Here is a 116302-nt window from a genome sequence, read left to right as displayed (position 1 = left end):
ATAATTTGTGATGCTTCACCTTTGCAGAGAAAAGAAAGACCTGAAAAAGAAAATGGACAAAAGGAGAACAGAGAAAATCAAAGAAGCTATGACAAAAGAGAAGCACTTGGTAGAAGAGTAAGTGTACCAAACCCTATAACTTCAATCATTAAACCCTCTCCCTGGCTCTGAAGAGACAAACTTTGTAGCATTTTACTGCTGAGGTAGGGTACTATCCCCCGCCTCAACCTGACCCCATTGTCCAGTGGCAGAGATCACTTCATACCCCTCTGTGTCAGGGTACGACCAGGTTTACAGGGAACTCAGTCAATCAGGGAACCTGGTCAGCCAATCACAGACCCTATCTGGTGGGATAACAGCCCCCCCCCCCCTTCTATCAGTACCTCAGTCTCTCACTACAGCTCCAGGAATTAACAACAAGTTGACTAACCTGGCTGCACAAACATTCAAGGATTCACCTATGGTCCTCACTTCTTGGCTGCTTATTCTCTGGACATTCCATCACTAGTGTTAGCGCATTCATGACCATAAAACCACTATACACTACAACTAGTTTTCTCCTCTGTAAAGTCATGTGTGCCTGTCTTGGGAGTGAAATAAAGTGTGAATTGTATCCCTGTCTCCTGCTGGTCATTATCAGTCCTCTTACCAGGACTCTGGGACAGATGGATCTATACTAAACTAGCACATCTTTCGGAAACCACGACCAACAGGTGGTGCTCTTTTTCATGGATAGGTACAATTGTGCTGGACTACCAGTAGCGATGGGATGCAGTTCACACCGCATGCCATGCCCCTGACCAGGCGTGCATGCCGGCGAGAAGAGGAGGAGCGGAGACTCCAGTGCATAGGGAAGAAGCTCCAGCAAAGAGAACTCTATGTTTGTGTGTGTTACAGAAAGAGAGGCTGGATTTCTGTATGTATGACTATTTATTATTCTGTTGTTAGGGGGAAGTTGGAGATCAACAAATCATATGTGAATGAAGTGGTACAGAACATCAAAAGGGTAAGGATGGAAGGATTGGGGGTCAGATAGTCTCTCGTGGATAGTGGTGTAAAGTACTTAAGTAAAAATAATTTAAAGTACTACTTAAGTCATTTTTGGGGGGTATCTGTACTTCACTATTTATATTTTTGACTACTTTCGCTTTTACTTCACTACATTCCTGAAGAAAATTATGTAATTTTTACTCCATACATTTTCCCTGACACCCAAAATACATTTTGAGAGGTGGAGGGTGACAGGAAAATGGTCCAATTCACATACTTATCAAGAGAACATCCCTGGTCACCTCTACTGCCTCTAATCTGGTGGACTCACTAAACATTTGTAAATGATGTCTGAGTGTTGGAGTGTGCCCCTGGCTATCTGTAAATTAAACAAAACAAGAAAACTGTGCTGTCTGGTTTGCTTAATATAAGTAATTTGAAATTACTTGTGCTTTTACTTTTGATACTTAAGCATATTGTAGCATATATATATTTAACTTAAGTATATTTAAAACCCAATACTACTTGAGACTTTTACTCTAGTATTTTACTGGGTGACTTTCACTTTTACTTGAGTATTTTTTTTTATTAAGGTATCTTTACTTTTACTCAAGTATGATGATTGGGTACTTTTTCCTCCACTGCTCGTGGCCAGACATCACTCTGTACTCTTGTTGGAGAATCAACGGCGTGACGTCTGGTACTGTTATTTTCCTGTGAAGTGATAGCGCTTCCAAGATGGAGCAGTCCAATCACTGAAGGTAACCTCTCTCTTCCTTGCTCTAGCTGGAGGATGCTCAGGCAAAATGCCAAGAGAGACTGGTGAAGCAGCACAAAGACATCCAGCAGCAAATTCTTGATGAGAAACCAAAGGTGACATACCAACTAACCCATGACCTCTTACCTTTAAATCCGTAACCCTAACCCTAAACCTCTAGCATCTAACTATAACCCCTGACCTCTACCCCTTTCTCCTAACTCTGACCTCTGACCCCAGCTGCAGGGTGCAGTGGAGGCGGAGTACCAGGAGAATTTCTGTCTGTTGCCTGGGGAGATCCAGGACTTCCTGCAGAACAGGAAAGGGGGGGTCAAAGGTCACGTCGTGCCTCGGCCCTCCACCCCACATACTCTCTGAGGAGGAACTAGAGGACCGGAGGAAGTGAGAAAGAGAGAAAGAGAGCTTTTCTTCTTAATAGATGCTGGTTTACTACTGCACTCTAAAGGTAGTCCTGGAGAATTTGTATTGTTATGTTATCTGTAGCATATTGTAAACTTTTTGAGAGTTGAGATTTGAATATTACTCCTACTGCTACATTGTACTCTTGCCTGCCTTTATTGGCGCTTCCAAGACAACTGGGAACTCTGAAGAAAATAACGAGGTCAATTCATGATGTCAGTGACTTTCCGGTCGGAGCTATAGAAAGATGCCAGAGTTTCGAGTTGGAATTCTGAGTGGGATGACTGTTCAAAACTATTTTCCCAGTTGGAGCAAAAAAAAATTGAGTTCCCAGTTGTCTGAACGCATTGAAGTCGGAGAGACTTGCTGATTCGTTGAACGCGGCACGTGTATAACTACAACCAGTTAGCAAGTCAGACATGTCAGAGTTTCCTAGTTTCGAGTAGCATGTGAACGCGGCATGTAACCCGTGCAAGCGACGCATTCCTACTGTAACGGCAGCTTTCCATCTCTTCACGAGAAGAGAGAGTGTAACAGGGATCGGACCAACACGCAGCGTAGCCAGTGCTCAACATGTTTAATACGAACGAAAACGTGAACACTTACAAAACTACAAAATAACAAATGTGGCAAAACCGATACAGTCCTTTCTGGTGCAGACAAAACACAAAGACAGGAAACAACCACCCACAAATCCCCAACACAAAACAAGCCACCTATATATGATTCTCAATCAGGGACAACGATTGACAGCTGCCTCTGATTGAGAACCATATTAGGCCGAACACAGAAACAGACAAACTAGACACACAACATAGAATGCCCACCCAGCTCACGTCCTGACCAACACTAAAACAAGCAAAACACATAAGAACAATGGTCAGGACGTGACACCTACGTTATACTTCCGTGTTTATGTCCTTGTTATTTTGAATTGGCGATTAAATCATCAAATTCATGAAAACATGTTCATTTAAGATATATGAAGGAATGTTTGTTAATGTATTTACTACTGCCAAATTACTTTCATTTAGTTTTTGACCTAAGACCATTCACTACGTTTTTTGCCCTAAGACCATTCACTACGTTTTGCCGATTGAAAACCATTCAAAAAGCCAACAAAATTCTTGCTACGTCACTTGGTCTAGTGTGGGGTTTGATTCAAATAATCAGCTAATCATCAAGCGTTGATCATTTGAATCAGTTGTGTAGTGTTAGGGCTAAACCCCAAACTGAACCCTTTGGGGTCCCGAGGACCGGGTTTTGGAAACGCTGGTCTAGTGGCTGAACAGTGTGTTGCATGAGGCCAAGCAAAGAACGTGTTCTTATTCTACTGACTATATCTTGACTTCAGGCACGGTTCTGTTGTTCTGACCACATGTGGTTCTTATCTAGTCATAGTGTTGGTATTGTCAGTGGGCGAGAGAGCGCCTTTTTGCACTAAAATGTGGATAATTTGCATCTGTTTGCACCACTGCTGGCTGTCTGTGCTTTTCTCTTAAAATACATTGCTATTGAAAAGTTTTTTTTAGGCCTTTTCACACTGCATTGTTCTTAGCCCCAGGCAAAGACTGGTCCTGGGCTATCTTATCCTGTTTGCACAAGCATTTGTTAACCCTGGCCTTATAAAAAAAGATTGCAGTTTTGAAACTGCAGTAAAAGTGCAGTAACTGCAGTTGACTGTGGAATTTTGGATGCTGTAATTGCAGAATAAGGGTGGGCTTAGCTTTAGCCCTGGGCTGAGGATTCACACTTGTACAAACACACATGGACCAACATTCTATCTCTGCCACTCAACCAATGTTAAGCAATAAGGCATTTTTTTTATTAACAAATTATTTCCTCTTGCTTTTAGTCTAGCATTTTATTCCCAACGGTGATGGTTTGTATAAACCTTGCTGTCTGCCTGTAGGACCTGGTAAACAATTAGGGTTGCCAACTTTTTCACGACCAAATAAGGGACAAAAGGTTGTGTGCCAGTGCACGGTGCCACGGTGGTATGGGTATGGTGTTGTGTGAATGAATATACAGTGTATATTCATATTCTTATTCAATTGGAAAGGCAGAACATTTGTATATTCCATTTAGCCTATAGTTTTACTAAAATTGTATCATTATGTAAACTTATGTGAATAAACCTCAAAAGAAATTATCAAAGAAATTACAACTTGGACCTTTACAGCAACAAAAAAAACCTTTTCAAACGCAAAAGAGGAAAAGAGGGGCATGAGTCACTCACCAAGTCTGCATATTTATTTGCTGCTCTTGACTGATTCAAGCAGTCCTTTCTCCTCTTGCATAGCCAGAGAGAAGTCATTACATACACAAATCACAGTTCCCAGATATTTGAAGTTCATTTTTGATCAGCTCTGTGCTACATCGGTTTCTTGAGTGACCATTTAATGGTCATCAGACAGAAAATCCTCTCTACAAAGGCATTTGAGTCTGGCACACTGAGGACAAATGAGACAATCCTGAACATGTTGATCAAGTTGGCTTTCTCTAGGTTTTGGAAAATTGCCACCTACTTCTCACTGGTGGATTTTGTGGTATCCTCTCTGGCTTTCTGTATTTCCTCCCGGCTAGCACAAAACTCTTCATAGAGTTGGTCCATACTGACTGTCGCTGTCATTTTGAGGGCAACCACCACCTGCTCCAGGTCAGTGAAGGAGAGCTCCTCATAGAGGCCGATCAGTTTCACCATTACATTTTCTGGTGAGAAATCAAACCACCTGTCAATGTATGTAATGACAGTGTCATAGAACTTCAAAGTCCTGTTGCTGCTTGGTCCTTTGTGCTGACAATTGTTTGTCCATCAGCTGCTTGGTCTACTCAGAAAAAACTGTCCTGTTTCAGCTGAAGCATCTTAAATGTTGAACTTTTGGACTTCATCGTAAACATCTGTGATGCAGAGCGTTGTTCGTCCAGCTGTTTTACAAGTTGTTACGTTCCTGACCTGTTTTCTGTTGTTTTTGTATGTGTTTAGTTGGTCAGGGCGTGAGTTGGGGTGGGCATTCTATGTTATGTGTTTCTATGTTGGGTTAAATGTGTTGCCTGATATGGTTCTCAATTAGAGGCAGGTGTTTGACGTTTCCTCTGATTGAGAACCATATTAAGGTTGGCTGTTTACACTGTTTGTTTGTGGGTGATTGTCGCTGTGTCTGTGTTAGTTGCACCACACGGTACTGTCTCGTCTCGTTCGTTCTTTTCCTGTTCATGCGTTCTTCGTGTTTATGTAGTTCTCATGTTCAGGTCTGTTTAACGTCGTTTGTTGTTTTGTAATCTATTCAAGTGTTTTTCATGTTTCGTCTTGTTATTAAATTCATTATGTCTACATACCTCGCTGCGTGTTGGTCCGATCCATGCTCCTCCTCGTCTGAGGAGGAGAACGAATATGACGACCGTTACACAAGTTGGTCAAAAACACACCCACTTTGTGGAAAAAGCACAGATAAATCTCAGCAGCTTCCGTTTTTTCTTCATACTCAAAAATACTATTCATTGCCACAGGACAGGTCTCCCTAAGGGACCTGAAGTGTGGTGTAAGAGCTGGCCAGCTTTGCTGGAGACGATCGGCAGCTAGATGAAGAGAGAGCCATTGTGTGCAAACATGTTGCAGAATTTCACGCCACTCAGTGTCAACAAAGGCAAAAAAAATGCACGCAGTTCCTCTCTTAGGGAAGCAGATACTGATAAGTGGCGGTAGATCTGTAAAACAATTGTCTCAATATCCACTGACCGCAGAAGTGCTTGAAAGCATTATGAGCTATGTGAGCTGGGCAATTAGCTTTAAGAATGCGATTGTTGGCACTGCTCAATAACTGATAAACGGAGAAGTGTTTCCAATTACATCAGTTTCCGCAGTAGACTTCATGAAGAATGCACCGATATTGCTAGCGTGGCCTGTGCATTTCTGTGGATGCATGCTGAGTTAGGTCATTCTCCCCTTAATGGCCAATTGTTAATTCCCGACGCATAAAGTACAGAAAGCTTTCGTCGAGTCACCACTGGCGGCTTAACCCACGTCTTTTTTGTTTCACATTGTTTGTTGTAGCTGCACAGTCTTTTTTGCATGTTTATCCATATTTCCTTGATATGCCAAACCGACCGAACAATAACAGAAACGACTTTGCAGTAATTGGCGCGTTTACACTATACTGTGATTGGATGAATATACGGGACAAGGGAGGTCCCGTATGGGACAAATCAATTTAGCCTAATATAAGGGACATCCCGGCTATTACGGGACAGTTGGAAACCCTATAAACAATGTTAAACTTTTGACATGCGATATAGCCCTGTACAGTGAATGCAGTACACGGACATCAACTTTTCTGATCCAAGCAAAATCATGCAACAATATTATTATCAAGAATAGCTATATCCAATTAAATATCAATAGAAAATCTATAAAACAGATAAAAATGCAACGTTAGCTGCCCTTCCTGCAGTAGAGTTTGTGGCTTCTTCAGTTGACTAGCTAGCTAAGTGAGAACACGTTTACCAGCCTATATAGCAACTGTTTTTGTTAGCCATAGCAACAATGTTTTTGCACGGATTAAATTAAAGTATTTTGTTTTTTTGTAGGATTTTTAAAACTCAGATGAGAGGATGAAGTAGTATACATTTACTTAAAATACCATGCAGAACGCATCACAAGCATATGCCAATTAAGTGAATGTGCAGCTTTTGTGATTGGACAGTGAGAATTCTGCATTTCACACTGGCTATTTCACACACACCGTGTTTCTGGGGCTAGAGTTGGTGCTAGCCCACTTTTTAATGTGCAAGTATAAACATTTGCTTAGTCCCAAGCTAAAATCTGGAGGCTCTTAGCCCTGGGCTAAGTTGCAGTGTTGAAAGCACCTAATCATTGTTTTCTACTTGGTATTAATGCTTTTAGAGTTTTATATGCATACGTTTTGCAAACGACATTGATCTGTTATTTACAAATGATGAGCTGTTGATTGTTTGTTCCATACACTTTCAGGGATGCATGACTTTATGCAGCATTTTTGTTGAATGTTTAAAATGTACTATTATATGCTTAATTGTTACGCATGTCGTCGGGAGAAGGAGAAGAGGACCAAGGTGCAGCGTGGTAAGTGTTCATATATTTTAATAAAATATGCAACACTTGACAAAACAACACGACAAACGAACAGTCCTGAAAGGTGAAACAAACACTAAACAGGAAACAACCACCCACAAACACAGGGGGGAACAGGCTACCTAAGTATGATTCTCAATCAGAGACAACAATAGACAGCTGCCTCTGATTGAGAACCATACCAGACACACAGAAATACAAAACAAGGACAACATAGAACACCAGAAGCCCTGACCAACCAAAATAGAGACATAAAAAGGATATCTACGGTCAGGGCATGACATTAATAACATGGATGTACTGGTTCAATCATAATTAATGACTTAGTTTCATGTTATTTAATTAGTTTCCTTTTGGATATTTAATACAATTATATCCCAATTCTTTATCATCATTTCCAACTCCTGATGTAGTGTAAAATAACCCCCAAAAATGTCAGATCCAACAAAGATTTTGTAGCGGTTTCACATGGGACCTGAAACAATGTGTTGCAACTGGCAAAGTATGTTTTTCTTGTTGCTGTTTTTTAAAAAACTTTTTACATATGTAAACATGTTATGAAATTCCAAACTGTGTTTAACTCGCTTATTGAATAGGATTCTGGTAGTTATTTGAATGTTTCTGAAGTATATAATTGTATTGGATTTATTTGTATATAGTTGTATTTGTTTGGGTGCAGTATTATATTGAATAATAATAAGAAAAGTCAAAGATAAGTTGGGTGTTAATAGTAAGAATGTTACTAGAATTGTTTATTTAATTTACAAAGTTCTAACTTGTATGGAGCCTTAGCTCTCAGTAATGATTTGCCCCTTGTTTTTGTGATTACTTGAACCACATTTGACTAAAATATTTATTATGAAATTAGATGTGTGTATTTTCTAACGTTTAAAAGAATACAGTTGAAGTCAGAAGTTTACATACAGTTTTAATGACTCCAACCTAAGTGTAACGGCTGTCGTCTTCCTCGTCTGAGGAGGATAAGTTAGAAGGATCAATGCACAGCGTGGTAATTGTTCATCTTGTTTTAATAAAGGTGAACACTCAAAATACAAAACAACAAAAATGACAACCAAAACAGTTCTATCTGGTGCAGACACACAAAGACTGAAAACAACCACCCACAAAACCAAACACAAAACAGGCAACCTAAATATGGTTCCCAATCAGAGACAACACAAAACACCTGCCTCTGATTGAGAACCATATCAGGCCAAACACAGAAATAGGAAAACATAGAAATACAAACATAGACTGCCCACCCCAACTCACGCCCTGACCATACTAAATAAAGACAAAACAAAGGAAATAAAGGTCAGAACGTGACAAAAACTCATTTTTCAACCACTTCAAAAATGTCTTGTTAACAAACTATAGTTTTGGCAAGTCGGTTAGGACAAATACTTTGTGCATGACACAAGTCATTTTTCCAACAATTGTTTACAGACAGATTATTTCACTTATAATTCACTGTATCACAATTCCAGTGGGTCAGAAGTTTACATACACTAAGTTGACTGTGCATTTAAACAGCTTGGAAAATTCCAGAAAATGATGTCAATCAGAAGCTTCTAAAGCCATGACATCATTTTCTGAGTCAATTGGAGGTGTACCTGTGGATATAGAACATTTGTGGGCAGAACTGAGGGCAGAACTGAAAAAGTGTGTGCGAGCAAGGAGGCCTACAAACCTGACTCAGTTACACCAGCTCTGTCAGGAGGAATGGGCCAAAATTCACCCAACTTATTGTGGGAAGCTTGTGGAAGGCTACCCCGAAATGTTTGACCCAAGGTAAACAATTTAAAGGCAATGCTACCAAATACTAATTGAGTGTATGTAAACTTCTGACCAACTGGGAATGTGATGAAAGAAATAAAAGCTGAAATAAATAATTCTCTCTACTATTATTCTGACATTTCACATTCTTAAAGTAAAATGGTGATCCTAACTGACCTAAGACAGGGAGTTTTACTAGGATTAAATATCAGGAATTGTGGAAAAACTGAGTTTAAATGTATTTGGCTCAGGTGTATGTAAACTTCTGACTTCAACTGTACATTCACACAATCTAACTGGTACGCACAAATGCAAACATGACATAAGTACACACACTCAACTGAAACAAAACACAAAAGGTTATTATAACAGCCATACAAAACCTTATAACATCTGCCAGTCATTACTTGAATTAGCAACAGCTCTCCCTGCAGGACAAACGCTTGACAAACGTGGTCGCTGTCGTCTTCTTGTTTTGCTGCTGCTGCTGCTGCTGCTGCTGCTGCTGCTGCTGCTGCTGCTGCTGCTGCTGCTGCTGCTGCTGCTGCTGCTGCTGCTGCTGCTGCTGCTGCTGCTGCTGCTGCTGCTGCTGCTGCTGCTGCTGCTGCTGCTGCTGCTGCTGCTGCTGCTGCTGCTGCTGCTGCTGCTGCTGCTGCTGCTGCTGCTGCTGCTGCTGCTGCTGCTGCTGCTTCTTCTATGATATCATGGCGGTACGCAAACAATCGTTTAAGTACATGCTGCCACCTACTGTGCTGGAATGTATGATCAATCATGATCTGCCCAATTCTGTACTACCATGAAAATAAAATAAAAAAACAAATAAATCCCTAACTCCTACCACACCCTCCCCCATAACCCCATTAAGCTTTATCTATATCATGCTGAGACACTCCACCCTTTGGATTGTTCAGTATGTCAACAACCATTTCAACAGTAATATCTGTTACACCCAAAATGTATTTTGCCATCTCCAAAAAAACCTTCAACCTGGCATTTCTGCTTTCTACAAACCGAGTCGTATTGATAACCTTACCAATAAAAACTATGAAGTGAACTTTATTCATTATCAACGTGTCCTTTGACACCACACATTCATGAGCACAAGATTTCTGAACAGGCCTCGAAACCATGCCAAGACCATCAGAAGCACCAGCCCCAACAGTTGGTCCACTTACTACAGGTACATCCATGTAAGCTCCATCAGTCTGCACTGTAGTTCTACCAATTTGTTTTACGGCCTCTGCATACGATACATCATGACTGATTCCATTTCTCTGAGCCTCTCTAGCCTCTCTGTACCTGGCATCCACCAAATGCAGCACTGTGTTATCCCCCATAATTACAGCACTTAACCTTCACATTGCTTCCACATTCACCATACTCATGTGCCCCTCCACACTTCCTTTCTTTCCTTTACACTGAGCAACTACATGTCCCATTCTTTGGCTTTTAAAACACTGCAGTGCATATGGGACAAGTTCTCTAACATTCGAAATAAAAAATCCTACGTGTACTTTCCCCAGCAAGACTTTCTCAGACCTCAACATCACTGATAGCATCACTCATCTTCAAATAATATTTTTGCAGGAATCTCCTTGCGAATGATTTGACTTCTTCATCACTGACTTCTTTGACCCTCTTTCCTACTGATCAACCTTTTGACCTCAATCACTCTGCCTCCCTTCACATTCTCTTTAATATAATCTGTGGACGTACTGTACCAGTCAAAAGTTATCAAGGCAAAGGGTGCCTACTTTGAAGAATCTCAAGTATAAAATATATTTTGATTTGTTTAACACTTGTTTGGTTACTACATGATTCCATACGTGTTATTTCATAGTTTTGATGTCTTCACTATTATTCTACAATGTAGAAAATAGTAAAAATAAAGAAAAACCCTGGAATGAGTAGGTGTGTCCAAACTTTTGTACTTTAGATATTGGGACCCCAGTGATGACTCCCCTCAATCTAGCATAAGAACAAAGGACACAGCTTTTAATCTTCTTCCCATTAAGCTTTTCCATTTTCAGAATCTTCTCTTGTTGAGCCTGACTACCACACAATATTAACAATCTACCATTTCCAATGAACCAAGCTAATTTCACTTCACCTACAGTTGAAGTCGGAAGTTTACATACACTTAGGTTGGAGTCATTAAAACTCGTTTTTCAACCTCTCCACAAATTTCTTGTTAACAAACTATAGTTTTGGCAAGTCGGTAAGGACATCTACTTTGTGCATGATACAAGTTATTTTTCCAACAATTGTTTACAGACAGATTATTTCACTTATAATTCACTGTGTCACAATTCCAGTGGGTCAGAAGTTTACATACACTAAGTTGACTGTGCCTTTAAACAGCTTGGAAGATTCCAGAAAATTATGTCATGGCTTTAGAAGCTTCTGATAGGCCAATTGACATAATTTGAGTCAATTGGAGATGTACCTGTGGATGTATTTCAAGGCCTAACTTCAACCTCAGTGCCTCTTTGTTTGACATCATGAGAAAATCTAAAGAAATCAGCCAAGACCTCAGAAAATAAATTGTAGACTTCCACAAGTCTGGTTCATCCTTAGGAGCAATTTCCAAACGCCTGAAGGTACCACGTTCATCTGTACAAACAATAGTACACAAGTATAAACATCATGGGACCACGCAGCCGTCATATCGCTCAGGAAGGAGATGCGTTCTGTCCCCTAGAGATGAGCTTACTTTGGTGCAAAAAGTGCAAATCAATCACAAAACAACAGCAAAGGACCTTGTGAAGATGCTGGAGGAAACAGGTACAAAAGTATCTATATCCACAGTAAAACGAGTCCTGTATCGACATAACCTGAAAGGCTGCTCAGCAAGGAAGAAGCCACTGTTCCAAACCCGCCATAAAAAAGCCAGACTACGGTTTGCAACTGCACATGGGAACAAAGAAATGTCATCTGGTCTGATGAAACAAAAATAGAACTGTTTGGCCATAATGACCATTGTTATGTTTGGAGGAAAAAGGGGGAGGCTTGCAAGCCAAAGAACACCATCCCAACCGTGAAGCACGGGGTTGGCAGCATCATGTTGTGGGGATGCTTTGCTGCAGGAGGGACTGGTGCACGTCACAAAATAGATGACATTGTGAGGGAGGGAAATTATGTGGATATATTGAAGCAACATCTCAAGACATCAGTCAGGAAGTTAAAGCTTGGTCGCAAATGGATCTTCCAAATGGACAATGAGCCCAAGCATACTTCCACAAAGTTGTGGAAAAATGGCTTAAGGACAACAAAGTCAAGGTATTGGAGTGGCCATCACAAAGCCCTGACCTCAATACCATAGACAAATTGTGGGCAGAACTGAAAAAGCGTGTGCGAGCAAGGAGGCCTACAAACCTGACTCAGTTACACCAGCTCTGTCAGGAGGAATGGGCCAAAATTCACCCAACTTATTGTGGGAAGCTTGTGGAAGGCTACCCGAAACATTTGACCCAAGTTAAACTATTTAAAGGCAATGCTACCAAATACTACTCGAGTGTATGTAAACTTCTGACCCACTGAGAATGTGATTAAAGAAATAAAAGCTGAAATAAATCATTATCTCTACTATTATTCTGACATTTTACATTATTAAAATAAAGTGGTGATCCTAACTGACCTAAGACAGGGAATTTTTACTCAGACTAAATGTCAGGAGTTTAAATGTATTTGGCTAAGGTGTATGTAAACTTCCAACTGTCCCTCTATCTCAATGGAATTAGTTAGTCGGATAGGGTGTAAGTGAGGCCCTGTGGTCTCATTAAACACTATCACAACCAGTGGTGTAAAGTTCTAATGTAAAAATACTTTAAAGTACTTGTTATTAGTAGTTTTTTGGGGTATTTCTACTTTACTTTTCCATTTATATTTTTGCCAACTTTTACTTTTACTTCATTCCTAAAGAAAATAATGTACTTTTTACTCCATACATTTTCTCTGACACCCAAAAGTACTCGTTACATTTTTACAGGAAAATGGTCCAATTCCCAGACTTATCAAGGCAAGATCACCTGGTCATCCCTCAGAACTGACACCCATATTGTTCGCGTTCCAGCACAGAAGCTGCTTCACCAACTTTTTCTACATTTCTCATTTTCGTCCGCACTACTCGCCGCCATTTCTGATCGTGTTACGGTGTTGTACCGTCACTACGTTTTTGGCCAAACACATCCAATTTCATACCCACGAACTACAAACTCAGAGTAAGATTGGAAGAGTAATTTGTCAACAGAGGGGATAACAAAAATCCTTAGTAAGCCAAATTTGAACAATGAAATATTTTTTTTTTAAGTCAAAAGCTCCAATGTCATTATATTATGTATAACTCATCGTAGTTGTATCTTATTTATTGTTGATTTAAAAACAAAAATGTTTTGCTTTGAAATAACAATTTCCGCGCTATGCACTGATTAGTCTGCCATTGTGGTGAAAAACGCACGCGAGCTTTGATTTACATGTGCTGTTGTTGCTGTGCCATTTCTTTGCATTTGAGAGTGTGGAGTGTACCTTTTGTTCTGGTGCTCTCGTTCAAGTGACAATGACAGCCTGTCTATCAAGATGCATGGAACCCGCCCCATTCACCCCTCCTGCTCCCTGGCCGTAGCAAGCAGGGAGCAGTGAAGACGAGGTAGCTAGTTTTGAAGCCGTGGCATAAATGATCTCATCTCAGCCTGATCTCTGCTTTCTACAGAGGATCCTATGACCAACACCGGAATAAAGTAAAAATAAAGGTACGACAAATGAATTAACCGACTGTATTTATTTGTTAGGATTGATATGGGGCATTTATTGAAATGTTTATCTCCGAAACTCTTGTCAAATGTTACGTCTGGTGAGGGGAGGGGGTGCGCGCTAGCTACACATTTAGCTAGGTAACGTTAGTTAACGGTAGTTAGGTAGCTAAACAATTTTCATGCGGGAGTATCCATGCCAGTTAGGGAGTGGAGAAATGTAGTTGGAAAAGGGAAGTTCGTCATTTTAAAACAGTGTTGTAATAATCTACCCCAATTATATCCGTTATTTTATAGTTAAACAATTATATCGCAGAGTGGGAATTAGCTAGCTACAGTAGGTAACGTAGCTAGTTATTTCAAAATGGCCTCATCTCCGTTGTCGCCCCAGCGTCCCTGTTGCTCGAGCTAGACAAAGCATGCGGTACAGCTCCCAGAGAAGGACATGCGCTATTGCAGCGAGTGCAAAAGAAATAACTAATTTCATTATGTACATATTTTTGTATTAACCTATTATGAATTGCAGGATACACACTCGCACTGTTGCGTAGTCAGCTAATTTCTCCATTCAAATAAGCATAAGCGGCAGCGGAAATACTGTCAACGTCAGTATTGTGGGGGAGGGGAGACAATTCCTAGGTGGAGCCAGAGACGAGGAGGAGGATCTCTGGTGGAGCTGTGGGTGTTAATGCTATTTTATGTATTAAGCCTTGCTGCTCTTTGACGTTTAGAACGGTGTAATTTAACTGAGGCATAACACAGAGTACAACAAGCACAGCATACATGAATGAGGTTCCCTCCTTACATTTGGTACTGACAGATTAATTGTTTGGAGTAAAAAACCTGATTCATCAAAACAATGATTCAACTTTAAAGATGTTTTTTTTCTTCTTCATTTAACCTTTATTTAACTAGGCAAGTCAGTAAAGAACAAATTCTTATTTACAATGACGGCCTACTGGGGAACAGTGGGTTAACCGCCTGTTCAGGGGCAGAACGACAGATTTTTTACCTTGTCAATTCAGGGATTCAATCCAGCAACCTTTCGGTTACTGGCCCAACGCCCTAACCACTAGGCTCCCTGCTGTCCTATTTTGAAGGGGTGTATGTTGGCTTGACCTATGTTTTGTTTTATTATAGCCACATTAACCTATTAGATCCTATTTATCAATGGATTACAACCTAACAGATTTGTATTGAACAGGCTTTTTCGGTTTGCAGTGTTCATAAAGAGCAAAAAGTCCCCTGCCTGGCACCAGTAACTAGTTTTTGTCTCATCAAAATGATTGCACCTCCTTTTTTCCTTGTTGTCAGATATCCAATCAGCTATACTCCCATAGTAGACACCTATTTTTGTGGGTGGAATGGTGAATTAATATGAACCCTGTGTTTTTGTTACTTGTGTAGTATTTTGCTTCTTAGCTAGAAATTCTCCATTATTTTTTACAGTTACCACTAAGGTAACAAAGGAGAAACAGATAAAGTACATTCATGTGTCAGCCTCACATTCTGTATTTTGAATAGGGTACCTGGCAACGCTACTCATGAATTGGACTAGAAAATATGGAATTATTATTTGGGTTCTAGTTATTTAGAACACAATCCTCTGGGGTACAAGACAACTGTCAAATTCAGCAAATGTTGTATCAGACTGTTTGTGCATTTTATCTGTGGTCTGAGGCAGGTCCATTTGCAGTCTTCAGTTCTTGCAGCTAACATGATCTTAGATTTCAGTAAGGGCACCAGTCCAATTATGTGACAGATTGTTTTTCATCATGGTTTATTGATGGCTAATGACATTAGAAGCACATAACCACCCTCTAGTGAAAGCAATGGTTAGGCTAAGTGGTCGGCCATAAAGTCTGCATTCAAGTTAGGTTCATTAACACACTAAAAAGCACTCTCCTGATTGCTTCCAATGGTGAAAACATACAGTAAATGCGACAGTGTCACTTGTGATGTTATTTGTTGCTCCAGTGCTGAGATGTCTTCTCAGGTAGGACCAAAGCTCAATGTCCTTTGCTTGGCAGACTGATAGATTGTGCCCCTGTGATGTCCACAGTCTATCCCTGCAGCCTTAGAATAGATAGATACAAGACATTTGCTTATTAGGAACATTGCTTAAGTTGCTATTATCAACTGTGCTTGTTTTTGCCATAAGCTAGTATAGTGTTAAAATAATCTATTAAGTGCAAATGTTTGCTGTTTTGAACCAAAATGTTACTGTATTAGGTTACTTTATTTCATACTTGCCTCCTGTTTGATATAATTTCTTGCTTCGTAGATGGTTGATCCATGTAGCAGAGTAGTAACTCCAATTACTGCCCCACCCACTGCTCTCTCTGAGGAGATGCACACCCTGACAGAAGTTCCTTTGTTTTAGTCTGATGGAAAATGTAGTGTGATGTCACACAGGCTCCTGTCCTGTGTTCTCTTCCTACTCTGCTCTTCCCTGCTTGTTGGTTCCTTGGAGTCAACAGCCGTCCCCTGTTGTTTTGAGGCAAGTCTTCTGATATCTTCTCATTCAGACAGAGATACTGCTTCAGGAAGGTTCATTTTCACTGTTCCTCCTTTCCCTTTAATGACATTCTAGCAGTTATATTTTTTGGAGCATGGTGTGTATATCTCAAACATATCACATTTAAACCTGTGTGGTATTCTTTTGACTTTTCTCACCCAGTATGTGTCCTATTAACTTCACTCCGGTAGTACAGAAGTGAACTAACTTTTGCCAATATTTAGATGTTTGACGACAGGTGGCAGTGGGGTGGGATAGTGTATGTTCATGAGCTGATTGTGTTTTTTGTTGTTGAGAGAAGCCTGACCTGTCCTGATTTTGACCGCAGTGATGGTAGTTGGTTGGTAACATGCTGTATTTTCGGTGGTTCAGTGGGTCTGTTAAAAGTGTGGTTGTTCCGCCCAGCAGGAGCCTTGCTTCAGACTGGCCTAAAATGGGCAGAAAGGGTGCAGAACAAAAGCTGCTTGTTGCTTGTACAAAAGTACTGAAGCGCTGCAGCCGGGACCAAGCTGCTATGCTAATGCCTGTGCCTCTCAACAGGAAAGGTATAGCAAACTTTCAGAAAAACAACAAGCTATTTATACTGTAGCACATTACATTAATATTTAGCTAACCTGTAGAGATTCTTCTTCATGAAATTCTCTTACCAATGAAAAGTTTGTCCTTATGCCACACACTTCAAACATAACACCAAACATTATAAATTCATACATTTTTTGAATGTAGTTTTGATAACTAAAATTCATCAAGACAACACAGTATTTCATGATATCATGTGTGTTTGTTAGAATGTGAAGTTTTTGTGGCCGGTTTGTCACCAATAACACTCTTTCCTTTTCCCTTCACCCCAGAGAGCCAAAATGTTCCCGAAGGGCACGAAGCGCAAGTTTTCCGACTCCAGGGAGGAACCTGTGGCAGGCGGTGAGGATGTGAATCAGTCGAATTTGGCAGCTGTGAGGATGCTGTCGTCCTACAGCCTGCAGCGGCAGTCCCTGCTGGACATGTCCCTGATCAAACTGCAGCTGTGCCACATGCTGGTGGAGCCTAATCTGTGCCGTTCGGTGCTGATTGCCAACACGGTGAGGCAGATCCAGGAGGAGATGACCCAGGACGGCACCTGGCAGATCATGACCCAGGCCCTGAGTGCTGCCAACGCTGCTGCCCAGTGCTCTGCAGACCGCCTGGTGGCCACCGAGGTGCTGTGTCGGCAGACAGAGGCAGCCCAGGGGGAGCAGGTCCCCAAGCCCTTCCCAGTGGTGGGGTCAGAGGGCTGCCCTGCGGAGGAGGTGGCGGCGGCAGAGGTGGGAATGACTATGTCCACTGTCTCCCCCCAAGCCCCAACCTCCTACCTGCCAGGCACCTTTGGCATGGACCCCTGCTGGGAAGAGGAGACAGGTGAAGATGATGATGATGATGATGATGAGGAGGAGGACAGTGAGGAGTGTGGGTCTGGCTCAGAGGGGGAGGAGAGGGAGCGTGACAGCCTGGTGGAGGACACCAGGACAGCAGAGCAGGTCTTTGGCACGTTCGAGATCAAAAACCCTGCGCCCAGCCCCGACCCTGCTCTGGAGGAACTGTTTTCAGACGTGGATGCGTCTTACTACGACCTTGATACAGTGCTGACAGGAATGCAGAGTGTTCCTAAGATGGGGCCCTATGACCTCCTGGAGAGCCTGTCCTCCCATGGGCCCTCACCCCTCAGTTCCAGCACCAGCTGCCGATCAGACCTCAATGAACTGGACCACATCATGGAGATCATAGTGGGCTCCTGAGAAACAACACACTTCATTGCATACTTACTTTGCAGACTCTTTACAGACTGTGCACGTGGTGCGTACATGGATATGGTGTTATTATATGTTCAGATGTTGAGGGTTTATGAAATCAAGAACATATTCAGTGTTACGACATGCAGCTGTGCATCTCTAAGTGGGCAGAGATTACAACCTATACCATTACAAATTTTCTTATTTTACATACTTTTCTATATTTCTTTTTGTCATACAATCTATTTTTCCAGTTTTGTTTTTATTTATTGTAATATGTATGGACTGAAGAACAATGTCATTACACTACACACAAATAGACCCGAACATCCAAACTTCTGATGAGATGCATATTTTCCTAAAGAGTAAAACAAATATTAGTGAAACATGTACGTACAGTTGAAGTTGGAAGTTTACATACACCTTAGCCAAATACATTTAAACTCAGTTTTTCACAATTCCTGACATTTAATTTGAGTAAAAATTCCTTGTCTTAGGTCAGTTAGGATCACCACTTTATTTTAATAATGTGAAATGTCAAAATAATAGCTGAGAGAATTATTTATTTCAGCTTTTATTTCTTTCATCACATTCCCAGTGGGTCAGAAGTTTACATACACTAATTAGTATTTGGTAGCATTGCCTTTAAATTGTTTACCTTGGGTCAGACATTTCGGGTAGCCTTCCACAAGCTTCCCACAATAAGTTGGGTGAATTTTGGCCCATTCCTCCTGACAGAGCTGGTGTAACTGAGTCAGGTTTGTAGGTCTCCTTGCTCGCACCCGCTTTTTCAGTTCTGCCCACAAATTTTCTATGGGATTGAGGTCAGGGCTTTGTGATGGCCACTCCAATACCTTGACTTTGTTGTCCTTAAGCCATTTTGGAAGTATGCTTGAGGTCATTGTCCGTTTGGAAGATCCATTTGTGACCAAGCTTTAATTTCCTGACTGATGTCTTGAGATGTTGCTTCAATATATCCACATACTTTTCCTCCCTCATGATGCCATCTATTTTGTGACGTGCACTAGTCCCTCCTGCAGCAAAGCACCCCCACAGCATGATGCTGCCACCCCATGCTTCACGGTTGGGATGGTGTTCTTCGGCTTGCAAGCATCCCCCTTTTTCCTCCAAACATAACAATGGTCATTATGGCCAAACAGTTATATTTTTGTTTCATCAGACCAGAGAACATTTCTCCCCAAAAAAAGTACGATCTTTGTCCCCATTTGCAGTTGCAAACCGTAGTATGGCTTTTTTATGGCGGTTTTGGAGCAATGGCTTCTGCCTTGCTGAGCGGCCTTCCAGGTTATGTCGATATAGGACACGTTTTACTATGGATATAGATACTTTTGTACCTGTTTCCTCCAGCATCTTCACAAGGTCCTTTGCTGTTGTTCTGTGATTGATATGCACTTTTCGCACCAAAGTACGTTCATTTCTAGGGGACAGAACGCATCTCCTTCCTGAGCGGTATGACGGCTGCGTGGTCCCATGGTGTTTATACTTGTGTACTATTGTTTGTACAGATGAACGTGGTACCTTCAGGCGTTTGGAAATTGCTCCTAAGGATGAACCAGACTTGTGGAGGTCTACAATTTATTTTCTGAGGTCTTGGCTGATTTCTTTAGTTTTTCTCATGATGTCAAACAAAGAGGCACTGAGGTTGAAGTTAGGCCTTGAAATACATCCACAGGTACATCTCCAATTGACTCAAATTATGTCAATTGGCCTATCAGAAGCTTCTAAAGCCATGACATAATTTTCTGGACTTGTCCAAGCTGTTTAAAGGCACAGTCAAGTTAGTGTATGTAAACTTCTGTCCCACTGGAATTGTGACACAGTGAGTTATAGGTGAAATAATCTGTCTGTAAACAATTGTTGGAAAAATGACTTGTGTCATGCACAAAGTAGATGTCCTAACCGACTTGCCAAAACTATAGTTTGTTAACAAGACATTTTTGGAGTGGTGGAAAAACGAGTTTTAATGATTCCAAAGTATATGTAAACTTCCGACTTCAACTGTATGTATGTATATAGAAATATATTTTTTTGCAATATACAGTTTGGGAAATTGACCAGTATGGTTTAATATAATTTCCCCCCATATTTTTAAATACATTTTAATGTAGCCAGAGTCACCCAATGTCTTCCTATGGTTTGGTTTTAAGCATTGGGCACAGTTGGTCTCAAGATGGGCACAGTTTTTTTCCCCCCAACTTGATTTGAATCCATCCCTTAAACCTAGACTAGATTTGTTAAAGTATTTAGAGAAACTCTTGCTTGATATCAGCATTAAGAAGCCTTATTTTCTGATATTTGTATTACTACAAATTAAGAATTATTGGTTGACCCATTAAGTTATTCCTTTTAATTTATTTAATTTATTAAATACAGATACAAACATGCCACATAGATTTTTAAACTGAGCCGTGTAGACCCATGTGATATATTATAAACCGGGTGGTTCGAGCCCTGAATGCTGATTGGCTGAACGCTGTGGTATATCAGACCATATACCACGGGTATGACAACATTTTTACTGCTCTAATTACGTTGGTAACCAATTTATAATAGAAATAAGACACCTCGGGTGTTTGTGGTATATGGCCAATATACCATGGCTAAGGGCTGTATCCAGGCACACCTTAGCCGTGGTATATATTGGGCATATACCACCCCCCCCTTTTGCCTTATTGCTTAATTACAACTCAATACCCACCCTATTCACTATGCATTTCATTTGCGAAAATATATTTTGTACAGAATTCAACTATTATTTTTTACAAGCAGCTCTTTCTCTAAAGATTTCTTTTCATAATGTTTCCTTATCATGATGAAAAGATTACTCAGGCAAACCGTACCAGTAAATTCTGACAGTATTACTCTGGTCATTACTACCACAACACTCCTCTGAATGATGTCACTGCTTCAAACAGCAGCTAGAATTTCAAAGACCTTAACAATTGTAAAGTATATGCATTTTTATATTAAGAAAACATTTTAGGACCTTTGTAAATATTTTTTATAATAAAAGGTGCAAATCTTGTCATTTTTTAAATTTTAATTAATTTGATCAAATTAATCTTAGTATAAATACATTTTTTTTATTTTTATGAAATTGATTCTTTTATTTAAGGACCTTTTTGTAAATATTTTTTTAACTAGGCAAGTCAGTTAAGAACAAATTCTTTCTTACAATGACATCCTGCCCCTTGTTCAGGGGCAGAACGACAGATTTTTACCTTGTCAGTTCGGCGATTCGATTCAGCAACCTTTCGATTACTGGCCCAATGCTCTAACCACTAGACTACCTGTCGCCCCAAAACAGTTGTTCCCATACCGGGAGTCGAACCCGGGCCGCCTGAGTGAAAACCAGGAATCCTAACCGCTAGACCGCTAGTATAAAGGTAAGTTAAAGTATTGTGGTTGATTTGTAGTGTAAGCTGTGTAATGTGCATACCAATCAGTGTACAACCAACAAAAATGTAAATGCACACCATAATATCAATTGATTTCTGTAGTGCTCATGAAATTGTATTCCATGAGACTACTAACATTGCATTTCTTAACACAGGATTTGAAACTACATTATTTTTTGACTATTTTCATGGTAACAAAAATATTAACAATGGAGTAATTAGGTACTTACATTTTACTATATTATGAAGTGAGACCATTATACTTATTAATGTGTTAATGGAATATTCTTCGAAATCCTCATTGAAATGACTAAAACATATTGAATGACTCATTCAAAAAGACACATTGATCTCCAAATTTGTTCCAATTAATTTGTTCCTCCCAAGGTAATAATTTACTTTTGTAATGTGCACACACACCTTTTACAATTACAAAAGACTTTTGATCTTGCATGGATGTACATGGGCTAATCCACCACAATAGTTATTTTCTCATAAGGAAAATGTAATCTTTACATTGTATGAATATAACTTCGTACTCCATGCGTCTGTAACCGTGTTCGATGGTTTTAACAGTAACATAACTCTGATGTGCAGTCAGATGCGCTGCGATGTAGCCTGGGTACTGTGAATTTCAACGCATTTAAAAAGTCACAAGCCTCAAATGTGTTTCACATTTCCCAGCCCCGTGAGTGGTAAAGACCACCCAATGACAATTAGTGGAGGCTTGGTCTCGCCGACCAACTGCTTTCATAATGGGTCTATCCGGCAACTGTCTCTGCCTTTCCATGTTTCCTTTTACACTATAGTCCCGCCCCCTTCAGTGGACGTCAGCCCTCCTCCAAGCAAAACAGACACGTTTATTAGCGGTCAGCGAAGGGGGATAGCCATAACGAAAAAAGACACGGCCTTTGAACGAAACATTTGTACGATCTTGCCTTCCTCACATTTCAATAAGATGCAGTGAAAACTCAATTGTGTAAATGACGGTCTTCTGAGAGAGCAACGACTCATCGACAATGCGCAGGATATTTTATAAACCGAGGAGTTGGAATCAAATGCAGTAGCTCCATAATACAGGTAGAGTAGCCTATGTGATTTGTATTGGTAGTATTACGAGCATGTAGTGTTTGCGTTTTCTAGATAGTCGTGTCTCAACAGCACTTCATAAATTGTAAATATTATAATGGTAAAAAATATCGGGATGTATCATTCATCCTGAACTCAAGTTCATATTTATTGCTTTCTTACACATGAAAATATGCATAAATACAGTAGTTAATTAGAGCACTGTCAACAGCGAGTCAGAAGTTGCACTAGCCTAGGCAGCCGATATTGGGCGCTAGAGCTGCATTGTCGTCCAGGATTGATGTGCCCAGCCGGTAATACACTCAAGTGTCCCCATTGGACCGGCTTGTACATAAAGCATCATTCATTAGCGCCCACTATCTGCTGTCTAGGCTAATGTTGCACATGTAGACCTGGCCAATACAGTAACAGCAAGTACACAAGTTGCACATGTAGGCCAATACAGTAGCCTATCAACTCACTGAACAAGAGCCTTACATTACAAACTAGATTTAAAACTATATGAAGACAAGACTCAAATGATGTGTATATTTCATACTCAAATGTTGATCAGTGAAAGTGATCAATGTCTTTCCTGTCTAGATCTATGTTGGGTCGTGGCATGAAGCGGAAAGAGTTGTAATGAGGCAGAGGGGCTCAAGATCTATTTGCCAGAGAAGGCTGAGGTCCAGGCTCAGGGTGGGTCTTCTTACCTGCCTCATCTGCAGCAGTAGCAGCTGGTGCTCAGCCTGTACCTGGACAAGCTACAGCGCAGTCTAACAGGAGCAGAACTAAGCCTGCACCGCTCAGTGCTGCTGGTGAATACCCTGAGGCAGATTCAACAGGACATGCAGAGGGATTTGCCAGGTAGTCTTGACCTGTCAGCCCACTCACTCTCCCCTCACCCTGATGCACCTACCCACACAACTGACCTCTCAGACTTGCCTTTAAATGCTGTCCACCATGACTCTCAGAGATGGTATTTGTGAGGAGGATGGCCCACTCACCTGTCCAGGGTGTGCTGAAGGAAACACACTGGGTGTCTCCTCGCCCTCGCCGCCCCACCCTTTGTTGCCTACATCTTCCTCACAGGACAGCTCCTCTGGGCACCCCAGAGCACAAAGCCCTTCCGCACACCTTCGCTCTTTTGAGGGCGAGATGACAAACTCCCTGGGCTACCTCACGGACCTTGCCCTGGATGACATCTTTGAGGACATTGACACCTCCATGTACGACCCTGATATCCCCTCGGCCTTGGCCGGCTACCCACCCTGGGTGTGCGGGGTGTCGTCCTGGGGGGACAAGGGACGAAAGATGTGCTCTAGTTATACCTCATCCAGCAGGTTACAGCAGTGTCTGACCGACCTCAATAATCTGGACCACATTATGGAGATCCTAGTCAACTCATGAAACATGTTGTTCACATCAAGGGTTCATGACCTGGTTGTTAAGGATTTGGACATCATCAGTATTTTTGTCATACGATAACGGTTTTATTAAGGTGACAGAGACTTGACGGTGTATCTACTGAGAACACAATGTTCAGTTTGAGGGAGTCAGCAGAATGCAAGAAAGAATACTTGTACCTTTAGTGCTTGTGCTATTATATAATGCCTCTTCTTGAAATTGTACATTATCTTTGCATTTAATCAAATTACAGCAGCCACTTTTCCCTTTTAAAAAACAGTGCCTTAAAGACGTAAAATAATTCTGTAGAAATGTAGTATTTTAGTTTCAATGAGGAAAGTTAAGAATATATCCAGTGGAGAGCTGAGCAGTGAGTGCCTTCCTCCACGTGTGAGTGTCATGTAAAGGCTCAATACAACCCAGGATCATCCTCCCTTCCTCCATGTCCCTTTGTCTCTCTTCAGCCCCTGCACTGCAATGGGATGTAATCTTAATTCACTCTGACATCCCACCAGTGCACTAGCTGGGAGGAGATGAGAGAGAGATGGAAATAAGAGGGGGGAGGAAAATGTAGGACTACATATCTTGTCATGTAGGATGGGCCTACTTGTGAAAAGGTGATTGTTTTGCTCTCAGTATTACATTTCTATTCATAGACTCAACCCGCCAGCCAATCAAATGACATGTGGGAGGAGTGTTCTCATCCACCAACCCCTCATTTTCTCTGTCTGGAAAAGAAAATCCTGGTGGTTTAAATGGAAGAACTGGCTCAGATGGAGTTGTACACATGTAATAACCTCTCTGTTACGCTGCTTTGTGCTGATTAGCTCCATCATACCCCATTGACCAATCACATGAAAAATGTCTGTGGTTTAGAGTATTTAGGCAGTTTAACAAAACACAGAGGAACACAATGGGGGAAAGATAGAGATGGAAGACACCAATAATGTGATTCCATAATTAGTTAAAGCGCAAACAATCCAGTTTTCCACAACACCTATCCACAGTAAGAAGACACACCCAATCATTACTTATTTTTCTATTTGGACCATGCACTCTAGATGTCAAGCCAGGTTTCCACAGTGAGACTAAGGCTGCGTTTACACAGGCAGCCCAATTCTGATATTTTTTTCACTAACTGGTCTTTTGACTATTCAGATCAAATCTCAGAAAAATATCTGATGTGATTGGTTAAAAGACCAATTAGTGGAAAATAGATCCAAATTGGGCTGCGTGTGTAAACGCACTCTTAGAGATGGGTATTTTACAAAATATATGGACAAATGGGACAGTCATACATTTTTGTAAGCTTTTATGTTTCTCGAGATCATAATTGTTTTGAGGTGTAGCAAAAATAGAACAATTGGTCATGAGAATGACTCCTCTTATTAGCAAGTTACAGGTCTTCCTCCAGCTCATTCATGTTTTGTTAGGAGGCTGATAGTAACTTTGGCTTGTACATCTGCTGTATCAAATACTACTAGTCAATGTGTTCACTGGCTTTTAAGTGCAATATCAACTTTTTAGATTTGTAAATAATGATGATATGGAATGAATCAACTTGGAAAAGATTCTGCCATTATCCTGGTTCATGTAGTCAGATGTCAGTATTTGTTTTATACGTACATTTGTAACGGTCCTGACCTGTTTTATGTTGTTTTTGTATGTGTTTATGGTCAGGGCGTGTGTTTTGGGTGGGCAGTCTATGTTTTCTGTTTCTATGTTGGTTTTGGGTTGCCTGGTATGGCTCTTAATTAGAGGCAGGTGTTTTGCGTTTTCCTCTAATTGAGAGTCATATTTAGGTAGGGTGTTCTCACTGTTTGTTTGTGGGTGATTGTCTCCTGTGTCGTCGAATGTATGTACCATACGGGACTGTTTGGCTGTTCGTTTCGTTTTGATGTAGTCTGTTCCTGTCCGTGAGTTTTACGTTAGTTATGCAAGTTCATGTTCAGGTTTTTCGTCTACGTCGTTTTTTTGTTTTGTAAATTTGAAAGTGTTTTGTTTCGTGTTGCCATCGTGTTCAAATAAAAGATGGCTTATTTCCCGAATGCTGCGTATTGGTCCACTGATCCTTCTCTCCTCTCCTCATCTGAGGAAGAGGAGAACGACAGCCCTTACCACATTGAAATTAAATTATGTTTAATAACATTTTAAACTATACAATGCTTTGTGTCAGTGGATGTCTTCCCATTGCAATTTCTGTGTTTAATTCCGTTTTAACATAATCACCTGACCCACAAATAATGAGTAAAAGTAATACAGAGATTTGCCTCTTGATTTTTGTTAATGAATATTAACCCTTGTGTGGTTTTCATGTTTTTGTTATTAACCCAATGTTTGCAAGTCTGATGGACCCACAACATGATTGGGTTTTTAAAACAATACAGCCATAACAATTTACGTAAAAATACTTAATACTTAGATGTTGACTTATATCAGTTACAATAAATATAGTCAGCATACATGGTTAATATTAGCCATTTACCTCGGCTAGATCACATTTATCAATAAAAGCACCATTTGTTTTTTGATAATGTGATTTTTGTTCACAAAAATCAATTACAATCAAGACATGGGTGGAATAAATCATGTTTATCTTGAAGCTATACAAACGAAACAGGGTTTTCATCACTATTGATGTTTATTTCTTTGAACTGAACAAATTGGAAGGGTGAATTGTGTTGCAAATGTATTTCTTGCACTTGATGTGTACTGTGTCTTCCTGTCCTTGGGTCCACACACATTGCAGCATTTCTTCTTGTTGCTACCGGCTGCAATCTAGAATGATGAAAACACTTAGTTCAGGTATTTTTCTAACATCTCACTCACATATATAGTTACAGCAGGCCAAGGTCAGACACACACATGCAACAACATCACTCACACTTACTTTCAGTATTGGAGTTGATTCTGTGGGTCAGGCGGATGGGGCAGCAGCATCCTCCTCCTGAATCCTCCTCACGATGGCTGCAGAAGTTGGGGTCCTTGCCATATGTTGCCTCCTCTGGATTTGAGGTCTTACTAATGCTTTGACCAGCTCCTCGAGAAATAGCCGTCTCCTCTGGAGCTTCCCTCTGTTCCAATCTGGGTTCAACGCCATCCAGATGACAAACGCGTTGTACGCCGAGATGTCCAAGATGTTGAAGAATATCAGAAGTGGCCAGCGTAGGGTTCTTCTTTTGCAGCTGTAGCCAGTCACCAGCTTGTCTAAATTGTCCACCCCTCCTTTTGTGGCATTGTTATCCATTATGGTTTCTGGTTTTTGATGTTCCTGGCCGCAGATTCTCCCATCCCTATGCAGCATACTCATGAGTACCACATTTTTGCCTTTGGCACATAGGACACGGGACGTGTCGGCCGTGAACACAAACTTAGAGGAATTGATAGGCCTGTTCCATATATTCAACAGCTGAGGTGGGAGCTTTTTTTTATTAAATGTTTTTATCCCTTTTTCGTGGTATTCAATTGGTAGTTAGTCTTGTCCCATCGCTGCAACTCCCGTACGGACTCGGGAGAGGAGAAGGTTGAGAGCCGTGCGTCCTCCGAAACACGATCCAGCCAAGCCACACTGCTTCTTGACAGTGCTTAACTCCAATTCCAGCTGCACCAGGAATCTTAACCTGGAATCCAGCCGCACCAATGTGTCAGAGGAAACACCGTACACCTGGCGACCGTGTCAGCGTGCATTGCGCCCGAACATCCCTGCCGGCCAAACTCTCCCCTAACCTGGACAACACTGGGCCAATTGTGCGCGGCCCCATGGGTCTCCCGGTCGCGGCCAGCTGCGACAGAGCCTGGACTCGAACCAGGATCTCTAGTGACACAGCTAGGTACTGTGATGCAGTGCCTTAGACCACCACGCCACTCGGGAGGCCCTGAGTTGGGAGCTCTTGGTTGTTTTTTTAGTACTGTTCCTTCAACCGTCAGCTTCGTCTTAAGGAGCTCCTGTCCCAGCTTTTGCGAAGTAAAAGTTATTGCATGTGATGTTGTAGCCACGGAGTCCCTGTGTAACGTCCAGGACAACCCACATCCCTTGGTTCTTCTCAGGGGCTCCTCCATCTGGCTTCCCCGTATACACTTACAAGTTCCATGCATATGATGAAGCAGCATCACAGGCAGCCCAGATCTTGATTCCATATTTAGCGGGTTTAGAATGTATGTACGAGAGGTTTACCGATTATGATTTTTCGATACCGATATCGATTATTGGAGGACCAAAAAAAGCCGATACCGATTAAATCGGACGATTTAATCTAAAAAAAAATTGTAATAATGACAATTACAACAATACTGAATGAACACTTATTTTAACTTAATATAATACATCAATAAAATCAATTTAGCCTCAAATAAATAATGAAACATGTTAAATTTGGTTTAAATAATGCAAAAACAAATTGTTGGAGAAGAAAGTAAAAGTGCAATATGTGCCATGTAAGAAAGCTAACGTTTAAGTTCCTTGCTCAGAACATGAGAACATATGAAAGCTGGTGGTTCCTTTTAACATGAGTCTTCAATATTCCCAGGTAAGAAGTTTTAGGTTGTAGTTATTTAGGACAATTTCTCTCTATACGATTTGTATTTCATATACCTTTGACTATTGGATGTTCTTATAGGCACTTTAGTATTGCCAGTGTAACAGTATAGCTTCCATCCCTCTCCTCGCCGCTACCTGGGCTCGAACCAGAAACACATCGACAACAGCCACCCTCGAAGCAGCGTTACCCATGCAGAGCAAGGGGAACAACTACTCCAAGTCTCAGAGCGAGTGACGTTTGAAACGCTATTAGCGCATACCCCGCTAACTAGCTAGCCATTTCACATCGGTTACACCAGCCTAATCTCAGGAGTTGATAGGCTTGAAGTCATAAACAGAGCAATGCTTGAAGCATTGCGAGGAGCTGCTGGCAAAACGCAGGAAAGTGCTCTTTGAATGAATGCTTACGAGCCTGCTGGTGCCTACCATCGCTCAGTCAGACTGCTCTATCAAATCATAGACTTAATTATAACATAACACAGAGAAATACGAGCCTTAGGTCATTAATATGGACGAATCCGGAAACTATCATCTCAAAAACAAAACGTTTATTCTTTCAGTGAAATACGGAACCGTTACGTATTTTATCTAACGGGTGGCATCCATAAGTCTAAATATTCCTGTTACATTGCACAACCTTCAATGTTATGTCATAATTACGTAAAATTCGGGCAAATTAGTTCGCAACGAGCCAGGCGGCCCAAACTGTTGCATATACCCTGACTCTGCGTGCAATGAACGCAAGAGAAGTGACACAATTTCACCTGGTTAATATTGCCTGCTAACCTGGATTTCTTTTCGCTAAATATGCAGGTTTAAAAATATATACTTCTGTGTATTGATTGTAAGAAAGGCATTGATGTTTATGGTTAGGTACACATTGGAGCAACGACAGTCCTTTTTCGCAAATGCGCACTGCATCGATTATATGCAACGCAGGACACGCTAGATAAACTAGTAATATCATCAACCATGTGTAGTTATAACTAGTGATTATGATTGATTGATTGTTTTTTATAAGATAGGTTTAATGCTAACTAGCAACTTACCTTGGCTTCTTACTGCATTTGTGTAACAGGCGGGCTCCTCGTGAGGCAGGTGGTTAGAGCGATGGACTAGTTAACCGTAAGGTTGCAAGATTGAATCCCTGAGCTGACAAGGTAAAAATCTGTCGTTCAGGGGCAGAACAAGGCAGTTAACCCACCGTTCCTAGGCCGTCATTGAAAATAAGAATGTGTTCTTAACTGACTTGCCTAGTTAAATATAGGTGTAAAAAAATAGCAATCGGAAATCGTTTATTTATTTATGAAAACTTGAAATCGGCCCTAATTAATCGGCCATTCCGATTAATCGGTCGACCTCTAGTATGTACTGCCTGAAGGTGCAGCGGCCCCTAAATGGCATAAGCTGCTCATCAACAGTAACGTTGAGCCCAGGGTTGTAAAACGGGGGAAGGCGGTCCACCCACTTGTCCCACACTGACCTGAATGCAGCTAACTTGTCTCTCTGCCCCCAAGCTGGTCTGGTGTCTCGGTTATCGAAGCAGATAATCCTGGGAATAATGTGGAAGTTTTCCATAGACATCCCTCCAAATTAGTGCAGTCCAGAATTATTTTCTATATGGTGTCTGGGATGAACGTGAGTTACTGCCATCTGCCCTGGTTGCATCCTTATCACATTGGCAGCCATGCGGGGGTGCCTCATTCCTTGGGCAAGAAGACCCTTCAATTACACCATTTTTTGACATCCATATTTCTCCTCCTGCAGGTTGCTGATGAGCTGGTTGCTGACGGCTGGTCCTGGGGCTGGCTGAGGGTCAATCTCATCCTCCTCCAACTCACTGTCAGACTCTGAATTGACAGAGACACGATCCTCATTTTCGGAAAATTGTTCATCTTCCAAAGTGGAAGACGCTCCTTCCACACTAGCTTCTCTCTCTGCAAAAATTATTTCTAAGGCCCTCATACAGCAGCGATTATTTTTGCCAAACTAATTGATTTTGGTAAGAAGCCACACATGCAAAGTTATTTGTTGGGTCCCTTCCCCAATTTGAACCTGGGTGGAGTAGAGCGTGGGAAAATACTTAATTTTTTACAATGTGTCAAAATAATGTATTGTAATAACATTGTGCAGGTTCCTGCAAGACATTGTGTAGTTTCACACACTCCAAAGGGTAAAGAGTGCAAGAAAAGTAGGAGACAGGCAGGGAGACAGAGAGGTTCTTGGTGCTGTGTTGAAACAGGCCCAGGGAGGAGGAAGATAGAGTGAAGGCACACAGCAAACCTTTTGTTTAATTTTTACTTGTTTTCACCTACACACACACTTTTCCACACTTTTATTACCCTTGGGTACAGTGGACCCGAACACAGCATATGTAATATAAATGTGTAGGGGGGTGCACAGTGTGCACTCAATGAAAATGTGTTATTTTACATGTTTTTCACAGAAAATGGGCCAAGGCCAATGAGTCTCAGGTTGAAAAAGTTATTAGTGTAATTTTTATTTGAGTAAACATTGAAAATGAGTCCCAAGGACCCACAACACCACACAAAGGTTAAATATCTTCAATAAAATATTGGTTAATGTCAATTTTATGTCTAGCTCACACAGGCCTGACTGTTTGTGAATATTGCCAGCAGACAGTTTTGTTTGTCTGCAAAATGGGGTTCAGGACTTGAGGCCAGTCTGCCCTCTAGTGGAGTGCCTTGACTGACTTCCAAAGTCTTTCCACGGAGTTGCATCATCTCAAGAGGAGCATTGTTCCCTGTGCTCTTGACAATAGTTAAACAGAATAAATCACTCAGTACATTCATAGAAAATGGTATAGTAACACTTACTGCACTCTGTATCAAAATATATACACTACCGTTCAAAAGTTTGGGGTCACTTGGAAATGTTCTTGTTTTTGAAAGAAAAATACTTTTTTGTCCATTAAAATTACATAAAATTGACCAGAAATACAGTATATGTAACGGATCTCCTCTTCGTCTGAGGAGGAGTAGGAAGGATCGGATCAATGTGCAGCGTGGTAAGTGTTCGTCATTTTATTCAAATGCACTGAACACTAAAATACAAAATAAACAAACAAAGAACAACCGAAACAGTTGGTAACTAATAACTAGCTGGTAACTAATACAAAGACAGAAAACAACTACCTACAAATCATAGTGGGAAAACAGGCAACCTAAGTATGGCTCTCAATCAGAGACAACGATAGACAGCTTCCTCTGATTGAGAACCATATCAGGCCAAACGCATAGAAACAGAAAACCTAGACCTACAACATAGAATATAAACACACAGAACAAAACATAGAATGCCCACCCCAACTCACGCCCTGACCACACTAAAATAGAGACATAAAAAAGGAACTAAGGTCAGGACGTGACAGTGTAGACATTGTTAATGTTGTAAATGACTATTGTAGCTGGAAACGGCTGATTTTTAATGGAATATCTACATAGGCGTACAGAGGCCCATTCTTAGGAACCATCACTCCTGTGTTCCAACGGCAATTGTGTGTGCTAATCCAAGTTGATCATTTTAAAAGGCTAATTGATCATTAGAAAACCCTTTTACAATTATGTTGGCACAGCTGAAAACTGTTGCCCTGATTAAAGAAGCAATAAAACGGGCCTTCTTTAGACTAGTTGAGTATCTGGAGCATCAGCATTTGTGGGTTCGATTACAGGCTCAAAATGGCCAGAAACAAATAACTTTCTTCTGAAACTCGTCAGTCTATTCTTGTTCTGAGAAATGATGGCTAATCCATGCGAGAAATTGCCAAGAAACTGAGGATCTCATACAACGCTGTGTACTACTCCCTTCACAGAACAGCGCAAACTGGCTCTAACCAGAATAGAAAGAGGAGTGGGAGGCTCTAAGTACATTAGAGTTTCTAGTTTGAGAAACAGACGCCTCACAAGTCCTCAACTGGCAGCTTCATTAAATAGTACCCACAAAACACCAGTCTCAACGTCAACAGAGAAGAGGCAGCTCCGGAATGCTAGCCTTCTAGGCAGAGTTGCAAAGAAAAACACATCTCAGACTGGCCAATAAAAGATTCAGACACTGGACAGAGGAACTCTGTCTGGAAGGCATCCTGGAGTCGCCTCTTCACTGTTGACCTTTACAATTACAGTAGACTTTTACATGTAATAATTTCCTCTTAACTGGGTCAACTTTGAATGAACAAAAACATGGGTGCACGCTCACCTTTATTGAGAGATTAGAGATGTTTATTTTCATGGGTGAAGAACATGGTAAAGACAAAGATGAAGATCTGTCAACTGTATCTGACCTGGCAGAACTCCAGTCCCTAAATGCACTGTCCACCTTGGGGTCATTCTCTTCCCAAGCCGTTTGGACAGACCAGTCTTCAAAATCCCCGCAAGCAAAAACGAATGATTCCTCAATTGAACGAATAAGATTGTTTTTGGACAATGATCAGATAATGGAGGAAATTGAAATGTATCAGTCTGTCCACATCCACAGATGCTCTCAACTTCTGGACAGATCAGGCAATGCTGTGATGATCGGAAGTAGCCTCAGTGACTTCACTCTCTCTATTGTTATGATTCCCTGTACAGCCCATAGACTTATACTCTATATTAGGTTTAACAGAGGATATTACTGAAAGGACAGACACGTCATTAACAGTTAACGATAGCCACAAAAACAGCGATATATGCATATAAAGAGAATTATACACACTGATTAATAAAACAACAAACACGGTCCATAACCTACACATAATGCTAAGCCGTTGCTAGACTGTGACTTAACTCATTTGAAATATCCCTCTTACATTCGTTATTATTATATTAAACCATTGACTGTATGCATTAAACTCACGATACACTGTTAGATCCTACGAAGCTAAATAGGCCAATATTCCTTACCGGTAGCAGGTCTCTATAACAGATTAAGCTTTAAAGAATCTGCAAGATGATAAAATACAGCAGCCTACTTCGTAATGTTTTGGAGCCGTCCCGATGACGAAACTTTACCTGACGCAGGTGCATTGACAGCCGAGAGCTACACCCAACTGAAACCGACTGAGGGCGCCCTAAGTTCTAATATATGTGTTTCAGCCACTGTTGTGGTCAATCAAAACACATGTACTAATATCTGTAGGTGGCAGAGTCGATTGTCAAGACATGACTAGGCAGTGCATGTTTTTGTGGCTATCGTTAATTGTAAATGACGTGGCTGTCCTTTCAGTTATATCCTCTGAAGAGCTCTTCCATACCACTCCAGTCAAGCAATCAAGGACTATTACTGTGCGTAAACATATATTTTCTTGGGAAATAAATTCACAGCCTGACTCTGACTCTTATGGTTTCACACAATGAGAACAATTACATTGGAGGAAATATTTATATCCATCCACATGGTTAAAATCAAAACCACAGACTCAATTAGTAGTAATAGAACACACTGTTCCTCACAGACAGAATCTGACAAGACTCGTGTGATTAGGCTTTTTTTCCAAGTCTTGTTGACAGACAGTATAACCAAAATTATTTTGGGCATTCCTCAACACCATTTTACTCAAGGCATGCCATGTGAACTCAGAATAGTAATTGTAAAACAAAGTGCCTGGTGGTAAATACGTGACAGCAAGTTATTGCCAAAGCATTCATGCCAAAACCCACTGGGCACACCAATCATTTCAACGTGGGAGTTTGGGTAATATTTGTTTGAGACGTTGATCAATGAGAGCTCAACCTTTATTCACCCACTCAAAAAGACAGCCAGAAGTTTGTTGAATTCCCAATTTCAACCAAATTCCAATGAAAAACAATGTCCGATTTTTTGTTTAGTTGTCATCTAAATGTGTTATCACTACACTTTCAACCATTTAAAAGCACAACAAAGTTCAGATGGGAATACAATGTCAGATATTTTGAATTATACACAACTTAATGTATTATCACTGTGCTTCATCTAATTGCACATCCAAATCTCAACATTTAAAGGATACAGTATGCTTAGATATAGTTTAATCTGAACAACTGGCTTAATCCTATTCCTTAACTTTGATTTTTGGTTTAGTTGGAGAAGTGAATCCATCATATCATTTGTCAACAAGTTAATAAGCTATCTTTTACTGTATTGCAAAAGTAATATTGAATTGTGTTTGCTTGTCAACCAATTCCAGTTTGACTCCAAATGAAATCAATGAAATCAATCAATCAATCAAATCCAAATCAATCAATCAAATCAAACTTGATTTAAAGTGCATTTGAAGGTTGATTTGATTTATTTTAGTCCTGTTCTTGAACTTAGATTTTTGGTTGAGATGGAGACGTGAATCCAACATATCAGTTATTCATTTGTAGACAAACTGGAATTAAATATATGACTTATAAAGTATGCTTACATTTCATTTAAAACATTTATTTATTTATTTAACTATGGGACTCCCAATCACGGCTGTCTGTTAAACCTACACTTGGAATGACTTCAATAGCAACAGAGAATATATTTAATTATTAAGAGGTCTCTCAATAATCATTCTCACGATAGCACATTCATAGTAGTCAGTGACAAATATATAAGCTAAGCACAGCTGGTTAAAAAACCTTGGATGGGAGACCAAATGAATAGCTGTACACCAACTCTCCAGTAGGAGGTGCTGCTCAGCCTATTGTTTTTTTAAATGGTGGATATAACGTTGAAGATCTGGCGTTGTTTCAAAGGTACAAATTAACAGTATTTTATACAAGGTGTGTGTCTATGTTGAAAATTAGTTACAGTGATGACATAATCCAGAAATTTCACCCTCATAACAGTTTTTATGTTGATGACTTTTTTCAAATCCAATGTATTTTCCACATTACATTTACATTTAAGTCATTTAGCAGACGCTCTTATCCAGAGCGACTTACAAATTGGTGCATTCACCTTATGACATCCAGTGGAACAGCCACTTTACAATAGTGCATCTAAATCTTTTAAGGGGGGGGGGGGGGGGTCAGAAGGATTGCTTTATCCTATCCTAGGTATTCCTTAAAGAGGTGGGGTTTCAGGTGTCTCCGGAAGGTGGTGATTGACTCCGCTGTCCTGGCGTCGTGAAGGAGTTTGATAGATTCTATCTCACAATACGTTAACAAATTACATTGAAACAAAGTTGTTTTAACCAGTTTGTGCCCAGTGGGAAGTGATGCAAAACAGCAACAATCAAGAGGACACGTTCTCTGAAATTCTGAGTTTTTTAATCCTAAAGTCTTCCCTAAATTACCTTGAGGATCCCTGCTATAGTGAGAGCCCACAATATTAAATTAAAATGAGATATCATTTCAAATGAAAAACCAATATAATGTCACAGTACTAATAATGCTGTTCAGTCGTGTGATCAGGTGCCACAAAAAGGGACTTAGGAAAATTACAATTGTCTCAGAACAGGGCAGCACGGCTGGCCCTTGGATGTACACAGAGAGCTAACATTAATAATATGCACGTCAATCTCTCTTGGGTCAAAGTGGAGGAGAGATTGACTTCATCACTACTTGTATTTGTGAGAGGTATTGACATGATGAATGCACCGAGCTGTCTGTTTGAACTACTGGCGCACAGCTCGGACACCCATGCATACCCCACAAGACATGCCACAAGAGGTCTCTTCACAGTCCCCAAGTCCAGAACAGACTTTGGGAGGCACACAGTACTACATAGAGCCATGACTACATGGAACTCTATTCCACATCAAGCAACTGATTTAAGCAGTAAAATTAGATTTAAAAAACTGATCAAAATACACCTTATGAAACAGCGGGGACTGTGAAGCAACACAAACATAGGCACAGACACATGCATACACACACGATAACATACGCACTATACACACACGTACACATGGATTTTGTATTGTATATATGTGGTAGTGGTGGAGTAGGAGCCTGAGGGCACACAGTGTGTTGTGAAATCTGTGAATGTATTGTTATGTTTGAAAAATGTTATAACTGCTTTCATTTTGCTGGACTCCATTGGTTGCTGCCAAGCCAGATCCATAATAAATACAAATAAAACTTTGTCTGTCACTTTGGACTAGAGCACGTCTTCTGCTGTCTATGCAGAACAAGAGCCATGGTATGGTATGCCACGGGGTTATGCAAGTTACACTCCTCAATTGAATTAACTCAAAATTAATTATGAAGATGGGTAATTAAAGACAGAGTATAAGTTATTAGTCCGCTCTGCACTGTTCTCACGTTACCAAGCCAATGTGGGGATTTTTTTCAAACTCGACTGTTCAACATCAACATTTTACAGGTCTTGTATTGGTGCAGTAGTCTCCATCACGTGGTGATAAAACATGTTTTTCTCTTGTTATAACATGGCCCTCAGTCATATAGAGCCAATGGGGAGGGGGATTTTGAAGCTGATGAAATTTGCCATGTAATGTGCAAATGTTTACTAGGCCTAATGTCCACATGTCCATCAGAGCTACCGTATGTTACTCAACCAAAAACCATGGTAGGAACTGAAACGATCTATATGTTGCCTATTTATTTGCACATTTAACCATTATAGGTCTTCACTCATTCATAGAGGCAAAAATACAGGTAACTGCCAAAATAAAGGAAACACTAACATAAAGTGTTTTCACAGGGCATTGGGTCACCATGATCCCCCAGGGCTGCCAGAACAGCTTCAATGCGCCTTGGCCTAGATTCTACATGTGTCTGGAACTCTACTGGAGGGATGCGACACCATTCGTCACAAGAGATTTCATCATTTGGTATTTTGTTGATGATGGTGGAAAACACTGTCTCAGGCACCACTTCAGAATCTCCCATAAGTTTCAATTGGGTTGAGGTCTGGTGACTGGGACACACACACACACACACACACACACACACACACACACACACACACACACACACACACACACACACACACACACACACACACACACACACACACACACACACACACACACACACACACACACACACACACACACACACACACACACACACACACACACACACATGCCCTTTAAACACCCTATACTCCTTTGAGACCCCTCTTTCAAAGTCAGTAAAATCTCTTCTTCTAGCCATGGTAGCCAAAATAATGGGCAGCTGGGAATTGTTATACGTGACCCTAAGCATGATGAGATGTTTTAATTGCTTAATTAACTCACCTGTGTGGAAGCACCTGCTTTTAATATACTTTGTATCTTTCATTTTCTCAAGTGTTTCCTTAATTTTGGCAGTTACTGTACCTGTATTTTATCATATCAGAGGGAGTCAACCCAAATCCACATTAGTTGTCCTAATCTGGTTCATGGAAAATCTGTTAAATGTTTAGTATTCATTATACGATTAAGATGTTTTTCATTGCACTAAATCACCATTAACAATGCATTATTTCTCTTTCATTTGCTAAACAAATTCTACAGTGGATTTATTCATTTCTTAATATTTTCCCTTTTGCAATTCCTTCCTAAGTCATATTACAAGAGCAAATCTCAAATCTGTCTCAGATTGATGTAGAGAATGGAGAATTGGAAATGGAGGGATGTAACTAATTTGATCTTTCTCTGCCTCAGCTTTCTAGCATTTACAGATGGAAAGTACATTTCCATCTACTGCACCATCAGATATCTCTCCCGTAAAGACATGGGCAGTTATATCACATGGACACAAAAAAAGTACACAGAAACATGCTCTTGATTTTCTGAGTTGACTAGTTTTCCGTTGAGGAATGCATGCAGTATTTCTGGAAAGCACATTTCTTAGACGAACACCATTTTGTGCAGCTCTGTCTTTGTGGGCACAGAGGGAATTATTGTTGACATGGTCCGTGAAGGACTTTCGGATTCATCACATTTCAGGTGGAGACTGGAGATGCCGGAAAGTATACATAACATTGATTTTATACTTAAATGGCAGACGAAAGGGGTCCTGTCCTATTTGATGCCGATGGAAAAAGCTAAAATATGCATGACTTAGGATCTCATGATGTTTAGTTTCCAATGGTGTTGTCATGTTTATGGATGGAAGTTGTTTGTACAAGGGTATAGGTATGTGTCTGTGTATATGAGCTGTGTTTGTGTGTTTTGTAGGCTACAGGTGTCATTTGATGTTAAGATGTCTGGGAACCTTAGGTTTGTTGTTTACAGTGTGCTTACTGGAGCCGATGCCTAAATATCACCCCTCGTCCTACTGTGTGACCTTTCTCTGAGCCATGAGCATCTTCTCACAGGATTCTACACACTTCAACTTTTTAAAGGTGTAACGATCGTCGTCTGAAGATGAGGAATCATCGGACCAAAGCGCGGCGTGGTAAGTGTTCATGTTAATTTATTAAAAACAGAACACTAAACAAAATAACAAAGAGAATGAAATGAAACAGTCCTGTCTGGTACAGACACAAATACAGAAAACAACTACTCACAAAACATAGGTGGGAAAAGGCTACCTAAGTATGGTTCTCAATCAGAGACAACGACAGACAGCTGCCTCTGATTGAGAACCACACCCGGCCAAACATACAGAAATAGAAAACATAGAACACAAAACATAGAATGCCCACCCCAACTCATGCCCTGACCAAACCAAAATAGAGACATAAAAAAGATCTCTAAGGTCAGGGCGTGACAAAAGGAGGTTTTCTGGAACTGATCTAGGTGACATCGTATGCTGCTGGATGACGCTAAAGCCACATACACCTTGCATAGCGGCATGCAGTATTTCTTCTCCACATACTACATAGTCCTTATCTTCAGCACCAAACCAGTGTCTACATATTTTACCTTTATTTAACTAGGCAAGTCAGTTAAGAACAAATTCTTATTTTCAATCACGGCCTCAGAACTGGGTTAACTACCTTGTTCAGGGGCAGAACAATAGATTTTTACCTTGTCAGCTTGGGGGATTTGATCTTGCAACCTTTCGGTTAATAGTCCATCACTCTGCGTCCCAGGTAGCCTGGCGTGTTTCTATGATCTGTGGTTAATAAGATAAGAAGAAAGGGCCTAAAAAATGCTTCTCTGTGACATCACAGGGTAGAATTAAAAGTAAGAAAAAACGTGATTTTCAAAACCTGCAAGGTGTTTCTAGCCAGAGGGAGGGCATTTTCTTGCTCCCCACTTTGCCGTGAATGTCATAGTGTTTGAAAATCAATGTTTTCTAAATGTTTTAACTTTTGATAAAGTGTCATGGGCTAGAGCTTTTTTGTTTGTGTTTTTAATATTATAATTTTTTTACCCCCCTTTTCTCCCCAATTTGTTCGATCTTGTCTCATCGCTGCAACTCCCTAACGGGTTCAAGAGAGGCGAAGGTTGAGTTATGTGTCCTCCGATACATGACACGGCTAACTGCGCTCCTTAACACCCGCCAGCTTAAACCATAAGCCAGCCACACCAATGTGTCGCAGGAAACACCGTTCAACTGGCGACCGGGGTCAGCCTGCAGGCACCTGGCCCGACACAAGGAGCCACTAGAGCACGATGAGCCAAGTAAAGCCCCACCGCCAAACCCTCCCCTAACCCGGACGACGCTGGGCCAGTTGTGCGCCGTCCTATGGGACTCCTAGCCATGGCCGGTTGTGGCACAGCTCTGGGTGTAGAACTTTTTAACGTTATATTATTTTCTACAAAATAATGGAAATGCGCCGTTTTCACATATGTAGACACTAGTATGGTGCTGGAGATAATGAATATGAGGTTGGAAAGTGGCGGAGTTGCCCTTTAATGCTGGGTTTCTGATATTATGAAATATTGTATGGTGCTTTTCATGAGCGTGAGATCCACAAAGAAGATTAGGTATAGCCTGATTATTTTGAATGAGTACAGGATGAATGGGGATACAGAATGTTCTTGTTTCTCTTGGCCCAGCATTGATTCTGGTTTGGAGTTGTTGTTTGATCCTGTGCCAAAAGCTAATGCAGTATCATCTAACAGCTATAAAAAAAAAAGGTCTGAAGAAGACTGGCAGTAATGTATATGCAACTGTCCTGAAGTGACCAAGCCATCGAGTTGGAAATATGGAATTCATTAGAATCTAACCAATACAGTATAATAATTAGGTGGGTGTATATATTTGTTCTATTTCAAACATGTACAAGTGTGTATTACAGTTGAAGTCGGAAGTTTACATACACTTAGGTTGGAGTCATTAAAACTCTTTTTTCAACCACTCCATCAATTTCTTGTTAACAAACTATAGTTTTGGCAAGTCGGTTAGGACATCTACTTTGTGCATGACACAAGTTATTTTTCCAACAATTATTTACAAACAGATTATTTCACTTATGATTCACTGTATCACAATTCCAGTGGGTCAGATGTTTACATACACTAAGTTGACTGTGCCTTTAAACAGCTTGGAAGATTCCAGAAAATTATGTCATGGCTTTAGAAGCTTCTGATAGGCTAATTGACATCATTAGAGTCAATTGGAGGTGTACCCATGGAAGTATTTCAAGGCCTACCATCAAACTCTATGTTTATGGGGCAGTGTCTAGTCTAGGTGTATGTATGTCTATGGTTGCCTAGATTGGTTCTCAATTAGAGACAGCTGTCTATCGTTGTCTCTGATTGGGAACCATATTTAGGCAGCCATATTCATTAGGTAGTTCGTGGGTGATTGTCTATGTGTAGTGTTTAGTGTCAGCACTATTTGATTATAGCATCACGTTCGTTCGTTTGTTGTTTTGTAGTTTTGTTTAAGTGTTCTTCATTACGTCGCTTAAATAAATAGAAAATGTATTCACTTCACGCTGCGCCTTGGTCCTCCTCTCTCCCACCATATAACGATCGTGACAGAATCACCCACCAAACAAGGACCAAGCAGCGTGAAAGGGAGGAACGGAGACGATATAAAGGTAACGGGCAGCAGCGGCAGCAGCAGCAGCAGCGAAGTCAGGATTTATGGACATGGGAACAGAATCTGGACTACACTACTTGGGAGGAGATAGACAGGTGGGCGATCGACCCAGGGAGAGTGCCGGAGCCCACCTGGGATTCTCTGGAGCAGTGTGCGGAGGGATACCGGCGTATGGAGGCAGCACGGCGGCGCGGTAGGAAGGGGGAGGGGGAGTGTGGCAAAGTCAGGTAGGAGACCTGCGCCAACTCCCCGTGCATACCGTGGAGAGCGAGAGTACGGGCAGACACCGTGTTATGTAGAAGAGCGCACGGTGTCTCCTGTACGTGTGCATAGCCCGGTGCGGTACATCCCAGCCACTCGTATCGGCCGGGCTAGAGTGGGCATCGAGCCAGGTGTCATGAAGCCGGCTCAACGCAGCTGGTCTCCAGTGCGTCTCCTCTGGGCGGTGTACATGGCACCAGCCTTATGCATGGTGTTCCCGGTTTCACTAGCACAGCCCAGTGCGGGCTTTTCCACCTCGCTGCACTGGCCTGGCTACGGGGAGCATTCAACCATGTAAGGTTGGGCAGGCTCGGTGCTCAAGAGCTCCAGTACACCTTCACGGTCCGGTCTATCCGGTGCCACCTCCTCGCCCCAGCCCAGTACCACCAGTGCCAACACCACACACCAGGCTTCCTGTGCGTCTCCAGAGCCCTGTTCCTCCTCCAAGCACTCGCCCTGTGGTGCGTGTCTCCAGCCCGGTACCACCAGTTTTAGCACCACGCATCAAGCCTACAGTGCGTCTCCAGGGTCCAGTATGCCCTGTTCCTCCTCCCCGCACTATCCTTGAAGTGCGTGTCTCCAGCCCGGTACCACCAGTTCCGGCACCACGCACCAGGCCCACTGTGCGCCTCCAGGGTCCAGGATGCCCTGTTCCTGCTCCCCGCACTAGCTTTGAGGTGCGTGTCCTTAGCCCGGTACCACCAGTTCCGGCACCATGCACCAGGCCTACTGTGCGCCTCAGCAGGCCAGAGTCTGCCGTCTGCCCAGCGCCGCCTGTGCTGCCCGTCTGCCCAGCGCCGTCTGAGCTGTCCGTCTGCGCAGCGGCACCTGCGCAGCCCGTCTGTCCTGAGCCGCTAGAGCCGCCCGTCAGTCAGGAGCCGCCAGAGCCGCCCGTCAGTCAGGAGCCGCCAGAGCCGCCCGCCAGTCAGAAGCCGCCAGAGCCGCCCGCCAGTCAGGAGCAGCCAGAGCCGCCCGCCAGTCAGGAGCTGCCAGAGCCGCCCCTCAGTCCGGAGCTGCCCCTCAGTCCGGAGCCGCCCCTCAGTCCGGAGCCGCCCCTCAGTCCGGAGCCGCCCCTCAGTCCGGAGCCGCCCCTCAGTCCGGAGCTGCCCCTCCGTCCAGTGGCGCCCTCTAGGATGGTCTTCAGTCCGGGACTCGCTGTAAGGGTCCCCGCTCCAGAGGCGCCACCAAAGCGGGTATTGACTATGGTGGAGTGGGGTCCACGTCCCGCACCCGAGCCGTCGCCGTGAGAAGGCCCACCCGGACCCTCCCCTTCTGTGTCAGGTTTTGCGGCCAGAGTCCGCACCCTTGGGGGGGGGGGGGGGGGGTACTGTAACGCCCTGGCCTTAGTTATCTTTGTATTCTTTATTATTTTAGTTAGGTCAGGGTGTGACATGGGGTTTTGTATGTTTATGGGGCAGTGTCTAGTCTAGGTGTATGTATGTCTATGGTTGCCTAGATTGGTTCTCAATTAGAGACAGCTGTCTATCGTTGTCTCTGATTGGGAACCATATTTAGGCAGCCACATTCATTAGGTAGTTCGTGGGTGATTGTCTATGTGTAGTTTTTAGTGTCAGCACTATTTGTTTATAGCGTCACGTTCGTTCGCTTGTTGTTTTGTTTAAGTATTCTTCATTACGTCGCTTAAATAAATAGAAAATGTTGCGCCTTGGTCCTCTCTTCCACCATATAACGATCGTGACAATGGGACCACGCAGCTGTCCTACCGCTCAGGAAGGAGACACGTTCTGTCTCCTAGAGATGAATGTACTTTGGTGCGAAAAGTGCAAATCAATTCCAGAACAACAGCAAAGGACCTTGTGAAGATGCTGGAGGAAACAGGTTCAAAAGTATCTATATCCACAGTAAAACGAGTCCTGTATCGACATAACCTGAAATGCCACTCAGCAAGGAAGAAGCCACTGCTCCAAAACCGCCATAAAAAGGCCAGACTACGCTTTGCAACTGCAAATGGGGTCAAAGATCGTACTTTTTGGAGAAATGTCCTCTGGTCTGATGAAACAAAAATATAACTTTTTGGCCATATTGACCATCATTATGTTTGGAGGAAAAAGGGGGAGGCTTGCAAGCCAAAGAACACCATCCCAACCGTGAAGCACGGGGTGGCAGCATCATGCTGTGGTGTTGCTTTGCTGCAGGAGGGACTGGTGCACTTCACAAAATAGATGGCATCATGAGGGAGGAAAATTGTGGATATATTGAAGCAATATCTCAAGACATCAGTTTGATGTAAAGCTTGGTCGCAAATGGGTCTTACAAATGGACAATGACCCCAAGCATACTTCCAAAGTTGTGGCAAAATGGCTTAAAGACAACACAGTCAAGGTATTGGAGTGGCCATCACAAAGCCCTGACCTCAATCCCATAGAAAAATTTGTGGGCAGAACTGAAAAAGCGTGTGCGAGCAAGGAGGCCTACAAACCTGACTCAGTTACACCAGCTCTGTCAGGAGGAATGGGCCAAAATTCACCCAACTTATTGCTTGTGGAAGGTTGTGGAAGGCTACCCGAAACGTTTAACCCAAGTTAAACAATTTAAAGGCATTGCTACCAAATACTAATTGAGTGTATGTAAACTTCTGACCCACTGGGAATGTGATGAAAGAAATAAAAGCTGAAATAAATAATTCTCTCAACTATTATTCTGACATTTCACATTCTTAAAATAAAGTGGTGATCCTACCTGATCTAAGACAGGGAATTTTTACTCAGATTAAATGTCAGGAATTGTGAAAAACGGAGTTTAAATGTATTTGGCTCAGGTGTATGTAAACTTCCGACAACTGCACATTACTGCCCTGCATGTACAGTATACTGCCTTGCATATGTGTTGTATTGATCGCCCTCTGCCAAAACATCATGTCTAATGTACTACCCACTCCGGGGTAAAACGTCACTTAATGTCGAATACACTTAAAGATGGGATAATAAATCAGTGTTATAGTTTATGGATGACCAGCTAGGTTTCATCTTTGTTCTCTCTATATAAATGTATGTTATATAATGTTAAACACAGGTCCACATCTCAGATGTACACCAGCACAGCCATGGAACAGCCCCAGTCAGTTAACCAGACCACAGTAGTCTCTGACCAACAACACACACAAGGATTGCAAGTAGACAAGCTACAAACAAGGTCTCTCATTCTAACGAGTTGACAATCTATTACGCAAAGCTTACCTTTATGATTAGTGCCTGGCTTTTAGTGCCTGATACTGTCTTTTCCCTGTGTGGGTTTGTACATGGTGCTTGTCTGGCCTGGGTTACTATGCAGCGGTCCTACTCTCTCTCTCTTGCTGTGAGCTCATACTTTATTTTAGCCCAGGCTCTTAAATCATTTAACAAGAAGCATCCCTTTGAAAACACACCCAGACTCAGACAAGGTGACTAGGCACCACTGCGGCACCTCAAATGTTTCATCATCGTCCCTCTCTCTGATCAAACCCTATATACACACTCTCTAAAGTCTGTAGCTTCTCTTTTGCCTTTCCCTCTTATACACGTTTCCCAACAACTGTAATATGTAGCATCTTGTCCTATGAAAGATTAGTCTGATCTATACTGCTGATGGGGGGGGGGGGGGGGCTGAACAGAGGGGTGGGGGGTAGCCCCTCCCATAATTGGGTTAGCGTGCTGCTCCGGAGGTCTATTTTACAGGAGAGATTAGAAGAGCCCTGCGTCACTCCAGTGTGGACTGCTCCGACTGTGGATGCTGCAGAAATCCCTCTGTCTCGCCGGCCGCTTGTTTGTTCGCTCACTCCTTCACTCTCCTCTCTCGCTCTCTCTCTGGTCCTGCGACTCATCCCTTCCAGCTGTGACTGACTGAGAGAAGGCAGTTTGAGGCAGAGGCTGCAGTTCCAGTCCTGCCAGGACAGGGAAACTGCCAGAGCTCATCAGCAGCCAGGGCAGGGCCGCTGTGCTGCCGACTGCCAGTCCCAGGACAGGACCCCCTCTCCCTCCCAGGACCCCGGTTGACCGAAGATATGTGCGACTGTTTCAACCTGGGCTTCCCCAACTGGCATGGCTCGCTGGGCACAGGTGGGTATCCCTCTCTCTCCTATCTCTGTTTCTATCGTTGTCCTCAACTATTCCTTGATTCAGCGCTAGAGCTCAGCATGTGAGTGAGTGTGTTGGGAGGCTGCTGCTGCTAAGAGCAGAGTGCTGAGTCGTGTTGCTGACCTGCTGCTTGTCTGCTTGCCTGCAGTGTGTGGATGGGTGTGTCTGCAGTGTGCTGCCTGGGTGTGCCTGCTGCGTAGGGATGAGCTTGATTTGTTTACATGAGTTGATGTACTTTTTTCTAGGTGTATAGTTATTATCCAAGAGCCCAGGCAGAATGTATCAAATGATGAATGCACAGTTCACCATCTGTCATTCACAATGTAAACTTAACTTATTTAAGTTTAATATAGACACAAATTCTGAAGGCTGAACTCATTGAAAGTTTGTAACATAGCCCATGTTTGCTTGAACCATTTAAAATGAATTCAGTTTTGCAAGCATTTCTGGGAAGGTTAAAAAGTAATTGATCTTTTGTTGAAATTGTGATAATAAAACTTTCCTTTATGATCACTAAGAATATGTTGTGCCTTTCCAATGTTAGCTATGGATTTGTATTTTCTTTAAATGCTAGATTTGTGGACATTGTTATTAGATTTTGATCATTTAAATTATTTTGTCCTTGACATGTTCAAATAATGTTTATTTTTGCATATTATCTTGACTTAAATAATTACATTTTCTTGACTAATGCAGTGCATATCATCTCAATGTTATTCTCTAACATAATCTGTAAGGGTCCATCCCACTGGGCAAAAGCTGATTGAATCAACATGGTTTCCAAGCCATTTCAACAAAGAACATCTTTGTGATGACGTTGAATCAATGTGGAAAACTGATTGGATTTACAAAAAGTCATCAACTTAAGGGAATTGTGTATTTTTGAACCTATCTTTTAGCCTAAATCCAATGACAGGGTGACATTTTTTGTTGATTTCACTTTGAATTCATGTTAGTTGACAACTCAACCAAATGTTAATCAAAACTAGATGTTGAACTGACGTCTGTGTCCAGTGGGATAATATTACAACATGAACTGCCCTCACAAAAACTGTGTAGATGCGTGAATCCAACTGGGCTCTGACCAAACAACTCTAAGTGACTACTTTCCCAAAGATGGTGGAGAAGATTGCCTGTGTCTGATGAATCTATGTTGACTCAAGGATTTGTTTTACACCTATCTGTTTGTAATTAGAATATCTGGAAGCTTTAGCTACCTTTCACCACTTTGTAATGCACACTGGGTGGACATAACTGTCCTGAAAGAACTTCCGTTATTTATTTGAACAAATGCATTTGTAATCTTTTTACACAACACACTATTGTGAATTTCGCATTGCTTTCTGATTGATTTTGTATGCATTGTGGGGCAGGTAGCCTCGAAGTTAGAGTGTTGGGCTGGTTTGAATACCGGAGCCTAGAAGGTAAAAATCTATGTTGCTGTGCCGTTAAATAAGGCACTTAACCCTAATTTCTCCTGTGATGCCCCTGGCTGTGACCGCACTCCCTGTGGGTGTCTCAGGGGGAGTTGGGATGTACAAGAAACACATTTCCATTACACACTTGTGTGTAACAGGACAAATATAAGCATTCCATTTACAATGCAGTATTTAGTGTATCATACTTTTGTACAAAAAGTGCTTTACTTGGGCACAGGTTCAAGGTTATGGAGGAAAGTGAATTCCTAGGTCTGGGAGGGACTGAAGCCAAAATGGGGCAGGGATGGGGATGATCTAATAAGATATAAGTGCCCTCTCCCCTGAGCAGAGACCTGTGCCAAATACTGGCCCAGATTTACTGTAATAGATGGTCTACTCAGCATTAGAGCCCATTGAAAGTCCATTTAAGATATCATCAACGATATCATCAATTATACACCATATACATTGTCAATCTCTTACAGACAGTCTGGGGGATGTTGTTGACTTTTATAGACACATTATTGTACTTTGCCCCTTTGTATAGAAGTATTCAGCAGTACAGGTCCCATTAGAGGGTGGGTATTCACTTATTGTTTGCTTCTAAATGTAATATATGCATGGACACGTACTCTCTCCCAGTGGGGCTATTTTTGGTACTAGTATTGGGAGGGCATCATGTGAGAATAGGGCTTAATTCTGATAGTTGAATTCCAAAACCATTATGAAACTCCTGCCACGTTCGGTGAGTATCAATTCAATGTTGTGGCCTGCTAGATTGAAAGCATACGGGATCACAGTCCCATGTCCACATAATCGTGGGGAGAAATCCAACTCTGTTTTTTTCTCCCTGTCAGAAATCTGATTATACTTTAAATGCAAACAAACCACCCCCCAGAGAAAGGAGCTTGTGTCTCTTATAAAATTGGATAAGAATCATGCCCTGCTTCCCTGTAAACGAGGGACATGTAATTAATTATGCTAATGTATTTGACTAATGAGCTCAGGGTCCTCCCAGGGCCTATGAGGATGAAAATACACTCTAATGGCTGTAATAAGGGTCATGGGTCAGCTGGTTATGTTCAGAGAAGATGTTTGATAAAGTTGTTATAGGAAAAAATGATGCAGTAGTGCTCCCGGTTTTTATTATTACATTATTTATTTCAGTATATATAATTACAAAATAGTTATGTAGCCACTGTTGATACATATCAAGGTGCAATCCCATTTATTAACAGGAAATTGCACATCAACCAAATTTCAATCAATCAAATGTATTTATAAAGCCCTTCTTACATCAGCTGATGTCACAAAGTGCTGTACAGAAACCCAGCCTAAAACCCCAAACAGCAAGCAATGCAGGTGTAGAAGCACGAGGTGTAGAAGCATGACTTTTTATTATTTGATGTTGGCTCTGTTTAAGACTGAGAGTAACAATTAGTTTTACAGCCTAACACGTTGTTCAGGGAGGAGACTGAGGCCCATTCCCTAGCACATTAGCTAGCTAGACGCAGCCTTGAGGGTGACCACACCCAAAAACAATGGTGCAGTTGCACCCGACGTGAGTCATGCTAGATTAACTCAATGAAATGTTCCAACATATTCCCTTTACGGTTTTGTCAAATCTTTACAATGTAAAATCTTTTGCTATTATAAAGTAATAGTCATATAGATTAATGTGTTTTGAGTCCTGAACAGCAGAGGACAAACAGAGCAGAAATGTGCAGACAGTACGTGTCTGTGAGTTGGGCCCTGTCCTTGAATGGCCATTGATTTATGGTATTACCTGATGGAATGCAGAATTCATTATTTGGTCCCACTTTATATGTGTCACTAAAACAATGTGTTTTACACAGTAATTACATTGTCATGTACGATGTGGTTAGACATTATTACAGATTACTTACCCAACTGCTATAATTGTTTGTGACTTGCACAATTTTAGAGATGTGCAAATACATTTGAACATTGAGGGGACCTTTTAAATTGTACAGTAACGGAGAGTTTGCTGACAAATCTAAGGCCTGCAAAAGGAATCATTTAAATGTGTAATCACATAAAACTCAATGTACAATCACACACCAACAATAAAACTGGTTACCTAACTACACCTGCCTACAGTATGCAATTACTATGTCAACACAGTTTGTAGGGACAACTTATATAAAGTACGGCAGACAGTGAATTCACTTAGATTCTTTTAGTGTGTCACCTTTCTGCTGCACCCATATGACAAATATTTGAGTAGGGAGTTTCTCCACGCTAAGTGCCAGTCTTGGTATGAGGAATATATGCCAGCCCCTGCCAACAAAATATAATATAACATGAACATCAGCAATTCTGGCTATTTTTTTATTGCGATATCAATTTGGAATTGTTCAGGATTATTTCAAGTATGCCCTTCCATTCAGCCCACACAGGGAGAGTTCCCTTGTTCCTCAGAGAACACAGAGTCCACTGTCTCTCTCCACAGTCATGACCCACTCCATTATTACCCTTCTCTCTGAACATGTATACAGTGTTTGCTGAAAATCAGTCAATCTGGAGAAAAAAGTGTGTAAAGAAGTCTCTGTGAGATGAGAGTGGAAATGACTAAATACTGTAAAGTTGACATAATATTTCTATATTTATAGCTGCGGTGTACATCCCTTGTATGAGTGGAAAGGGTTATATACAGATATGTATTTTGGAGAACATCCACACCTTCATGAGAAGTATTTAAAATATGATTTTCATCTCCAATCCTAGGATTTGGCAGACTGTCCCCTGCTGTGTGTTACTCATACTGTTACAAGATTGATCTAGAAGGCTGAGGTGCAACTGAACTGGAACCCAAAAAGTGGGCAGTATCCACCCTTCATCAGAGGCTGGTTGCTCCTACTCTCTTGGGAGCAAAAACATAGCAGCTATGTTGAGAGTTTCATTCAGTCTGTTGGTTGGAATGGTTGAGTGGAATCTGTCTGAGGCGGTATTAAATGGATAAAGCAGGTTGCTACTTTAGCTTTAAGGGTGAGATATTTCCTTCAGGTAAGCCCTCTTGATATAAGAATTTCTCCATGAAAGTGTTCTTATGTGGTTGAATTAGCCTTGGCTGAACCTGTGTTGGACAAGCAAACATAGTAGTAGTAGTAGTTATTTAACTAGGCAAGTCAATTAAGAACAAATTCTTATTTACGATGACGGCCTTCATAGGGTGGAAAAAGTGCACAAAGATGAGCCGGCCAAATCCGGGCCGGTTGTGATACAGCCTGGATTCAAACCAGAGTGTCTGTAGTGATGCCTCTAGCACTGAGATGCAGTGCCATAGACCGCTGCGCCACTCGGGAGCAGACACTTTGATGGCTTCTTTTATTGTCTTGACTGCTGGTGTTGACATCATGATTATTATGGACTAATGATGATTTTTACATTTCACAACACTAGCTATGTTTCCATCTAATTGGCAACCGATTTTCATGCGAATATTCTAAAATCTGCATGAAGAAAATATGTGCATTTTCCCACTAGTGTTGTGTTTCCACCAAACGGGCTTGTTGCGAATGAAAATCAGTGTGTGATGACGTGGTGCACAAAATATTGACTTTTTTTGCTTACTTTTTAATTTACCTAAATAAAAATTGAAAGTTCAGTGTGTTTCCATCCTATATTTAACTCTACTGATTTTTGTCACAATAGTTTTGTCACAAAAACTATTGCGTTAAATAGCAAATGTGCCTACTCTAGTCTTGGCATATGTGCTCTAGCCAACAGCTAGCAGATACCCTACAGTGAGGGTAGGCTGTGTGGGTAGGCTAGTCTATATGATGAGATTATTATGGATTAGAGTGAGAATATTTTTATTTGTCAAACGGCAGTAAAGCATCGATCATCAAGTCACCAGAATAAGACCCTCGATATTTATTGAAAAGGAGCATCAAGCTCATCATCGTGCACTTTCTCCACCCTATGAAGTTTATCATAATTTATTTCATCTGTAGCCTAATAAACTGCATGGTTTTACGAGTCATAGTGGGAGGACCACACCATATCATTGCGTGACTCAAAGTTGACTTCAACATGATGGTTATTATATCAATATTTGCCCATGAAGGGATTTCCACTACCATTTCTCGCATATTTAAAATTGTACCGAAACTTCCTGTTTCTATCACAGTGGTCGTGAGTTTTTTTTTATATGGTATGACTTTACTCGCATGAAAACTGTGGATGGAAATGTGGTTAATGTCTAGGCCGGACTCTAGGCTGTGGAATGTCAGAGGCAAACATAGTGAATCTCTTTTCAGTGTGGCAATCTTGCTAAATGCTTAAATTGTTTCTCAAATACCATCAGGTATTTATAATTTAGTTACATGTATAGTGCCTTCAGAAAGTATTCACACCTCTTGACTTTTTCCACATTTTGTTGTGTTACAGCATGAATTTAAAATGGATTAAATTTAGATTTAGTTGTCACTGGCCTACACACAATACCTAATAATGTCAAAGTGTAATTATGTTTTTCAAATTAATAAAAAATGAAAACCTGAAATGTCTTGAGTCAATAAGAATTCAACCCCTTTGTTAGGGCAAGCTAAATAAGTTCAAGAGTACAAATGTGATTAACAAGTAACATAGTAAGTTGCATGGACACTCTATGTGCAATAATAGTGTTTAACGTGATTTTTGAATGACTACCTCATCTCTGTACCCCACACATACAATTATCTGTAAGGTCCCTCAGTCGAGCAGTGAATTTCAAACCAGGTTCAACCACAAAGACCAAGGAGATTTTCCAATGTCTCGTAAAGAAAGGCACCTATTGGTAGATCTGTAAAAAACAACAACAGTCATATCCCTTTCAGCGTGTTGAAGTTATTTATTACACTTTGGATGGTGTATCAATACACCCAGTCACTACAAAGATACAAGTGTCCTTCCTAACTCATTTACCTGAGAGGAAGGAAACCGCTCAGGGATTTCACCATGAGGCCAATGGTGACTTTAAAACAGTTATAGAGTTTAATGTGTGTGATAGGATAAAACTGAGGATGGATCAGCAACATTGTGGTTACTTCACAAAACTAACCTACAGTAATTGACAGAGTGAAAATAAGGAAGTATCAACACTACCGGTCAAAAGTTTTAGAACACCTACTCATTCAAGTGTTTTTCTTTATTTGTACTATTTTCTACATTGTAGAATAAGTGAATTCATCAAAACTATGAAATAACACATATTAATAATGTAGTAACCAAAACAGTGTTAAACAAATCAAAATATATTTTATGTTTTAGATTCTTCTTGGCATTCTCTCGACCAGCGTCACCTGTAATGCTTTTCCAACAGTCTTGAAGGAGTTCCCACATCGCTGAGCACTTGTTGGCTGCTTTTCCTTCACTCTGCGGTCCGACTCATCCCAAACCATCTCAATTTGGTTGAGGTCGGGGGATTGTGGAGGCCAGGTCATCTGATACAGCACTACATCACTCTCCTTCTTGGTAAAATAGCCCTTACACAGCACGGAGGTGTTTTGGGTCATTCTCCTGTTGAAAAACAACTGAGCCCAAACCAGATGGGATGGCGTATCGCTGCAGAAAGCTGTGGTAGTCATGCTGGTTAAGTGTGCCTTGAATTCTAAATAAATCACAGACAGTGTCATCAGCAAAGCACCGCCACATCATGCATGACACCTCCTCCTCCATGCTTTATGGTGGGAAATACACATGCAGAGATCATCCGTTCACCCACACTGCGTCTCACAAAGACACGGCGGGTGGAACCAAAAATCTCCAGTTTGGACTCCAGACCAAAGGACAAATTTCCACCGTTCTAATGTCCATTGCTCGTGTTTCTGGACCCAACTAAGTCTATTCTTCTTATTGATATCTTTAAGTAGTGGTTTCTTTGCAGCAATTCGACCATGGAGGACTGATTCACACAGTCTCCTCTGAACAGTTGATGTTGAGATGTGTCTGCTATTTGAACCCTGTGAAGCATTGATTTGGGCTGCAATTTATGAGGCTGGTAACTCGACATTTTCCATATTGACTGACCTTCATGTCTTAAAGTAATGATGGACTGTTGTTTCTCTTTGCTAATTTGAGCTGTTCTTGGCATAATATGGACTTGGTCTTTTACCAAATAGGGCTATCTTCTGTATGCCCCCCTCCCCCCTACCTTGTCACAACACAACTGATTGGCTCAAACACATTAAGAAGGAAAGAAATTCCACAAATTAACTTTTAACAAGGCATACCTGTCAATTGAAATGCATTCCAGGTGACTACCTCATGAAGTTGGTTGAGAGCTTGCCAAGCTGCCATCAAGGCAAAGGGTGGCTATTTGAAGAATCTCAAATATAAAATATATTTTTATTTGCTTTACACTTTTTTGGTTAATACATTATTCCATATGTGTTATTTCATAGTTTTGACGTCTTCACTATTATTCTACAATGTAGAAAATAGTAAAAATAAAGAAAAACCCTTGAATGAGTTGGTGTTCTAAAACTTTCGACCAGTTGTGTACATAATACAAATATTCCAAAACATGCATCCTGTTTGCAACAAGCCACTAAAGTAATACTGCAAAAAATGTGGCAAAGCAATTCACTTTTTGTCCTGAATACAAAGTATTATGTTTGGGGCAAATCCAATACAACATATTACTGAGTTACCACTCTCCATATTTTCAAGCATAGTGGCTGCATCATGTTATGGGTATGTTTGTAATTGTTAAGGAATGGGGAGTTTTTCAGGACAAAACAGAAACGGAATGGAGCTAAGCACAGGCAAATTCCTAGACGAAAACCTGGTTCAGTCTGCTTTCCATCAGACACTGGGAGATGTATTCACCTTTCAGCAGGACAAATCTCCACGCTAACCTAAAATACAAGGCCAAATCTACACTGGAGTTGCTTACCAAAAAGACATTGAATGTTCCTGAGTGGCCGAGTTACAGTTTTGACTTAAATCTACTTGAAAATCTATGGCAAGACCTGAAAATGGTTGTCTAGCAATGATCCACAACCAATATGACAGCGCTTGAAGAATTTTGTAAAAAATGATGGGCAAATGTTGCACAATCCAGGTGTGGAAAGCTCTCTCAGACTTACCCAGAAAGACTCACCGCTGTAATCTCTGCCGAAGGTGCTTCTACAAAGTAGACGTATTGGCTAATTGGGGTCTGAATACTTATGTAAAACATATATTTCTGTATTTCATTTTCAATACATTTGCAAACATTAAAAACACGTTTTCACTTTGTCATTATGGGGTATAGTGTGTAGATGGGTGAGGATTTTTATTTATTTAATCCATTTTGAATTCAGTCTGTAACACAACAAAACATGGAAGAAGTCAAGGGGTATGGATACTTTCTGAAGGCACTGTATGTGCAGTTTAATACTGACACACTGACACAGCACTGACACATGGTCATGTTTAAAAAGTTGTTCTACTGCATAGTGTGACTCCCTTTGAACCACCTGAGCCTTGATCCTCATAAGGTACTTGCTAAGGGAATGACACACCCTTTCAATAGGAAGTTCCTACACATAGTGTATGTCACGCCTGCTCCCGCTCCCCCTTCCTGGCGCTCAAGGGCGCCAGGCTGCCCATCATTACGCACATCTGTCACCATTGTTACACGCACCAGCGCTTCTTTGGACTCACCTGGACTCAATTACTTTGTTGATTGCTCCTTCTATATCTGTCTGTTCCTCGGTTTGATCCCCGTGTCAGCATTATTGTTGTTATGTTTCCCCTGTCCAGACGCTGTCCTTGTTTGTTTCATGTCAGTTATTTATTTAACGTTCACTCCCTGTAATTGCTTCTCGTCTGTCAGTGTCTGTCCTTACACTGTATACACACAAACTCACAAGCAAACAAAGAATTGTATACACAGCAATTCCCTATTACTTATCGCTCAAACTAACCAGCATGTTTTCAAGTGTGGCATACAACGTCAATTAATTTACGATTCAAAAATATTGTGAATGTTTTCATACATGTTTTGGGCTCTCTACACTTTATTGCTTGCAATGTTTTGACCAGAACACATCAAACATGTTTACTTGTCTAAGTCAATCAATATCACACACAACATCTCAGAATGTAAACTCAGCATTGGATAATACTGAGCGGGGAACTTGTCTCACCTGTAACAAAGCATTTTTGATAGACAATCTTGATTTTCACGTCAACATGAAAAGAGTTTATTCAACCCCACTGCATCTTCTGATTTTATGAGATACCACTGCTTTTCACCGCTGCAATGATCTGACCAGTGACTTACAGTAGGCTTATTGTGAAGCTTCAGTCCAACCATGAGGTACTCAGCAGCTAATATGATAACATTGATAGCATTATTTGTTCTTGAATATTTGTTTTATTTCTCAGAAATGGATACTCAATTGGCATCAGCACAGGGGTAACTTGACAATGGAAAATATGATCACAGTATGATTGTCTATCAAAGATGATAATAATAACAATCACATTGATCCGGATGATACATTTTGAAAACGACACTCCCTTACCTACTGTACACTTCAAGGCAAATTTTGAGTTAAATCTCAAGATCAATAGAGTGGATCACTTAACAGGCAGCTGTGGAAGCTGGTTCCTTTGGGAATTCTTGCCAGGAAGAACTTCCAATAATCTCCTCCTGGGCTTTAGTATCTCTAAAGAACTCTGATACCCTGGTCAGACAGGGAGGGAGGGACGATCATCTGAAATATTTTGATAATGTTATATCCCGATAATATTCACAATAGATGTGAACAAAACATGGAAATCTTCTCCAATACCTGGTTACCTAATGAGAGATATTCTGAGGCTTTATTTTTTATTTTATGTTACTTGGCGTTAGTCTATTTTTGTTTTACCTTTACTGGTATTTATGTAAGAGTTGATACTGAAGTGTCCTATGATTCCTTCCCTTCCTCTTGAAAGACTTGTTCTTGGCCCTGGAGCCCTTCAATCCAAATGACGGTTAAGATTTTAAGTTGCAGTTTCTTTTCATATTTCGGCAAGTCAGTTAAAAACAAATTATTATTTACAATGACTGTCACGTTCGTCGTATGAATCGGACCAAGGCGCAGCGTGGTATGCGTACATTCTTCTTTATTTAAGAATGAACACTGAACAAACGAACAAAATAACAAACTGAACCGTGAAGCTAATATGAGTAGTGCATACAGGCAACTAAACATAGAACAAGAACCCACGAACATAAAAGGGAAAATGGCTACCTAAATATGATCCCCAATCAGAGACAACGATAAACAGCTGCCTCTGATTGGGAACCATATCAGGCCACCATAGACATACAAATCACCTAGACCTACAAAAACCCTAGACAATACAAAAACTAACGTACCCACCCTAGTCACACCCTGACCTAACCAAAATATAAAGAAAACCGAGATATCTCAGGTCAGGGCGTGACAATGGCCTACCAAAAGGCAAAAGGCCTCCTGCGGGGACGGGGGCTGGGATAATAAAACAATTAAAAGATATGTATAAATGTAGGACAAAACACACATCACGACAAGAGAGACAACACAACACTACAAAAAGAGAGACCTAAGACAACAACATAGCAAGGCAGCAACACATGATGACACAGCATGGTAGCAACATAACAACAACATGGTAGCAACACAACATGGTAGTGGCACAAAACATGGTACAAACATTATTGGACACAGACAACAGCACAAAAGGCAAGAAGGTAGAGACAACAATACAACATGCAAAGCAGCCACAACTGTCAGTAAGAGTGTCCATGATTGAGTCTTTGAATGAAGAGACTGAGATAAAACTGTCCAGTTTGAGTGTTTGTTGCAGCTCGTTCCAGTCGCTAGCTGCAACAAACTGAAAAGAGGAGCGACCCAGGGATGTGTGTGCTTTGGGGACCTTTAACAGAATGTGACTGGCAGAACGAGTGTTGTATGTGGAGGATGAGGGCTGCAGCAGATATCTCAGATAGGGGGGAGTGAGGCCTAAGAGGATTTTATAAATAAGCACCAACCAGTGGGTTGCAACCATTTGAGAACTGTGGTGGTTTACCTTGAACTAAATATGCTCTTATTATTTTTCTCTTTTTATTCTTTATTTTGAGTAGGGTCCGGACGAAGGCTGAAGGGACCAGAGCCTGACACGGTGGATGATTCAGTGAGTGGCTCTACTGATATGGCAAACCTATTGTTTGCATTGGTGGACATCATGTGAATACTAAAGACTATGGGAAAGACACCCAACTCATTTGAATTAATCTCCATATAGTAACAAAAAGAACTTACTTTTAACATTTTTGTTGTAGATATGTGAAGAGCCATCTGAGTTTATAGAGGGGGAGAGACCTCGCCCTCAAGGATCCTCCCCTGTAGATGAATACCCTGAGACTGACAAATACAAGGACAGTGATAAACAGGTACACAATGCTGTATATTTCATCCAATCATCATGTTGACTTGCAGTGTGGATTTTTGTCAGACCGTCTGATTTCTTTAACATTCATTTTAGGGTGGAGGTGGGAGTGGCAAAAAAGGAAAGAGAGGTTTTGGGTCCCTGTTTGAAAAGCGCTCCCCTGCCAAGATGAGTCAACTGGAGGTCAGACAAGTCTGCATTATCTTTAACTCATGGAGAAGCATGGCTTCAGGTTTTCATTTGTGGTACATAACATGTTGGTATTTCAACACTTCTCATGTTTTTCTTTCATTATTTTTTTTTGTGTAAACTCAGAGCCCAGAGTCAGGAGTGATTGTGAAAATGGCAAAAGAGACATGTGCCGAGGGCCTTGTTGTAAGTGGAGGGAAGGAGGGAATCTTCATCAAGGAAGTGAGGCCAGAGTCACCAGCTTCAAAGCTTCTTAGTGTACATGAGGGTAAGCAGACAAACAGCTCATACCATGTTCTTTCAGACGCTGAACCAAAAAAGTAGCCTATAGACCAAAAAGTTAACCTGAAAGCAAAGGACATATCGGTGAAATGTGGAGTGAAATGGGTTAAATGTGAAGTAACAGAGCCAAGGTTGTTTTTGCTATCCAGGGTAAGAGACTCCCACATTTTTGTCTTTGAATGATCGTATATGTTAGAGTTCTACAGTTCAAATGTTGATTTATTGGTATTTCTATGTCTTCCTTTTGTTCATTCAGGTGATCAGATACTCAGTGCCACTGTGTATTTTGACGATGTTACATATGAAGATGCTCTACAGATATTGGAACATGCCCAGCCTTACAAGATGGAGTTACTTCTGAAACGCAAACCAATGAAGACATCCACCCTTGAGAGTGAACCAGCCCTTGAAATCATCCAAGTAACTAACACTATGTTCTTTTTCTGGATATGTAGATTAGTGTTATGTCTTTGGCTCTTTTTCTCCTTCAGCAATCAATCAGCTATTCACTTTTATTATCCTACAGGTGGAAGAAGGTTCCTCTCCGGAAATGAGGGGACATTCAAAGACAAAAAAGCATGGTGACCGAATCTCTTGGCCCAAGTTCCCCTCCTTCAGCAAAAGTCAAAAGTCCCATTTTAAGAGGTCTCACAGTACTTCAGAGGCAGATGATAAGAGGAAGCTGGAGCTTAGCCCTACAACAAGTGACACAGAGTCGCCAATAAAATCTCAGGAGGCTGTTATGGGAAAGACAAAGAAGCATAAGATAAAGATATCAAGCATGAAGATGAAGGGCCGCAAGAGCATGTCTGTTGAGCAGCCGGACCAGAACATACACATACTAACTGTAGAACGTGTAGAGGGTATGGAAAACCAACAGAGTCAAGATGACATACACTCACCGGATGGTCTAGAGAGTGCATCAGTAGATACATCTCAAGTATATGTATTAGAATCAGAATCTGAAAAAATTGAATCCACCAAGATAAGAAATGAATGCATTCTTCCAAACCTGGCAGGCTCTGAAACTAAACAACACAAGGTAGAACTCATTAGTCTGGACAAAACTTTGAAAACCACAGACATAACAGTTGCTCTTGCTGATCAAGAAAGTCCCTCAACCAAGAAATCTCCAGAGGGAAAGAAAAAGAAGAAAGAGAATAAAGAGAGGTCAGAACTAAAGTTTACATTCAAGGGAAATGAGAAGAAAGACAAACACAAGCAAAACATACCAGTAAAATTATCACTAAAAAGCCTGAAGACACCAAGAGCAGATATGATAACATCTGATCTGTCTGCACATGACAATACATTGCTGAGCCCAACAGTAGTATCACATACGGAGCTGGAGGAGTGTCAACTCCCAATTGAGATCAACACTCAAGTAATCATTAATGAGAGTTCAGGGAAAACCCTACCCTCCACTGATATGGAAATGAGCATGCCAAAAGTAGACATCTGCCTTGACATGTCAGATATAGGACTTATCAGGAAATCCCCTCAGATTAGACAAGAACAACACTTGAAAGAAACATATGTTAAAACTGATGTGAATGCACAGGAAATTAGCATACATGCTAAGCTCATCAGTATTACATTGGAACCTGACTCGCAGATGGAAATACAAGCTTCAAAGTTACCTACAGAGAGAAGCATTGATGATGTTTTAGCACAAATTGGTACAAGATCTGCTCCCAAATTTAAACTGCAGAGGGTGGATCCTGCTGACTTTGTTACTGACAAACCCATAAAAATGACAGACGTGAAGATTGTAGAAATGGACGTGAAAGGACTTACAGTTGAGGATAAGGGTTTAAAGATACTTCCAAGCCGTGAGGATATTGAGATCCCAGGCATAGAATATGCATCATTAACTAGCATCAAGGCCCCAGTGATAAAACAGCCTAAAACAGCATTCACTCTTCCTGTTGAAGAAATCCAGGCGCAGACTGTACAGATGGTTATAGACGTTGATAGAGTTAAAGACGCTGTCTCCAAATTGCCAGGGTTCAAGCTGCCGAAGGGTGACATTGCAGGCCTGCCTGGTCATCAACAAATCACAATGACAGACGTGAATACAGAAAGAGTAGATGCCACCCTATCTAAAATCACAGACATAAAGGCACAGTTGGACACGTATGTCAAAAAGAGTGACATAAATGCTTTACCAGAAAAGTTGAGCAGGAGCTCAGTTACCACATTCAAATTGCCAAAGACCCAACTTTTTGATCTAGGTGCTCATGAACCTATTACTATGACAGAAATAGACGATACAAAAACAAAACAGGAAGCTGGAAAGACCAATGAAGATGAAATCCAAATTGAACTCCATAAACGGGAGAACGTAGAGAAAGCTGGAATGGAAACTATACAACAAAGAAGAACTCCCAACAAAGTGGAAAAGGAAAAAGAGACTGGTAAAATTCTGGAGCCTAAGTTGGCAGTACCAGTACCTGAGGGGCCAACCATCACATCTGAGGAGAGAAATCGTATACCTGCCACTTACACTAAAGGATTAGATAAGAAGTCAAAGAAAGCAAATATTTCAATGCCTAGGTTTGGAATAACACAAACGGATATTAGATTCCCAGACATTGGGATTGGACTACCAAAAAGAGACACCTCGGTGGAAAAGAAGGATGAGGTCAAAGATGAAAGCAATGCATTGCACCTTGAAATGAAAATGTCAGAGGCTGAAATTAAACTCAACAAAGTACCAGATTCGGAATATTCCACTATCAAAACTCATGTGACAGACCATCAAACACCTACAATACGAACTTTATGCTCAGAAACAATGCCAGAGGTACCTTCATCTGACATTAAAGGAGCAGTTATGGGCATTGATGTCCAATCTGTTGATGTCGGGAGAGCAGACATCCAAATACCGGATGTTGAAGTCGAAGTACCCTCCGTTGAAGTTGAAATACCAAAAAAAGTTTATAAAGATATTGATGTGAAAATTAATAAACGACAGATATCATTCCCCAAAATTGGAGTTAAAGCCCCAGAGGATGATGTTAGTGTGCTAAAACCAGACATCTCTCTTTCCGAGGGAAACATGGAGGTCAAATTGCCTGAGGTGGAAATTGAAGTTCCAGAGCTTCAAGTCGAAGTGAAAGATACTGTAGGGTCCCCCTCAAGATTTAAAATCCCAACTTTAAAATTCCCTAAATTTGGAACAGTTGCTCCAATCGTCACAGTAGAGTTACCTGATGTGGACAAGGATATCAAACTTCATGGAACTGAAAGACCAGAACCCAAGCTGTCAATATCAGGAAAAGTTCATGCAGTTGACTTTGAGAAACAGAGTTACTTTAAAAAATCTAGTGTTAAGATCGCATCTATAGATGTGGATGTGAAGACTAAAGGACTTGAACTGGAGGGACAAGGAAGTGAGTTTAAACTGCCAAATCAGGGAATTTCATTACCAAAAGTAAAAGGTCCTGAGATCGATTTAGGTGTATCGAAGAAAGACATAGATGTCACTTTACCAGAGACCAACGTGGAGATCCAACCACCTGATGTTGAACTCAAAGTGTCTTCTGGTGATGTTGAAATGCCAGAGGGAGCTGCTACAGAGATTGATGTGAAAATGAAGAAGCCCCGGATGTCATTTGGATGGTTTTCAAAACCAGAAGTGAAAGCACCGGAGGTTGATGTCAGTCTTCCAAAGGTGGGCATTTCGATTCCAGAAGGAAAGGTGGACTTCAAAGAGCCAGAGGTGGAATTTAAAGCTCCAGAGAGTCAAGTTGAAGTGAAACATGATATTGAGCTTCAGGGACAAGGAAGTAAGTTCAAACTACCTAAATTTGGAATCTCATTGCCGAAGGTTAAAAGTTCTGAAATTGACTTAAGTGTGTCAAAAACAGATGTAGATGTCAACTTACCAGAGAGAAGAGCAGACATCCAACTACCTGATGTTGAAGTCGGAGTGCCCTCTGTTAAAGTTGAAATACCAGAAGCAGTTTCTAAAGATATTGATGTGAAAATAAAAAAGCCCCGAATGTCATTCCCCAAATTTGGATTTTCAAAACCAGAAGTGAAAGCACCTGAGGTTGATGTCAGTCTTCCAGAGGTGGATATTTCTCTTCCAGAGGGGAAGGTGGAGATCAAAGAGCCTGAGGTGGAAATTGAAGCTCCAGAGATTCAAGCTGAGGTGAAGGATACTGTAGGCTCCCCCTCAAGATTCAAAATGCCAACTTTAAAATTCCCTCAATTTGGAGCAGCTGCTCCAAACATCACAGTAGAGGTACCTGATGTGGACAAGGACATCAAGGTTCATGAATCTGAAATTCCAGAAACCAAGCTGACAATGTCAGCCATTAACATTGAAAAGCCAAGTGTTGACCTTAAAGGCCCATCTATAGATCTGGATGTGAAGAGCAAAAGACTTGACATTGTCACTTTACCAGAGGCCAGCGTGGAGGTCCAACCACATAGCACTGAACTCAAAGTGCCTTCTGGTAAAGATGAAATTCCTGAAGGAGTTGCTACAGAAATGGATGTAAAAATGAAAAAGCCACGGATGTCATTTGGATGGTTTTCAAAATCAGAAGTGAAAGCAGCGGAGGTTGATGTCAGTCTTCCAAAGGGGGATATTTCTCTTCCAGAGGTAAAGGTGGAGGTCAAAGAGTCAGAGGTGGAAATTAAAGCTCCAGAAAATCAAGTTGAAATGAAACATGGAATTGAGCTTGAGGGACAAGGAAGTAAGTTCAAACTACCAAAATTTGGAATCTCATTGCCGAAGGTTAAAGGTCCTGAATTTGACTTAAGTATCTCAAAGACAGATGTAGATGTCAACTTACTAGAGAGAAGAGCAGACCACCAACTACCTGATGTTGAAGTCGGAGTGCCTTCTGTTGAAGTTGAAATACCAGAAGCAGTTTCTAAAGATATTGATGTGAAGATGAAAAAGCCCCGAATGTCATTCCCCAAATTTGGATTTTCAAAACCAGAAGTGAAAGCACCTGATGTTGATGTCAGTCTTCCAGAGGTGGATATTTCTCTTCCAGAGGGGAAGGTGGAGATCAAAGAGCCTGAGGTGGAAATTGAAGCTCCAGAGATTCAAGCTGAGGTGAAAGATACTGTAGGCTCCCCCTCAAGATTCAAAATGCCAACTTTAAAATTCCCTCAATTTGGAACAGCTGCTCCAAACATCACAGTAGAGGTACCTGATGTGGACAAGGACATCAAGGTTCATGAATCTGAAATTCCAGAAACCAAGCTGACAATGTCAGCCATTAACATTGAAAAGCCAAGTGTTGACCTTAAAGGCCCATCTATAGATCTGGATGTGAAGAGCAAAAGACTTGACATTGTCACTTTACCAGAGGCCAGCGTGGAGGTCCAACCACATAGCACTGAACTCAAAGTGCCTTCTGGTAAAGATGAAATTCCTGAAGGAGTTGCTACAGAAATGGATGTAAAAATGAAAAAGCCACGGATGTCATTTGGATGGTTTTCAAAATCAGAAGTGAAAGCAGCGGAGGTTGATGTCAGTCTTCCAAAGGGGGATATTTCTCTTCCAGAGGTAAAGGTGGAGGTCAAAGAGTCAGAGGTGGAAATTAAAGCTCCAGAAAATCAAGTTGAAATGAAACATGGAATTGAGCTTGAGGGACAAGGAAGTAAGTTCAAACTACCAAAATTTGGAATCTCATTGCCGAAGGTTAAAGGTCCTGAATTTGACTTAAGTATCTCAAAGACAGATGTAGATGTCAACTTACCAGAGAGAAGAGCAGACCACCAACTACCTGATGTTGAAGTCGGAGTGCCTTCTGTTGAAGTTGAAATACCAGAAGCAGTTTCTAAAGATATTGATGTGAAAATGAAAAAGCCCCGAATGTCATTCCCCAAATTTGGATTTTCAAAACCAGAAGTGAAAGCACCTGAGGTTGATGTCAGTCTTCCAGAGGTGGATATTTCTCTTCCAGAGGGGAAGGTGGAGGTCAAAGAGCCTGAGGTGGAAATTGAAGCTCCAGAGATTCAAGCTGAGGTGAAAGATACTGTAGGCTCCCCCTCAAGATTCAAAATGCCAACTTTAAAATTCCCTCAATTTGGAGCAGCTGCTCCAAACATCACAGTAGAGGTACCTGATGTGGACAAGGACATCAAGGTTCATGAATCTGAAATTCCAGAAACCAAGCTGACAATGTCAGCCATTAACATTGAAAAGCCAAGTGTTGACCTTAAAGGCCCATCTATAGATCTGGATGTGAAGAGCAAAAGACTTGACATTGTCACTTTACCAGAGGCCAGCGTGGAGGTCCAACCACATAGCACTGAACTCAAAGTGCCTTCTGGTAAAGATGAAATTCCTGAAGGAGTTGCTACAGAAATGGATGTAAAAATGAAAAAGCCACGGATGTCATTTGGATGGTTTTCAAAATCAGAAGTGAAAGCAGCGGAGGTTGATGTCAGTCTTCCAAAGGGGGATATTTCTCTTCCAGAGGTAAAGGTGGAGGTCAAAGAGTCAGAGGTGGAAATTAAAGCTCCAGAAAATCAAGTTGAAATGAAACATGGAATTGAGCTTGAGGGACAAGGAAGTAAGTTCAAACTACCAAAATTTGGAATCTCATTGCCGAAGGTTAAAGGTCCTGAATTTGACTTAAGTATCTCAAAGACAGATGTAGATGTCAACTTACCAGAGAGAAGAGCAGACCACCAACTACCTGATGTTGAAGTCGGAGTGCCTTCTGTTGAAGTTGAAATACCAGAAGCAGTTTCTAAAGATATTGATGTGAAAATGAAAAAGCCCCGAATGTCATTCCCCAAATTTGGATTTTCAAAACCAGAAGTGAAAGCACCTGAGGTTGATGTCAGTCTTCCAGAGGTGGATATTTCTCTTCCAGAGGGGAAGGTGGAGGTCAAAGAGCCTGAGGTGGAAATTGAAGCTCCAGAGATTCAAGCTGAGGTGAAAGATACTGTAGGCTCCCCCTCAAGATTCAAAATGCCAACTTTAAAATTCCCTCAATTTGGAGCAGCTGCTCCAAACATCACAGTAGAGGTACCTGATGTGGACAAGGACATCAAGGTTCATGAATCTGAAATTCCAGAAACCAAGCTGACAATGTCAGCCATTAACATTGAAAAGCCAAGTGTTGACCTTAAAGGCCCATCTATAGATCTGGATGTGAAGAGCAAAAGACTTGACATTGTCACTTTACCAGAGGCCAGCGTGGAGGTCCAACCACATAGCACTGAACTCAAAGTGCCTTCTGGTAAAGATGAAATTCCTGAAGGAGTTGCTACAGAAATGGATGTAAAAATGAAAAAGCCACGGATGTCATTTGGATGGTTTTCAAAATCAGAAGTGAAAGCAGCGGAGGTTGATGTCAGTCTTCCAAAGGGGGATATTTCTCTTCCAGAGGTAAAGGTGGAGGTCAAAGAGTCAGAGGTGGAAATTAAAGCTCCAGAAAATCAAGTTGAAATGAAACATGGAATTGAGCTTGAGGGACAAGGAAGTAAGTTCAAACTACCAAAATTTGGAATCTCATTGCCGAAGGTTAAAGGTCCTGAATTTGACTTAAGTATCTCAAAGACAGATGTAGATGTCAACTTACCAGAGAGAAGAGCAGACCACCAACTACCTGATGTTGAAGTCGGAGTGCCCTCTGTTGAAGTTGAAATACCAAAAGCAGTTTCTAAAGATATTGATGTGAAAATGAAAAAGCCCCGAATGTCATTCCCCAAATTTGGATTTTCAAAACCAGAAGTGAAAGCACCTGAGGTTGATGTCAGTCTTCCAGAGGTGGATATTTCTTTTCCAGAGGAAAAGGTGGAGGTCAAAGAGCCTGAGGTAGAAATTGAAGCTCCAGAGATTCAAGCTGAGGTGAAAGATACTGTAGGCTCCCCCTCAAGATTCAAAATGCCAACTTTTAAATTCCCTCAATTTGGAGCAGCTGCTCCAAACATCACAGTAGAGGTACCTGATGTGGACAAGGACATCAAGGTTCATGAATCTGAAATTCCAGAAACCAAGCTGACAATGTCAGCCATTAACATTGAAAAGCCAAGTGTTGACCTTAAAGGCCCATCTATAGATGTGGATGTGAAGAGTAAAACACTTGAAATTGTCACTTTACCAGAGGCCAGCGCGGATGGCCAACCACCTAGAATTGAACTCAAAGTGTCTTCTGGTGAAGTTGAAATGCCTGAGGGAGCTGCTACAGAGATTGATGTGAAAATGAAAAAGCCACGGATGTCATTTGGATGGTTTTCAAAACCAGAAGTGAAATCACCGGTGGTTAATGTCAGTCTTCCAAAGGGGGATATTTCTCTTCCAGAGGTAAAGGTGGAGGTCAAAGAGTCAGAGGTGGAAATTAAAGCTCCAGAAAATCAAGTTGAAATGAAACATGGAATTGAGCTTGAGGGACAAAGAAGTAAGTTCAAACTACCACAATTTGGAATCTCATTGCCGAATGTTAAAGGTCCTGAAATTGGCTTAAGTGTCTCAACGACAGATGTAGATGTCGACTTACCAGAGAGAAGAGCAGACCAACTACCTGATGTTGAAGTAGGAGTGCCCTCTGTTGAAGTTGAAATACCAGAAGCAGTTTCTAAAGATATTGATGTGAAAATGAAAAAGCCCCGAATGTCATTCCCCACATTTGGATTTTCAAAACCAGAAGTGAAAGGACCTGAGGTTGATGTCAGTCTTCCAAAGGTGGATATTTCTCTTCCAGAGGGAAAGGTGGAGGTCAAAGAGCCTGAGGTGGAAATTGAAGCTCCAGAGATTCAAGTTGAAATTAAACATGATGTTGAACATGAGGGACAAGGAAGTATATTCAAACTATCAACGTTTGGAATGTCATTGCCAAAGGTAAAAGGTCCTGAGATGGATTTAAGTTTATCAAAGAAAGTCATAGAAGTCACCTTACCAGAGGCCAGCGTGGAGGTCCAACCACCTAGCGTTGAACTCAAAGTGCCTTCTGGTGAAATTAAAATGCCCGATGGAGCTGCTACAGGAATTGATGTGAAAATGAACATACCACAGATGTCATTTGGATGGTTTTCCAAACCAGAAGTGAAATCACCTGAGGTTGATGTCAGTCTTCCAAAGGTGAACATTTCACTTCCAGAGGGAAATGTGGAGGTCAAAGAGCCTGAGGTGGAAATGAAAGCTCTGGAGAGTCAAGTTGAAATGAAACATGAAGGTTTATCAGTTGATGGAAAACTACAAACATCAGAGATGGCATTCAAAATGACAACATTCAAATTCCCTACATTTGGTGCAACGTCAAAGGTTGTAGTCGATGTCTCTGATAAAGAGAAGGATATTAATGTGCCTGGGGTAGAAATTATAGATCAACTACTTGGAGCTTCATTACAAATTGATTTACCGGAACACGGGGACACAGTTGACATTAAAGGATCTAGAGAAGTACAGTTACATGATGCTGGATCTGAAAGGCACTCAGTTAAAGGTGGAATGGCAATAGCCGAAGTGGATGTTCCTGAAGTTGAAGTTTCAAAACTGACAATTGATGATAAAGGCAATGGGTCCCCCAGCAAAGGTCAAGAATCACCCAGTAAAGGTCAAGGCTCGCCTAGTAAATTCAAACTTCCAAGCTTCAAAATGCCCAGATTGAGCATTTCAAAATCCAAACCTGAGAATGAACATGATGATATAAATCCAAATGTTATTTTGGAGAATTATGAGATTCAAGTGAAACCACAAGAACCAGAGAAATCCCCAAAGTTGACTTTGACAACATTTGGGGAGGTATTAAGAAGCATTGATGTTGAATTTGATGTTCCCAAATTAGAGGAAGTGGAAGAGAAGCTCACAGGCTCAAGGGAAGATATAACAGCCTCAGGGAAAACCGAACTAAATGCTCAAACCAGTGTTGAAACCCAGTCTATGCATAAAGAGGAAGAAGCCAAAGAAAAATCTAAATTTGGGTGGTTTAAGTTTCCCACAGTTGGACTATCTTCTTCAGAATCTACCAAGACTTTAGAAAAATACACTTCTGAGAAAGAAGGAAGTGAGAAAAGCCCTGACTCTGTGGAACAGGACGTCAGCTTGACCTTTTCAGTACACTCATCGGATGCTTTTGCAGATATTAGTTCAACAGTCACAAGCGAACAATTTGGTCCATCATTGGCCTCTCCAACCAAAGTCACAGTGAAATACTCTGACTCTATTGCCACTGAGGTACAGGGTGATGTCATCACCTCCACAGCAAGGACAAAATTGATCGCCTTTGAACCCTACTTGGCAGAGAAAGTCACCACTCCAATGTCCTCCGGAGTTTCCTCCTCATCAGTGGACACCCTAAAATTGGAGTCTGGTACACATGTCAGCACATCCAATATACAAGCAATACCAGACACACAGAAGGCCACGCTCTTAACAGATTTTGGATTGCAGACAGGGACCGCTGGAGTTTCTTCTGCATCTTGGTCAGTGGACGACACCAACAAAACACAGAGTAAAGGGCAAACAGTTATTGAGAGGCATGTAGTTATGGAAATGTCAGGCACTGACAGGGAAACGGTTTTCATAACCCAAAAAGTTACACATGTGTTTGGGGCTGAGCCCATCTCAGATGAAACAGCCTCATCTATCAAACAGATGAAAGACACTATGCAGTCTGAGAAAATGACATTTTTTGATGGGGCTGAATTGGAGTGACTGGGAGGAATACAGTATGATAAATCCCTCCATTGAGGAGTAATATCAGTCAGATTATTATTGTGCTCTTATTAATTGTGCTTTAATTTATGACCAAGTTTTAATATATACAGTTCAATGTTTTGAGTGTTTACCGAGTACACTATATAAGTTCACAAATTGGCATACAAGCCCATGATACAGGTAGCGATGTAAAAGCCAACTTTGTCACTTCAATGTAATTACTACCACTGAGATCAGGTCAATTCTACAGTAACAGAGTGACAGCAGCTAGGTTTCCATCCAATTGGCGACAGATTTTCATGCGAATATTCAAAAATCTGCATAAAGAAAATATGTAATTTTCAAAATACATAAATCATCCCCGTATGATGCAATCTGCAGCATACAGGGATGATTTCTATATTTTGAAAGTTACATATTTTGACAATTTGATTGCTGATAAGCAAAACATTTTGGGACTATGTCAACAATGATCTAATGAAACAAATACCAAAAGTTCGTTTCTGGGTGGAATTTTTCTTTAAGTTTATGCATTAACTCAGAATTATTAAAGTTAGGCATTAACTCCAAATGGTTAAGGTAAAGGTTAAGGATTGTGACAGACATAAAACAAAAATATTTAAAAAACTTTCTTTCGCTGGATTCGAATACGCAGCCTTTGGCAGATGCTTTACACATCGTCTCCCAACTTCCTCAGACATGAATGGTCATCCAATACTGACATCTATCGGGTGACTTGCCTCTTCCAAAGTCATGGTGGGTGGACCACACAATAGCATTCAGCCTGGTCTCATAGACTAGACGAAACATAGTAAACGCAATTACAGCATACAAATTAGTTTGGTATGGTTACATAAGACAGAAGGTTACATAAAGCAAAAACAAATGTAAGGTGGCTGGTCGGGGTGGGTGTATAACAGGAAAGTCTAGCAACCGAAAGGTTGTCTGCTTGAATCTTATCATGGACAACGTTTGCATTTTAGCTAATTATCAACTTTGTAACTACTTGCTACTTTGCTACTACTTAGCATGTTAACTAACCCTTCCCTAACCTTAACCTTAACCCTTTAACCTAACTCCTAACCATAACCCTTAATCCGTAACCCCTAGTCTAGCTAACATTAGCCACCTAGCAAACATTAGCGCTAACCACCTAGCCACCTAGTTAACATTAGCCACAACAAATTGGAATTCTTCACATATCATACCTTTTGCAAATTCGTAACATATTGTATGATGTGTATCAGATATACATTTACTATGTTAGGTATACCCCTGAGTTCAGGTTGCAGCATCATGTGACTCCAATTGACTTCAATATGATGGTTTTTATATACAGTAAATATTTGCACATAAAAGCGTTTCCATCACCATTTCTCGCATAATTAATTTTACCGACACAAAAAGATCCCACCTTGTCTAGCTTATTTAGTTTTGTCAAAAAAAATAAGTTTACTGACAAATTTGCTATTTCCATCAGGCCTGTTGTGAATTTTTTTTATCTGACATAGGCTACTTTCTTCGCATAAAATCAGAACATTTTACAAAAATAAATTTACTTGAAGAACAGTGCAAATGCAAAGTTTTATAACAGAATGAGAGTTTCTGCCTCATTCTGTTACCAGCATTTTTGGTGGTTGTTTCCTGGTTTGCAGAAATTGTAATAGTTTGCCTAATTTCAGTTTGTGACAAAACAAGCATGTACAGTGTAGAGAATCATTGTACCATCTAAACCGCTGTGAAATATATTTCCATAACTAAAAATAGAGCATTTTCAGCTGTTTGAAGCTGGTGTACAAAACTGGAAGTATAAGACGCAAAAACGAAAAGTAAGAACTGGAAGCATAGAAATAGCGCACATAGAACAGATCTACCACTTCTTGCTTTCAAAGAAAAGGACAGATCTATAACTCACATTTAGATGTGAATTTGGTCCCGTTGCCCAAACAGTTACGTAATGCAGCTTTAAAAGTAGTCGTTGTGCATAGAGTTGTATAGTTTGTTTAACTTTGCAATCATTGATTTTGGTTTGACATACATTTTAAAGTAAAATATCTGAGTCTCAGTGTCACTCTGTTACCATGGAATTGCACACCACTGAGACCATTGCTGTTTTTAGACATCTCTGCAAATTGTTTTGCTGTACATATAATGAAGAGGAACTTGTTAATCCACTGCCATATGCATTTATGAATGACCTCTGATGTCTGCTCTTTATTCGACTTCTGGGCAGCCATATATAGATATAAGGTATAAATGATTATGAGTCTGAAAAAATGAATACGTAATGATATACATACAAACCATGCAACATTAATAGAACAACAACAGAACACATTTAAGGAACTATTAAAATCTGTACACTTAATACCATGTAATACATTATGCTAAAATTGAATGCTTGTAATCACAGTAAAAAGGAGAAAATATATATTGATGCAACTATATTTTGATTATAATGATGCCTAGATTTGATTTGCAAAGTATTTTTTGTGCAAAGTAGAAACATTTTAAAGCCTATGTAAATAGTTGATTTATTCATTTATATTGTAGAGGTTGTATTTGTTACTCATAAGGTACTGTATTAGGAAAGGAGAGGGGATTCTAAGGCAAACTGTCCTGGCTGTCACTTACTTTGATTGTTGCTCTTATTCTGCACTGATGTAGTCAATGTACTTGCAAAACTATACATAATAAATCTTCTAAAATATTAAGAAGTGCATGTCCTTACTGCAACATGTATCTACATTAAATATCACTCAGATTTCTGTTTTCTTCTTTACAGACATGCCATATCCAGCAATGTAGAATTGAGCTAGTTTCTATAGCAGGCTACGGGCGGGCCATTGTTGTGGATTATGTAGGCTGGCTAGCTACAGAATATGAGTTATTAAACATCATTTAATTGGTAGGCCCACTCTTGGTGGTATGTGTGCACATTTGACAGTGTGGCTTTAACTACCATAAGACCATTGCTCAGGCAGGCTTAGTTAGATGTCTAGGAGAGGAGAGGTTTGCAACTATTAGTGAATAAACATGACTAAATGCCTCCCATTTAATGTGGATGGTAGGAACATTTGCAAAGCTGTATGTTTGCTTGAGGAAGTGCGTTGAAGTGTTTCAATCATGTTGCATGCAGCAATGGAATGAACTGATGCAGTAGTACCTGAATGCTGTCACTAGAGGTTAGTAGTGTTCTAATCATACAGCTCAGAATGAATTTGGCACTCAGCTGTGTAAGAGCAGTGTCAGTAAAGTTGTCCGTGCCTGAGAGGATGGCAGCAGGGATGACAGTGATATCGCGAAGCTACATCGGCAGCTCCACAATGAATCAGTCAGACAGACCACTGACTGTTAACCAGTTCTCCAGTTGCCTTATCTACACACAACATAAACATAAATTGTTTACTATATGTCACTTAATTCCTAATTATATGTACATATCTACCTCAATTACCTTGTAACCCTGCAACCCTGCAAATTCAAACATAAATTCATATATTCAAGTGTTGTAACTGTAGTTCTACAGTAGCCTACTGTGTCCTACTCTTTCCATATTGCATAAAAATAGGGAGGTAGATAGCCAGTTAACTGTTCACCTGCTCTGAGGGAAAATGAGTGAGCTTTATAATGTAATACAAATATAAATGGTACAACACACAGTGTAGGCTGCTATGTATGTGATGTCCAATAATGTCATGGCATCTCCATTTGTGGGATCTGTTTCAATTGGAAGTGACTTAAGGGCAATTCCATGGCAACAGAATTACTCAAGAGACTTTTCACTTGAAAATGTATACCAAACAAAAACATTGATTTCAACGTTTAACCAACCATACAATGTTATGCACAAGGACTACTTTTCACAATTTTCATTGAAAATTGTACAAAAACAAATTTAAAGGAATAACTGTGCAGATACAACATTTGTTAACAGAATAAAACTAAGGGAGATTTTACTATAAATCTGTTGCCAAACTTTGCATCTGCACAGTTTTTCCAGTAACTGTTTAATTTAATTTGATTGACTGTGTAAATTGTTTGAAGTAGTCATTGTGCATAGAGTTGTATGGTTTGTTAAATTTTGAAATCAATGGTTTTTGTTTGGCACACATTTTCAAGTAAAAAAACGGAATCTCAGCATAAATCCGTTATCGTGGAATTTCCCATGATCAAATTTGAATTGAAAACATGGAAAAGATAGGGAAATCTCACAAGCTCCAGATGTGTGGTGTTACAACTGAAGAATGCCTGGCCTTTGAATTGCAATTGAGATGATGTGAAACTTGACATATTAGACACTGGCAATGGTGTTTAGTCATGGAGGCTATGAATGGTAGACAGTTGCCCTTACATTGGAGTCATTCCACATCCCTTTTGATTAGCTAAGGGGATTATTTAAGTGTGAAATGCTCTATCTAGAAACAAATTGATCCTTGATTATAATACGGTTTTGGAAACCTTGAATACTCAACTTAATTATCAGCCCAAAATGACTTATTATTAGCTGTTTTACAGATTTACACAGAGTTCTTTTGTGTAACACAGCTACATGAGCCAATGTATTTTTTTTCTTCCCTCCCGAGTTTCCATTATCTCAGTTGTTGTTTTAGGCTAGTTCAGGTAAATGTGCAATGCAAAACACCTCCGTGGGATTCCATTAAAATGGTGCATAGTAAGTTTATCTTTTGTGTTTCAAAAATTATTTTTTCTACGAAAGTTAAGTTCGAAACATTTCCAAAAACCATAGCGCAAGCAGGGATTATAAACATTTCTAAATGTTAAAACAGAGCGTCGGGATTGTAGTTCATAAAAAATAAAATAAATATTAGCCACATGCTTCATAAACAACAGGTGTAGATGAACAGTGAAATGCTTACGCACGGGCCTGTCCCAACAATGCAGTCGATGTGCAGGGTTACAAGGTAATTGAGGTAGATATGTACATATAATTAGGAATTAAGTGACATACAGTAAACAGTAGCAGCATAGTATGTGATGAGTCAAAAAAGTTAGTGCAAAAAGGGTCAATGGATACATACAGTGTATTCAGAAAGTATTCCGACCCCTTCCCTTTTTTCATATTCTGTTACGTTATAGCCTTAATCTAAAATGTATTGAATATATATATTTTCCTCATCAATTTACACACAATACACCATAATGACAATGCAAATACAGGTTTTTAGACATTTTTGCAAGTTTACTGAAAATGAAAAACAGAAATACCTTATTTACACAAGTATTCAGACCCTTTTCTTTGAGACTCGAAATTGAGCTCAGGTGCATCCTGTTTCCATTGATCATCGTTGAGATGTTTCTACAACTTGATTGGCGTCCACCTGTGGTAAATTCCATTGATTGGACATGATTTGGAATGGCACACACCAGTCTATATAAGGTCCCACAGTTGACAGTGCATGTCAGAGCAAAAACCAAGCCATGAGGTCGAAGGAATTGTCAGTAGAGCTCCGAGACAAGATTGTGTCGAGGCACAGATCTGGGGAAGAGTAACAAAACATTTCTGCAGCATTGAAGGTCCCCAAGAAAGTTTGGAACCACCAACACTCTTCCTAGAGCTGGCCGTCTGGCCAAACTGAGCAGTCAGGGGAGAAGGGCCTTGGTCAGGGAGGTGGCCAAGAACCCGATGGTCACTCTGACAGAGTGTAACAGTGTTGCTTCCGTCCCTCTCCTCGCCCCAACCTGGGCTCAAACCAGGGACCCTCTGCACACATCAACAACTACCTCCCACAAAGCATCGTTACCTATCACTCCACAAAAGCCGCGGCCCTTGCAGAGCAAGGGAAACAACTACTTCAAGGTCTCAGAGCGAGTGACGTCACAGATTGAAAGGCTATTAGCGTGCACCCTGCTAACTAGCTACCCATTTCACACTGATTACACTCACACCCCTTTGACCTCCTCCTTTTAGGCAGCAACCAGTGATCCGGGTCAACAGCATCAATGTAACAGTGTTGCTTCCGTCCCTCTCCTCGCCCCAACCTGGGCTCGGACCAGGGATCCTCTGAACACATCAACAACTGCCTCCCACGAAGCATCGTTACCTATCGCACCACAAAAGCCACGGCCCTTTCAGAGCAAGGGAAACAACTACTTCAAGGTCTCAGAGCGAGTGACGTCACCGATTGAACCGCCATTAAGGCGCACACCGCTAACTAGCTAGCCATTTCACACCGGTTTCAAGAGCTCCAGAGGTACTCTGTGTTGTTGTCGTGTTGTGTTGCTACCATGCTGTGTTGCCATGTGTTTCTGCCATTTTATGTTGTTGTCTTAGGTCTCTCTTTATGTAGTGTTGTGGTGTCTCTCTCGTGATGTGTGTTTTGCCCTACATGTACAGTATATATATTTTTAAATCCCAGACCCCGTCCCCGCAGGAGGCCTTTTGCCTTTTGGGCCATCATTGTAAATAACAATTTGTTCTTAACTGACTTGCCTAGTTAAATAAAGGTTCAATTCAATTAAATAAAAATAAAAAAGATGGGAGAACCTTCCAGAAGGACAGCCATCTCTGCAGCACTCCGCCAATCAGGCCTTTATGATAAAGAGGCCAGACAGAAGCCACTCCTCAGTAAAGGCACATGACAACTCACTTGGAGTTTGCCAAAAGGAACCAAAAGAACTCTCAGACCATGAGAAACAAGACTCTCTGATCTGATGAAACCAAGATTGAACTCTTTGGACTGAATGCCAAGCGTCACGTCTGGAGGAAACCTGGCACCATCCCTACGGTGAAGCATGTTGGTGGCAGCATCATGCTGTGGAGATGTTTTTCAGTGGCAGGGACTGGGAGACTAGTCAGGATCGAGGGAAAGATGAACGGAGCAAAGTACAGAGAGATCCTTGATGAAAACCTGCTCCAGAGTGCTCAGGACCTCAGACTGGGGGCAAAGCTTCAACTTCCAACAGGACAATGACCCTAAGCACACAGCCAAGACAACGCAGGAGTGGCTTCGGGACAAGTCTTTGAATATCCTTGAGTGGCCCAGCCAGAGACCGGACTTGAACCCGATCAAACATCTCTGGAGAGACCTGAAAATAGCTGTGCAGCGATGCTCCCCATCCAATCTGATAGAGCGTGAGAGGATCTTCAGAGAAGAATGGGAGAAACTCCCCAAATACAGGTGTGCCAAGCTTGTAGCGTCATACCCAAGAAGACTCAAGGCTGTAATCGCTGCCAAAGGTGCTTCAACAAAGTACTGAGTAAAGGGTCTGAATGTGATATTTCAGCTTTGTATTTTTGTAAATTTGAAAACTTTTCTAAAGACCAATATTTGCTTTGTCATTTTGAGGTATTGTAGATTGATGAGGGAAAAAACAATGTAATACATTTTTGAATAAGGCTGTAACGTAACAAATGTGGAAAAAGTTAAGGGTCCTGAATACTATCCGAATGCACTGTATATATTCCGGGTAGCAATTTGGTTAACTATTTAACAAACTATTAAACAGTCTTTAAAAAAATATATATATATTTTTTATTATACCCATTTTTCTCCCATATTTTGTGTTATCCAATTTATAGTTACAGTCTTGTCCCATTGCTGCATCTCCCGTACGGACTCGGGAGAGGTGAAGGTCGAGAGCCGTGCGTCCTCCGAAACACAACCCAGCCAAGCCGCACTGCTTCTTGACACAATGCCCGCTTAACCCGGAAGCCAGCCACACCAATGTGTCGGAGGAAACACCGTACACCTGGCGACCATGTCAGTGTGCATTGTTCCCGGCCTGCCACAGGAGTCGCTAGTGCGCAATGGGACAAGAACATCCCTGCCGGCCAAACCCTCCCCTAACCCGGACGACGCTGGGCCAATTGTGCGCCGCCCAATGGTTCTCCCGGTCGCGGCCGGCTGCTACAGTGCCTGGACTCGAACAAGGACCTCTAGTGGCACTACGCCACTCGGAAGGCATTAAGCAGTCTTATGGCTTGGGGGTAGCTGTTCAGGGTCCTGTTGGTTCCAGACTTGGTGCATCGGTACCGCTTACCGTGTGGTAGCAGAGAGAATTTTGTCTATGACTTGGGTGACTGGAGACTTTGACAATTTTTAGGGCCTTCTTCTGACACCGCCTGGTATAGAGGTCCTGGATGTTAGGGAGCTTGGCCACAGTGATGTACTGGGCCTTCTGCGCTACCCTCTGAAGTGCCTTTCTGGTCGGATGCCAAGCAGTTGACATACCAAGCGGTGATGCAGCCAGTTTGCCACATTTCCAGGTCTCTGAACTCCTCCCTATAGGCTGTCTCATTGTCGCCGGTGATCAGGCCTACCACCGTCGTGTCGGCTGCAAACTTAATGAGGGTTTTGGAGTTGTGTGCGGCCACTCAGTTGTGGGTGAACAGGGAGTAGAGGTCTTCACTGGTCCAAAAAGTTGGACCCTTTCCAAAATGGACTTGGAGCTTTCCCACCCGATATGCATAGCTTATTTTTTTTAATATAGAGACCCATTCCGAACTGACCCGAGGACAACTAGACCCGTTCTGTATAGGCCTGGTTGGATCCAGACCCAGAGTGAGGGAAGCAGCAGAACATTTATTTTTTAAGCTACTTCCTTAACCAGAGCTGATAAAGCACGAGAGGAGGGAGACTGAGGTGCAGCTCTAGCATTCGGGGGAGGGGCTGTACTGTGAGCGTGTAACGCACGTCGTCGGGAGAAGGAGAAGAGGACCAAGGTGCAGCGTGGTAAGTGTTTATATTATTTAATAAAATACGCAACACTTGACAAAACAACAAACACGACAAACGAACAGTCCTGAAAGGTGAAACAAACACTAAACAGGAAACAACCACCCACAAACAGGTCTGTGAAGACCTCTAACAAGGAGTACAGGATGGGACTAAGCACACACTCCTGAGGGGCTCTAGTGTTGAGAGTCAGCATGGTGAATGTGTTGTTGCCTATCCCTCAACACCTGGTGACTTCCTGTTAGGAAGTCCAGGATCCAGTTGCAGAAGGGAAGTTTTCAGTTCCAGGGTCCTTAATTTAGTGATGAGCTTGGAGGGCACTTTGGTGTTGAACGCTGCAGTCAATGAACAGCATTCTCACGTAGGTGTTCCTTTTGTCCAAGTAGGAAAGGGCATCTGTGGATCTGTTGGGGGAGATGTGATGGTGTGGGGGTGCTTTTCTGGTGACACTGTCAGTGATTTATTTAGAATTCAAGGGACACTTAACCAGCATGGCTACCACAGCATTCTGAAGCGATACGCCATCCCATCTGGTTTGCGCTTAGTGGGACTATCATTTGTTTTTCAACAGGACAATGACCCAACACACCTCCATGCTGTGTGAGGGCTATTTGACCAAGAAGGAGAGTGATGGAGTGCTGCATCAGATGACCTGGCCTGCAAAATCACCCGACCTCAACCCAAATTAGATGGTTTGGGATAAATTGGACCGCAGAGTGAAGGAAAAGCAGCCAACAAGTGTGGGAACTCCTTCAAGACTGCATTCCAGGTGAAGCTGGTTGAGAGAATGCCAAGAGTGTGCAAAGCTGTCATCAAGGCAAAGGGAGGCTACTTTGAAGAATCTCAAATATTAAATATATTTTGATTTGTTTAACACTTTATTGGTTACTACATGATTCCATATTTGTTATTTCATAGTTTTGATGTCTTCACTATTATTCTACAATGTAGAAAATAGTAAAAATAAAGAAAAACCCAAACTTTTGACTGGGACTGTATATACAGTTGAAATCAGAAGTTTACATACACCTTAGCCAAATACATTTAAACTTAGTTTTTCACAATTCCTGACATTTATTCCTAGTAAAAATTCCCTGTCTTAGGTCAGTTAGGATCATCACTTTATTTTAAGTATGTGAAATGTCAGAATAGTAGTAGAGAGAATAATTTATTTCAGATTTTATTTCTTTCATCACATTCCCAGTGGGTCAGAAGTTTACATACACTCAATTAGTATTTGGTAGCATTGCCTTTAAATTGTTTAACTTAACTTAATAAGTTGGGTGAATTTTGGCCCATTCCTCCTGACAGAGCTGGTGTAACTGAGTCAGTTTTGTAGGCCTCCTTGCTCGCACACGCTTTTTCAGTTCTCCCCACATAGTTTCTATAGGATTGAGGTCAGGGCTTTGTGATGGCCACTGCAATACCTTTGTTGTCCTTAAGCCATTTTGCCACAACTTTGGAAGTATGCTTGGGGTCATTGTCCATTTGGAAGACCCATTTGCAACCAAGCTTTAACTTCGCTACTGATGTCTTGAAATGTTGCTTCAATATATCCACATAATATTCCTCCCTCATGATGCCATCTATTTTGTGAAGTGCACCAGTCCCTCCTGCAACGTGATGCTGCCACCCCCATGCTTCACTGTTGGGATGATGTTCTTCGGCTTGCAAGCCTCCCCATTTTTCCTCCAAACAATGGTAATTATGGCCATTATGACAGTTCTATTTTTGGTTCATCAGACCAGAGGACATTTCTCCAAAAAGTACGATCTCTGCCCCCATGTGCAGTTGCAAAGCGTAGTCTGGCTCTTTATGGCAATCCTTGTCATATGAAGATAAATTATAGATAAAACTTATCGGTGCTCATTGGCCATTGCACATAAACATTACACAACAAGTTGGAAATCGCAAATTCAACAATGAGTGATTTTGAAGGAATCAATGGCTAACTACAAGCGTTGCAAAGCAGACTTCAGTGAGTTCAAGACAACTGGGAACTCTGAAAAAAACGAGCTCCGACTGGGAAAATGCGTTTTGAACAGTCATCCAACTCGACTCGGAATTCCAAGTCAGGAACTCGGGCCTCTTTCTAGAGCTCTGACCTGATGATCACTGATGTCAGGATTCAACCTTGTTTTTTCCCCGAGTTTACAGTTGTCTTGAAAGCACCATAAATACAGAAAGCCAGACTTTGATGACAAAGTTTGATGACAAAATTTGCCCACAAGAAGGACTGCCACGCCACCTTCCTGTTCAAGTGAGCACAGCACAACAATGTGAGTCCAAAAATGTATTGTATGGTGCTTCATAAATTATGTAATATGTCAGGGAGGTATGTATACTGTAGCTTAGAAAGAAATACTAAGTGTATGTTGTGTAGTAAGCAGTTTGTAGCCCATGTGCCTCACCCTAATAATTTGGTCCCTTTCCCCCTCATAACTTAGTCTATTGTTCTGACTTGGTTGTGTACATGTAGCCTATAGCCTGTTTTAGAGAAACGTAATCCTTGACTATTGTAAGAGCTTTCGTTGTCTGCTTATATGCCCCCTTTACTTATCCTATGGTTCTGACTTGGTGTACATAGAGAATACTGTAAGAATGGCCCATGTTCTGAATTCTGTCACTATACATTTCAAAAGTGCTGAACAAATAGTTATAAACTCAGCAAAAAAAGAAACGTCCTCTCACTGTCAACTGCGTTTATTTTCAGCAAACTTAACATGTGTAAATATTTCTATGAACATAACAAGATTCAACAACGGAGACATAAACTGAACAAGTTCCACAGACATGAGACTAACAAAAATGGAATAATGTGTCCCTGAACAAAGGGGGTGGGACAAAATCAAAAGCAACAGTCAGTATCTGGTGTGGCCACCAGCTGCATTAAGTACTGCAGTGCATCTTCTCCTCATGGACTGCACCAGATTTGCCAGTTCTTGCTGTGAGATGTTACCCCACTCTTCCACTAAGGCACCTGCAATTTCCCGGACATTCCTGGGGGGAATGGCCCTAGCCCTCACCCTCCGATCCAACAGGTCCCAGACGTGCTCAATGGGATTGAGATCCGGGCTCTTTGCTGGCCATGGCAGAACACTGACATTCCTGTCTTGCAGGATATCACGCACAGAACGAGCAGTATGGCTGGTGGCATTGGCTTGCTGGAGGGTCATGTCAGGATGAGCCTGCGGGAAGGGTACCACATGAGAGAGGAGGATGTCTTCCCTGTAACGCACAACGTTGAGATTGCCTGCAATAACAACAAGCTCAGTCTGATGATGCTGTGACACACCGCCCCAGACCATGACGGACCCTCCACCTCCAAATAGATCCCGCTCCAGAGTACAGGCCTCGGTGTAACGCTCATTCCTTCGATGATAAACGCAAATCCGACCATCACCCCTGGTGAGACAAAACCGCGACTCGTCAGTGAAGAGCACTTTTTGCCAGTCCTGTCTGGTCCAGCGACGGTGGGTTTGTGCCCATAGCCGATGCTGTTGCCGGTGATGTCTGGTGAGGATCTGCCTTAGAACAGGCATACAAGCCCTCAGTCCAGCCTCTCTCAGCCTATTGCGGACAGTCTGAGCACTGATGGAGAGATTGTGCGTTCCTGGTGTAACTCGGGCAGTTGTTGTTGCCATCCTGTACCTGTTCCGCAGGTGTGATGTTCGGATGTACCGATCCTGTGCAGGTGTTGTTACACGTGGTCTGCCACTGCGAGGACGATCAGCTGTCTGTCCTGTCTCCTTGTAGCACTGTCTTAGGCGTCTCACAGTACGGACATTGCAATTTATTGCCCTGGTCACATCTGCAGTCCTCATGCCTCCTTGCAGCATGCCTAAGGCACGTTCATGCAGATGAGCAGGGACCCTAGGCATCTTTCTTTTGGTGTTTTTCACAGTCAGTAGAAAGGCCTCTTTAGTGTCCTATGTTTTCATAACTGTGACCTTAATTGTCTACCGTCTGTAAGCTGTTAGTGTCTTAATGACCGTTCCACAGGTGCAATGTCCTTAATTGTTTATGGTTCATTGAACAAGCATGGGAAACAGTGTTTAAACCCTTTACAATGAAGATCTGTGAAGTTATTTGGATTTTTACAAATGATCTTTGAAAGACTGTAACGCTTATCGTGGTTGGAAGAAGAGGAGGACCAATGCGCAGCGTGCTAAGTGTCCATAATGATATATTTATGCCATAGTTTGTTCATCTCAATTGTCAGTTGAAACCACATTTGGTGGCGGCAAGTCAGCCATATCAGCTATGTTTTTTAAACGGCAGTAAATGAGGCTGAATGAACTGTTTCACTACCAGACAAGGCTCTGTTGATAGCCAGGTGTAGCAGCGGTAAGGATTCACTCCATAGTGCTGAAAAAAAAGCTCTGCTGTTGGGACAGCTTTATGTAGTCCCAACCAGTTTGTGGGTACCTTTTGTCGCCGATATAGTCCAAGTAATGTATTGTTTAGTGTTGTGTTGTGTAGTGGCTTTACTGGCATGCGTTAATATTTGTTAGATTTTTTTGCCCCACCAAGATTTACATGTTAAAATCGCAACTGTCCTAGTGTACACTCTTGGGTAATAGTTTTGGCAGAATAATCAATTATTCTCTTGTCTCTATCCTACCTGTGGTCTCTCTCAGTAGGCAATGGTGTCAGTCGAGTCACCCGACTGCGCAAGTGCGCATACTCCAGTACTCGCGTGCTGGGGAAACTTCATTCGGAACATTACTGTGTATAAGGACACTTGTCTCTCGGATTTCTCTCTCTCTGGAAAAAAAAAAGATTCTGAAAAAACACCTTCCTCAACTCCGCTTTGAAGGACGTAAACACTCCAAACAGGTAGACATTCATGATTAAGGTGCGCACAGTTAGAGTTAGTAGCCTATAAACAGTTTGTGTTTATCAACAAATGGCTTAGGACAAACACAAATATTCTATAATAATAGAGAATAGAGTGTTCAAATGTAGTGTTTTACAGTTTAGCACTGAGTCTATGTGTCTGCATTTCGGACAGAGCTGGACAATTGCAACTACATTGTGTCACGGTATGACATGGGTGCGTCTTAATACGAGGAGCTGCCTCCTTTCCTATGTCATGTTTCTTTGTCCTTACTAATATGAAAGGATTGGATACAGGTGAGTGCATTTTAGCAGTTACTCCAGCTCAACAATATTGTTTGGCTCTGAAATAGGACAATAGTAAAGATTACAGTTGTATTTAAACCTGTGTCTCTGACAAGAGAAACACTTTATTGGGTTGGAATGTATGCAGACTTTGCTTTTGAAAAGTTGGATGCACCTTGATGACATTCTTTCCATCTGCATCCATCTTATCTTATTCCTCCTAGTCACATCATGCTGTGGTATTTTATTTGAACCTGATGTCTGTTGGTGTCATGCCATCATTACAGTAGGTAGGTGTCTTTGTTTTTTATTTTTTTATTTTATTTATTTAACCTTTATTTAACCAGGTAGGCAAGTTAAGAACACGTTCTCATTTACAATTGCGACCTGGCCAAGATAAAGCAAAGCAGTTCGACACATACAACAACACAGAGTTACACATGGAGTAAAACAAACATACATAATTACAGTAGAAAAATAAGTCTAGATGTGAGCAAGTGAGGTGAGATAAGGGAGGTGAAGGCAAACAAAAAATATATATAAATAAATAAAAATATAATAAAAATATAAAAAAGGCCATGGTGGCGAAGTAAATACAATAACACTGGAATGGTTGGTTTGCAGGGGACGAATGTGCAAAGTAGAGAGAAATAATGGGGTGCAAAGGAGCAAAATAAATAAATAAATACAGTAGGTAAAGAGGTAGTTGTTTGGGCTAAATTATAGATGGGCTATGTACAGGTGCAGTAATCTATGAGCTGCTCTGACAGCTGGTGCTTAAAGCTAGTGAGGGAGATAAGTGTTTCCAGTTTCAGAGATTTTTGTAGTTCGTTCCAGTCATTGGCAGCAGAGAACTGGAAGGAGAGGCGACCAAAGGAAGAATTGGTTTTGGGGGTGACCAGAGAGATATACCTGCTGGAGCGCGTGCTACAGGTGGGTGCTGCTATGGTGACCAGCGAGCTGAGATAAGGGGGGACTTTACCTAGCAGGGTCTTGTAGATTACCTGGAGCCAGTAGGTTTGGCGACGAGTATGAAGCGAGGGCCAGCCAACAAGAGTGTACAGGTCGCAGTGGTGAGTAGTATATGGGGCTTTGGTGACAAAACGGATGGCACTGTGAAATTGACTGCATCCAATTTATTGAGTAGGGTATTGGAGGCTATTTTGTAAATGACATCACTGAAGTCGAGGATTGGTAGGATGGTCAGTTTTACAAGGGTATGTTTGGGGGGGGGACCCTTGACCCTAACTGCTACAGACCTATATCTATCCTACCCTGCCTTTCTAAGGTCTTCGAAAGCCAAGTCAACAAACAGATTACCGACCATTTCGAATCACACCACACCTTCTCCGCTATGCAATCTGGTTTCAGAGCTGGTCATGGGTGCACCTCAGCCACGCTCAAGGTCATAAACGATATCGTAACCGCCATCGATAGGAAACAATACTGTGCAGCCGTATTCATTGACCTGGCCAAGGCTTTTGACTCTGTCAATCACCACATCCTCATTGGCAGACTCGACAGCCTTGGTTTCTCTAATGATTGCCTCGCCTGGTTCACCAACTACTTCTCTGATAGAGTTCAGTGTGTCAAATCGGAGGGTCTGTTGTCCGGGCCTCTGGCAGTCTCTATGGGGGTGCCACAGGGTTCAATTCTTGGACCGACTCTCTTCTCTGTTTACATCAATGATGTCGCTCTTGCTGCTGGTGATTCTCTGATCCACCTCTACGCAGACGACACTATTCTGTATACTTCTGGCCCTTCTTTTGACACTGTGTTAACAACCCTCCAGGCGAGCTTCAATGCCATACAACTCTCCTTCCGTGGCCTCCAACTGCTCTTAAATACAAGTAAAACCAAATGCATGCTCTTCAACCGATCGCTGCCTGCTCCTGCCCGCCTGTCCAACATCACTACTTTGGACGGCTCTGACTTAGAATATGTGGACAACTACAAATACCTAGGTGTCTGGTTAGACTGTAAACTCTCCTTCCAGACCCACATCAAACATCTCCAATCCAAAGTCAAATCTAGAATTGGCTTCCTATTCCGCAACAAAGCATCCTTTACTCATGCTGCCAAACATACCCTTGTAAAACTGACCATCCTACCAATCCTCGACTTCGGTGATGTCATTTACAAAATAGCCTCCAAAACCCTACTCAATAAATTGGATGCAGTCTATCACAGTGCCATCCGTTTTGTCACCAAAGCCCCATATACTACCCACCACTGCGACCTGTACACTCTCGTTGGCTGGCCCTCGCTTCATACTCGTCGCCAAATCCACTGGTTCCAGGTCATCTACAAGACCCTGCTAGGTAAAGTCCCCCCTTATCTCAGCTCGCTGGTCACCATAGCAGCACCTACCTGTAGCACGCGCTCCAGCAGGTATATCTCTCTAGTCACCCCCAAAACCAATTCTTCCTTTGGACGCCTCTCCTTCCAGTTCTCTGCTGCCAATGACTGGAACGAACTACAAAAATCTCTGAAACTGGAAACACTTATCTCCCTCACTAGCTTTAAGCACCAGCTGTCAGAGCAGCTCATAGATTACTGCACCTGTACATAACCCATCTACAATTTAGCCCAAACAACTACCTCTTTACCTACTGTATTTATTTATTAATTTATTTTGCTCCTTTGCACCCCATTATTTCTGTCTCTACGTTGCACTTTCTTCCAATGCAAACCAACCATTCCAGTGTTTTTTTAGTTTTTATTTTACTTGCTGTGTTGTACTCACTTCGCCTCCATGGCCTTTTTATATTTTTATTTATTTATACATATATCTGTTTGCCTTCACCTCCCTTATCTCACCTCACTTGCTCACATTGTATATAGACTTATTTTATTTTTTTTCACTGTATTATTGACTATATGTTTGTTTTTACTCCATGTGTAACTATGTGTTGTTGTATGTGTCGAACTGCTTTGCTTTATCTTGGCCAGGTCGCAATTGTAAATGAGAACGTGTTCTCAATTTGCCTACCTGGTTAAATAAAGGTTAAATAAAATAAATAAATAAATAAAATAAAAAATGTTTGGCAGCATGAGTGAAGGATGCTTTGTTGCGGAATAGGAAGCCAATTCTAGATTTAACTTTGGATTGGAGATGTTTGATGTGAGTCTGGAAGGAGAGTTTACAGTCGAACCAGACACCTAGGTATTTGTAGTTGTCCACATATTCTAAGTCAGAGCCGTCCAGAGTAGTGATGTTGGACAGGCGGGCAGGTGCAGGCAGCGATCGGTTGAAGAGCATGCATTTAGTTTTACTTGTATTTAAGAGTAATTGGAGGCCACGGAAGGAGAGTTGTATGGCATTGAAGCTCGCCTGGAGGGTTGTTAACACAGTGTCCAAAGAAGGGCCAGAAGTATACAGAATAGTGTCGTATGTTGTATGGAGTAACACTACATACCAAACTCTTAACCCACAGCAATGTGTACCCAAGCTTTCGCAATTACATTGAACCAAGCTAAGTATGACTTCACAACTGATATTGAATAAGAGAAGCCTTTCCCTTGGAGCGAGGACGGCCGAGGGGTCAAGACACACAGTGACCACAGGAATTCCATCTAGGGACAATATGTGCTTTTGAGTAGGAATAAAGGAGCAATTAGCTTGAAAATAAACCATAGTAATATGATACAAGGAAGAGAAAACAAAACACATCCAGGTTTAAAGGACAGAATTCAGACTTTCATATCATCAGTAATTACTACATAGTACACACTTGAAAACACCCAAAACAGCTGTCTTTTTCCAAACTTTGCCAACTGCTATACTCAGAAAATCACACAGACTGTCATTCCCATTTCATACGCTGCTTACGTTCACATCAAAACGAGAAAAAAAGAATAAAAAGAAGCCTTCTTCAGACAAGTTTCTGCTACACAGTCTTAATATTTTCTGAGTTTAGGTTGTTCTTGAAGTGCCAGGTTTCTGTATGCTTATTTGCATGTGAGACTGGAAGTACAGGACCCTGTAAAGTGACTATGATTTCTGTGTCAAAACACTTTCAACTTTAGGGCTGTCTCGTTGGACCACAGAGGCTGGCTTGGCACTACTGTACTCTCTAGTCAAAGTTGTCATCAAATAAGCAACAGCTGAGCGAGCGAGGGAAGCAAGAATGACCAAGAAGGGAGATTAAAAAAGCATCACAATTGACTTGAGTAGCTCTGAGTAGAACTGCGATTCAGATGTAGGATCTTCATTTGAGACAGTTTTCTACAGCAGGAAAATTATCCTGCAGCAACAGGAAATGTGAATTATTATGTGGATTATAATGAATGGACATTTTTGTTGGGGTTTATACATTTTTTGTAAGGGAAAATCAAGTCTGAAATTTCTAAGTGGAAATTACAAACTTCAGAAGCCTTTTTAAACCTCAAATACACTACAAGTGTATTGCAATAATGTTCTCCTGCAACAGGGTGATCAAATTAAGATCCTACATCTGTATGAATTTATTATTGAAATAAACCACATCCGTTTCTTTGCATAAAAGGGTATACAACAGCAGTATTGCCTTGGTCCCCTTGTTGTTCATAGGATGACTGAGGTGATGAACACACAGGAACCTGTGATAAAGGACTTCAGTGTAGCTGGAGCAGTATCAGGGGATCAGGGCATATCCTTTCAGGTGAGTCTACTGTTGCCTCAATCCATCCATCCGTCCGTCCATCCATCCATCCATCCATCCATCCATCCATCCATCCATCCAACAGTCACTCAACCAAGAGATTAATTGACAGCCTACCAATTACGAATGTGCCTTTAATTTTGGATCTTTCTTGTAAAATGTTGTATGAGCTCTCATTGCAAGGATCTCAGATTTGAACTTCAAATCCCTATAAGAAAGAGTAAAACACCCTAATAAAGAGTCAATCGACCCTACTTCTTGTGTCCAGATTTTCCCAGATACCCATGAGCGGAATCCCAAGCTATCCAAGAGACTTCCCTCTATTGTGGTGGAGCCCTCTGATGGGGGCAATGTGGAAAGCGGGGAGCTCCGCTGGCCCCCTATGGATCCCAACTCTGTAGAGGCCCCAGGCGGGATGCAGCCCCACAAACACACTCCTCTTCAGACCACACAGGACCAGACCCCATGTAGGATAACCTGGCATGATATTCTGATTACCTCAATGTAAAGTGTGTGTGTGTGAGAGAGACGCTTTCCCTATCTGATTGTGACACCTCTCTCCATGTGTCTCCCAGATGAAGATCTGAATCTCGGGGTGCAGGACAGCAGTGAAGTGGTGTATGGGGCCGTAGTGGAGGAATCTAACTGAGAAGATCATCCATCCACCCCCACAGCTGCTATCACTGTAAATGTGTCCAGAGTAACAAAGATAGACAGGTGGGCAGGGGCACTAAGGAGAGTGGAGGAGGGACTTGGAGGGTCGTTACCCTCACACCCTGCGCACTGCAAGAAAACCAATGAGTTCATTCTGATGTTTCAGGCTATACAGCGGTCTGTAAAAGCTGTCTTCAATAGCTTGCTTGTGCAGTTTCATTTACATGCAGACTAGATCACAGCTACGCAGCACTGAATAATTTTGTTGTCCTCTCATTGTAGATATTTTGATACCTTGTGTAAAAATGTGGAGTACTTTGTAAGAACTGAGGTGTTTTTGAACAGCAGTATTCAAAGTTGTGTCCAGCATGTATACTCCAAGTAAAATGTAAGCTAGATAAAGTGGTGACAACTGTGGGTATTCCTGTCTAATGAAAAACTATGATTCTGAATGTGTAAGTGAGTTCTTTCAACTTGTTCTACCATAAAAAGCAGCAGCTAACATCCAGAGATAGTCCTAGTTGTTACAATGAATGGGAGTAAAAATGCTGTGTATGTACCGCAACTGCATTTTTCTCCTCTGCAGTTTATATAAACAATCAAAAAGTGAGTGCTGAGATTGAAGCCTCAGTTATTACACAAACAATAAAGTCTTTAGGCTTGCCAAACCTTTTTTGTTGATTTTGTCAGCCTGTGCCTTTATACTTTTCTCCCCCTCTCTCTCTCACCCTCTTCATGTCGATCCACTCCCCACCATCCACAATCTCCATGTCTGATGGCTCTCTTGGATCTGGTTTCCTGGTATAGGTCAGATTCAGTGTCTTCATCTAGACACAGACATGAGTGGCAGGGACTCAATCTTATTTTTCTATCTCTCTTTCCTTTTTGGATGTGACCTTTCAGCTGACAGCCTTGTTAAGAGCCCTTCGGCACAGCAAACATGCTCACCTCTGGAAAAACAAAAGGGCAGCATTGGAGAGCAAAGGAGTGAAAGAGAAAAAATAAATATGGTGTAGAATATTTTATCACATGTCTATTATTTTAATGGAATGTCAATACTGTGCACTATTTAGAGGCTCACTGGGTCTTCAAATTTGATGAAGACTCACAATGATGTATCAAAATATTAGACAAGGTACCAAACTACTGCAGCAGGACTCTAGTGATTTAGTATGTTACTCCTTGATTATTTTTATACCTATTTCAACATAAACACCAGACATAATTTTTCTCTTTGGTCACAATAGCATATTGTGCCCTCAAGTAGAAATAGTTGTGCTTTTACGTACAGCTACAGCCATGTCAAAAGGTAACAGCCATTTGACATGGCTGCAGCATCACCATGGCAAGCAGATTTCCATATAATTTCTGAAGCTATATTTGACCCAGTTGTATAAAACCTGCCTGTTGATTCTCTCTCTGCATGTTGATACAATCACCATCACCAGTGTCCCCTTTATCATGGTGATTATCATCACAAGTACATTTACAACCTTCTGTCTGTGGTTTTTCCATCCTCTTTGATTTTTATTTTGTTCCATTTTGTAGGACAAAGAGTGAGCCACGTCAGACAGCCACTTCCCTCCCTGTTGATGTAAAAGTGCCTTTTGATAGAATAGCATTAAGGTGAGGTGCATCAGGTGGTTTTTTTCAGCTTTTAAAAGGGATCTTTGTTCTTGTGGTGCCCACGCTGTTCCCACTTTCATCTTCCTCTTCTGCTGGCTTCAAACAGGTCCTTCAAAGCGGGTCGTGATGGGTCAAGTTAGATTCCCCACCACACACCACACCTAACCTATCTCTGTTCAGTCTCACCACCCACCCAGCATCCTCAGCCTTTAACATCACTTTCAGCCTCCTCTCGCCCAGCAGGAACTGGATGGGGATGTTGTCCCCGGCATCAGGGCAGCAGGGCAGTGAACTCTCATGGCAGGGTCATTAAGCTTAAATGAGGCCAAGGTCAGGAAAACTAGGACATGCCTGTCCACTTGCGTCCGACTGTCTTTTCCCACCCAGACCAAGGACTGAAATTAAGGCTTTGAGAGGGCATGTCTTTTGGCAGTTATTCACTCACTGTAAATGATGTGAAGGTGAGAGAGAACCTTCAGAGGCAGAGCTTCTCCAATGAGGCCATAAAGATTCACAGCATAATCTCCCAACAGTGATTGTTTACTCTTGTTTACTGTCCATATGGTCATTTATCCTGCAAAGGCTCTTAACCACACCAACTTAAACTAATATACATTCAGTTCATGTAATCAGGGAGATAGAGCAACAGCCTCACTACAGAATTACAAGCAAAAATGCACTTTCTGAATGCTTGTTTTATAGAATAACATTAATCAGTGTAACATGACCACTATCAATTCAGTGAAGAACTCAAGGCTACTTCTCTCTGTTAGTGATGCAGTCCACATATGTACCACATCAGAAGGTCACACCTGTAACCTTTCCAACACGCATTAAATGTCATTTTAATCAATTGTAGATAAGAGGCACTACAAATGGCAGAGCCGAGGAGAACTTCAGTTGGCAGCATAAAATGGCACGTTAACAGTTTCTTTGTCACAATCATCTGAACTGTCGCAGTGTGAATCCTTTCATGAGACAGATTTGTTTCTAGTATGTTTCTCTAAGATAAAGTTATAATTATGCAGTGCATTCGGAAAATATTCAGATCCCTTGATTTTTTCCACATTTTGTTACGTTACAGCCTTATTCTAAAATTGAGGAAGTCGTTTTTTTCCCTCATCAATCTACTCACAATACCCCATAATGACAAAACAGGGTTTAAAAATGTGTTGCAAATTTATAAAAAAATTAATAAATGAAATAATACATTTACATAAGTATTCAAATCAAATCAAATTGTATTAGTCACATATGCCGAATACAACAGGTGTAGACCTTACAGTGAAATGCTTACTTACAAGCCCTTAACCAACAATGTAGTTTAAAAAATTACGAACAAGAATAAGAAAATACAAGGAACAAGTAATGAAAGAGCAGCAGTAAAATAACAATAGCAAGATTACATACAGGGGGTACCGGTACAGAGTCAATGTGCGGGGGCACCGGCTGTTTGAAGTAATTGAGGCAATATGTACATGTAGGTAGCGTTATTAAAGTGACTATACATAGATAATAACAGAGCGTAGCAGCGGAGAAAAAGAGGGGGTGGGGGGGCAATGCAAATAGTCTGGGTAGCCATTTGATAAGAGTCTTATGGCTTCGGGGTAGAAGCTGTTTATTAACCTCTTGGACCTAGACTTAGCGCTCCGGTACCGCTTGTTGTGTGGTAGCAGAGAGAACAGTCTGTGACTAGGGTGGCTGGAGTCTTTGACAATTTTTAGGGCCTTCCTCTGACACCGTCTGGTATAGAGGTCCTGGATGGCAGGAAGCTTGGCCCCAGTGATGTACTGGGCCGTATGCACTACCCTCTGTAGTGCCTTGCGGTCGGAGGCCGAGCAGTTGCCATACCATGCGGTGATGCAACCGGTTAGGATGCGCTCGATGGTGCAGCTGTAGAACCTTTTGAGGATCTGAGGACCCATGCCAAACCTTTTCAGTCTCCTGAGGCGGAATAGGTTTTATCGTGCCCTCTTCACGACTGTCTTGGTGTGTTTGGACCATGTTAATTTGTTGGTGATGTGGACACCAAGGAACTTGAATTTCTCAACCTGCTCCACTACAGCCCCGTCGATGAGAATGGGGTGTGCTCGGTCCTCCTTTTCCTGTAGTCCACAATCATCTCCTTAGTCTTGATCACGTTGAGGGAGAGGTTGTTGTCCTGGCACCACCCGGTCAGGTCTCTGACCTCCTCCCTATAGGCTGTCTCATCATTGTCGGTGATCAGGCCTACCACTGTTGTGTCATCGGCAAACTTAATGATGGTGTTGGAGTCATGCCTGACCGTGCAGTCATGAGTGAAAAGGGAGTACAGGAGGGGACTGAGCACGCACCCCTAAGTGGCCCTTGTGTTGAGGATCAGCGTGGCGGATGTGTTGTTACCTACCCTTACTGCCTAGGAGCGGCCCGTCAGGAAGTCCAGGATCCAGCTGTAGAGGGAGGTGTTTAGTCCCAGGGTCCTTAGCTTATTTATGAGCTTTGAGGGCACTATGGTGTTGAACGCTGAGCTACAGTGGGGAGAACAAGTATTTGATACACTGCCGATTTTGCAGGTTTTCCTACTTACAAAGCATGTAGAGGTCTGTAATTTTTATCATAGGTACACTTCAACTGTGAGAGACGGAAAATCACATTGTATGATTTGTAAGTAATTAATTTGCATTTTATTGCATGACATAAGTATTTGATCACCTACCAACCAGTAAGAATTCCAACTCTCACAGACCTGTTAGTTTTTCTTTAAGAAGCCCTCCTGTTCTCCACTCATTACCTGTATTAACTGCACCTGTTTGAACTCGTTACCTGTATAAAAGACACCTGTCCACACACTCAATCAAACAGATTCCAACCTCTCCACAATGGCCAAGACCAGAGAGCTGTGTAAGGACATCAGGGACAAAATTGTAGACCTGCACAAGGCTGGGATGGGCTACAGGACAATAGGCAAGCAGCTTGGTGAGAAGGCAATAACTGTTGGCGCAATTATTAGAAAATGGAAGAAGTTGAAGATGACGGTCAATCACCCTCGGTCTGGGGCTCCATGCAAGATCTCACCTCGTGGGGCATCAATGATCATAAGGAAGGTGAGGGATCAGCCCAGAGCTACACGGCAGGACCTGGTCAATGACCTGAAGAGAGCTGGGACCACAGTCTCAAAGAAAACCATTAGTAACACACTACGCCGTCATGGATTAAAATCCTGCAGCGCACGCAAGGTCCCCCTGCTCAAGCCAGCGCATGTCCAGGCCCGTCTGAAGTTTGCCAATGACCATCTGGATGATCCAGAGGAGAAATGGGAGAAGGTCATGTGGTCTGATGAGACAAAAATAGAGCTTTTTGGTCTAAACTCCACTCGCCGTGTTTGGAGGAAGACGAAGGATGAGTACAACCCCAAGAACAACATCCCAACCGTGAAGCATGGAGGTGGAAGCATCATTCTTTGGGGATGCTTTTCTGCAAAGGGGACAGGACGACTGCACCGTATTGAGGGGAGGATGGATGGGGCCATGTATCGCGAGATCTTGGCCAACAACCCCCTTCCCTCAGTAAGAGCATTGAAGATGGGTCGTGGCTGGGTCTTCCAGCATGACAACGACCCGAAACACACAGCCAGGGCAACTAAGGAGTGGCTCCGTAAGAAGCATCTCAAGGTCCTGGAGTGGCCTAGCCAGTCTCCAGACCTGAACCCAATAGAAAATCTTTGGAGGGAGCTGAAAGTCCGTATTGCCCAGCGACAGCCCCGAAACCTGAAGGATCTGGAGAAGGTCTGTATGGAGGAGTGGGCCAAAATCCCTGCTGCAGTGTGTGCAAACCTGGTCAAGAACTACAGGAAACGTATGATCTCTGTAATTGCAAACAAAGGGTTCTGTACCAAATATTAAGTTCTGCTTTTCTGATGTGTCAAATACTTATGTCATGCAATAAAATGCAAATTAATTACTTAAAAATCATACAATGTGATTTTCTGGATTTTTTCTTTTTAGATTCCGTCTCTCACAGTTGAAGTGTACCTATGATAAAAATTACAGACCTCTACATGCTTTGTAAGTAGGAAAACCTGCAAAATCGGCAGTGTATCAAATACTTGTTCTCCCCACTGTATAGTCAATGAATAGCATTCTCACATAGGTGTTCATTTTGTCCAGTTGGGAAAGGGCAGTGTGGAGTGCAATAGAGATTGAATCATCTGTGGATCTGTTAGGGCGGTATGCAAATTGGAGTTCAGACCCTTTATTCAGTACTTTTTTGAAGCACCTGTCATGACGTGGCCCTTTCTGGGTATAGAGCGTGGCATCCCACTCTCTCTCCTACACCCAGGTTCTGTTATCTCAGGTCGTAAATTCCTGGAGGAGACTCTCTACTTCTGGCCATGCAGTATAGAGAGAGAGAGAGTTTCACAGTAGAAAAAAGGAACTTCTTCTACATCACAGAACTTGAAAACTGAACAATATCCATGTTTTGGAGAATGTGTAAACGGTCGGTGGAGAAGCCAGCTACGACCCAGTCCGTTTTGTTTCATTTTTGTGACCTCATGAAAGACAATACAGCCACATTACCATAGCTCTGTTTATACAGGTTCCTCTGTTAAGAGGTTTGCATCTAATTATTGTATAAAATGAATGAGTAAATATTCAACTATTTGTGAAATTATGTAAGGTGATGTTGAACCTTTAATGTGAGAGAATTAGATTCCCTGTAAAGTTTAACTAAGTCATTGGCCCGCCCCCATGAGCACAGACATGATCTGGCTCATGGGACAGCCCTTTTCTACTGTTACGAATAAAACCCCCACCTGAAGAAATCCTCTTCAGACTACACGTACCTCGGTCAGCTGAGGGGCGAAGGTTGAGTAGAGACCACAAAAACCTCAGTCTAAGCTAAGGTTGTAATGGTTGTTGAATCCCTAACCAAACCACGTGGAGCATTGGCTACATGGGTGGAAATGGTTCAACTCTGAGACTATCGATCCCGACAGAATAAGAGCAAATCTTCGATACTAATTACTAGTCTGCAGCTAGAAATTATGTGAACCTGAGATACGAAGACCGACAACCGCCGAAACATCTATTCTATAAGAACATTTCTGAATGGTACTCTGAGGTATCCATTCAAACCACGAAAGACTCCAGGGAAGCAGACAGACGCTTGGATGATGTCACGTTCCTGACCTGTTTTCTGTTATTTTTGTATGTGTTTAGTTGGTCAGGGCGTGAGTTGGGGTGGGCATTCTATGTTTTGTGTTTCTATGTTTAGGTCATTTGTAATTAGCCTTATATGGTTCTCAATCAGAGACAGGTGTTTGACTTTTCCTCTGATTGAGAACCATATAAAGGTAGGCTGTTCACACTGTTTGTTTGTGGGTGGTTGTCTCCTGTGTCCGTATATGTTACCACACGGGACTGTATCGTTTGTTTGTAGTCTGTACCTGTTTGTGCGTTCTTCGTTATATGTAAGTTCGCATGTTTTAGGTCAGTCTACGTTCGTTTGTTATTTTGTAGTTTGTTGAAGTGTTTTCGGTTTTTCGTCTTTACTTTAATAAACTTCATTATGTCAAATTATCACGCTGCGCTTTGGTCCAATCCCTACTCCTCCTCTTCATCCGAAGAGGAGGAGGACGACCGTTACAGATGGACTTTCCAACAGAGAGACGGACGATTCCAACAGAGATCACGACGACACACTGAGCGTAAATTGATTGATTGCAATTATTCCCGAATGAATGAGCGTTCATGTGCAAAGGATTAGCATTTCAATTAATATAATTATCAACTGTGTAGTGTCTCTTTTCTCTTTCCCGCCATTCTCAGTCCACACCCACTTCCCTTGGTCCACCAAGCCGTCATATCGGCTTAGCCCATTAGCGAACCTCCCCTATCATTTCCTAATAACCATATCTACTGTTTATTTGTTTATGCATTTCTGTGATTATTTAGTTAGTAAATAAATTATAAAGACAATTGGTGTATGGATGATTCATAGTAAAGGCTGGGTTCATGCAGATAACCAACAATTTACGACGTTTGGAATAAGACTAACGTGAGGTAAAGAATAATTCATTAATTAGACGAGTTATATTAGGAAAATTATAACTTTGTAATCTGAAGATTTTCCTTGGTGCCCCGACTTCCTAGTTAATTACATTTACATGATTTGTTTAATCACGTAATAATAATTACAGAGAATTGATTTGATAAAATAACAGTCTACAATTTAATGATGCCAAAGACCCGACACACCTTTGGCAGAGATTACAGCCTCGAGTCTTCTAGGGTATAACGCTACAGGCTTGGCACATCTGTATTTGTGGAGTTTCTCCCATTCTTCACTGCAGATCCTCTCAAGCTCTGTCAGGTTGGATGGGGAGCGTTGGTGCACAATTATTTTCAGGTCTCTCCAGAGATGTTCGATTGGGTTCAAGTCCGGGCTCTGGCTGGGCCACTCAAGGATATTCAGAGACTTGTTCCAAGCCACTCCTGCATTGTCTTGGCTCTGTGCTGAGGGTTGCTGGCCTTTTGGAAGGTGAACTTTCGCCCTAGAACTTTCGTCCTGAGCGCTCTAGAGCAGGTTTTCATCAATGATCTCTTTGTACTTTGCTCTGTTCATCTTTCCCTCGATCCTAACTAGTCTCCCAGTCCCTCCCGCTGAAAAACATCCCCACAGCATGATGCTGCCACCACGATGCTTCACCGCAGGGATGGTGCCAGGTCTCCTCCAGACGTGATGCTTGGCATTCAAGCTAAAGAGTTCAATCTTGTTTTCATCAGACCAGAGAATCTTGTTTCTGAGAGTCTTTAGGCGCCTTTTGGCAAACTCCAAGCCTGCTGTAATGTGCATTTTACTGAGGAGTGGCTTCTGTCTGGCCACTCTACCATAAAGGCCTGATTGGTGGAGTGCTACAGAGATGGTTGTCCTTCTGGAAGGTTCTCCCATCTCCACAGAGGAACTCTGACGCTCTGTCAGAGTGACCATCGGGTTCTTGGTCACCTCCCTGACCAAGGACCTTCTTCCCTGATTGCTCAGTTTGGCAGAGCGGCCAGCTCTAGGAAGAGTCTTGGATGTACCAAATTTATTCCATTTAAGAATGATGGAAGCCACTGTGTTCTTGGGGACCTTCGATGCTGCAGACATTTGTTGGTACCCTTCCCCAAATCTGTGTGTAATGTTTGTCTTCGGAAGGAGACCAAGGTGCAGCGTTGTAGGTGTACATTCTTTTAATTAAATGTTCCACCAAGAAAAACAATAAACAATACAACGAACAAAAAGCTTCGTCGTGCAAACTACATGCACTCAAACAAAGACAAGATCCCACACTGAAGGAGGGAAAAAGGGCTGCATAAGTATGATCCCCAATCAGAGACAATGAAAGACAGCTGCCTCTGATTGGGAACCACACTGGCCAAAACACAAAGAAATAGAGAACATAGAATGCCCACCCAAATCACACCCTGACCTAACCAAACATAGAGAATAACAAGGATCTCTAAGGTTAGGGCGTGACACTGTGCCTCGACACAATCCTGTCTCGGAGCTCTATGAACAATTCCTTCGACCACCTCATGGCTTGGTTTTTGCTCTCACATGCACTGTCAACTGTGGGACCTTATATATACAGGTGTGTGCCTTTCCAAATCATGTCCAATCAATTGACTTTACCACAGGTGGTCTACAATCAAGTTGTAGAAACATCTCATTGATGATCAATGGAAACAGAATGCACCTGAGCTCAATTTCGAGTCTCATAGCGAAGGGTCTGAGTACTTATTTAAATAAGATATTTCTGTTTTCGCTTTGATGTTATGGGGTATTGTGTGTAGATTGAAGAGGATTTTTTTTATTTAACACATTTTTTAATAAGGCTGTAACGTACCAAAATGTGGAAAAAGTCCAAGGGTATGAATACTTTCCGAATGCACTGTATTACAAATCAGAATAAATCATCCAAATCATATAATTTGAGTATATATTACAAATATTCAAATTACTGTGCATAGATCTTCCAACTGTACCAACTGTACACTTAGAAACGGGTCAGTTCCTCCTCACAGGCGTGCACACACACAAACACGCACTCACGCACGCACGCACCAACCCACCCACCCACCCACACACACACACACACACGCACGCACGCACACACACACACACACACTTTCTCACTCAGAGTGATTCATTATTGGCAAACAGCCAATCCCAATGGGTAGGAGTGCTATATTTACCATTGCACTCCATGATGAAGCAGGAGGGAATGATAAAACATCCCCTTACAGACAAATCTCTCGACATGAACGATGAAGAGAAAGAAAGGTTGTAGAAATTTGATAGAATTTATCTTTCCAGACACAAACCAGTGACTGAATTGAGTTCCAAAAACAAACAAACAAGCAATCAGCATCTCTAGAGAAAAACCTCTCTGACCTCTGGATGTAGGTAGTTGAGTTCCCCTTCGTTGGGTTGCACAATGGGAGTATGAGGCATCTCCAGGTGGTGTTTGAAAAACATTTTTGTTGCTGATGTGATGCCTGTGTTTCCAGTGGTATTACTGGTGGTTTTTCTAACATTCCCCAGTTTCATGGGCAAACCCTGGGGCATCTCTGGTACTCACACACTAAACGGAGCCAATGTTACAGTATAGCTTTATGCATCATTAATGAGCCCCCATCCTCCTGCCCCCAGACGCTCAAAACCCCCGTGGTTGGCTCATATTACCACCCTTTCCCTGGCACTACAACGGTGAGAGGGGGCAGAGGTATACTATCATACCTGTATCTGGCATGTCAGAGCTTACCTGCCATCACATAAAACAGATGACTCTTGACTTTCAATATGCAGTCACACAAGGTTGGCAGATATTCCAAAGTTTATTTTCGACCTCCAAACACAGCTGTATGTTTCTGTCTCCACATAGCTGGTGAATAGAAATACATTGTGTTTGTCACAAACAGACAGCTTAACTTGAGTGGATTGATTATGAAACCAGCCAGCCACCTATGTCGGTGACACTGACCGATGAGGGTGGATAGTTGTTGCAGAACAGCCTGGAAAACAGACCACCTTCCTGCTACAGGATGGGCTCAGGCTAGGCTGGAATCCCTCTGATGTGAGCTTATCGATCTTTGGGTATTATATGACATTTGAAGAGCAGTTTTTGTTTTTGCTTCGTTGCTCGTGTTGTTGGAAAATATGATTTTCAGTGCTGAAAGATTTACTACAACATCCCTAAATACACAATATTTTCATACAATATTTTGTTATAATTTTTGTTACCTCTAAGCTAAATCCATCCCTCTATCTTAGTCCTATAGAGATGGAAAGAGATCTCTCCTTAGAAATAACCCCTTTCCCAAGGACATTACCATTGAGGGCTTCCACCATTTTAAAATAGTGGGCTGGGGATTCCCATGGGTTGGGAGTGGTTAGCCAATGATCAGAGCATTGTCTTCTTCTTCAAATTGGGTGCTATTGTTTGTAAGTGGCTTTAAGCTATATCGCCGCCATCTAGTGGCAACCAGTGGTGTAAAAAGTACCCAATTGTCATACCTGAGTAAAAGTTAAGATACCTTAACACAAAAGTCAAAGTAAAAGTGGAAGTCACCCAGTAAAATACTACTTGAGTAAAAGTCTAAAAGTATTGGGTTTTAAATATACTTAAGTATCAAAAGTAATCATATATGCTACAATATACTTAAGTATCAAAAGTAAAAGTATAAATCATTTGAAAATACTTATATTAAGCTAACCAGACAGCACAGTTTTCTTATTTTGTTTAATTTACAGATAGCCAGGGGCACACTCCAACACTCAGACATAATTTACAAATTAAGCATTTGTGTTTAGTGAGTCCGCCAGATCAGAGGCAGTAGAGGTGACCAGGGATGTTCTCTTGATAAGTACGTGAATTGGACCATTTTCCTGTCACCCTCCACCTCTCAAAATGTAACAAGTACTTTTGGGTGTCAGGGAAAATGTATGGAGTAAAAAGTACATAATTTTTTTTAGGAATATAGTCGCGTAAAAGTAAAAGTTGTTTACACCACTGGTGGCAACAATAAATGAATGACACACAATATTTGTTTCAGTCATCAATGGCACTGCCCTTGCTCTCACAGACACCTAATGGGACAAATAAAAATATGAGTCTTCTAGCTAAGTCTATGGTTTATGTCTATGGTTATTCCTCATCTCCTATTTGCTCTTGTGCCCTCTTTCCCCTCTGTCACTTTCACAATTTTCTCTCCGGACACACAGAGCTCTGTTTGACTGGATTACTCACTGAGCCCATCCAGGCATCTTACAGCCCAGTCTGCTTGTCAAATGCAATCACAATGGCTGGCATGTCCATCTCATACAGCTAGATAATCCTCCTCTCTGGTGGCACATCTAACAGCTGGGATATTACCATTTGACATCCTCAGTGCCAGGAGGGGAGCAAGGAGTGGGTTGTGATCAGATCTTCCTGACTACTTTCGTAGGTAGTCAGGCACGCATTGTACACTTACAAGTGTAGACTGATCTGGACAGTGAAACCATTTAAATCATCATTATCCCGCCTTCTAAAATAATTTACAGGTGGCACCATTGACTTATGGCATCAATATGTGTATAAAATAAATACATATTATTTTGAAAGAACAGCTGTCAAATAATTTGCATACAGGGAGGGACCAGTAAATCGGGTCACAATACTGACACAGTGAATGGATATGAAAAACATTTTAATACCATGTGTAGACATATTTCTGTAAATGTGGGCACAATCAGAATGTGGACCAGATCAGGACAAAGGGTGCATGTTAGTGCCAGGTAATAAAGGAGGCTTCTGAAACCTACTCTAGAGTATCATGGTCACACAATATATCGATAGTATAAAAAAAAAAATGTTTACTATTGAAATAGTCAGCACAATAAGATAATATAAAGTACATTGAGTAAATGTCACTACCACTACCTGGTATAATTTTATCATACGCTAAATGTACTGATCAAACAGTACATTTATAGATGATTGACAGTAGCCTACGCTAATATCGTACATAATACACCTACATTTTTGCCTCCATAAGTCTGTTTACTTATGTGACCTTTCTCACAAGACAGACCATTTAAACTACTGTGAAAATGCTCTTATTAAAGTAAATGTATTATTTTCAAATGGTAAAGCTCTCAGTGGATTATAGTGCAACCATTAAGGCTGTTGCTCACATGCTCCTGTCACCAGCTGATACAGTTGAAGTCGGAAGTTTACATACACTTAGGTTGGAGTTAATAAAACTTGTTTTTCAACCACTCCACAAATGTCTTGTTAACAAACTATCGTTTTGGCAAGTCGGTGAGGATACACTAAGTTGACTGTGCCTTTAAACAGCTTGGAAAATTCCAGAAAATTATGTCATGGCTTTAGAAGCTTCTGATAGGCTAATTGACATAATTTGAGTCAATTGGAGGTGTACCTGTGGATGTATTTTAAGGCCTACCATCAAACTCAGTGCCTCTTTGCTTGACATCATGGGAAAATCAAAATAAATCAGCCAAGACCTCAGAAAAACAATTGTAGACCTCCACAAGTCTGGTTCATCATTGGGAGCAATTTCCAAACGACTGAAGGTACCACGTTCATCTGTACAAACAATAGTACGCAAGTATAAACACCATGGGACCACACAGCCGTCATACCGCTGAGGAAGGAGACGCGTTCTGTCTCCTAGAGATGAATGTACTTTGGTTCGAAAAGTGCAAATCAATCCCAGAACAACAGCAAAGGACCTTGTGAAGATGTTGGAGAAAACGGGTACAAAAGTATCTATATCCACAGTAAAACGAGTCCTATATCAACATAACCTGAAAGGCTGCTCAGCAAGGAAGAAGCCACTGCTCCAAAACCGCCATAAAAAAAGCCAGAATACAGTTTGCAACTGCACATGGGACAAAGATTGTACTTTTTGGAGAAATGTCCTCTGGTCTGATGAAACAAAACTAGAACTGTTTAGCCATAATGACCATCGTTATGTTTGGAGGAAAAAGGGGGATTCTTGCAAGCCGAAGAACACCATCCCAACCATGAAGCATGGGGGTGGCAGCATCATGTTGTGGGGGTGCTTTGCTGCATGAGGGACTGGTGCACTTCACAAAATAGATGGCATCATGAGGGAGGAAAATTATGTGGAAATATTGAAGCAACATTTCAAGACATCAGTCAGGAAGTTAAAGCTTGGTTGCAAATGGGTCTTCCAAATGGACAATGACCCAGAGCATACTTCCAAAGTTGTGGCAAAATGGCTTAAGGACAATAAAGTCAAGATATTGGAGTGGCCATCACAAAGCCCTGACCTCAATCCCATAGAAAAATTGTGGGCAGAACTGAAAAAGCGTGTGCGAGCAAGGAGGCCTACAAACCTAACTCGGTTACACCAACTCTGTCAGGAGGAATGGGCCAAAATTCACCCAACTTATTGTGAGAAGCTTCTGGAAGGCTACCCGAAACGATTGACCCAAGTTAAACAATTTAAAGGCAATGCTACCAAATACTAATTGAGTGTATGTAAACTTCTGACCCACTGAGAAAGTGATGAAAGAAATAAAAGTTTAAATAAATCATTCTCTCTACTATTATTCTGACATTTCACATTCTTAAAATAAAGTGATGATCCTAACTGACACAAGACAGGGATTCTTTACAAGGATTAAATGTCAGGAATTGTGAAAAACTGAGTTTAAATGTATTTGGCTAAGGTGTATGTAAACTTCTGACTTCAACTCTATCTGTGACCATGGCTGGTGTAAAAGCCCAACGGTCTGAATTGTCTGAGGAAAGTTCCACTGAACATGGCTCGAACACATCCAACAAAGCTCTTCTGACAACCTAGAGAGAGAGAGAAAACATTTCACCCCTCTTATCCAGCTCTTTTTGCCCTTTCTCTCACTCACACACATTTTCATAAAAGCTACTCTGACAACATAGGGCTGGAGAGAAACACATTTCACCTGGGTGTTCTCCTTCCTCTGCTGAGTAGAGAGAGGGAACAGGATGAGTCATGGCACAGAGAGACTGGAGGAATTGAACAGACTTGATTTGTTGCATAATTCAGGTTTCCTAACACTCTCCTGTACTGCTGAAGGTGGGAGGGGGGCTAATTTTCCTATCATGCTGAAGTTAGACACATACATGAGCAGAACATTGATAGACAGAATTACATTAAAAAGCACTTTGTGTGATTCACCTCTATCACGTATACACAAGGGAGTCAAGAAGCAGGTGCAGAAAGAGGGTTTAATAATGATGATGCTAGGTAGATGAACAAAAGGGTAGCGTACTGAATGTGAAAATACATCAATACTGCCTGATGACTGAGGCTACTGAGGGCTAAATAAAGGGAAAGTAATCAAGGTGATGATGAAGTCCAGGTGTGTGTAATGATGGGGAGTAGGTGTGCGTAATGATGGTGAGCAGCTGTGCGTAATAATGGTTTCCAGGGCCAGTAGTTAGTAGACCAGCGACGGCGAGCGGGGGAGTGGGAGTAGGCATGACAATATTCCCCCTGAAACGCAGCTCCAGTTGTAGGACGACGCCGACCAGGAGGACGGCCCCGAGGGCGAGGAGCGGGCCTGTCCAGACGACGGAGTTGGAAATCCCGGACGATGTTGTGGTCCAGGATGTCGGCCGCCGAAACCCAACAGTGCTCCTCTGGGCCGTACCCCTCCCAGTCCACCAGATACTGAAGCCGCCCCTACGACGTTGGGAGTCCAGTAGGGACCTGACAGCATTGGCAGGGGTCCCATCGATGTCCAGGGGAGGCTGAGTGGTGTCGCGGTGTGCGGCATCAGCCATGGGACCATGAACCACCGGCCTAAGGAGGGAAACATGAAAGAGGGTGAGATCCGGTAGTTGGTGGGCAGTTGTAATTGGTAAGTTACCTCCTTGACCCTCTAGAGGATCTTGAAGTGCCCCACAGACCAGGGGTCTCAGCTTCCAGCAGGGCAGGCGGCGCGTGAAGTTCCTGGTGGAGAGCCAGATGTGATCACCAGGATGGAACGCGGGAGCCTCACTGCGGTGACAGTCCGCCTGATCCTTCTGATGGCGGACAGCACACTGGAACCTCACGTGGGCTGCATTCCACATGCCGGAACCACTCGTCCACTGCAGGGGCTTCATTCTGTCTCGGAGTCCAAGGGGGAGGAGTGAGTTCTGGGCATACTCCGTCCAGTGAAGGAACCGGGCATGCTCCCCCTGTCGGTCCTGGCAGTGACTCTTTAGGAACCTCCCCAGCTCCTGGTTGGTCCTCTCCACCTGCCCGTTGGACTGAGGCCGGTACCCAGATGTGAGGCTGGCCATGGCCCCCAGCTTCTCCATGAAGGCTCTCCATACCCGGGACGTGAATTGGAGGCCACGGTCAGAGACGATGTCCTCCGGAAGGCCATAGTGCCGTAAGACCTGCTGGAACAGTGCCTCAGCAACCTGGAGAGCTGTAAGGAGAGCTGAGAGAGGGATAACACGGCAGGATTTGGAGAATCTGTCCACAACAACCATAACAGTGGTGAAACCATCAGATGGGGGGAGATCAGTAACGAAGTCCGCCCCTCTGCACTATTGGACACCGGGTTGGGACGCATCGGACACCACAGAAGCTGGTGCCCCTCCTGGCCGCAATAGGGACAGAGAGGTGTGTGGCCCCTACCTCCATGGGTTCAGGCTATGCCTCAGGACAGCTGAAGGAGGAGGGCGAGGAGAGAGGTAGGTGCCAGCACTCCCGAAGAAGGTTATCCAGACGGATGGCCATCGGGATGAGTGCGTCCAAGGATGTGTTGTGAATCCCGACACGTCAACTTCATCTGGACCTCTTCGCGCAGTGCTCTCCGGAATAGGGTGCGGAGAGCCGGCTCATTCCATCCACTGGAGGCTGCCACAGTCCGAAAGGTGAGGGCATACTCCGCAGTGTTCTGGGCACCGTGCTGGAGTTGGAGAAGTCGTTCACCTCCCTCTCTGCCTTCTGGAGGATGGTCGAAGACCTCCCTGAATAGAGCCAGGAACCTCTCATTGGAACCTTGCTCTTCCTCTCCTCTCTCCCAGACGGCGGTAGCCCACTCCAACGTCGTGGTGTTGATGGAGTAGATGACCCTGTTCCTTGAACGTCTGCAAGATGGTTTTATCCTCTGTTGCTTCCATATTCTGAGGGAGTATTCTATCACATACTGTATATGCAGGGAGTCAGGAAGCAGGTGCAGAAAGAAACTTTAATACTGATGATGATGATGATGATGATGCAAGGCAACGTATTGTACTTGAAGATAAACCAATACTGCCTGATGACTGAGGATACTTAGGGCTAAATAAAGGGAAAGTAGTCAAGGTGATGATGAAGTCCAGGTGTGCGTAATGATGGTTGCCAGGGACGTTGGTTAGTAGACCGGCGACATCGAGCACTGGAGAGGGGGAGCGGGAGGAGGAGGGAATACCTGACAGGTGCATCACACATTTTTATTTTACAATAAATTACATCACCAAGTGGTGAGCAAAATAAAGAGTAGTACCTAAAATAAAGACAGGCAACCTACAACTGTAACTATCACATACAATAGGTGATTCTGGTCTCACAGTGTCAACATATGAAAACATTAATATCACTAAGCATTAAACACTGCAAAGTCCCAATCCTAAAGGCCTCCTCTGAGAGAGCTGACAAGGCTATTTAAAGCTCTTCGCTTTGGGGATGACAGTCGATAATCTATCTCGCTCTCTACTGTACTGGGAATGTATAATTTAACACAAAGTAGGCAGCACTAAAGTGACAAATTGTGTCTCTATTCCTCTCCTGGTTGCTGTGCTGTTCATGAGTGACTGTGGAGAGGATGGACCATTCCTCAGTGACCTCCATCTCCCTGGTTGGGCAGGTTTATCTCTCTGAAGCTAAAACCAGACCTGACACACTCTGTCTGGGCTCTGTCTGGGTGGTGGTGATGAGGTATGGAAGTTTTATTTTACAATGGATGTAGGGCTCTGTAGCCTGAATGCAAAGTAGCTGATTTCCATTTTAAAAGGGAGAATAAAGGGAGAATAAATGTTGGGTTTCCACCGATATACTGACTATTAGACGCAGCCTAGTTTAACTGTGTTAGGACAAGTGTAGAGAGATGTGAATGTTTTACTTCTTTAAAAAAACTTTATTTATAGATTTTCAGATATGAGAACAACCCAACAGGTCATTTTCCCATCCCTCCCTCCCTCCCTCCCTCCCTCCCTCCCTCCCTCCAACCCACCCACCAAGGCATCATACAAGGATATGCTAGAAAAGTAAATTAAATATGACAGAAACAAACAGTAATACAAACAAAAACAATGGAAAAAGTTCAATAAAACGAAGTAAAAGACAGGCTCTCCAAAAACGGCAGTGAACGGGTTGTGGCTAACAGTTGTATGACACATATGTGAGAATGCCTCAAAAATGGGATCCCAGAAGCCACTCAAAGATTGGCATGACCAAAACATGTGTCCCACAGTCGCTGGACTGGTGGTATCTCAAACACTTGGGGTCAACATTTGGATATATTTTTGACAATCTGTCATTTGAGTAATGAAAGTGGTGCAAAACCTTAAACTGAATGAGCCCATGCCTTGTGCAAAATAATGAGGTGTGGATACGCTCAATATTTTGTTGTCATATATCATCGGGTAGGACAACACCAATGTCTTGCTCCCATGCAGATTTTGTACCTGCCAAGGAAGGCGGATTAATGTTCTGTATTATGTCGTATAATCTGGAGATTGTGCCCTTCAGATACGGGTTAAGATCTAAGCACCTATCAATTGGACACTAAGTGGGCTCATGTGGAAATGAAGGGAACTGTTTTTGTCAAAGCTGCGAGTTTGCAGATATCTAAAAAAGTGGGTATTGGGAATATTATGGTCAACCTTCAGAGTATCGAATGAGACAAATGTGTTTTCAACAAATAGGTCACAAAAAAACACCAGACCATTCCTATACCAGAACGCTGTGTCAATCTGCGATGTTGCTAAGAGATCATTAAATGTTAATACAGAGAAGCCGCTTGCTTGTTTAAACCTAAAGTAATTATGGAACTGGGAGCAGATTTTAAGGGAGTTCTTGACAATGGGATTCAAAACATGGGTGCCAAGGTTCATGGGCAGTGGGGAGCACAGGAGGGAGACCGGAGAAGTTGGAAGGCTTGACTGTAACTCCATGATGGCCCAAGTTGGACCATCCTTGTTTTCAAATGTAGAAACCCAATAAATACATTTAGATATATTTGCTGACCAATAGTAGTGTAGAAAATTGAGGCTTAGGTCTCTCTAAATATGTCACGGTTGTGTGTAGAGACGGACCAAAGCGCAGCATGCTCTGAGTTCCACATCTTTATTTATGTGAAACTTACACAAAACAAAAGGAAACAAACAATGAACCCGTAACATAAGAGGTGCTACATGCACTAACTCAAAACAAGATCCCACAAAACACAGTGGGGAAATGGCTGCCTAAATATGATCCCCAATCAGAGACAACGATAAACAGCTGCCTCTGATTGGGAACCATACCCGGCCAACATAGAAATAAAAAACCCTAGATAGGAACACCCCCCCTAGTCACACCCCGACCTAACCAAAATAGAGAATAAAAAGGCTCTCCATGGTCAGGGCGTGACAGTACCCCCACCCCCCCAAAGGTGCGGACTCCGGCCGTAAAACCTGAAACCAACTGGGGAGGGTAGGGGGGTGACTATTGTCGGTGGCGGCTCCGGTGCGGGTCTTTGCCCCCCACCCAGACCACGGGTCCGGTCATGAAGCCGGGTAGAACGCCATGCCCAGACTGGACATCGGCGCAGAGGAGGGCCCCGGCCATGGAGCTGGGTTGGACCCGCACCCGGACTGGGCACCGGCGCAGAGGAAGGCTCCGGCCTTGGAGCGGGACTGGACGCCGTGCCTGGACTGGGCACCGGCACAGAGGAAGGCTCCGGGCTTGGAGCGGGACTGGACGCCGTGCCTGGACTGGGCACCGGCATAGAGGAAGACTCCTGCCATGGAGTGGGACTGGACGCCGTGCCTGGACTGGGCACCGGCGCAGAAGGAGGCTCCGGACCATGGACCGTCGCAGGAGGTTCCGGACCGTGGACCGTCTCAGGAGGTTCCGGACTGGGGACCGTCGCCGGAAGCTCTGGACTGGTGACACGCACTTCCGGGCAAGTGCGGCACAGGACGTACCAGACTGGGGAGGCGCACTGGCGGCCTGATGCGTGGGGCCGGCACAGGTGGCACCGGACTGGTGACACGCACTTCAGGGTGAGTGTGAGGAGCAGGCACAGGACGTACCGGACTGGGGAGGCGCACTGGCGGCCTGATGTGTGGGGCCAGCACAGGTGGCACCGGACTGGTGACATGCACTTCAGGGCGAGTGCGAGGAGCAGGCACAGGACGTACCGGACTGGGGAGGCGCACTGGAGGCCTGATGCGTGGGGCCGGCACAGGTTGCACCGGACTGGTGACACGCTCTTCAGGGCGAGTGCGAGGAGCAGGCACAGGATATACCGGACTGTGGAGGCGCACTGGAGACCTGGTGCGTAGAGCCGGCACACATGGTACCGGACAAATGACACGCTCCTCAAGGCGAGTGCGGAGAGCTGGCACAGGACGTACAGGGCTGTGGAGGCGCACTGGAGACCTGCTGCGTGGAGCCGGCACAGTTTTAACCAGACTGCTAGTACGCTCCTCAGGACGAGTACGGAGAGCTGACTCATGTGGCAGTAAACTGATGACACGCTCCTTAGAGCGAATGTGGTCCATCATACACCAACCCAACAACTCTCTCATTTCTCTCTCCTCTAGTTTCTCCATCAGCTCACTGACGATCTCTGACTCTTTCCGTTCCTTCTCCTCCAGTTTCTCCCTCTTCTCCCAGACTGGCTCTGGCTCACTCCTCGGCTCCGCCGAACACCCCGTGTGCCGCGTACCCCAGCGTCGTCGCTGTCCTTCCTTCTCTCCTTGCGTCTGCTTCCACGGAAGGCTTTCGTGTCCTGACATGATTTCCTCCCAAGTCCAGGATGTCTTCTCCTCCTTTATCTCCTCCCAAGCCCAGGATACCTTCTCCACCTGGGCACGCTGCTTGGTCCTGTTGTGGTGGGATCTTCTGTCACGGTTGTGTGTAGAGGCGGACCAAGGCGCAGCGTGCTCTGAGTTCCACATCTTTATTTATTTGAAACTTACAAAAAACAAAAGGAAACAAACAACGAACCGTAACATAAGAGGTGCTACATGCACTAACTCAAACAAGATCCCATAAAACACAGTGGGGAAATGACTGCCTAAATATGATCCCCAATCAGAGACAATGATAAACAGCTGCCTCTGATTGGGAACCATACCAGGCCAACATAGAAATAAAAACACCTAGATAGGAACACCCCCCCTAGTCACACCCCGACCTAACCAAAATAGAGAATAAAAAAGGCTCTCTATGGTCAAGGCGTGACAAAATATACCTTTGTCATTCGTGGATTTGACTTACTCCAAATGAAGTTGGAAATGTAGCTGTCCAGTTGTTTGAACATCGACTTTGGCAGAAAAATGGGAATCATTTGGAATAAGTATAAAAACCTAGGTAGTACAGTCATCTTGACAGAATTAATGTGACCTGCTAATGAAATGGGAAGAGACAACCACCTTATGAAATTCTGCTTAGTGCGCTCCAGGGGTGTTTTGAAGTTATGTTTAAACAGAGTCTTAAATGACCATGTGACCTTTATCCCCAAATAAGTAAAGACCTGATGCTCCACCTTAAATGGGAAATTGGTATACCCAATTCCTTCTGCTAACTGATTAACTCTTGAAGCTAGGGGGCAGAATTTTTATGTTTGGAAAAATAACGTTCCCAATGTAAGCTACCTATTTCTCAGGTCCAGATGCTAGAATATGCATATAATTGACAGAGTAGGATAGAAAACACTCTAAAGTTTCCAAAACTGTCAAAATATTGTCTGTGAGTATAACAGAACTGACTTTGCAGGCGAAAACCTTATAAAACCTTAATTTGAAAAATTCCTGTTCCATTGCCTGCCTTTCGTCCATTTAAAGGAATATCAACCAGAATCCTATTCCTATGGCCTCCTCAGGGTGTGAACAGTCTTGAGACATAGTTTCAAGCTTTTATTCTGAAAATTAAGCGAGATATATCAAATCGTGTCAGTGGATAGCCAGATGTCCTTCCATTAGTTGATGCGCTCGAAAGTGGTAGCTCAACATTCTCTTTCTCTCTTGTATTGAATAGTTTACAGCCCGGTTGAAATATTATCGATTATTTATGTTAAAAACAACCTGAGGATTGATTATAAAAAACGTTTGACATGTTTCTACGAACTTTACGGATACTATTTGGAATTTTCGTCAACCCTTGATGACCTGCCTAAGGCTGTGGAATACTGAACATAACACGCCAACCAAATGGAGGTTTTTGAATATAAAAATAATCTTTATCGAACTGGGAGTCTTGTGAGTGCAAACATCCGAAGATCATCAAAGGTAAGCTATTCATTTTATTGCTTTTATGACTTTCGTGACCAATCTACATTGCTGCTAGGTGTTTGTAATGTTTTGTCTAGTGATCGATAAATTCACACAAACGCTTGGATTGCTTTCACTGTAAAGCATATTTTCAAAATCTGACAGGTGGATTAACAACAAGCTAAGCTGTGTTTTGCTATATTGCACTTGTGATTTCATGAATATAAATATTTTTAGCAATTCTTTTTGAATTTGGCGCTCTGCAATTCAGCGGTTGTTGATGAAAATGATCCCGCTAAAGGGATCCGTGCGTCAAGAAGTTAATGGGGAAGAGCACACTTTTTGTTAGGTTTAATTTATAACCAGAGAATGTCCAAAAACCTTGTAGCATGTCCAAGAGATAGGGTATAGGCTCCACAGGTTTAGAAATGTATAAAATAAGATATTCTGCATATAATGACATATAGTGAATTATGTCGTCCTTAGTGTTCCCTTAATCCTCTCCTCCGCACACAGGGCGACAGCAAGAGGCCCCATAGCCATATCAAATAGGAAAGGGGATAAACAGCAACCCTGCCTGGCCCCCCTGTGGGGAGGGAAGTAGCTAGAGGTAACATTGTTGTTGCGAACACAAGTCTCTGGTGACGAGTACAAAGATAATTTGATACCTTAGACATGCTTTTAACTACTCCCACACAGTAGAATGAAACAAATTAAGATGGCACCGAAGAACATGGCTGATGTTTTACATTCTCCCAACCAATTGTGCATTTTTTAAATACATTTTTTGCGTTTTGTGTAACTTTTTAAAAACTTATTTTGTACATAATGTTGCTGCTACCGTCTCTTATGACCGAAAATAACTTCTGGACATCAGAAAAGCAACTACTCACCACGGACTGGAAGAAACTTTTTCCTTTAACGAGTCCGACAAGAAGGATATCTTGCTTTCACTGGAACAGGCCCAGATCCACGCATTTTTTTTATTTTTTTATTTTTTTATTTTTTATTAATTTTTATCCCATTTTCTCCCCAATTTTCGTGGTATCCAATCGCTAGTAATTACTACCTTGTCTCATCGCTACAACTCCCGTACGGGCTCGGGAGAGACGAAGGTCGAAAGCCATGCGTCCTCCGAAGCACAACCCAACCAGCCGTACTGCTTCTTAACACAGCGCGCCTCCAACCCGGAAGCCAGCCGCACCAATGTGTCGGAGGAAACACCGTGTACCTGGTCCCCTTGGTTGGCGCGCACTGCGCCCGGCCCGCCACAGGAGTCGCTGGAGCGCGATGAGACAAGGATATCCCTACCGGCCAAACCCTCCCTACCCCGGACGACGCTATGCCAATTGTGCGTCGCCCCACGGACCTCCCGGTCGCGGCCGGCTGCGACAGAGCCTGGGCGCGAACCCAGAGACTCTGGTGGCGCAGTTAGCACTGCGATGCAGTGCCCTAGACCACTGCTCCACCCGGGAGGCGCAGATCCACGCCTTTTAAGTGAAGAAAAGACGCTGGGGACGCAGATCGCGGATCCTTCTGAGAAGCGGAAGGTGAGCAAGTAAACTCCCAATGCCTTCCATTCTCCCTGCTAACGTGCAATCGTTAGAAAATAAAATTGATGACCTATTATTAAGATTGTCCTACCAACGGGACATTAAAAATCGTAACAACTTATGTCTCACCGAGACGTGGTGAAGATACGGACAACATAGAGCTGCCGAGATTTTCCATGCACCGGCAGAACAGAGACGCCAGATCTGGTAAGACGAGGGGTGGGGGTGTGTGTATTTTTGTCAATAACAGCTGGTGCGTGATGTCTAATATTAAAGAAGTATCGAGGTATTGCTCACCTGAGGTAGAGTACCTTATAAGTTGTCGACCACACTATCTACCAAGAGAGTTCTCATCTGTATTATTCGTAGCTGTCTATTTACCACCACAAAGCGAAGCTGGCACTAAGACCGCTCTCAACCAACTCTATAAGGCCATAAGCAAAGAAGAAAATGCTCACCCAGAAGTGGCGCTCCCAGTGGCCGGGGACTTTAATGCATGCAAACTCAAATCAGTTTTACCAAATCTTTACCAGCATGTCACATGTGCAACCAGGGGGGGAAAAATCCTAGACCGCCTTTACTCTACACACAGAGATGCATACAAAGCTCTCCTCCGCCATCCATTTGGCAAATCTGACCACAATTCTATCCTTCTGATTCCTGCTTACAAGCAAAAACTAAAGCAGGAAGTACCAGTGACTCGCTCAATACGGATACGGAAGTGGTCAGATGACACGGACGCTACACTACAGGACTGATTTGCTAGCACAGACTGGAATATGTTCCGAGATTCATCCAATGGCATTGAGAAATACACCACCTCGGTCATTGGCTTCATCAATAAGTGCATCGATGACATCGTCCCCACAGTGACTGTACGTACATATCCCAACCAGATGTCATGGATTACAGGCAACGGACAAACTGAATTGGTCCACCCACACAGACAGCGTTGTGAAGAAGGCGCAGCAGCGCCTCTTCAACCTCAGGAGGCTGAAGAAATTCGGCTTGTCACCAAAAGCACTCACAAACTTCTACAGATGCACAATCGAGAGCATCCTGTCGGGCTGTATCACCGCCTGGTACAGCAACTGCTCCGCCCACAACCGTAAGGCTCTCCAGAGGGTAGTGAGGTCTGCACAACGCATCACTGGGGGCAAACTACCCGCCCTCCAGGACACCTACACCACCCGATATCACAGGAAGGCCATAAAGATCATCAAGGACAACAACCACCCAAGCCACTGCCTGTTCACCCCGCTATCATCCAGAAGGCGAGGTCAGTACAGGTGCATCAAAGCAGGGACCGAGAGACTGAAAAACAGCTTCTATCTCAAGGCCATCAGACTGTTAAACAGCCACCACTAATATTTAGTGGCCGCAGCCAACATACTGACTCAACTCCAGCCACTTTAATAATGGGAATTGATGGAAATTATGTAAAAATGTACCACTAGCCACTTTAAACAATGCCACTTAATATAATGTTTACATACCCTACATTACTCATCTCATATGTATATGTATATACTGTACTCTATATCATCTACTGCATCTTGCCATTTTTATGTAATACATGTATCACCAGCCACTTTAAACTATGCCACTTTATGTTTACATACCCTACATTACTCATCTCATATGTATATACTGTACTCTATACCATCTACTGCATCTTGCCTATGCCGTTCTGTACCATCACTCATTCATATATCTTTATGTACATATTCTTTATCCCTTTACACTTGTGTGTATAAGGTAGTAGTTGTGGAATTGTTAGGTTAGATTACTTGTTGGTTATTACTGCATTGTCGGAACTAGAAGCACAAGCATTTCGCTACACTCGCATTAACATCTGCTAACCATGTGTATGTGACAAATAAAATTTGATTTGATTTGAAGTATGTTAGTAGGGTATCCTATTAAGGCATGTAAAGAGAGGTCAGTGGCTAGCCTTAGGTTGCGACTATATCACATTTTAAGGTATGACCCAGGTGCAGACAGTGTTGAAGAAACACGTTGTATTGAAAGCACCATAAAAGTCATGGTAGGCTACCCTTCGCCAGCTCATATCTGTGTGAAGCTGGATTCAGTTCTCTCGTCTGCATTAAAACCAAATATCGATCCAGGTTGGATGTGACAGCAGAGATGAGGTACGCTTTAGAGTGGCGCAGTGGTCTAAGGCACAGCATCTCAGTGCTAGAGGTGTCACTACAGACCCTGGTTTGATCCTGGGCTGTGTCACAACTGGCCGTGATCGGGAGTCCCATAGGGCGGCGCACAATTAGCCCAGCGTCATCTGGGTTAGGGGAGGGTTTGGCTGGGGTAGGCCATCATTGTAAAATAAGAATTTGTTCATAGCTGACTTGCCTAGTTAAATATTTCTTTTTTATTGGTGACCACACCCCTTGGCTTTGAAAATCTCAGACGCGACGTGCATCATGACATTATGTCAGACTAATTTGCAATTGACTGTCATAGTCCCACATTAAACTTGATGGTGAGTTGAGAAGACAATCAGAAATACTGTTAGAATATTTTCCAATTGACTGCTATAGCCCAAAAAATACATTTAACATTGGCTGTTAATTACATAACTTCTTTCACATGGTTAGGGTTGCAAGACTTTTCAGATATCAAAATGGGGGGTTGGCCAAATTTTGGGAGGAATCCCTGCACTAACTCATCATATCATACCTTGTGGTCATGCCCAAGCCCCAAGCCCTTGACCTGTAGTCCAGTAATGCTTGGCTCCAAAGTTTAATCCAATTGACATCTAGACTGTGGGCACACAACTCTCTCATGCATGTAGGTCTATAAATACATGTGCACATATGCATTAGTGCATGCACACAAACACACACACCACAGGAGGTTGGTGGCATCTTCATTTGGGAGAACAGGCTTGTGGTAATGACTGGAGTGAAATACAGTAAGTGCAATGGTATCAAATACATCAAACACAAAACAATTCACAAAATTACACACAAATCTCAAAGTAAAAAAAATGGAATTAAGATATATATAAATATTAGGACGAGCAATGTCCTAATAAGCGACATTGACTAGAATACAGTATATACTGTACATATGAAATGAGTAAAACAGTATGTTAACATTATTAAAGAGACCAGTGTTCCATTATTAAAGTGACCAGTGATTCCATGTCTATGTACATAGGGCAGCAGCCTCTAAGTTGCAGGATTGGGTAATCGAATGGTAGCCGGCTAGTGACGTGACTAAGTTCAGGGCAGGACACTGGGTGGAGGCCGGCTAGTGATGGCTATTTAACTGTCTGATGGCCTTGAGATAGAAGCTGTTTTTCAGTCTCTCGGTCCCGGCTTTGATGCACCTGTACTGACCTTGCCTTCAGGATGATAGTGGGGTGAACAGGCCGTGGCTCAGGTGATTGATGTCGTTGACGATCTTTTTGGCCTTCCTGTGACATCGGGTGCTGTAGGTGTCCTGGAGGGCAGGCAGTGCGCCCCCGGTGATGCGTTGGGTAGACCACACCACCCTATACAGTTCCTTCGGAAAGTATTCAGTCCCCTTGAATTTTTCGTCATTTTCTAACGTTACAGCCTTATTTTAAAATTGATTAAATAGTTTTATCCATTCATCAATCTACACACAATACCCCATAGTGACAAAGCAAAAACAAGTTTTTAGAAATTGTTGCTAATTTCTTAAAAATAAAAATATTACATGTACATAAGTATTCAGACCCTTTACTCGGTGCTTTGTTGAAGCACCTTTGGCAGCGACTACAGTATTGAGTCTTCTTGGGTATGACGCTACAAGCTTGGCACACCTGTATTTGGGGTGTTTCTCCCATTCTTCTCTCCAGATCCTCTCAAGCTCTGTCAGGTTGGATGGGGAGCGTCACTGCACAGCTATTTTCAGGTCTCTCCAGAGATGTTCGATCGGGTTCAAGTCCGGGCTCTGGCTGGGCCACTCAAGGACATTTAGAGACGTGTCCCAAAGGCACTCCTGCGATGTCTTTGCTGTGTGCTTAGGGTCATTGTCCTGTTGGAAGTTGAACCTTCTCCCCAGTCTGAGGTCCTGAACGCTCTGGAACAGGTTTCATCAAAGATCTCTCTGTACTTTGCTCTTTTCCTCAATCCTGACTAGTCTCCCAGTCCCTGCCCCTGAAAAACATACCCACAGCATGATGCTGCCACCACCATGATTCACCGTAGGGATGGTGCCAGGCCTCCTCCAGACGTGACGCTTGCCATTCAGGCCAAAGAGTTCAATCTTGCTTTCATCAGACCAGAGAATCTTGTTTCTCATGGTCTGAGAGTCTTTAGGTGCCTTTTGGCAAAGTCCAAGCGGGCTGTCATGTGCCTTTTACTGAGAAGTGGCTTCCGTCTGGACACTCTACCATAAAGGCCTGATTGGTGGAGTGCTGCAGAGAGGGTTGTCCTTCTGGAAGGTTCTCCCATCTTCACAGAGGAACTCTAGAGCTCTGTCAGAGTGACCATCAGGTTCTTGGTATTTCTCCCCCAATTGCTCAGTTTGGCTGGGCAGCCAGCTCTAGGAAGAGTCTTAGTGGTTCCAAACGTATTTCATTTAAGAATGGTGGAGTTCACTGTGTTGTTGGGGACCTTCAATAGTGCAGAATTGTTTTGGTACCCTCCCCCAGATCTGTGCCTCGACATAGTCCTGTCTCGAAGCTCTACGGACAATTCCTTCGACCTCATAGCTTGGTTTTTTATCTGACATGCACTGTCAACTGTGGAACCTTACATAGACAGGTGTGTGACTTTCCAAATCATGTCCAATCAATTTAATTTACCACAGGTGGACTTGTAGAAACATCTCAACAGAAAGAGGATGCACCTGAGCTCAATTTAGAATATTATAGCAAAGG

General features: G+C 42.2%; 3 protein-coding genes and 1 long non-coding RNA gene across 11 annotated transcripts; all 4 read left to right on the top strand.

Moving 5' to 3' along the window:
* The first annotated feature begins 13427 nt into the window (after positions 1–13427).
* On the top strand, positions 13428–21134 carry LOC129812990 (cell division cycle-associated protein 4-like). 5 transcript variants are annotated; one of them, XM_055865079.1, is made up of 3 exons: positions 13428–13801; positions 16728–16864; positions 17171–21134. In XM_055865079.1, the coding sequence occupies exon 3, from the start codon at positions 17180–17182 to the stop codon at positions 18089–18091; it is 912 nt and encodes a 303-aa protein (XP_055721054.1). In that variant the 5' UTR covers positions 13428–13801; positions 16728–16864; positions 17171–17179; the 3' UTR covers positions 18092–21134. The 5 variants fall into 5 exon arrangements, with proteins under 5 accessions (XP_055721054.1, XP_055721053.1, XP_055721052.1 ...); XM_055865078.1 differs by having other exon boundaries at positions 16185–16864; XM_055865077.1 differs by having other exon boundaries at positions 16086–16864.
* A 364-nt stretch (positions 21135–21498) lies between these two features.
* Positions 21499–26244, top strand: LOC129812992 (uncharacterized). The gene is made up of 2 exons (XR_008753096.1): positions 21499–22584; positions 23176–26244. It is a non-coding gene; the product is annotated as an uncharacterized LOC129812992 (long non-coding RNA).
* Positions 26245–45307: 19063 nt separating this feature from the next.
* LOC129812989 (neuroblast differentiation-associated protein AHNAK) lies at positions 45308–71350 on the top strand. The gene is made up of 7 exons (XM_055865074.1): positions 45308–45674; positions 57219–57268; positions 57417–57527; positions 57620–57706; positions 57839–57980; positions 58251–58414; positions 58521–71350. The coding sequence occupies exons 1-7, from the start codon at positions 45620–45622 to the stop codon at positions 68628–68630; spliced, it is 10719 nt and encodes a 3572-aa protein (XP_055721049.1). The 5' UTR covers positions 45308–45619; the 3' UTR covers positions 68631–71350.
* A 10641-nt stretch (positions 71351–81991) lies between these two features.
* Positions 81992–88432, top strand: LOC129812988 (protein LBH-like). Of its 4 annotated transcripts, XM_055865072.1 has the most exons (5): positions 81992–82171; positions 82681–82746; positions 87009–87099; positions 87368–87566; positions 87675–88432. In XM_055865072.1, exons 3-5 carry the CDS (start codon positions 87010–87012, stop codon positions 87746–87748), a joined length of 363 nt encoding a protein of 120 aa, XP_055721047.1. In that variant the 5' UTR covers positions 81992–82171; positions 82681–82746; position 87009; the 3' UTR covers positions 87749–88432. The 4 variants fall into 4 exon arrangements, with proteins under 4 accessions (XP_055721047.1, XP_055721046.1, XP_055721045.1 ...); XM_055865071.1 differs by lacking the exon at positions 82681–82746 and having other exon boundaries at positions 81993–82190; XM_055865070.1 differs by lacking the exon at positions 82681–82746 and having other exon boundaries at positions 81995–82171.
* Positions 88433–116302: the final 27870 nt, after the last annotated feature.

The sequence above is a fragment of the Salvelinus fontinalis genome, chromosome 16 (assembly GCF_029448725.1).
Source record: "Salvelinus fontinalis isolate EN_2023a chromosome 16, ASM2944872v1, whole genome shotgun sequence".
NCBI classification, from domain to species: domain Eukaryota; kingdom Metazoa; phylum Chordata; class Actinopteri; order Salmoniformes; family Salmonidae; genus Salvelinus; species Salvelinus fontinalis.
Note: the sequence above shows the minus strand (reverse complement) of the source record. Positions and strands in the feature narration are given on the sequence as shown.

Bases quoted from the DNA above. Each gene is read 5' to 3' on its own strand.
- LOC129812990 (XM_055865079.1), top strand. From the start codon at position 17,180: ATGTTCCCGAAGGGCACGAAGCGCAAGTTTTCCGACTCCAGGGAGGAA.
- LOC129812989 (XM_055865074.1), top strand. From the start codon at position 45,620: ATGTGCGACTGTTTCAACCTGGGCTTCCCCAACTGGCATGGCTCGCTG. The intron at 57,707-57,838 runs GTCAGACAAGTC...GTGTAAACTCAG, and splicing joins CCAAGATGAGTCAACTGGAG to AGCCCAGAGTCAGGAGTGAT. The intron at 57,981-58,250 runs GTAAGCAGACAA...TTGTTCATTCAG, and splicing joins GCTTCTTAGTGTACATGAGG to GTGATCAGATACTCAGTGCC.
- LOC129812988 (XM_055865072.1), top strand. From the start codon at position 87,010: ATGACTGAGGTGATGAACACACAGGAACCTGTGATAAAGGACTTCAGT. The intron at 87,100-87,367 runs GTGAGTCTACTG...TCTTGTGTCCAG, and splicing joins ATCAGGGCATATCCTTTCAG to ATTTTCCCAGATACCCATGA. The intron at 87,567-87,674 runs GTAGGATAACCT...TGTGTCTCCCAG, and splicing joins CACACAGGACCAGACCCCAT to ATGAAGATCTGAATCTCGGG.